Genomic DNA, 105,840 nt, shown 5'->3' with positions numbered 1-105,840 from the left:
CTATTTCCGACACGTTTGTTAAAATACAGATCAACAGGTGTGATCTGGCAAATTTCATTTTTTTAGAGGGAGACAAATTGAAAAAAAAAATTACACCTCAACCTACACCCCTTTATTTGATATTATCTTGTTTTCATCAATACCCTGTCAGCCTTGGACTACTTAATATAACGATGTCGGAATTTTGGAGCTTGGGTATTTGTTCCAAGTTCATCGTGTCACTACCGGCAACTAAATATAACCTGGTGATAGTGTCGCTACCAGGAAAGCAGTAAATGACAGGTTCGAGTCCTGCGGTTCCTTTTTCCCAACATGTTACAGATCAACATTTGTTACGTTACAGATTTCATTTGTTAGAGGGAGACAAATTAAGGGAATTCACACCTTAACCTTCACCCCTCTACTTAACATTCTATTGCTTTCAATTCTGATCTTGGCACGATAAACATATATATAACGGTGCGGACTTACCCCTAGAGCAACGCTGATGTATCCCATGAACAGTTTGAATGGTAGTTCCCTCGAAACAAGCCAGCAGCTGTTAAGACATGAAAAGTTCAGACTTTATTAGCATATCAGGGTAAGATGGAATGCAAAATGATATACAACCACTTGTTTGATATACAGACAAGAAAAAACAATGACAGGGAATTAACTATAAAAATGGACATTGTGAGTTACGGTTGCAATGCCGCATAAGATATAGGAAATATACCTTCACCCATCCCCCAAGTGCTTAGAAACAACAGTCAAACGTCTGCGATTAGCCACTCACCACCACTCCCAGATAGTTGACGAGCATAGGCAATTACAAAATTCAACGTGATATTACACGAATCATTATACATAATCATTACCATCGGTATGTGAAAAAGATTGCTCTATTATATCAATTGTGCGTTACCTTTCAGGAGTGCCGAAACCATATGGATACTCATGGTAAAGTAGTCCCACCACAGCGAGAGGGACGGCTGATGTAAAACGAGGATTGATAATGAAAATTATGATAATCTTAAGAAGGGTTTTAAGATGTGTAGAAATTTGGTTTCTGCATCTTAGAGCCATTCAAGAATAATCATAATCTTTAAAAAAATCATCATATCATTATTAGATCAAAATTGCAAAAAATGATAAACTCTTTACAAAGGAACTTCCGTACTAAAGCAACATCGGGTGTCTACAATTCGTCATTTTAATTCTATTGTATACGCACTGCAGCAAAAGACAGCTATCACTATCATAGCGAAATTGTTTAATGAAAGTAACCGAACAGCTAAATGCAACTACTAGACTTATCATCATTTCACTGCTACTACAGAGGAAATTCGATTAAAATCAGTGTACACAACCTCATCATGGGTGATTTTGATAAGAAAAAGTAGTTTAAGTTTCTTTTATATCATTTCCTACTCGCAATGACAACTGAACTACAGCAGGAACACATGAAAGTTAATTTGAGTTCCATTCTTTACTGATGAATATACATTTTCAAACCATTAGTTCTTCCACTTTTTGCCGTCAAACATAGTGTAAAACATACTACCTGAGTCTAAAACGGCCTACTTGGCATCTCCCTGGACGGTTTGTTTGTTTTTTGTTTTTATCTTTTTCCCAAAAAAAAAATTAAATTCACTGAGTTATACTGTACCCCATGCACAGAAGAAAATCCTCCCTAGTTTGACAGATTCTAGAACCCCGCCTTGTGGAGGCTTTAATGTCATCAGTGGCGTATCCTGCGTTTTTCCATGGCAGTAGCATGTCTTAAGAAACATAGCCGTAAGCACATTAATCCAGAGAGCGTATACCATGAACAGATACTGCAAGGCAGCTGCAATTCCCGTGCACAGAAACTGCACAAAAAAAAGAAGAAAGAAACGAGGCAAAAGGACCACGGCAGTCAGTGAGATACCTTAAGCTTCGTCATTACCGATCACACGTAAAGACGTAAGACATGAGTACAGAATAGTTGAATAGCTATAGATATCAATACACACGCACAACAAACATTCGCATCAATATGCATGGATAATGACGTACAATTGTATTGAGAGGTTAAAGGATATCTACGTTAGATATGAAATGATTTTACACGGTACCACTAAAGTACTGAAAATCTAGCTCTTAATTTCGAAATAGAAAGCAAAGTGAGATATACCATTGCCATTATAGTGGTACTTTGGTATGAAGGTCAGGATTCGGTTACCTTTTTTTTTAAGGAGAGAATTTTGCGCTCAATTCCTGCATTGCCAATGTCCATGGACAAGGTCCTGTTTGCTAACCGTTGATCTGCACAGGTACATCCTTATCTTACGTCACGTCTGAGGACGGCCCACAACGGAATCGTGGTGGCTATATTATATTCAACGCATTACAAATTCCTTTGATTTTGATAATCCCCAAGTCGGAATTTTACTACTTTCATCTAGTTGGTACATTGAGATTCAACTTATTATGTAGGCCTGGCTAATGTATCAAAGATGGATTGCCATTATTACATTTATTTTTAGAGTTACTTCCTGCATGGAGTGGTCAGACACGGATAATATATTGTACTCTGTTTTCAGACTATGTCAGAAGCAAAAATGATTACCATATTCCCTGTCGCACGGATTCCGAAAATGAGCAGTATCTGACCAGTCCCAACTGACACGGCAACGTTCATCTGAACTTTGGGCAGCGGGGATCCGTAAATCCTTGAAATTTTTAGCATAAAAAGGGTGAAAATTTAAACTTCGAAATGAAAGTAAGATAGGAAATGAAAAAAAGAAACTCGCAAGGTTTAACGGAATATGTGGAGATATCACCAAAAAAAAAAAAAAAAAAAAAAAATCAGCACCAACCGAATAGTTAACCATCAAAATCAAAACTAAAATTGTTTCAACGAACACATACGGATTGAGGGTAGCTTGGTTTCTACTGCGAACATTGTTTGTTATTTCTAGACATACAAAGACTTGTTAGATCGTTCTTTTATATACAAAGACATTTCTAAATGGTGGAAAATGAACCTGCCAAGTACTATATCCTTCACGGATCTTGTAGTTCAGTACGTCAAACTTATATCAACCCATGTCTTTAATATATAAGCTGTCAAAATGTATACCAACCGCATGGTGAGGTAAACCAGCAGCAAGACAAGGATGCAGATGACAGAAATAGCGCCGAGAACCACTTCCAGATAGAAGATGACAAGGGCGTGGATACCCTCAATCACGTGTCCCTACAGAGGGAGTTAACAAGTGTTACGTGTAAGATATGCGGTGATATTTTGTTTAGGAAGACGTGAAGATTGCATCGCATTTTTCTTGTAACCCTTAATTATGAAGTTGGTTTTATTTTGTTCACTTATGTGTAAGACGAAGAGATCAAAAGCTGAAAATGGAATAACGCTTGTAAAGTTCTTTTGAACCACACCACCTGTTACTTACTACTATACATAATGGTAAAGACACTTGAATGATCCCCTAAAGCATTATCTCACAAGGTCGCACGTCACTTGGACAGATCGTGCTATACCTCAAATATTCTCTACGACTTTTTGGGTGTGAATATTTCTTGTACAAGCCTCTGCCCATGACACTCACCTTCTGGCCACGTTGTAGAGCAATAGCTGAAAGATGATCGCATCTGCATGTCACGTGACTATAATTGACATAGACAGCCTGGCAACCCTCAGTTGTCCACTGCAAGTTGCTGGGGGAAAAAAACCGCATACACAGTTACGTACATACTGTATACGTAAAATGAATGGCTTTTCAATCTTGATATTAGGCTATTGGAGTGATACAGTTTGCAAAACTTGGTCTTCGTCACAAAACCGGAGAGTATAATGGTGCATTTGCAAAGGAAACTGAAGAGAGATTAATGTTGTCTAAGAGGAATTATGATCGTTTATGTTGCCTATGTTACATGTCTGTACAGTACACATTAGATGCGTATGCTACCTATAAATATTCATGCGATATTGCAGTTTGGCTTGTTTCTAGGATTGGAATTCTTGCCAAACTTGCATGATGCATATAAGTGCATGTGTGAAAGGCAAAATACCAACACTTGTTATAGACCCATTTGTATCTTTATGTACATCAACATTTCATTCTCGCATAAAAGAATGTTCATGACCATAAGAATACATGCATATAACTCATTAGTTAAATGAGGAAAATTAAATTTGCGTGATACTTACGAGCCAGCACCCTTCATTGATGTACAAACTGGAACCTCGTGTTCAAAATCCTCAAAGAAATAAGATTTTGAAAAGAAGTAAGTGAAGTGGATGATAGGAGGTCATGAAGGAGATACAAGCTTCAAAAGAGATTCCAATCATGATTATATCGCCTACAAACATTATTTGAATTGTAATATGTTTTTCTTCGTCTTTCCATCTACCCTTTTCACTCTTTTAGTCTTTTGCCTTATTATTTTCTACCCATCCTTTCTTACATTAAATTAGCTTTGCTTAAAAGTTTAATCATTTCTGTCACATCAATAGCATAAAAAATTATGACAGAGTTTGGAATTTAGTTGGAGATCTCTCTACTTTCATTATGTACACTGAACGAATAAGTATGGCATACAAGGAGTAACAACACCGAGAGTGACATGCGTCCACCACATAATCTTCGACGACTTTGTACTTTATGGTTGTCTATAACCATGATGTAATTATTGCAAGGGTCACTGTGAGCAAGTAAAACAAGAATGCAATGAAGAGGTCAACGTAACCATCTTGAAAGAGACAAGTACATGAGTGTTAGATAGAAAGGATAAGAGAAACTACCTAGGCCTACTTACGATCTCGGCTGGAAAGACCACATCCACGTACTCTCCGGGTGCGAGTTGCATTGGGGCTCCATTAAAACAAAATACTGTGACGTTTACCACCGAGTTTATCGAAAGCGAGGAAGAGGACGACGACGACGAGTCCTCTTCCTGTTCCCCCAATGTCGTGTCGTTGGTAATGTCTTCAGCACCAGATGAAAGGTCAGCTCCACAGTCTTCCTTCGGTTCATCAAATGCTGCAATGGATAGCTTGACTAAAGATAGGCAAATAACATGAATATGCCCTGTCATCATAAATGTTTCATTTCATAATTCGCCAATCGATTTTTTTTTTAATTCTGGAAGTTTAGTCTTTTTTTTAAAGCTTTTGAGAAGAAATTGTAGGAAAAGCCTTCACAGTGGTAACGACTGTAGTTACAAAGCTACATTTTGAAGCATACAAAGTTTCGATCGAGTGGGGAAGTTGTTGGAAATGCAGTTGTTCTATTACAAAGCCGCAGCGACATGCTGCGGCATGGAATGCAATTACTCTGTGTAGCCAGGTTGACTATGCTCGATAAGTTTTCACTCCAATAAGCTTAGATGCCAAAGGCATTGATTAAAATTTCTTGAATTAACTTCACTCTCTCGCAGTTTTCTTTCTTTTTAATATCAGAAAATTTTCCCCAATGGAAAATTCCCATCTATTTTATTTCATATTATTCTTCTTGACATTTAAGTATTTATAGCGAGGTCATTTCAATTCATCGCCACACATTAACATTAAAGTTGTCGATGTGGTGGATCTTTAGTCACAATGTAATCTTCGACATCACAAGGAAAGATGCAACGAAAAATGTAATTGTACCTGGTATGCGTTCAAGTGAAGCCGACTTGAAATTAACAGCTAACTGTGGTTTACCAGGTTCGCTGGTTGACGTAAACGAAATAGGTCTGTATGGCTTGACGTCTGTTTCCCCTTGAGTTGCGTTACCTGATGGACAATAAAGGAAATCGAACATCGAAACACTCCTAAAAGCGCACGAATACAAAAAGTGTTTTTTTTTTAGTCATTCCCTAATCTTTGATAAGACGAGCTGCGCAATACCACACAGACCCCAGCACCGTTACGAACAAAGGAATTTGATAGTGTGTGTGTGTGTTTCCGTGTGTATGTGTACGTTTACACTTTTTTCATAGGAAAATAGATAATACCCCTGTAAGAAATTGTGGTATGTGCAATCTGAATTGCACATTGTCATATGCTCTCAAAATGATTCTCCCGATTACACTCCATCCTTAAAGTGAATTTATTCTGGTTTAGATAATTGAAAATGGTAAAACTGATTATTATTGATTTGTTTCCAATTTCTGCACGACAAAGGTTTTATAAAGGTACACATTTTTTGTATATGATTTTATCGATTATTGAGATTAATTATGAAACATGTTACTCAAAATTAAAACCAAGGAAGTGATCACGTGGCTAAAAAGTCATTTTAGCAAATGTTTTCTTCTCTGTAAAAGTGAAGATAAAATGCCTTAATACTCTTACAAATTTTTTTTTTTGGTAATTTTTATCACAGGGGTCACATAAAATACCGCACCAATTTCATCATACAATCTCAATTTGTGTTCCGCTCGTGCTCTTCCATTTTCCTTTCCCAATTTAACTCCAATGATGATTGAAAAGAGGTTGACATATTTTCTAATTTTCCTCTTCCAATAAGAGCAAATACAACCACCAGGCACATACATGTAACCGTCAACCCACAAATAATCAGTGATAGTAAAAACAAAGCTGATATTGAAGGAAATAGCCTCACCAAAGCATGCCAAGAGTAGCTCTTCGGCGGACAACGGTTCGCTTGTGGTTGTCATGGAGACCGTTGTAGAATTGGCTTCCACCGTCGTGTTGGCTTCCATTGTCGTGTTGGCTTCCACTGTCGTCGGAGAGGTCGTCCCAAGAGATTCGGACATTGTAGACAGTGTCGAAGAGTGTGCTAATGGTGTACTGCTTCCAGTCTCGTGTTGGGTCAAAATGGTGTTGGTAGTACCAGTGTCATCGGTAGTGATCTCCATTTCATTTGTTCCAATTCTAAGCTCACGAACTACGCCTTATAGCATGAAAATGACATGATTGTGACAACAAAAGTGTTTATTCGAGAATAAAAATGGTCTCTAAAATAAAGTTATGATGGCCCTTTACGAATATAGATTTAAATCATGTTATGATATCTACATGTACAGTATTACTGTGTTCAAATAGCTAAAGAGCGCGAACAATGACATTGATCTCTACATTGGTATGACGTAATGACTTTCTTCAAAGCTTAACAAAATTGATGTCTCTTCTAAAAAGGGGAGGCAAGAGAAAAGTCTAAAACAACATTAAAAGATGTTTAACAGATAGAAAATATCAGGAACATCGGAAGGCAAGATTCAATGTGCAATTCAATATTAAAAAACAAAAGAAATAGGGGATCTTTAACTGAATAAGAGCAGGCTAAACACCTTTAAGCATGGATGTTACAATATATAAACAGATTTTTCTATTTATTTATCTATACATTCATCCCGTTTTCTTTTTAAAGCGTAGCCCTTTCAGCTCACTCGGAACTATTCTGTCAAGGAGCCCTGCATCACATACAAAATGCAATTTGAGTATACAAATCTAAAGAGCGTACACGAAAAACGGTTGTATACAAGCCAATGAAAGAAAAAAAATCAAATCAGGGTGAGATAAAAAAAAGACACAGCGCTCGCACGCACACGCACGCACATTCACACATACCCCACATACAAACATACCCACGCTTACGAATGATATCTAAAGTAGATCAATTAAGCTAGATTAAAGCATTCTGCAAAATGAATGAGGTAATGGAGGTAGCGTTTCGAATGAAATCAGGTAAATTTTTCGAGATTTTAGATCCAAGATGACGAAAAGATTTCTTTGTGATATTCAGTTCTGATTAATATTAAGAGGACAGGTGATGGCATACCTACTGAGAAAAATGGATTTCGTTTTGTTACTAAAGGTTGTAAAAACGTTGGGATAAGGTCATGGCAACTTTGTATACAAAAACCCAATGTTGGTACTGGATTCTTTGTGTCACTGATTGCCAGTCTATAAATGTCTGTGAAGCAGTATCCTATTTGGGTTCAAAAAATCTGCATTGGATATTAATCGGGCGAATCTGCGTTGGAGCTTCTGTAACCTTGTTATGTAACAACTGGTTGCATTTTCTCATACAACATTACAGTAATGGAGATGGGGTCAAATTATACTATTGTATTAACATATTATTTCATCCGGTAAAGAGTCCTTTGTCCTTTAAGCCCCTTTTACACTTTCACGGATCGCATCACGGATGACCACGGATCGGCGATCCGGGATCATCCGTACTGTTTCCTGCATGACCGTGTTGACTCCGTGAAGTCATCCGGCATTTTATCCTTGATCATCCGTCATGTCCGCGGACAAAATATTAAGCTTGCTTAATTTTTCATCCCGGACATCACGAATAAAAATCAATAAGAATTCTTCCTTGTTGGCACCGTCTACTCCGTGTTGTCTCCGTATTCCTTCCTTGTAGGCACCGGCTACTCCGTGTTGCCTCCGTATTCATTCAGGGACAATCTGTGAAGACATCGGGACGTCCGTATTAGCATCGGCTCCATCCGGGATGAAAAATTTGTGTATTTTGCCAATACAAGCTGATAAAGTTCATGAAATTTGTTCACATCTTCCCCCATCAGTACAGCTGTCAACCCCTCATACTGTTCATTGTAATGGTCGCGTGAGAAGCTTCAGTGACCCAAACACACTTTCTCGATGTTGTTGTTGTTGTTGTTGTTGTTGTTGTTGTTGTTGTTGTGTGTGTGTGTGTCTCTGTGTGTGTGTGTGTGTCTTGATTTGTTATGCTTTGTTTATGTCATGATGTGCCCGCAAAATAAGAGTTTACAACAAGAGATTTGCCGTGATGTCGACAAGCCGAGGCGTATATATGTAGGCTACTGTAGATTTTCTGGTGTGCTTATTATTAGCTCTGGAGGCATGTTGCTCGAGAATGATAAAGTATCAAAAGCAAAAGTAAATGTCATCTCTCAACATTTTAGGGATATCCGTGTAAAGACCGCGAAGGGGCCCAGTTGCATCCGCGCTCTTCCTTGATATCGGTGTTAGCTCCGTATCGTTTCCACTGTGGTCCGCGTTCGTTCCTGGTCTGTCCGTGTAGCCTCCGTACTTGTCCGTGTAGACACCCAGTTGGGATCGTATTCACACCGGCACTGCGAGGAAAATCGATATTTTGCATGCCGGAACATCCGTGGTCATCCGTGAAGCAATCCGTGAAAGTGTAAAAGGGGCTTTAGAGGCAACAACTCGTCCTACACATTTCCTGCACGGTGTGATTAATGTCGAATTATCTCTCTTGCTTTTCTCTTTTAATTCGCACAACATGACTAGTTGATGCCGTTTGCCTATTTTTGATAGTCACCTGGGGCGAACCACTGTAGGTAGGTGTACACCACTTGACCGGGTTAGCCCCTGCTCTTAGTGATGAATTAAAAAAAAAAAAACAAAAGGAGTGGGATTTTCTACTCACGCGGGTCGTGCCTAACTCACACCGGCACATGGCAGAGGATATTCATTTAATGTTAATGAGCTGCTCCTTTATCCAAGGGACAGAGTGTGTTGGCCCTATCTAGAGGGGACATTATTCACGGGAATTGAACCCTGGTCATCTGGATTGAGACGTAGACGCGCTACCTATTGCACCAAACTACAGCCCTGCATTTGTTGCTTTAACTTACATCGGTATCTGACCTCCGTGAAACGATGACTTGCGCTGCAGTAGGCCCTCCAAGGAAAATTACATTGATAATCACAGCGGCTCGAACCGTTGCAACGTCTCTCCACATGGGTAAGTCTGTCGCCCTGGCACGTCTGTATCGTTTGATTGGTGGGTACTGTATCGCAGCCATCCTGGCGGAGGCACACTGCCCACACTACAGAAATTACGAGGCCTGACTCGCATGAGAGATGTACGGCCGGTTTGTTCCATTTACAGTCCCGTACCTTTATTATGCTTGGATCTGTTCCAGAGTGGGAGATGGAGAACTGCCACTTTTTTTCCAAACATGATTATGATTTGAACAAACATTAACACACGAGTCACGCACACACACACACGAATAAATACTGAGCGTGGAAGTTACCGTTACTATTCTGACGTGATGACAGATGCCTTCATGATATTTCATTGAAAACTTCTTGTAACATATTTGTTCTATCAAAAGTTGAAATCGTGTTGAAATCGTGGACAGTATAACTAATGGACTGTATGATTTGTGGGCTGTATAGCTTGTGGACTGTATGACTGTCAGTTTCGTGACGTGCACCTGTACGTTTTGCCTACTGAGGGAGGTGTATTTTCAAAGCATTATTCAATACCCATAACATTGTGTGCATTAATGATATATCTATTTGTATTCAATGATTTTACAGGTATGCAGGTCATATACTGTGCCTATCAAAATTACCTTCAGTTGTAAAGATGACGTCTGATGTGGAAGTAGGTTCCTAGGAGGAATTTATGCAAGTATACCATTATTATAACGTGGGTCAAAGATAAGCAAGGAAATTTTTTTTTTTTCTTTGAGGCGGCATTGCGGTTATATGATTGATCAAGAACCTTAAACAAAAAGTCATTTACACTTACTCTAAGAGAGTACTAACAAAAATAATCTGTGTGTGTTTCATTGAAATTGGTGTGTAACTGCTTTTTCTAATTTCTGAAGAGCTAAACAACTGATAACACACACATATATGTATGCAGTATAATATGTATACTTATACACACATTTTATGACATTATAATGTGTGTATAAAATGTGTGTATGTTCGTATGAGGGAAAATGCAAGGCAAACGGGGTCTTATTAGGAATGGGTATTTAGAAGAGGTGAACGAGGGCGATGAGATTCATGAACTAACAATGACTGGTGTACTAAAAATGAATCACAAGATTAAATCATGACTGACCACGCGGTGAAGTACGATAGAAGAAATCCATATCATTCACATACGTTAAAATCATTGTAATTACCCTGACCGTGCATTATGGAGAAAAATAATTCAATACATAGAAAAGCTTGAATGGACTCACCGAACTGGTTAATTCCATTCTTTCTGTGGATACAGGTACGGGAATACCTGATGCACCGCGAACAATATGGAAAATGTGAGACATTGAAAATAAAAATGATATGAGGCATTTTAGTGCTGTTATAAAGCCTTATCAATCACCAACCATGAGTACTTTCAGTATGATATGTATAATTTCAGCAGAATGATGAAAGTGGTAACAAAGATAAATTGTAATCAGTGTATAGCAGCAACACTAACCACAAAGAAATCAGGCCATAGACGGAAAAAAAAGTCTGACACTCTGACTCCTGTGAATGTTAGAAGAGATTTCATGCCAAATCTGTAGGGCTTACACGACAAGGGTGTGCAGCATCGTTAGCCGTTTCCCAAACCCGTAGAGGAACAGAATACTCTTTTTTTAATTTAATAGGCATCCTCTGCTTTATACTACTTGAACGCACCAATAGACAGACAACATGACTTTGAAGTGTCGATGATACCAGTGTTTAAATGGAGTTAAGTTTTCATGTGTCATGTGTTTAAGCAACACATTTTATTGCAATATGTTTCAAATCAAGACAATCATGGAAGAACTATTAAACAATGAGATTGAAAGCAGAATTTCCAAGAGTTGCCGACCGACGTTTTACGAATAACAAGGTCCTACTCTCATTCTTTGATTGCCAATGTCCGTACGAACACAATGGTACCTCTCGGTCTTCGTGTCTGTCTTTGCCTCTGTCTTCGTCCCTATCTCTGTTTTAGATCTCCATTTATGATAATTTGTTATACTGCAACATACTCATTATTAAGGCTCACTCGCCACAAGTGCTATATTTCTAGAGAGCATGCTAAAATTAATGGCATTGTTATTTGGACTTAATAATACAGTGTTTGTTGGAATAAATGTCGAAATCTTTGAAGGCTTCCGTGGTGGTTAAACGTTGGGTGGTGGAAGGCTTCACGGTGCACCACGTATTCCTTCCGGAGTATTTGAGTGGCCCTGAAAAGCGCCTACCCGATCCCGACGTTTCGGCAAGCATGTTCTCGCCGTTCTCAAGAGAACGGCGATAACCTGCTTGCAGAAACGTCGGGATTGGGTAGGCACTTTTCAGGGCCACTCACATACTCCAGAAGGAATAAATGTCATTGAATTGTACTGAACTGAATTGACTTTGTGCTTCTACTCGAAGAATAATCCTGAGATTATTTGACATGTTACAACATTCGATCATATATTTTTCATTGAAGGGAGAGAGAGAGAGAGAGAGAGAGAGAGGGAGAGAGACAGAAAAATGGAGAGAAGCACTATTTGAATACATGACTCTAAAAAAATGAAGATATTTGATCAAATATGTGCACCGATTTTGCCTTTGCTATTAGATTTTTTTCTTGTATTCATTAGCGTGCCTAGTGCAGATAAGAATAATTATGAACATTATAAGGCTTGAAGTAAACATAAGACGTTACATATGCCTTCTTCATTCCAACTACCGTAAAGTTCCGTGTATAAGACGCACTATTTTTTCGTCGGAAAACGTTGAAAATCGGGGGTGCGTCGTATACACGGGTACAGTCGAATCACGGAAAAAAATCCGTCATGTACACCCAATTTTATAAGGCCAACTTGGGGCCATGTATGCCCATCGACGTTTGGAAGGTAAGCAATCACTAAAACTTACGGATAAATTAGCGATCTTTCAATCTGGACACACACAAAAGCTGCAAGTACGAGATAAACTTACATCGGCCTTGTGCAGTAACGATGTATCAATCTGGCCATAGACAACAGCTGTAACAGCACTGCTGTATGCTACCGATGTCAGTCTACCAAGCTACCAACAGCCAACCTAGTAGCTGGAATACGCGATGTACAGGTATCATTACTAAATTACCGATACCGTAAAACTTATCAATGTACTAGTATCAATATGGCCATAGGATCGACACTATGTCACCGCAAATATGAACGATGTGTGAAGCATGCATGCATATCCATGTCGTTCGTTTGCTCTTCATTTCACGAGGCCAGCTAGGATAGCATAGCTACACTGTAGCTAGCTAGCAAGCCTTTGGCAAAGGCAGCAGCTGCAGAGAGGCTTTTGCAATGGACTCGCGTGCACACAGCGATCGGATCGAAGCGCGCTTGCCCGTTGCGCGCTGTGTGTGCAAGTCCATTGCTCTCTGTGTGCGTGTGCTGGAAATTATAGCGAGCTGCCTTTTGCAAAAGGCTAGCACTGTGCATACAAGCATGGTACAAGAGACACACGTTACTGTTAGTGCATGAGTGTACTACCGTACGCACCGTACGTCTTGCCGTATGATCCCTCTGCTACACTTGTTGATGTTTTTCTTATTTTCCGTAATGAACCTTCCAGTCTGACATGCGTCAATATGCGAGACCCTCTGCTATCATGACAGCAAAGATCGTACTGTACACTCATGAGTACGATATGCATGACACATGTACCACGATTGAAAGGCAAAACAATAGCAAGTGAGTACCGAGACAAGTCTCGCATTTTGCGACTTCCATATTTTGCCGATGTCCGATGAATACCGTTAAAAGAAAATATAAAAGGAAACGAAAAATAGAGCAAATACATGCTGCATTCTAGGGAAATTTTGAGCTGAAATAATATGTATGACACATGCAATATTTGCGTGGAAATTTTCGTGTTTTTTTTTTTTTTTTTTAATTTTAGGTCCGAAAGTAGGGGTGCGTCTTATACACGGGTGCGTCTTATACACGGAACTTTACGGTATGAAAGATAAAGTCATCTATACTCGTATTGCTCACAATTGTGTACTTATGATAGCTCCCCGAAAAAGTCTACTTACACTCATATATCACGCTTATAAACACTTCAGGGTCGGTGCATCCATGTTCTTTTTCCTTCACTACTTTATGGCACCGCGTCGTACACTCCCAAGCCCCATTGCAATGTCCCCAGAATCTTTCCGTCACATTGCCTTGACACATCGAAACTCGCCCATCGGTGTAGCTTGTATTGACGCCGTTACACACAGGGACGCGCACGCACAGAGCGTCGAGAACCTCAATTGTGAACCCCCTGTCACATTCAATCCTCACTTTATGATCTTCACTGCATGTGGTAGCTACATGCAGAGGGAGAGGGAGGGGAGGAAAGGAGAACATGAGGGGAAAAAATGCAAGTTGAAATTCATTTTTTCATACGTCTTTGACAAAGATCAGCAAAGCCTAGCAAAAGCTGACAGAGTTGTTTTATGGGATAGTTATCATTCTTTATTTGGACCTTTTTGTCACACGTCACACTTATTATCACTGAGTAATTGATCAGAACCGAATTATCTTTCCGCAGTTACGATTATGACAGACATATAAATGTATTGTGACAAGGATCATTACTCCCCTAGTATATAGACTAAGTATTCCCTTGTTCTGTTGACATTGATCCCCTAAGACCAATAGTATCCCTAAAGGGATCGCTGATGAACGGTTCAAATAGACAAGGTACCCCGCATTCTTATTTCCTAAATTCACAGCGTTTTAATATTTTAACAGAAAAAATCATATAAACGAATATAAAAATATGTATCTGCCCTTGTTCATAATGGCAAGATGAGTATACCAATCACAGTTTATTGTACAGTGATGTATGATTTGAGAGTTTTTTTGTTGTCATAATCAGTCCCTCAGCTTGCTACGATATGAACAATGAGTTCATTTTTCTCGCTTGCATCATGAAAACCCCGTTTTACACTTCTTTTGTTGTTAATATAAAGCTAACACACTAAATATGGTCTGCATGATCTAATATATGAATACGAGTATGTTCAATAGCGGATGATTAGGCCTACCTATGAGTGGATCAGCACCCACGAAAACAACAGGAATAACCAGGATAAAGGTCACCTGAGGGATATCAAAGAGAAGCAAGACTGTAGGGTTTTTTTTATTTTGCATACAAAGATATCGTTTAGGTATTTTTTAAATATAGTAAGTTTTTTTAAGTTTAAAGTGTTTCCAACACCTCTTTATTCAAGAGTTGCCGAATACCCTATGTGTAAGAATGAAATATGCTGGTATATCCAATAATGTTGCTTTTTATACTGTATTTCAATTGCCAAGCTTTCGACCTTTCCTGGCTTTGTTCTCGGCTGAATGTGTTTGACAAGAAGTGAAATCATTTCAAGTGTGAAAGTATCCAAAACATCATCAACTGCTAACTGTATAGTACCAACATTTCTTTTTACATTCCATTTTAACAATCCTCTTTGTTTCCCCATGTACAACTCATCCACACAATCTTTATTGTTACATAAGCTTTTTGTGAATTTCCAGTGCAATTTGCATATCAAAATAAAACCATCCATCAAATTAATTTGCTCTCACTCCATAATATCAATGTGATTGTCCGTCAATCTTCTCGACACTTTGAAGAAATTAAAGCATAATCTAATATACTCTGAGCCAATAATTTCTGTCTATAAAGTATTATTCAATTCATCTGTTCTCTTGCATCATGTAGCCTCAACAAATTCATCGAAACTCTCAATAATCTCTTCCCAAGCACCAAATAAACATTCAAAATATTCAATGCAGAAGTAAACTTCCTCGACACAACACTCAAATTATCAACTCCCATCTTCAAGCAGAGACAGCAAACCAGCAGATACACACTCATACCTTCTCCCGCCCCATACACATAATACAAACAGTATCTCATACCGTCAGGCCCTACAATTATACAAAAAATGTCTAACAAAAAAAAAGTAAAATCTTTCACTAAACAGACACTCCTACTCGACCGCTAGTACAATCCCCCTCCTCCCCCTAATAAAAAAAACACCGATAAACTCCGTATTTACAATGAAAAGGCACCCAATCATCGGATACCCTTTGTGACCACATTCTCCAATACCAAAAACAAAATAAAACAAAATAAAATGAATTCTAAGTAATGCCAACTCAAGTCTAAACTATCCAAAAGAAATGAAATCCACATTCCCAGACAGTCCCTCATTTCATTCAGACAATACTTGATGCCCCATCTTCAGGACCTAAAAGTTTACGCCCAAGACCCAATGCCGAACAAACCTCCGTCAAAATTAGGATTACACAAATAAGAATTGAAAGAATGCTTCCTCTGACCATGTACCCAATATACAAGGACATTCATCGTATCTTTAATTAATCAATGCACCTGTACATCTCAAAAGCGCCACAAAGACATTTTAGGATGCTTCACTGCTTTGATACCATCGTCGTCACCGCCAGCAAGCCGGGAGAAGAACAAGACGAAGATTCGAGAAATCTAAAACTATATGCGCAGAAGAAAATAACTCACAAAAATCAAGTAAAATGAATATGTAGTCGTGGTGTATGTTAGGTAATCATGCCTCAAACAAATTCGCTTGGGAGAAGCAGGCAGTTTTTAAAAGAAAGCTAATATTTTGGCAGAATTATTGTCATTTGTGATCTCAATATTTCACTTTTCTGCAGCTTATTCCAGAACAAAAAGGGACGGTAGCGGTGGAGAACAGGTATATCTTGCCATTAGGTAAGGTCTTATGCGTGTACGAAAAAGTGCAATCAGCAATTACCCATCTTTTGACACAAAATTTGTCATCATCTCAGGTTTTGCTGCTCCTCATCATCTGTATTCATTCAAAGACATTTCCGTCTGAAAAAGGCACATCAGCGAAACAAGACTGAAATGAGGGAAGCGATTCTTTTGTTAGTGACGATACATGATCACACAATCGTTTTTGTCCAGACACCTGAATGTACTCATTAAGATGCACATAATCATGTGTCGGTGACGATGTTTACATCAAAGAAAGACTGCCGTGAACAGTCAATGTATATTAGGTCCATGCCCTGACAACAGGAATTCCAAATTACATCCTCCCCTTGGCTGCAACACCAGATTGGGCTTTCTACTTGATAATATGTCGGTAAAACAATCAGCTATCAGGGGAAAAATACACGGAAACCAACTACAACACAGAACGAAGCAAAACACTCCCATACACAGTCCATTTCAAGTCCCGAAGCCACGCGATATAAACCAACTCACTATAACATTAATTGAAACAATAATATCCACAAAACGCTGCTCAGTCATCCTCAACAAGAGTCATTCTCGCTGCACAAACTCAAGACACTCGCCCACACGGTATTAGTGCAGAATAATAACATACAACCTATGTTGTATCTTTTTTGATCGGCAAGGAACTTCTTGAATCTAGAACTTTCAAAGAGACTTTTGGGACAGAGTCTTCGTGTAGTGCAGTTAGCCAAGTCCTGTCTCAACTCATGTCGACTATGTATGTTAACGCAAAGTATCTGCCAATAAACTAGCAGTTCGCCCGGAAATACGCTCTTCGATTTGAACTCCATGTTGTACCTCTTTCATCATAATGGTGAATTGCGTGAATGTATTTGCACCCTATAAATAATTAACTCTCTTCCTTTGCGGAAAATCTGTCTATTTGGGGCTTATAATTCCCGCTCGGTCAACATCCTGCAAAACCCCTCCGATAGATTTCAGAGCTATCATCGTTTTAGGATCATCGAAATGAAAATTACTTTTCAGATTGTCCTGCAGGATATGAGTGTATACCCATGATCAACTGAAATAATGAGGAAAAAAAAGAAAATGGAAACTGACACCATGCAAACGAAATAAAATTCTGTTAATATGGGAACTGAATGATCCTGAAACCTGAGTTAGTGCTTTCTTTTGTAAGAGTGATCAGTAATAATATGCTATCATTATAACTTTTTGAGGGTGCCCATGTAGATAATGTTGCAATGTTAGGCGTATGATGGTATCAAGTAGTTATAAAGCAGGAGTACACTAAATATACCTAGAAACATTACGGGAAATGTTATCACAGTTATGTTGCACATGAAAGTTCCATTACAAATTTTCAGCTTTACAAATCCCAAGAAATCCAGTGCTCTCTAATAATGTATCATCCACCATAATGTTGGGATATTGCCCATCTTCAATAGTATTTATAATAATTGAAAATGAATAAAACTAATCTTGTTTAAATTGACTGCTAATCTATTGCTATTAAATCATGAAGACAATTTCGGTAATTCAGTATAAAGAGTTCGTAAGAATGACTGAAATAGTTGAATTGGGAACGGGATGGATCGGTATCGTCGGCATATCGAATGTATTGTATAGTAACAAAGTTAAGTTTGCTTATCATCCATCGAACGCCAAGAATAGTAAGGAGCCCAATATAGAGCCCTGTGGGAACCCACGTAGTCATGGTAGTGTGGGTAAGATAGGTAATAATTTAGAGTTAACTGATTTATAACACAAATATTTCTTTATACTTGACAAATAATTTTTATGCGTACAATTTGCAAGTATGTAATAAAATCATACAATATTGTGTGTACACGATGTATGCGTATATGTCCCATGTGGAAGTGTATATTGTTTTGGTTCACGTGTGTATTTTTGTGTAAATACTAATGAAGACATGTATACTCATGTAATAATTTCCATATTTTTACTGTTCTTTTGTTTTTCTTATATAACAAGTCAAGCAAGTTCTTTTTGTGAAACACCTTAATTGAACTCTTTTTTTTTCAATCTTGATTTGATTGATTTGTGGTGATGACGGGTCACAAATCAGATCGGAAACTTTTTTTTTCTTTCAGCAAGGAGATTAAATTACATTTTATCAATAAAAAAAACTCTAAAAATTTACGAAGAACTATAGGTAACACATGTATCAGAATACAGTATGTAATACAATTACAGAGAGCTGTAACATAACTCATAAAATCAATGTAAAGCAAATGTAAACAAATGAAACTGATATCAAACAGTCAAAAAGTCATTGGGTATGTCGTCGAAATTTGCTCTAATCATGTTTATGCTTTCTCAAATCGGACGTTTTGAGGAACATCAGTGGACATTTTTTTTTTTCTCTAGAGCAAGTTGCTCTGATCCACACAGAACCATGCGTCCGGTAAAATCCGAACGCATGGCTCAAGCCTTGTAAAGTGTTGTATGTGTACCGGACGAATGACAGGAAACAGGTTGAATTTCATGAATTTACGCGCCGAGTCTATATTGGACGGTCTCGTTTAACTTTGGAAACATTATAACTGATTTAAACAGTTGCAAAGTTAAAGAGATGGCATAGTATTGGTGGAGATGAGGATTGGCATTTCAACGTTTTGTGAGATATCTAGAAACCACTTATGAAATATTTAGATAATACCATCTTAAGAGGAATTCTAAATTAATTAGATAAAAATCGGTTTTAGAATGGCTGAGAAATCAAAAAGAAAACAAAGTAAAACAAAGTGATCCTAATAAAAGATGGGTCCCACTTTTCATTACGATTGCCCTGTTTGGATATCTCAGCTATTTCAAACCCAATTTTCACCAATAAACTCTGAATCCCTGTTGGAATTACATGCCCTTTCATATTTCATATGATGTTTCTCATTAAGTTAGAAACCTGACATTAGGTCTCAGCCGAAACAACTTTGTCCTGTACATATAATTTTCAGCAATAAGGTATAATTGCGTAGCTCTCTAACATTATAGGTAAATTTTGAAGCCTCTGTAGTATATACGAATTACAAAAAGTCAAGGATACTACGTAGTCTCACTTTCATATGCCACCTGAACTTTCTAAAAATGTATAGTAAATTAGTCTTTTCGATATTTCTGGTGGTGATATAGTTGTGGTTCGTTTGCTTTGAATATTCAGTATTTTACCAGGAACAAGCAATCCTACAATTTAAATGGTCACTCAAAGTTATATAGACGGCATCACATTTTCAAACATTTGATTAAATATGTGAATAAGCACAATCATTTAACGCATTCGTAAATGTTCTTTGATATCTTTTTTGTCCTTATATTGGCCAAAAGCAAACATTAGCTAATTCAGGCGTCCCTACATAATCATGAGAGTTCCAAATTATTGAAATTTTGAAATTTATTCATATCCCATGTAGTGGACGTAATATACAATAAAATGATAACAAAAACATGAATTAAACAGAAGACAATCATACGAGTATGCATTTTGAAAATACTTCTTGAAAACATTGGTTAAAATACATTGATATCAAGTACCGTGAAACCAATTATTGATATTCATCAAGAAGTATATTTGGAGCTTATATCAAAAGCTTTTGAAGCTTTGAGCTTGTTTCAATGAATGATAGAAAGAAATCCAAAGCTTAGAACCGGTAAACATAAAATTCCTTTCTCCGATCAATCCCTTTGCTCTTTTCTATAACCAAAGCACTCTGTCTATATGTTTGCACTGCATTCCCCCATGCTATTACGCCATGATTGAGGTGAGGTAGAATAAGAGTTGAAATCAACAACCAAAGTACTGATTCGGGGAGAACCAGTTTGACGTGATTGATAATTCCAATATTTCTTGAAACTATCTAGTGAATGTTATCAATATAGGATTTCCAGGTGAGCTTATTGTCAATTGTAAACCTAGATATTGTGTGGTCTTGACTTCCTTAATAACAACATTGTCAAATATCATTTGGGTAGGAATGTGAGTTATCGAGTTACTAAATAACATATAATTTCTTCGGTTATTTTAAGACAATGTATTCGCTTTTATCCAATTTGACACATTTACAAGCTCTGTATAGGCCTACATTAAAAAACCTTTACGAACTTATTAGGATCAGTTGGGTATCAAATAAACTTGTAATCATAATCAAAATTAGCAAGCACGGGAATGCAGCTTACCTCTTTGATATTTCTTTCTTTCTTTTTTTGTTTCTTTCTTTCTTTTTGTGTATCTAAAAATGTGCTACATTAAATCCAGTGACAGATTGTAGGGAATCAATTTGCATATACCTCGTTTCGATTTGTGACTTATCTTTTCACTTCTCCGTCATTCTCGAGTGAACCGACAGCATAAGTGTACAGATGTGAGGGCATTTTGATTTTATTTCGCACATTTCTCAGACTGTAAACAATGATTTTATCCCATATGCTTCCGACACACAACACATATTGATTTTATTTAACTGTAAATACAACATCTCGGTGGCAAATCACTGTCATTTTCAAGTTTAAGACTTCGAGGAGACATTCCTTATACTGTATGGGGAAAACGGCAAATGACATCTTACACTTATGAAAAAAGCAACAACTATAGCTTTCTTGTTCGAAACGACTTTCCTGATTGATGGTCCTTTATGACGTACATTTTAATATATATACTTGTAATTTATATTCACTGCATGTTCGCCTTGATTTGCAAGACATAAAATTTTGCTTGCACCACACATCAACATGATGAATGATCTGTTAGTGTAAATATAAAAAAAACACTATTTTATCTTTCGCAGATTTTAATTTCACCATTTCTCCGCGTCCTATCCAAAAGCAGTGAAATAAGACCAAATATCAGGAAACTAAACATTTTCCATCCCAAATGATGAGATCCGTGAGCGAGTGAGAGGACGGCGTGTATGTCTTACCTGTGCGGTGATACTTCCCTCTTTCATTTTGTTCCTTTGTTCGTTGAATTACATTCCCTGTCGAAAGGGCGTTGACTACAAACGCTCAGATCAAAACACTCTATCCTCGAAAAGGAGACAAACTTCAACGTCAAGATTGAAAGAATACTAGTATCCTGTTGCATTGATGAACGTCTCCGACGCCTGATGTCAATGTGCGTATCTCTTCCTGGACTTTCTTTGCGTTCTACTACAAAACATTTGCATCGATAACTAGTAAATTTTTGGTAATGATCAAAGTGAAAGAGATGATAAAAAAGATGAAAAAAGATACATAGATACAAATATGATAAACATATATATGTGTATGGAATCAAACAACAGAACGAGGTAAATGACAGATGTTCAAGACCACCCTTCCTCGTTGATGTGTTGCGAGTGTTCAACAAACGCAAATTTAAAACTCGAGGAATTGCGAATGCAGCAACCGGCGGTGGTTGAATGTGACCATGACAGGTTGGCATCACATGGAATGGTGCAACTACCGTGGATATTTTGGGCCAATCAAAAGGAGAGACCGTCCTTCTCAAAACTCTTTAATATGTGATGACGAGTGCGAAGCAAGACCGTCCCTTTTTAAAGGGCAGGTTATATTGTTCGTTGAAGGGGAAATCCAGTTCAAAAATAAATTAGTCTGATAGGGAAGGAAATGATCACTTTGCCATTTGCATATTCATATTGACCGTTCAAAAACTGTTTCCTGAAAAATTCGCAAAACTTCAAAATGTAAAAACTTCCTTATTTGTCACCCGATTTCGGTTAGAATTTTACCATTGAACTCGCAATATTTTACTCTTTCTTATGAGACTAACTTATATTTGGACTGGATTTCCCCTTTAAATTTTCATATTCTGTTATAACTCCTTCTCCCTATAAACCAATTCGATTTTGGTGCTGTTTTTATGGTAATTTCTAACTGGGGGCTTCAAGTATACCGAACAAAAGATTTTTTTGCACTGACATAGCAATGCACCTGGCTCATTGCATATCCAATTGAAAATACTTATGTTGTTCTATGGAAGCCTCATTCCCTCCCACCCCCGCTACGGCCACCATATGTTACAGTGCTCTAAAGTCCGATTCATCTATGTTTAAAAAAAATGGTGACGTGTCCTCCAACAAAACCAAATAATGAAAATGATGCCAGCAGAACCTGCTGCATATGTATACACTGTCTCTGTATAACTTGTACAGAGAGAGAAAATCGGGAGGGGGGACTTAAAAAAGGAAAACCTATACTGACAACGCATATTCGAGCTTAAGTTGCTGTCAGGAAAGCAACATACATTAACTATACGTGCACCTGAGCTAGGAGACTTTGTTGAATTTGACCTTTTATCGTATTAGACAATCATCATTCCTTAATAACAAAAAAATAATAATAATCGGAATTTTAGCCTTGCTCACTTGAATAACAATAAAAAGCACACAGGCAGGGAAAGGGAAATATATAAAAAAAATATCCATAGTGTATCATGAGAACTTTTATACTTGTGTGTGTTGAGTTAGAGACTATTCAATGTGGTTATGTCTGTCTGACCAGATCTGTCAAGTGCAAGGGGTAAGGATTTATATTTACATACATAGTAAGGATTGTCAAAAATAAATGTTAATTATGGTCAAATCATAGAAATTAGAATTTAAAAAAAAAAACCATACAATTTCCTTCTTCAAGTAAACTTCGACATTCTGCAGCACACCACTCTTTGTCACCGGCAATTAATTAACCATGAGGTTCCGGAATGAAAAGAAAGAGAGAGAGAGAGGGGGGGGGGAGGGGGAGAGGAGGAGGAATGGAGGATCTTGCGAGAGAAAGAGAGAGAGAGAGAGAGAGAGAGAGAGAGAGAGAGAGAACAAGCAGCTAGATGGTTACTGTCATCAGACTCCCGTGTGACGTGTGTTACAGAAAACAACGAACAGACAAGCAGGGTGTATTGTGAATAACCTAATGCCAGATGATATGCCTGCCTGAAAAACTAATCAAATATTCATGTTATAATCCTTTTAGGTGCCTCTGCTAATGAATATTACTTCCCGGTTTTATCTTGTTTGCGACGTAGGCACATTCCCCCCCCCCCCTTTTTCTCTCTCCCTCCTTCTCCCTCTCTCCCTCGTTCTTATCTACAGTATCTATCGGTGTCGCCCGCATGTTTTATTTTCTCGCTACATTTTGACGACCATTTTAAAGGAAAAATCTGTTTTCCAAATTTTAATTTTAATGAGAGGTGAAGAATTGGTATGACGTTAATGTCCACGAAATCAATGTGTCTTCGCGATTCTCAGAATAATGATTACAAAACGGGGAGTGCATCTATGTATTCAATGGGAGGGGGATAATTGCAAAAGCATCAAGATGATAACATGAAAATATCATGTTCAGTCACCTGATATTTCTCTGTCTATCACCCTCTCTCTATTTCAATTTCTTTTTTTCGTTCACGCTTTCTCATGGGTTTCTCATTTTACTTCTATCTTTTTTCTCTTTTTGTTTTGTTTTTGTTGCGTCTGTCTCTGCCTACTTCACTTACAATCATCTTCTCCTTAATGCTCTTTCATGCGTTCCTTCTTCAATTTTTATTTGTCTTGCTCTCATTATTTTTTTCGTTCTTATGTTTTCTGTTTAACTATCTCTGTTTATCTATCTGAGAGGACAATATTTAATTTTACTTGAAGTTTGACTTCGAAGTTTGATCATTTTAGTCTTCGCACATTTTAGTCTTCGCAAGTTACAAATATTCTTGTTATTTCGCTGAGGAAGAGCTGACTGCGCAGTGAATCATTTCCCTGAACCTGTAAAGGCCCCAACTCTACTTCTGCTGGACAGGTATAACTGTTGAATATTACATAAGGTACTAGAAGGCGACACCAATCAATCATCAGAGAGAAAATAATGACATTGAAATAGAATATTTTTGACCCTGATAGCTTCCTTTTAGCATCATTTACTTGATGTAGAAATTATGTAAATCATCAAACGTTTTTAGTTGTCTTGTCTGGAGCCATGATGATAGTCTAAAGAAGGCAACAAAATGATTATACAATCTGAAAATAAAAAGAAAAAAACTTTCAGTTTTCGTTTTTGTTTTTGTTTTGTTTTTTGGTCCATGTGCAAAGTATAGCCCCCTGTCCGTTTATAGTTCAAGACTGACGTTATTCATAAAGCGGTTATATATAAAGTGTGCTGGCAACTAAACCATGTGTTTATTATTTTGTTTGCAGGAAATAAAAGATATGCAGACAATTTGTCATAAAAAAAAAACGGTTTAGCTATACTTCCATGCCAGAGGGTAGGATTATACGATTAAAAACACACTCTATAGTATATCCAGCCTTTGAAACCAGTATGAGCCAGCTATTCCTTTAAACCTCTGTGTGCCTAATTAATTACCCGTTCATAGATTTGTGAGTGAATTTTGTGCATTGATTATTGACTCAATTTCTACAATATTTGTGTATGTTTCTGTTGGAAATGAAAAAAAAATAAATGAATGAAATGAATGAATGAATGAGTAAATGAATGAATGTATGAATGAAATGAATGAATGAATGAGTAAATGAATGAATGTATGAATGAATGAATGAATGAATGAATGAATGAATGGATGAATTGAACAAAATAGGTTGAAGAAATTATAAAAACCATGTTCAGCAAGATGGTTTAATAATGAACTAAAGGAGATCAGTAGGTACGTAAATTGAGGGGTGAAGTCATACATCATTGAATGCCCATCGTCATTATAGACAAATTTCAAAATTGACGTCGACGGTAATAAAGGCAAGATGTGAGTTTACATCAATCAAGGGGATAACTGATGAAAACTCACATCAATCTTTTCCGACATAGACCTAAACACACAAATGAGTAACACAAACATAATGAAAATGGTTTCAGTATTAATTTTATAGACAGCATGTATTACTAGATGTATGTAAGTTGCATCATTGTCTAATGTTATTGTACGGTTGTTGTTTGACAGCTGAATATGATTTGCTTGCAAAAGCTGCAAGCAAAGAAAAGAGGGGCACTTTTGCTCTCTTGCTGAGATCATGAGAACGGAAAAAACATAAGGATTTGTGAAAAGATGGCAAAGAAATAATTTTGATATACCCGTCATTACTTCAATAATCATGAACTTACCAGTTACGGAACTTTCCTCTTTAAATATTTGATAGGTATCCGATGTTATAATTACACTTTGTAAGCAGTTCATAGTATACTTCATTCTATTTGAGTGTGTACTTTATTCATGATTATTATGTAGAATACAATATACATAAGGTCTTTGCCTGGGGATTTACTTTCGTTTATCTCAGCAAAAATCATTCAAATAGGAATGCAGTCGATCAAAATACATACATACAGAATATGTGAGAAAATATCGACGAATATACTGATGGATAGCCATATGAAACGCACACGAATAGTTAAATGGGAATAGTTTGTCACCTGAACCATACCAATTCATCTGTGTTCTAATACGTCTCTTTTATGTTTCAGTCATCTTCTATTCATACTTTTATTTCGGGAAGCATATTTCATAGGATGATGCATAAAATATCGTTTGTACATAACTGGTACACATCTTAGCACATTAAAGGCCTATATGTGAAGCAGGGGAGAGAAAAAAAATATTCCAAACCAATGACTTATGACTGACATCTAAAAACAGAGATCCACTTCAGGTGAAGCAAACCTCAAAAGGAGAGCTAGACAGACCTCCCTGGAGAGTAGCATGAAAATATCAAAACAGCAGCTATCCGCAAAGCATCCCCCTCCCCTTACAGATCAATGTGAATATGATTAGCGAGCCTACAACGCCATCGCCCAACAACACTCTTAACATAACCACGTCCACTCAAAGATAACAATAATCTCACACCACATAATCATGAATACCAACCACTCTCCAACCTGGTGCCAAACGAGGACACGCCTACATCTGCTCGCGCACATACATACAGAGACAAAACACGCCTCCAAATTACATGTTATTAACTATATCGCACATGTACATAGCATTTATAACCAATATCGTGATGAAATGACATCACCAACTCTCCTAATGTACAAACCGCACTGTCCCGAAATTGAGCAAAGATGGACACGTGATAAAAGGAATTTCTAATTCGGCTCTCATTGTATAAACTTCCTGTCATTCGCGAAGGCATCTCATGCTACAGTATGTCGTATGACCGTCGATAGAGTTTCTAAAGCTCCGGCAGCAGCTTCGTGAGTGGTGGAAATTTTTGGCCTTTCGAAAAATAGCCAGATGATCTTGCATCTTACATCTTCGTGTAACCTTCTAATATTGTTCGGGTGCCATCGTGTGACCTTCTTTAGGCGTCGTATTTGTTTCGGCTGTTGATCGGTGTTTAACCGAGTTTGAGGCCAACTTCATGTAAAACTGAATATTCCATATTATGTAACCGCGCACTCCAAAGCCAACAAAATGTCGCCAGACAAGGATTTTTAGGTAAGAACAGATTTGAAGGAGCAGAGTCTAAGCTTCAAAATGATGCATAACACAATTCAAATGGACTCTCCTATCAAACCTATCTAATGTTGAAAAGAAAACACCAACTGTGGAAAAACGTTTACTGAGAAATGAGGTTCTGAACTATAGGATATTTAAAGCACTCTTTACCATGCCATGCTGTGCAATGAATGAGACGAAAAAAGAACAGGATGTGAAACTCCGCAGTATAAACAATGAAGGGATTATCATAATTAGGCTGAAATTGATCACGATGTATCAACACATTTTTCTGTCAATGACTTGCACCAATTTTCAAAGCAGTGGCATCATCCTTTCAAAAGTTATTAGAGTTGAAAGAGAAGAGTGTGCAAAGGGTTTTTAAGAAATGAAAAGTGGATTCTAAGACACGCCTAATCACACTACTATAAAAAAGGTGTTCTAGAAAAACTGCTAAAATCACAATTTTCTCTTCGTTTTCTGATCTCAAACTTTACCGTGACGTAGCTGAAGTCTTGCACTTTCAGAAAACATGAAAAACTCAAAATTGAATTAGTTGACCCATGTCACCTATTTTGAGTCCTGACACAAAACCAGTGTGTGCGACTTTTTTTTTTTTTTTTTTTGGTTGTGTGATGCAAGGTCATCTTTTGTCTCTATTTTGGGACAGTGTGACGTCACCGGTCCCTCTGAACACACATTCGGACCGGCCGACAAATGCCCCTTGAAAACATAAACATATTTAACTCACCTGTTTAATGTCTCATTGCATACCGGACTCATTCCAGATGAATGGAAGAAAGCCTGGGCCGGATGCATAAATACTGGCAATAGGCTTAGAGACCAACCATTTGCTTGAAAACGTATGCATAAAACGGACCTTTTGGCTTACAGTGCTTCTTGCTAGTAATTGCTTTCGATTTTCCAAGCTCTGTTAAACGAATTTGAGCTTTTGCTTAACTGGAACCTTCGATTTTCAAGCATCATTTTCATAATAAAATTCATAAAAGATTGGCCAATGTTGTTTCATTTATCAAGTTTCCACACAAATCATACAGTGTTATGTTTACAACATCCATCCATGACAATGTAAAATAACACATAAATTATAAGTTATAAGTGCAGAATTTACAAATAGCATTTACATTGCACAAAATCAATATTGAAATCATTCTCAAGTACATTACATTCATGACGGATAAATGAAATTGTGTGTGGTGGGAACCTACATAGAAGCCGATGCTTGTGAGAGTAGGTTCGCGGAAAGAAAGTTAAAGTTTTGGGTAAAGTATGGAAATTAGAGTAAAAAAAAATACATAATTTGCTACTTTAAGTAAAATTAGACATTATGCGGGACATTCACTCATTGTCACCGGCAATTAATTATCCATGAGATTCCAGGATAAAAGCGAGAGAGGAAGGGAAAGAGGGAGGGGGGGGGTGGTAGGGGATCTTGCGAGAGAGGGAGAGGGAGAAAGAGAACTAGCAGCTAGATGGTTACTGTCAACAGACTCTCGTGTGACGTGTGTTACAGAACAGACACGCAAAGTGTATTGTGAATAACCTAATGCCTGATAATACGCCTGCCTGAAAAACTAATCAATTATTAATTGTATAATCCTTTTAGGTGCCTCTGCTAATGAATGTTGCTTCCCGGTTGTATGTTGTTTGCGACGTAGGCGCACCTCCACCCCCATCTTTCTCTCTCCCTCCCTCTCCCTCTCTCCCTCGTTCTTATCTACAGTATCTATCGGTGTCGCCCGCATGTTTTATCTCTCGCTACATTTGGACGAGCATTTTAAAGGAAATATCTGTTTTCAAAAGATTTTCAAAACCATGCATTTTTGAGAGGTGAAGAACTGGTATGACGTTAATGTCCACGAAATCAATGTGTCTTCGCGGTTCTCAGAATAATGATGTTCAGTCACGTGATATTTCTCCTCGGTTTCAGTTTCACCGTCTATATCTCTATCGTCCTCTCTCCATTTCAATTTTCTCCTTTCGTTCACGCTTTTTGTTTTGCTTTTGTTGTGTCTGCATGCCTCTGCCTTCTTCACTTACAATCATTTTCTCCTTAACGTTCTCTCATGCGTTCCTTCTTTAATGTCTATTTGTCTCACTCTCTTTATTTTTTTCTTTCTGATGTTTTCTATTTACATATCTCTGTTTTCTATCTATCTGAAAGGACAATATTTCATTTCACTTGAAGTTTGACTTATCATTTTACTCTTGGCACGCTGGTTACTATTGTCGATCATACTGGCAGGCACAACACATGGACTCGTCTGTGCCGCTTTTATCCACGGATAGCAAATTAGTTCTTTGCTATGGGAGACACCTCAATCGCTAAGTGACATCAGGGACGAAGCAATAAGATCAAACATAAAAAACGCGGTTGTTGTTACCATGACATTGAGTTTCAAGTCTGCCGGAGTAATTATCACGATCAATCGCACGAGGGAAGACCAATTTGTTAATGAAATACCATCATGAAAAAGTTACAAATAATTCTTGTTATTTCGCGTAGGATGGCTGAGCTGACTGCGCAGTGAATCATTTCCCTGAACCTGTAAAGGCCCCAACTCCTCTTCTGTTGTGCAGGTATGACTGTTGAATATTACATACTAGTAGGCTATACCAATCAATAATCATAGAGAAAATAATGACAATCTATTATTAACTTTGATAGCTTCCATCTAGCATCATCTACTTGATGTAGAAATTATGTAAATCATCAAAAGTTTTTAGTTGTTTTGTCTGGAACCATGATTATAGTCTGAAGAAGGCAACAAAATGATTATACAATCTGAAAATAAAAAGAAAAAACTTTGAGCTTTCGTTTTTTGTCCATGTGCAAAGTAGCCCCGTATCCGTTGATAGTTCAAGACTGACGTTATTCATATAAAGCGGTTATATACAAAGTGTTGCTGGCAACTAAACCATGTGTTTGTTATTTTGTTTACAAAATAAAAGATATGCAGGCAATTAATATTTGTCATCTTAAAAAAAAAAGACAGCGGTTTAGCTATACTTTCATGTCAGAGGGTATGATTATACGATTAAAACACACTCTATAGTATATCCAGCCTTTGAAACCAGTATGAGCCAGCTATTCTTTTAACCCTCTGTGTGCCACATTAATTACCTGTTCATAGATTTGTGAGTGAATTTTGTGCATATTGACTCAACTGCACAGAATGGGTTAAATAGATGTTCAGCAAGATGGTTTGATAATGAACTAATGGAGATCAGCTGGTACATAAATTGAGGGGTGAAGTCATAATCATGAAATGCCCGTCGTCATTGAATTATTAAACGATGCCCATCGTTCTATTAAATCTTTAGACATCTTTATTGATGAAAAAAATCTTGGAAACATACTCTTTTATGCTTTACAATTCCTTAATCCTACCATATATTCTGTATTGTGATTTAGTGTGGGCTACAAGTGCAAAGACATTGGAATGCACCTTCCCCTCGACTCGGCAAAACTTGCATGTTCCCTCGCCATGTCTTTTCTTAAGGGGGTATCTCACCGGGCTTGAAACTAGTTCGCGACTAGTTCGCGACTCTAGATTTTGCTAGTTGCAGAGACGTCTCCGCGACATCTCCGAGACGTCTCCTGAAAATTACAGAGTCTCCGATTAGTCACCAGTTAGTCGCAAGAAATTTCAACATGTTCGATTTTTCGCGAAGTCTCCGCGACGTCTCCGCGACGTCTCCGCGACTGATGGAGACGTCTCCGCGACGTCTCCGCGATGTCTCAGAGACGTCTCAGAGACGTCGCCGAGACCTGCTGGAGACCAGAAAAACTGGTGAGAGGTCGCGGAGACGTCTCCACGACGTCTCCGCGACTCTATTTGACGCTGTTTCACCTACTTTAAAAACCACGTGACCTATCTGCGTGCTGACATCCTGCCTAGATCAAGTCAGGTGATCCTGCAACGGCTCCCTCATATTTGAATTTTTTTAGCACCTGCCATAACTCGTCTCAGAGACGTCTCCTTGGTGAGACCGCAAGACATTTTTACGTTAGAGACGTCTCCGCGATTGCTGCGACTGATAAGTTGGAGACGTCGCAGAGACGTCTCCGTTGGTGAGATACTAGCTTAGTCACATTAATATGACAGAAACATGCAAGTTATGCTGAGTCGAGGGGAAGTTGCATTCCAATGTCTTTTGTGAAACATTTCAGTACTTTAGCAATGATTGACAGATGAGGCTATTTCAAGAATATTGATATTGATTGGTTTGGAAGGATTTTTGGTGGGCGTTCCCAAGGAATCTGAAGAAAAATAGAAGAAAAAAAAATCGTTAGAAATATACGGAATGTTTCTAGATATTCGTTTCACCGCAAAAGTGATGTTGAGGGTATCATAAATCAACACAAATCAACGTGTGTTGCGACACGGATTGTCGCCCCTACACGGATTGTCGCCTCCTGCTCGGGGCGACAATCCGTGACCGGCGCTGGCGGCACGGATTGTCGCCCCCGTCACGGATTGTCGCCTGGCGACAATCCGTGACGCTTGTGCAGTTCCCAGTTTTTGACCTCGAAGGCGACAATCCGTGTTGGCAAAAAATTTGTTGCGACACGGATTGTCGCCCCGTCACGGATTGTCGCCCCGGGCTCGGGGTGGTTCCTCCGGTGTTAAACTTTGGTGGGATGGGTATGACTGGTAAGTTATGCGTATGTGTGTGTGTGTATGTGTGTGTGTGTGTGTGTGTGTGTGTGTGTGTGTGTGTGTGTGTGTGTGTATTGTGAGCTGCATGATATGTGATGTGTATGATTTGTTGTGTGTGTGTGTGATTGTGTGTGTGTTTGGAGTATAATAATACAATAACGTAGAAATTGTGCATGTGTGGTGGTTACATAGTGGTAGTGGTTTGTTTGTCTGTGTGTATACGTGTGCATGTATGCTTACGTGTGTATGTGGAATATAGTGGCGCTACTGTGGCAATACAAACGCCTTCAGAGTGTATGAGCACGTGTTTAAAGAATTCACACCAGCGTTGATCTAAAAATAGTATGGGTGTGTCAACCAAATATCAGCGGTGAGGCGGGCTAGGCGAGAGAGAGACCGAGAGAAAATACATACGAGGGAGGTACCTTCCCCAAATGTCATTTGTCTTTGTTCATTTTTCCCTGCAGTCATTTTCTTCCATCAGTCTTATAAACTAGAACGTCCATACCACTATTCTTTGTCCCAGAATAGGTTTGGCATGCTTTATGCATGAGCGAATAATTTCCACACGCCGTAAAAAATTTGTCAATCGTTACTTGATTTTAGCACAAACGAGCTGCCATTGCACACCGCTAATACATACGTGATACAAACAAACACCAACAAACACTCAAACAAACCTCATAATGCAAACAGACCAACTCAACACTTTTTTCCTTGATATTTATTGATTTCATTCAAATCATTCATAAATCAACCCATTCTGGGTGCAACATGAACAAAAAAAGTTACAAATGGCAATTCGAAACAAAAGCAAATCCATTTGTCAATTTATACCACAAATAATCCCACTTCAACATAGATAACTCGATTATAGACCAACCCTACTAATAATTTCTTCACGAGAAAGTTTTGACATGTATAGGGCCCTACCAAACCTATATTCCTTGAATATATTGGTTTGGATCATGTAACACCTTCTTACTTACAAGGGCATATACATAAAAAAAAACACACAAATATATTACACAAATCTAGAATGAAATCAGTCATAAAAACCCCACCACCCCCTCCCCTCCCAAACCGAAACAAATCTAGGGCCTACATCTATCCTAAATATTAAATCCTACCAACATCCGTCATACCGTTTATAACTATCCTTCTTCAAATCCAATCCCCAACCCACCAACCCCTGATTAAACAAAACCTAAACCATCCCACACCCACATTCACGGACCCAAATACATACATACACACATACACACACACACACACACACACACACGAAGGTTCGTTATTCCGAAGTTTCGTTTTTTCCGAGGCTTCATTTATCCGAAACACACAATTCCCTATACCTAGTAGTTCGTTGATCCAAAAATGAAATTCGGAATAACGAACCTTCGGAATAATGACCCTTCGGACGAATGAGCCTTCGGACGAATGAGCCTTCAGAATAACAAACTCTTGCAATAACGAAATGTAACCCCCTTCCCACATACCGACGCACACCCGAACCGATACCACATCCTTCCTGATGAAACGATTTCCCAATGTTGATAAGTAAGACATAATGGACCGTATGCAGAAAAGCAGCATCCGCCCGCACGCAAGCTCCACTCCGAATTCATATACAAATCTGCCAAACAAACTCATCAAATTCAAAGCTGCTGATAAAATCAATATCAATGCTTATGCCAGCAACAGCTTACTAGGTATCCCTCCCCACGCGCAGCTAAAAACACATACGCAAAAAACTGACATAATAAACACATTCTTCCATCACACACACACACACACACACGCACAAACGGACACTAAATTATCATGTGCACGCGCACATACACACTTCCTTGAAACCTCACCATGACTTTTTACATGGCATGTTTGCATGGATGTAGCCATGTAAGTCATGTGTTAGTATTTCAATGATTATGTCCAGAACGATATTACCCAGCAAAATGTGCTTCGAGGGCGGGCGACAATCCGTGCCGCCAGCCCCCTACACGGATTGTCGCCAGGCGACAATCCGTGTAGGAGGCGACAATCCGTGCAGCCAACGCCCGTCACGGATTGTCGCCCCGAGCAGGAGGCGACAATCCGTATAGGGGCGACAATCCGTGTCGCAGCAAACGTGCATTTGAATTTCAGGGCCCCTTTAACTATATCGCACACGTACATAGCATTTATAACCAATATCGTGATGAAATGACGTCACCAACTCTCCCAATGTACAAACCACACTGTCCCGAAATAGAGCAAAGATGGACACGTGATAAAGGAAATTTCTAATTCGGCTCTCATTGCATAAACTTCCTGTCATTCGCGAAGGCATCTTATGCCACAGTATATCGTATGACCGTCGATAGAGTTTCTCAAGCTCCGGCAGCAGCTTCGTGAGTGGACGTACCACCCTGTAAAAACAAAACTAATACATAAATACATTGTGGATAGATAGATAAAGAAAATGAATAAATGAATGATTTAAACTTTTGCATGAATCTAGAACCTTTTTTTTGGGGGGGGGGGGGAGGGAGTCGGGCATATCTTGATTACTCGCTTTTATTCCTTTAAAACAGCAGAGGACAGGAATTTGACATTTTAAAAGACCCGCGACTACATTATGCTATAACATTAATTCCATTTTTTTTCTTTCCATGAAGATGAATTTAATGCATTTATGTGTGTGTGAATTTTGAATGAACATCTGATGAAAAATGTATCTCGTTCAACCGATATCCCGTTTTTGTTGTTAAGATATCTAGGTCATGTTGCCGTGGTATTCACCTGTTGGATCTGTGTTCCGGTTTATCCGAGCTCCACTTTCAATAATGGCGATTATAGATGATAATCTGTGACATTTGTGTGTGAGTGCTCGCAGATTGCCAGAGTGCCACTGATATCTGCCACCAAAAAGTAACCGGTGTACCAATAAGCGCAACTATTTACTTATCGTAATTTAATCAAAAAAAAAAAGACACGGCAAGAGATGGCGTTAGACCATTTTTCCCTGATGGGTCATTCAGGCCAGGGGCTTGACGTGATCGATATTTCTCATGCGCAGCTGATAACAAACAAGAGATGGCGCTAGCCCACTTCACTTGATGGGATACCGTCGCTCGTCAATGGCAAACTACGAAATTTGTAGAACAGCACAAGGGATAATAATATCGAGATTTCGAGTTCTATAGTACAATATCATTGCATCAATAGAACATGCACTACTCATAGAAAATTGACCCCTCGATCTTTATGCATTTTTCATAAGTCTATTGAAAATTTCTATTGATATAGCCACGCTCATAAACATTTTGTTTTTTGATTGCCGGAAGGTGTCAGTATTCTGGGAATCATTGTTTAAAGAGGAAAAAAGGAAAATTGATTCCTTGCAATTGTTTTCATGTCAAAAGGTGTTATATGGTGTTATACATCCGAGAAATGATTTTCTTTTTTCGTACAATTCCATAATATTGTTAGGTAAGCAATTTATTTTAAGTTGTAAGTATCAAAGTTCATGTCCTCAAAGGCAACATTTTGTGCAATATGTACAAAATATAGTTTGATTGAAGAAGAAATAGCTAAAAGCAAAGATAAATTTGATTTGCATGGGGCAAAATGGAGGAAAATAGAACAAATTATATCTTTATAGAAAGTCAAATGCCCTTCCCCCTTTCTTTTTCCTTTCCCTTGCTCAGATGGTCTTTTCTTCCTCACGGCAGTTTATACTCCTTTTTCCAATTCCCTCCCCCCTCCTCTCTCTCTCTCTCTCTCTCTCTCTCTCTCTCGTCATGGCGTTCACTGCAGTTTATGTTTATGAAACAATTGTTCTGTCCTGCATTATCATCCCAAAGACTGTAGCGTCGAATACCACCCCCATCCCCCCCCCCCCCCCCCCCCCCTCCCCGGGCCGGGAGGGGGGACAGGAGACTTGGTGTCTTCAGCCCAGGGCTGGGTGAATATGTTATTGTAGAGAGGAAGTTACGGAGAGTGCGTAAGTGAGCTATAGGTGAATAGTAACTTTTTTTTTCTTGTTTTTTTTTTTAAGATTGTAGTGTGTGTTCTTGCACCTTTGGTTTGTTTTGTCTTGTCTTTCGTAATATTTAGTGTTTCCATTGAAGGCTATTTTTTCTTTTCTTTTTTTTCTTTCTTTCTTTTCCCTCGTTTCTGTGAATACGATTCTAGAGTTATTGGTGTTAACGTGTGTTAGAGAGTATAGTCCAAAAAAGGATCAGACGCCAGGTAATTTTACTATCATTTAATGCTATCAAATGTTTGTTTTGTGATGTCAAAAATGTATATGTCATATGATTTATGAAAAAGCACAATGTTTTTGATCTGATCAATAAAATACAGAAATACAAAAAAAAAATGAATTACACTGCTACATTTCTTAAATATGTGAGGCTCTGATGTCATAAACACTGTCCAGTGTAATTTTTTGTTCAAGATTTCAGTTAATTGGTTTCTCTGCTCAAGGACTACAATAAATTCCACGAATCTATACATGGAGCTGCCGATGATGTGAAATTATGTAAATCGTCTGGAATGCCCCTTTTACGAATGAATCTTCTCCCATTTATTTACCACCGTGCTAAAATCAACGGTATGTGGCACGATCGAGCCCTATACCGACATTTTCACACAATCGCGCATAATCAATAACCTATTTACCACTAATGTTATCACGCTTTGATGTATAAAAATAATCATCACTACTCAGACGACACAACAGAAAGGCAAGACCAAGCAAAAGGGCGCCCTACACTTCTATTATTTTCTTGATTCATTCGATTCCTGTATCTGCACAGATAAAAGAATGGGAGAAAGGGAGAAAGGGAAGCAGATGGGCAAAGAACCAAGAGAGCAAAGGACGTTATTTTGGTATTCTTTCTTGTTCATTAAAACATCCTCCGGTGTTGCAAAAAAAAAAAAAAAGTAGGCAATACGACTTGTCTCACTCAAATGTGGTCAGGCAGATTTTATAGTTGAAACAACAGTTGCATTTACAAAAGTAACGCTTTTGAACGGGTGCATTTCTGATAATGTGATCGCATTTCTAAATCAGCAGGACGTTGTTTTAGTGTTCGTTCTTGTTTGTTAAAACGTCTAAAATAAAGAGGGTAGACAATACGTTTTGTCTCAAACAAAATGTGGTCACAAATCTCATATTGCAATGAAACAACCGTTGCATTAAAAAACAACGTTTTTGTATAATGGGTAAGTTTCTTATAATGTGATCGCATTTCAAATCAACCTAATCATCACAATAATTCACGCATTGTTATACTGTACTGGTTTGTATGTTTCATGTTGGAAAAACACAATAACGCCGAAATTAATTTGAATATACAATTTTGTTTATTCAATACTACGTCAGCATATAAATAGATATGTAACACAAAACATCGAGTAAAATACTATCAAAAATGGGATGATTTAATGTACAAGGCATATCACGCATATGCATGTTGATTTTGGCAGAAAGAACTAAGAAAAGTTATAAAAGATGGGAGATTTAAAAGGAAAACAAATCAATTCATTTCTTAAATTCCCTGACATCATAGTGTGAGCCATTATGTATACATTTGAGTTGCATAGTTGACTTGCTGAAAGCTATACGAAGAGAGTAATAACCAATGTTCTAAACCTTACAGAAGTTTTTTTATTTTTCCATCATCAATACCATTGTTCGAAATACACAGCATGTTTAAGCGACGTAATCTAGTGTTGTGAGGTCGCATAGGTAAATTGCAAGAACGTATAGTTATAAAAAAAAAAATATAGATCTTCACTACTGTTTGAACATGTAAGTAAATTGTGAACGAAATTCAAACTTGGGTAAAAGCGAAGTGAGACAACTGATCACCTATCAAAAATAAAAAAGGTGAGAAAGTGAATTTCTAGCTACATACGAGATCTTTACGCAGCAGGGATGAAAGACATATTATTATATGAAATATTTTTTACAATAATTAATTGTAGAGAGAACTTCAAGAGCCAAACTACAACGAATTTCACATTGCAATGAGGAAATTTACTGTAGTATACCGGAGGGTTTATCGTATTGGTGTTTATGAGGCAGTCACTTTGCATTTGGGTTGACAATAATGTTTTATATTTCGTATTAATTTAAAGTACAACTGTACATGTACAGGTGTATTACCACGTACCACTAACTCAACAGTCGCTTAGATTATAATACTGTACAACTAGTATATTAACAGAATATTTGCCAGGGCATTATGAATATTTAATACTAAAATGACAAATAATGCTATTCCATATTTTTTTTTTCAAAATCCTTCACTCACTCAGTCAGTACGATTTTCCCATGGTTTGATTGATGATTTCACATGCACGATCATCTTTAAAGTTGTATTGAATTTTCTATGAAAACAACAACAACCAATGTAGATGCACAATACTCATAATTACAATACGTATCAAAATAATGTTACAAACGACGCAAAGTTTCAAACAACAGAAAGTATTGTTTGTTTGCTTTTTCCTTGAAGAAGCACCGTGTTCTTTATGAGAGAATGATTATGCATACAAGTGGTAGGGTGATAGCGATAAGGGCGTTAAGTTGCCACTAAAGCCATTCGAGGAACCTTAACGCCCTTCTCTTCTCAATCGACGAAGTGTCTCTATTCTTAAAAATCTATTCTCAAAAATCTTTCGGGCCTATCTCCACTAATGTATCGGTTGAGAAGAATGTTGTTTTCACATCCTTTTACTGTTTACTACGTTCGTGTTGATAACAGTTACAAAGCATAATTCACTTATCATCAGCCTTTTACCAAATCAACACGTTGCTGATCCCGTTCAACTATACGGCTTTTAATTTAGACCTTAATACACTCACCACCCGATGCCGCCCTCGTCCTCCTTTCTCTTTTGTTTTCTTCATCTTTTCCATTTGATTACAAACACCATACGGCACAGGGACAAGTACTCAAAAAAGAAAGTGAGAATCAAGCAGGCGCGAGTGACACTTTCTCTAAGAAATAAATGAACAACGAGGAAAATTATAAACATTATGTACAATTCTTAATACGTTCTCCACCTCACTGAATCTTTGAGCTCATTGTTTCAGGCCCCATGCTGTACGGAGTTGGTTTTAAAGCCCTTGTGTTTGAAAAGAAAAAAATTTGATCTTAATTTTTCAAGGTTTTGACAGTCGTTAAAGATCTTTTAATCTTTTTTTAGCATCATCCTCTGTCTTCATTCATTAACGTTATTCCCCATCGATGTTTATGCAACGGGGTGTAAACGCCCGTTTTGAAATCCATAGCTGAACAAAAATTGCATCACTCCTGTTGTGAGCTCTCCATAGAATGATATCATTAAAGACATAATTTACCATTTGCAGATGAAACAAAAAACAACCATTAGTGCTTTAAAATAGTTCTGAAATGTGAGTTAGGGATTGAAACAACCACTGTAAAAAATAGAATCCGTATTATGGATGTTAAGTGTTGTTAAATACACAGAATATTAACGATAGCTTTAATAAAAATGTTTCCAGACTAAACCGTCTACAGTTATGGTTTAATGAGAAAAATACTGATATCTCCTTATATTCAAGGCTTTATGCAAAAACTCTATTATGGTAGGATGTTTTGTGATACAACAGGGCTACACATGTACATCAAATGTAATATTTTGAACATTTTTTTCAAAATTACTGCTCCCGGAGGTAAACTGGACCTTTAAGTGCAATTGAATTGTCGATTATAAAGGGGGAAATAATTTAGCTCAATATTTCAGATTTTCGCTTATCTGCAATCGAGGAAGGGGACATCGTTATTAATGTATTCGATGCCTTTCTATACTGAATAAATATCTGAAATTCCAGAATCAGTGTTTAAGTCAGGTGCACTACGAACATGAAACATGATTGCTTACTGCCAATGTGAGAGATCTTCTCCAAAATGGAAAAAAAAAATCCGTCATTATTCTAATATGAGAACTTCAGATTGTATTTTTCTTTATGAAACACGAGACATGGCAAAATTGATACAAGTCAAGCTGCCTTAGAATATCAAATAAAACCAAAATGGCTCAGCTAGATTTCTCAATTGTTCAAGCATCCATTACGTTTGAAAAAGAGTAGATTTTGAAGAAGAAAATATTGTGGGTTTAACGTTATTTATCAGTTCACTCGCTCAAAAGGCACAATCAGATTCACTGATAGCGATGCTCGTGCGTGTCTCGTGCATGCCTCTGTTTCCCCTCTGTGTTCGAACCCCCTGAATTCAGGTCTGTCTGTGACGTCAACGCGCTGAGCGAGCTTTGGGAACGGATCATCATGCGGAAGGACTTGAGGCAATACGTGTACTTGTGGCCCTCCCACGTGCCCCAATTCACTACGGCACCATTGAGTCCCCGGGCGTCGGCCCTTGCCAACCATCGGCCGTTCGGATTTGCTCGGTTGCACGATCGGAACCAGAATCCAGCCTGGCGTAAGTAAGCACAGTTTCCGACGCTGTTGTCATGGTCGCGGTCCTTTAACGGAACAAAAAACAGAGAAAGATTGTCGAAGGACACTGAATTGCAATGACAACAACAATCATTATTGTTAAACTTCCTTTTATTCACATGGTTTACTGCATGACCTCACTGAATTTATCATGATCAAAATTACAGACGAGTTGTTCTGTGTTTGATACAACGCCTACAATGTATGGCTTTCCCAAAGATATAGGTTTCATGACGATAGAGAAACAAAATACCCTTTTGGTAAAACTTTGTAGTAACAGAAAGTCATCTGTGGAAATATCTTCTTTATTCTCTTCCACAATTCATTTCCTAATATAAGTCATTGTCTTAACCACAGCTCTCACTGTCAATCAAAGGTATTTTTCGTAAAAATGATAATAACAACCTTAGGGAGAAAGCACCAACTAACATCGGTACGATAACGTGAAAAAAGTCGATTCCGATTCTTTGATGACAACCTAAAATGAATAAATGAATAAACGCCGTGTTAATGCTCCCTCCGAAAATAAATGAATAAAAAATAAATCGGGAGGAAAAGGAGGGGAAATGAGGAGGGGAGGAAAAGGGGTGGGATGGAGTGAGGGTGGAAGGAGGAAGATGGGGAAGAGGGACGGGAGAGGGGTAAATGGGAGGAGAGGAGGACACACCCAGTATAAAACACATAGACAAATACGAGGGCTAACAAGTGCATGCATCCACAGGAATCATTGTTTCACCGGTAAATTGTCATCTCTGCTTACCCTGGTGGAGAACTGCGAGTTGTTATGGTAAGAAAGGGCGTCCCCAGCGTTGCCTCCCGTAAACTCGCCCAAGGTCAAACGGTAGTAGTCTGTCTCATCATTGACCCGGAAGAGCGAGTATTCAGCATAACCCTTCACGTCATCCCAGTCAGTAAACTCTGAAATAAAGTAATCAAAGTAGAAAATCAACGGTTAGATTTTTTAACTTGCGGGTCTATCAATAACACTCCTCAAGGATTTCACGCGTCACAACTTCTTGTCCAATTAAACCGTGGTGATAGCGGATAGTATCGACCTGGCGATACAGTTTTTTTAAGTTGAATGACTTAAAACAAAAGTGTCTGTAACCACATACATGTACTTGTTTGACATTTGACACACAGTAGGCTTTACACCAATTGTATCTACAGCTGATGTGAGCGCTATTTTATGCACTGCATCTTCTAATATCATGATCTACCTTTTTTTAGGTATGTTTGCATATTTTTGTAGCATACTGTAGAAAAAATGCCTTCGAAACAGAATATGTTGTCTTTGTCCCCCCCCCCCCCCCCCCCCTGGATACCAGTAACCGAGCTGACAAATGATAGGGTTTAAGGTTACAATGTGGTTTCCACTGTTTTGTTTTAAAAGTTGTAACGGTTCTAGTTGCTATATGATGTATACCCCCCCCCATTGTTTAAAAGAATGCAATTCTACTTTGTTTTTAATTGAGAAGCAGAGTGAATGCAGAGAATCACGGAAAACATTGTAGCCAACGGTATGGTGAATAGGCAGCGACACCGTCTGCTGTAGAAGTTCGTTTTTGTTAACTTATCACAGTAGCAAATTTTTCTGCGTTATTGAACACTGAAACCTGAGAGATGAAGTCATATAGAGAGATAAATTTACATCTTACCGACTCTAAGAACGAAATTTGCCTGCGAAGTGATAGCGTGAAGCATAGCATTTCCAAGCCAGAAGTCGGCGTCGAGGTATCCAAAGCCTTTTGCGTAGTCGTTCCAACCACGGTAAAAGTTTGTCGTGCCATTCTGAAGGGGGAAAATAATCAAAGTTTAACTTTTAGAATGCAGTGAAGCAGAAAAGGTCTCAGGAATAAACATAGGTCAACTGCCATGAAAGCAAGGTGAAATCTATTAGAGAGGTCACTTTTACGGCTATGTTAATTTCCGTTGATGAAGCAATCGAATCAATCAATCCTATGTTTACCTATAACACCTTGTTTAAAATTGAGTAAACAACAGTTGCAGTTGCTTATAGGTCTACTTATCACACCTATTGTAAGTCATGTTCCCAGCTTTTGGAAAGCTGAGACGTTTACGGGATCATAATAGAATATTCCGCAAATATCTTACCAGTAATCTTGTTGTTGTTGTTATTGTTGTTGTTGTTGTTGTTGTTGTTGTTGTTGTTGTTGTTGGGAACAGAAGAAATTTCTTAAAAGCATAATTACCACAGGGTGTCTTCTTACTATTGGAATTAACATTCCTATTCGATTTTCGCCCTATCACTGGTTTTGTAACTAGTACTTCAAGTGGGAAACTTATTATTGCTCACTCATCCTTGGATGATTTATTTTACAACTTGACCAAAATAAAGCATAAGGATTAATTGAAGTGTTACATGTTCAAGCATCAAATTAAAGCTGTTTGTGATATTATTGTGTTTGTGTTTGTGTTTGATAAAGCGTAACCGTGTGTTTTGGGGTTTTTTTCTGAAATTTAGTGGAGTGAACAACTTCCACAGTTTTGAAGCAATTGAAATCAAATTTGGTATGCATTATGGCCTTGAGGCATAGATGTGAGGAAAAAAAAACGTTGATTAGAAGTAGAAGATCTGCTGAAAGTTGATTTTTTTTAATAATAAGTATAATGATTATAGAATTTATTTAAATTAATGAATTGGATGAGATATATGTAATATGTATTATGAATATAACGGTTATTAGTTTCATTTTTTCTGCAACAAGTATTGCAAAACGTTTATGTTTCATGTTATTCGTAATCTGTGACGTATATGTTGTTCAATGAACAATTGTTATCTGTTTGTATCTCTTGTGTGTAACGCTGGTGGAAGGCGCATTTCCACATTCGCATTGTGGACAATAAAACAATCAACTCAATTCAATTCAATTCAATATTATTTTGTCAAAGACATTGAGGTTACACATAGAATTTGATATTTGTGTGTATGTAAATTAAAAGGTGCAGTTTGTACTTTGCTTATACTTTTCGAAAATAAATGTAAAAGGATAAATGTTACCTGTAGTTTAATAGGTGTAGTTTCACAATCACGTGACTTTTTGTGTAGGACAGCCATATTCTGTCAATAAGGACCTGATAGGTGAGCTTACTGGACTCCATCCCCTTGGAAATGTAATGATGTTAAGAAAATGATAAAAAAATGGTGACTTGAATGAGAATCATGTAATACATCACACCATTCATTCATTTTGGTATTTTGTTGTCTTTTGAACATTGTCATTATGAGCTATTTGGGGAGTGTAAAACTATCATTGATATAAATAATGATATTGTTGTTTGTTGTTGCTGCTTTTTCATTAATTCATAGTAAATACGTCGTTATTTGGAATGATATACCGGGGTGGGACAGCAAAATTCACTACCAATGAAACCTACCTGTCTGCGTTGTATGACCGTCCAACCACCGCCATCAGTTGTCATATCGCAGAGGAGTCGAATCCGCTTCCCGCGCTTGCCCGAGCCCTCAGGGTTGCTCATGTAGTAGATGCCGTCCTCTGTGAATCCCTTCATTCGCAGACACTGGCAGCCATCAATAATGCAGTCGTTGTTCCTGCCACGCCCCTTAGGGCGGGGCCTTTTCTCCCCGTCGAGCATGATGTTTCCCCGAATAGTCTTCAAGTCCATGAGTTCTTTGAAAATCTGTGGATTTTGTGATAACAGTATTAAGGGTACATCATAAACTACATGGGGACTGTGACCTAATGCATCCACTCGTAAAGTAGGCTTCGTTTACAAAAGACCATCAAGCAATAATTATTCGCCATTTCAAGTATTACTAGCTGAGCAGCCAACACATTGTACCGTTTAGTCCATGAAAGAAAACAACCCAATCCCCGCCCCCTTCCTCACCTTTTAAGACTGATTCCCTCATTTGCATGTCTAAAACTTTTTCCTTTTCCATCAATTTAAAGAGGAACGGAAAGCAGCTTGCTTAAAATTTTGAGCAACTAAACATGAAGGAGATCTATTATATCCAGTATTATGAGAAGCTATTGAATATATTTCCCTTTTGGTTGCACTTTTGCATCATGTTTATTTTGGCTTCGATATATTTGGATTAAAATGTGCTTAAAATCTGCTTATCAGAGCGCCATAGGTTCCACTTAACGCGAAACTTGAAATAGAGATGTGGTACTTATAAATCTCACTTGATTTCTTTAAGTCGTAGTCAGTTGTGGTATATAGGAGGAGGATGACATTGTCATTGTCATTGACTTGTTCAGAAAATTTAACTAAAATACTCTTTTTTTTACATAAACATGAAGAAAAAAGAAAACATATTATTCATATAAAATCTTGTAACCTTTCATCAACTAAGCATCCATGGTTTCCAAGGGGAAAGTGTTGTAATTACTAATTATTGTATTATCGTGTACTCAATTCATCTCTGTATGGTCTACTCATTCGTTACCAAAAAGAAGAGTAATGTATGTTTCGTCGAAGAATACAAATTACTTTTGAATTGAATGTCTGTATTTTTTTTTTCGAGGTGACATTCGATTCCATATGCATTGGTTCATCTGTATTGAGTTATGATTTCTCTTTTTTTTCCTGTGTATTTTTTTTTATGCTTTGCTTTGCTTTTTTTAGTCTTTTCGAGAGGAGTGGGAGGAGGTATTTTGGAAAATTACCTTCCACCTGGGTTTGTTAAGCTCTCCCCGATGGCCGTCCTGACTGGTCATTACGCCCATGAATGGACGAGGTGTCGTAGTCTTTTCCAAGTCCTTCCCATCTTGATCTAAAGAATCTAAGCCCTGTTCCTCGTGGACTTCGGTTGGGTCTCCGTTGTCGTCCCCGTCCGTCGGCACGGACTCTTCCGCTTCCCCGTCGCTGGAGCTGAAGATCAGGTATGAGCCTCCCTCGATCTCGGTGTCAAGGTACCTTTCAGACGACGTGATGAGAACATCGGCTTCAGAAGGAAAGTTTGCGACACCGCCATTGCTCACGTCTTCGACGAAGCTGATGCTCTCAGTCTCGGCGTCTACGTCGATATCAGCGTCACCGCCATCGCTTCCTATCAGCCCCTCATGTCCACTGCTTGTCCTGGTGCTCGTGATCGTTGAGGGTTTTTTAAGGGGCTTTTCCACCTTATCGTCAAGAGCGAGAACCGTTCGGTTTGGCGAGATCATATCTTCCTGGTGGGGTTTCGGTCTTGCCTGAGGGACTTGAAAGAAGGGCTTGAAGGGTTCGTCAGGCATAACCTCGCGTAGCGGAGGAACAGGCTGATGAGGTACGAGCACCTCCTGTAGGGTTGGCTTTGATTCCACAGAGGGGGCGCTGTTCACATCCACGCCCGGGGCGTCTGTGTTTTCTTTCATCGAAGACGAATAGGCTTCCGTAATTGAGTAGTCAGTATCATCGCAATTTGTGCACGGAACATTGGGACTGGTATTTCTGGCATCTAACAGAGTGGATAAACCAGATGGAAAGTGGAAAATCATCAGCTAAGATCGGTAAACAGCCCTGTATTTAAAGGGATGATCCCCGAGGTGCATGTAGCTCTTAATAAAGGCGTCATGTTGACCAATATGATCTGAGAAATCTGTAAAAATATTTCATATCAACAATTTGTAAACGTTTGACTATTGAATGCAAGTACAAGACCAAATATTGCATCACAAACTGCATATTTGTTATAATATCATTTGTTCATAATATATACTTTTATATTGTGTTCGATGAACTGTCCTTATCAGATAAATGAAAGTCAAATTGACAACTTGTACCGCTTTGAATAATTTTTTTTTCTTTGATGGAAATAAACCATTGAATTGAATTGAATGGAATGGAATTGAATTGAATTGAACTGAATTAAACTGAATTGAATTGAATTGAACTGAATAGAATTGATTTGAATTTGTCTAAATACTGTGTGGTAATATCAGTTGGAACGGAGCTAAGTGATTACTTTGTGATTACACTGAGATAATCATCTGTGATGCAAAGATTCATGACGTAATCTTTATGATGTTTGCCAGCACATCCAACTGACAGCTGCATTCACGTGTTCATAAAAGTATTTGACAATATCATATTTGTATATACATAATACTTAAGTTTGTTCATGCAATCAATGCAAAACAATGAAATGGATGCTTCCCTAAATGTGAATTAATGGACCTTTCTAGGCACCTGGTGTACGAAGATTCACCCTTTGTTATTTCTTTCACGTAATGATTTTTATTGATTACCAAAATTCGCAGTCTGTGTCTGATTAACAATAATAAAAGTATTTAAAAAACGATAAAATATACTGCATGTAGGCCTACACTAATCATGCTATAAGAAAACACATTAGATAATAAATTTAGAAAAAATAGCATCAGTACACCAATACATGCATTCCATAATAGTTTAGGTTGAGCAAGATTTGCATTATGTCGCTCTGACATAGAATTAAGTGCAAACCTAAAAAAACTGAGGAAAAAAATGCCGACGCAGTCAAAACGCAGTCAAAAAAGGTCGACGCAGTCAAATGTGCACACTAATTACGATTTGGCTTTACCTGGAGAAATGGTTACATTAAAGTATAGAACTGTATTCTCATACACTTATGTAAAATCACACTCACAGTGAGGATAGAACAAGGATACGAGAAATCTTCCCTGACTCAACAGAAAACAAACGATTGAGACAACGCAGGAATGTGAAATACCTCGAGACTCTTGTATTAGAATCTACACTCACACGAACATCAGTTCAAGAGGTTGCTGCCCTCACCATGGCAAATTAAACCCTAGCTAAAGAGGGCGCTCTATCTTGATTTATTGTACGTGCTTCATTTCAATAAAAACTTGTCGACGAGCTTACACACGGAGAGTTAAGTATTTTGAAATATGTTGAAGTACTAGCAAGTGTTATTCCTTATTGTTAGTTTCGTTCATTAACTACAATACCATTAAACGCAAGATACACTAATGTGGGTTTGTTTGTTTTTTGTTTTTGTTTTTTGTTTTTTGTTTTTTGGAGATTTACCTAGAATGTAATTCGACGTATTTGGGTTGCATTGCAGATGGCGTGAATTCATTTCCCACACTAATTCAATGGTATGAAAAATTAGGTACAAGTGTCTACATCTGTAAGATGTGCACAAGTTGATGTGTCATGTATGACGTGACAGATATCACGCATCTCTATTGAATAATATATATTATATATATATATATATATATATATATATATATATATATATATATATATATATATATATATATATAGCCAGCCAGCTTTAGGAGCTAGTCCGCCTGAAGATCGTCCAGCGGAAGGCCGTGAAACCGTCGGTAGCGCTCTCCGTGCGCCCAAGGTGAATGACTATATTATACATACATACGCAATACATATCATATATATATGTATTATATATATATATATATATATATATATATATACATACATATATAACATTGCTCATTTGAGAAGCAAATAAGACGTAAGAAAAGTAACATTCAAAATAAATTCAGCTTTTCCCAATCCAAACAAAGTCTGGACTAGAGATCTTGATTAACTGAATTCCATTCATGTATAACAAATTGAATGAGTCCTAACTGTTAAACTGTTTTTCACTGCGACAAAAAAAAAAGAGAAAAGAAAAAGAAAAAGGTGGGTAAGAGAGAGAAAGATCAAAGAGTCCTTGCTCTCTCAGCCTACGTGATATTGTGTGTTATTGCGCGTTTTTGTGTTTACACCCAAACAAGCCAAGTTTTCAATTTCCCCCTGTTTGTGTCTTAACGGTTGACCTCGCATTCCGTACAACGAACTTAATTATCTACTCGCGTCGTAACGATCTTACTGATTGCAAAGTACTGACCTGGAAAGGCAATAGAATCTGCATGGGATTTTTGATATTACAACATTATTATTGTAGATAAGACTCGGGACTATAATTGCCTTGTCGGCAGAATATCTATCAGTTGAACTAGTAAAACTGCCGAAAGAGTAATCTGAACGTTCAAGTTCGTTTAACTGGTGTTTCTGACAATAAAAGGAGAAATTTAACAAAAAAAACTGACATGCAATTTCTCATCAGCTCTGCAGCACCTTACACGAGACACACGACAAGCAATATAGTAATAGGATAGCATGGGTATTTTTTAACACAAAGACGAACAAAATAGATTATTGCATCTGGTCCACAGGGGTCTTGTGGAGACAGTGGAGTTACCATAAATAATTTTAGAGATAAAATAGAGAAGTACAGCAAACTAGAATTCGGGATTTATCTCAGTTTTTAAAGCACTGTAAGTTGTAATGATTGGCGGTAATACTCGATACTGCAAGCACTATAAGATTGAGTTATGAGTTTTTCATCATTTATATCGTTCTCCTCGACAATGCCAAGAAACTTGTAAATCCTAAAAAAAGTGAACTATTTCGTCCTAGTAGTGGCACCGATTCATCTATGAATATGTGTAGGTAGGTAGGTTTATTTGGATATGTAAAAGTTACATTGTACTTAATCTGTTTATATGCAATTGTCATATTATATGCTTTGGCCGGAAATGAAATGAAAATGAATGAATGAATGAATTTGTGTTTATGTTTGTGCGTTTTTATGCATGTATTTATGTCTGGGTTTTTTTCTTTGTGGGTGTGTATGCATTTATGTTTTTATGCATGTAAGCTCTTTATCTTTTTGTTTGTTTATTTCTTCGTGTTATGACTTGTCGCAGCTAGTCGTTCGACGGGGTTCTTTTATTCAGAGTGCCCAGTTTTGGATAGTCGTCCGACTATCAGCGTACGATCGTCCTCACAATATCAGCGATTCACGTAGATCTGGCAAGTCCCAAAGGAGCTATAGTTAAAGTGATCGCAAGGAATTGCAAGACCTCGCATGTGAAGTTTCTTCAGACACTTGTCTCTCATCGATAAGACAACTGACTGCGCATTCGTTGAACCTGTTGCTTTTTCCTTGCCAACCATCTCTGTGTCAGGGAAGATGTCTCGAGCACACATTAAAGTTTTAGGTCAGCCAAGAAGATTCATTCTGCATGGCCATTTAAAATCAGTTTTCTTTATCACTCAAGAGCTTTGTATACAGAGGTAGTAATTAAGCTTGGCGTGGAATATGACAGAATTTGGCAAAACAAACCATCTTGATTTTGTCGCGTCTGACTGATTTAGTCGTAAATCTATATCTCAGCACAGTATGCATTTTTTTGAGTCATCCCTAAATGAATACAGCAATTACAACTGGCTAAGCACAGTGCATACTATGAAGTGAAACGACAATGGAAATTTTATTAGTATCATTATGAAGCATCTTGTGCAGTTTTCTGTATAATTTTGCATGTAGACAACTCATTTGGTTACAATCACCAGTGATCACGTACGCCTTGACGTCTTTGCAAGGTAACTTTTCTCTATGATGAAGGAGTTCTAAAGAAGAAATCCACTCCAGAATGTTATCGATTCCATAAGGAAGTGAACAAAATCTTCGCAGAACAGTGCAAAAAATGATCAAAATGGAATAAGAAAAAAGGAAGTTATGACATTTCGAAATTAATTTCAAAATTCTTCGGAAAACACTTCTTGACCAGTCGGTACGAATATTTAAAGCAGCAAGTTGAAGCTTTCATGCTCTCACATTTTCTTACTTATTTCATGCAGAAATTACAAAAATCTCGTATTTCAGCTGTATAAATATAAAACTTATATATATACAATGTATATCTATATAAAAACTTCCTTATTACCACCTAAAATAAAATGGAGCAAATGTTAACTCTGATATATTTTAGTATGGGAATATGTTTTTGTTTTTATAAGCAAAAAATAACAGTTTTTCCGGATTTCGTATATAGCATAAATGAAAAAATTGTGAGGGCATGATGTCGTCAACACGCTCATTTGAATATTCATAAGGAGTGATCAAGAAATGTTTTCCGGAAAAAAAAAATGTGAAGTTTTAAAATGCAATATCTTTCTTATTTCTTATGCGATTTTGGTCATTTTTTGGGACGTTCTGTATGGATTCTTTGGGGGGGGGGGTTCTCTGGAGTTTATTCATTTTTGGGGTGGATTTCCTCTTTAATATCTCTCGCTTTTATCCCGCTTTTTATCTCTCGCATGCTCTCTATAGTTTGGTGATCTTACTATTTCTACTCTGTAAATTTCAAATGATTCATGATATCATGACTCTTTTCAGACAAAGAGATTTAAGACACTAAAGTTACTCTTTCTCATGTCATGTAGTGATATCTGATGTTTGTCTTTTTCTTTTCGACATCCACAGTACAAAGCTTACACGAGTTTGACATGTCCCGTTTTAATTACAGGGTATGACGTGACACAGGTGCAAACCATATGCCAACGTTCGGAACCATTCCACTCTTAATCTGAACGAACAGAAATAAGAAATTTTCGTGTTCAATTACCCTGGCGGAAACAAAGTTTTTCAAATGGGCGAAATATCAGTCCGCATGACGAACCCCGCTCGGGTCTCTTAGCAACATTGCGAAAATAACGTTTCTGCAGAATATGACACATCCTTTTCTGGCATAGAGACGGTCGCAGCAATATTTCGTCACAGTGAGACATTTTGAAGTGCATGTGAAGCAAGGACAAGTAAACATAAATGCTGATGTCTCGGGCAGATAAGAAAAAAAGTCATTGGTGGAAATGTACAGTAGTAATGTTTTAATTCCACTGTGACTATCAACCGCACATTAGCGTGATTGCACAACTGCTCCCCACCATAATTCGATCTTAAACTGACGTGATCCCGCCCCTTGTCCCTCTTTTTTTTTTTTTTTGCTTTTTTGCTATCATTTCAGTTCATCAGTCTTTCTGTCTGATTGACACTACCTTCCATTGATACTCTTATAATCATTTTGCTATCTGTTTATCAATTGACATATCTATTACCTATTTATTTAATTTCCTAAACATGAATTCATAAATGATTTTATATGTCTGTTAATCTATCAGTTTCTCGCTGATCCGTCTTTCCCTGTCCCTCGATCCATTTATTGCTTTGTTCGTGCATTTCTTTCTTCAAGAATATTTGATATGACATGCATGAACTTTATATGTTTACTGTATACTTTGTATTATGTTTTACTTTTTGTTTTGTTTCATGGAAATAAAGTATAAATGAATTGAATTAAATCAAATAAACTCACCAAACCATTACTAAGACAGCATTACTTTCTTCTACCATGGTCAGAAAAAAACAAACAAAACACGTTTCCGGAAATATCTGCCACCCAATAGCAATTCGCTGAGACAATAGATCCGAAACTAATTGCTGTTAAAAAAAACAACTTAAAAAAACCCGAAACAGAAATCGTTTAATACAGAAGAAGCATGCACCGTGCATCTCATTCATGCAATAAATCAATGGGAGTATGTCTGTTTCTTAGAAGGAATAACGTAGCGAAAAGTGTTATTGATAAATTGTAAATGTAAATCCTTACCCAGCAGCTCTTCCACCAAGGCCTCCAAAACACTGACTCGCTCCTTCAGTGTGTCAATCTCACCCGTGTAATCGACGTGCTGGAACGAATCAAACAGGAGGAAGTTAATTCAGCAATGATCTATAGGGGAACAAATGAGTTTTAGCAGTATCATTGTTATATCAATAGCAGAATAGGCATGCTGGATTTACAACTGGGTTGCATACCATATTATTTGTACATGTACAGGACTAAAAATGCTAGACCACCTAGATTGTGGATAGGGTCATACCAATATGAATACCACAGCATTGTCGTGCATCCAATCGTACACTCCTGTTCAGAGATTAACGCAATCGAGTCCAAGATTTCTTTTCAATAATTTCATGCTCGAATCAAAATCTTAAGATCTCATTTCAATTTCTTACAATGAGAAATATTCGAATGCTTACAAAACGAATGTGAGAGAATGTGAAGACAACCCGAGGAATAAGGAGCTGCATTTGGCCAGGGTTTTGTTTTGTTTTGTTTTTTCTTCTTTGTTTTTGCATATAGCTACCACTATAGAGGCAATCCAAGGAGGTCATTATCAAACTGAGAGCAGTTCGTGGGCAGTTCTCCGGTTTGTTTTGTACATGAAATAGCGTGTTCTACAGCCCCCTCCCCTTTTCTCTGTCTATCTGCCTGTCTGTCTAAGTCTGTCTGACTCTCTCTCTCTCTCTCTCTCTCTCTCTCTCTCTCTCTCTCTCATATCAAGATGTTCCTATTACGCTACCTTATGAAACTGGACGCATTCACTGCAACGCCAATGAAAGTTTACAAACAAACACTTGTTTCCGCTTGAGCGTCGCGCTCTTGTTATGATCCTTTAAACATTCTTTAACCACTGTAATCTAATTCATTTGAACACTGCACAATTTGTACTTTTACTAAACGCTTATCGGATTTTATTTTCCTGATCGATTTAGCTGTATCATTTTCACCACTCTTCTTTTTGATTCTTCATCATGACCGCTTGGAGACTTACGTGCTATTTGCCCTTGACAAAAGGACAACTATTGTGATGGTACAACGTAGTTTGGTTACAGTTCGCTATTTCGAAGGTTCGTTTATCAGAAAATGAAAGAAGGTCGTTATTCCGAAGGTTCGTAATTCCGTAGGTTCGTAATTCCGAAGGTTCGTTAATCCGAAAATGAAAGGAAGGTTCGTTATTCCGAAAATGAAATAAACTATATTTAGTGACAACATACGGTGTTGTAGTTTAAAAAACTAACAACAACCAGAATATGATTTTTAAATGAAATATGACAGCACGTACACAATCACACACTAACACACTAAAACACACAAACACTCAAGCACATACGATAAACACTTGATGAATCGGAATACAAACGTAATTTGTAAGTTTAATGCGTTTTTGATGAAAAAAAAAGCACTTTCTCCTCCTCCGTATTGTACCCTTTCCCCTATCTGCATCATCATCAGGATGAGCCATTCTTTGCCAAGGATTATTCAATTTTCGGATTAACAAACATCATTTCATTTTCGGACCTTACGGACCTTACTTCATTTTCGGATTAACGAACCTTCGGAATAACAAACCTTATATCATTTTTGGATTATCGAACCTTCTGAATAACGAACTCTACTTCACTTTTGGATTAACGAGCCTTCGGAATAGCAAACCTTATTTCATTTTCGGACAAACGAACCTTCGGAATAACGAATCTTCGAACTAACACTACAAGTGTTCGTTTATTCATTCATTTATTTTTTTATTACGAACCTGCAGGTATAGGAAATTAATGTGTTTCTGACTTACGAATCTTCGGAATAAATAAAATTTGTTTTTTTCCATTTTCGAATTAAGGAAACTTCGGAATAACATGCATCACCCACTGTTTTAGTCGTCACCATCATCATCATTGTTGCAAAATCATCAATATGTTCTAAATGTTTTAGAACTTCTAACAACACGAACAAACTGACACGACAAACCGAGCTTAAAAATCAAGTAACCCCATGAAGTCAAAATGTAACCCTATCAATAAAGGTACGCGTAGTTCGCAACAATATGGCTTTAAATTTCCAAAATTATCAAAAGATAATGTCATGGGCAAGTTGTCAAGAACCATTCTTTATGTGTACTGACCAGTTTACGTTGATAACTGTCTAATTGCGTAGATTACGGTCTTATTATTCCATTGTTGCGAGATGAGCTCCTTAGGTAATTGTCAGAAATGTGGTTGCACAATGTTAATTCCCTATTCTTGGGCTCTTAACCGTGAATATGGATCCATTCGATATGAGAAAATGTCTAGCACTAAAGTGTTGGGGGGGGGGGGGGGGTAAGTTCGGCTCGGCCTTGACCAGACAATTGGCAAGTAGAATTTGCGAGCGCGGTAACATGACGACCGAATGAACGCCAACGAAACGTGAAATGGGCTGGCAGCGCTTCAACATGATGCTTGTCATCGACTCGACCAAAACCTTGGCGGAGATTATCAACTTCTTTATGTTGACATGAAAAAAAAACGGCGATCAGCCCCAACCATGTTCGATCGGCGACCTAAAAAAAAAGAGAAAAAATAAACATCTATCGTTCTCAGATGGTGTTCATTACGAGCGCGTCATTTCAAGCCGCTGGGCTGCTCACGTAACAAAGTAGGAATTAGTGAATGCAGAGAGTAGTACCTCCCGGATCTCGCCAACTGTTGATTATAAACTGGACTGATCTTAGAGGTGGATACATGCAGGCGACACGGTACCGGCTCGTCCGTCCGCAGCGAGGACTCGGGTGGAAATTAACCGTGGCATAGCATCGATGGCAGGCGTGATTCCAACCATCAATGAAGACACAAAGCTGATGGGAACGGACCAGCGAGAAAGCATTAGCGCCCTCAACCCCTCCACTGACGACCAGTCATGCGTGTGAGAGATCGGATACTGCTTCAAGAACATCACCGTGGAGGCTATTATGGATATCTACAGGGGAGGAGGTATTCCGCCTCTCTTGGGATGGTCTCAAGAGCTCATTCCAGAAGCATCTTTTCTGATATAGAAGATGATGTGATGATGATAGCCTCTCCAAGAGACGAAGACCATCATCACAGAGATATTATTTCTGAATTAATGTGAACCGCTTTAAGGTGTATTTGACGCGACGCTGATGTACACAATTGTACACGTCACCCTCCAAACAAGAAAGAGAGGGAGAGAGGCAGGGGAGGAGAGAGGGTGAGAAAGAGAGGGAAAAGAGAGCGAGAGAGAGAGAGAAAAAAAAACAAAAGGAGACACAGGAATACACTGCCATCAATCCAAAACCTGACACCACGTAGAAGACGAGTAGAGGGATGATTGCAGTATTGTGTTAAGCATCTGCTGCTCACTTTACTACTGCTTCTACTGCGTTGAAATATTACCATCATTGTATTACTAGTACTGGACTGTATTGTATTCACTATTATTATTGTTATTACTAGTGCTAGAACACAATATGTGTTGATAATAAGATTATCACTATCAGCACTGTTACTATTAACTTCAATGTATTATTGTTATTGTCATTTCAATTTCTACTACGACATTATATCATAACTACATACTGCTAGCACAAGTTGCAACAGAAGTTCAACTTCTATTTCTTCTTTTGCAACTATCCTATAATTGTTGCCGTTACTACTACTGGTGCTAGAGCTATAGCATCAAGCATCATTGCTGTATAAGCAAGTCACGGCATATCTGGATTTTATGTGATTTTGCGCAAGATAATCCGTGCAATCGGTTGTACTCGGCTCTTCCTGTGTAACGGGGATAAATGTGTACAGGACTCGGAATCCGTTACGGGCTCCCTGATGAGAGCATGGCTGGAATGCTTCCCAGAGAGGAATAATAGTATATAATAGTAATAATGATAATAATGATAATAATAATAATAATAATAATAATAATAATAATAATAATAATAATAATAAAAATAATAATGATAATAATAATGATAATAACAACAATAATGATGATAATAATAATAATAATAATGATAATAGTAATAATAATAATAATAATAATAATAATAATAATAATAATAATAATAATTTACACTTTTATCGCGCTTTATACCGAGTTTCTAAGCGTCTATACCAAACAAACATAATCTTACATTATTAAACATAATACTATCCACAAACTGTACAATTAAAGACCGAGTGTCTTTGATTATGCTGGTATCTCCTTGGTGTGTTCTATGCACCAATACCCGGTGAGCACAAAAGGTAAGGAATAAAGGCATGTAAGTCATACTCAATACACAAATCTATCACCATTACCTCTATTATTATTTTGTTTCGTAAAAAATTATCATTATACCTGCTACTAATTATCTATACTGCTATTATCACTATCGGTATTATTTCCATTGATATTAGTGGAAGCAGTAGCGTGGTGGTAGTGTGTAGCAGCAGCAGAAGCAACAGTGGTAGCAGTAGTAATAGTAGTAGCAATAATAGTAGTAGTAGCAGTTGTTGTAGTACATGTAGTAGTAGTAGTAGTAGTAGTAGTAGTAGTAGTAGTAGTAGTAGTAGTAGTAGTAGTAGTTGTTGTTGTTGTTGTTGCTGTTGTTGTTGTTGTTGTTGTTGATGTTGTTGTTGTTGTTGTTGTTGTTGTTTAGTAGAGGAATAGTAGTTGAGGAAGACGCTACCTTTGCAAAAGATCATAAAAAGCTGGGATTGTGTGCACAACTATAATTATATGCTGGAAAGCAATTAGCTCCGCTTTGCAAAATTTTGCTCGACAAGTAAGCAAACATAACGATGCAACAACAAGGAAAAATAATGAGTACTGGTGTAATTCAGGAGTTCAATGTCAGCGAATGCAGACATGCTAGAAACCGAGAACGTTGGCAAATAGATTTAACGAGTCTTGCGGGAAAATGCCTGCAGACTTTGAGGAGACCAGAGATACCTCATTTGATGTAACTCCTGTGTGGAAAGTTGACATCGGGGGGAGCAGACGCAACGAGGGACCTTTTATTTGGCCACCCCTATGATGAGTACACTATAACCTTTCCCTAGAATTCTGTAGTTGATGCAAACGTTTTTTCATAGCGTGTCTTCCTGATATCCACTAGGATAAAACAATGACACTAGGCATCCCTGGTGCAAAATGTAAGCAGGGAATTTCAGAAAGCATCAAGAGTTTCGCAACTTTTTTATTATACTCAAGAAGCGAAACAGAAATCAAGTAGTTATTCCTTAATAATCAGAGAACAGGCAGAATAAAGAGAAAAGGAAGAGGGAAGAAATGTATAGCAAAACTAGGAAAGAAATCAAATTAATTCTTTAGGGAATATGGGGAAGAAGAACAAGAACAAATCTAGCAGCAGAAAATGCAGAAGACGTACAAGAAGAACGCGAGCAGGAGCAGGCATTAGCTGTTATATGCACGGTGGTACTTTTCTTTTCCATCAGACAAGGTTCACTGTGGTGGTGGTGGTGTTGTTGTTGTTGTTGTTGTTGTTGTTGTTGTTGTTGTTGTTGTTGTTGTTGTGGTTGTGGTTGTTGTTTCTGTTCTATACTAGTAAACTGACACTTTGGTCTGCGTCTCAGACAATAAGCAGCTCACGATGTCTCTTTATGCATCTCCTCCTGGTTGAGGCAGATTTCTTCCGTCTGTGATAGAGTTCTATTAAGTGTGATGAGTGTATATGGGCGAGAATCCTGCGTAGTAGTAGACTTGAGCAGGAACGCTTCTTGTGAACGTTTCAACCGTTAACGTATGGCGACAGCGAACGGAATACCCAAGTTTGGACGTTAATTGCTGAACGTTTCATGTTCACGGTCGCGCCGCCGCCGCAAACTTTACTTGGCGGCTAAGTTCAGGCACTTATTAGTCACCGAAAGACCCTGATTCAACATTCAAGAAATGTGTGCTTTGAGATGCGTGGGAAAACCGCCTCAAGTTAGCTCTAAATTAGATGGCAACCTTGCTGTAGGGTGACGTTAAACTTTAACACTTCTATGTTCGCATCACAAGACTGCAAGATGGTTATTGGGCCGGGATCAGATAAGCTCAACTCGTTATGAACGCTGCTGCGGGTGCAGCACAACTCACGTCACATCCCTCTTGTTGTTATTTCTATCACAGTATCATAGGCTCGTCAGTTGCTCCTCAGCTTTCAAACCCAAACCTTGGAATTTCCAAGGGTCTTTGAAATTCTGATTCCCTTCCTTTTAAAAAAGCACATGTCGGAGAAGCCGATAAAATAGATAACAGGAGTGAAACATTATTCTTTGATATTGACTGTAAACTTATATGAAATGCGCTAAACTTCTACGTCTAAATTCCAATCGTCAAGCATCATCTCAGCACCCATGCGGAGATGTATGGGCGGGACTAGGGTGGACAAATGGAAAAGGGAAATTCAACGTCATGGAAACTCTGTCGATATCTAAGTAGTTTAACGCAGAAATATACCAACGGAAACTAATAACTATCCATATAAATAGGCTTTATACATCTGCAGTATTTCGAGTACGATCTGTCTTAAAGCAAGGATAGCCATCGTGCAGTGAGTATAAAAAGGATAATAGCTTGAAATGACATTCTGGATTGAATTGCATAAAACCGTATGACAGTCATCATGGCAGACGTTCAAGGTGGTCGAGAAAAGCAGACGAAAATCACCGACATGCTTCCCCTCACTTCACCTTGTCAATCTCCAGAGTGAATTGAATGGAAATTTGAAGCGTGCCTTTCATATTCCAGCTGGCAATTTAAGACGACATTTGGCGAATTTTCGGCGGGTTTTATGAGAACGAGGATAACTCCCCATGGCGCTGATAACGTCGACGAATCTTTAATTGCAGCTCGTCATTTCGACGACAAAGTCAAGCCGATGTCTCTCCACACGCTCGAGAAGCTCAGTGGGTCTCGAGCTTCACCGACGTACTATCGAACAGTTATAGCTAGCCTCATCTTTCTAACACCCATCCCCATCTCTAATAGCAATATAGCTCCTTGTCCAGCTGCGTTTATCGAAATAAGTGTGTCGAAAAGTTTCCGAAAGAGACGTTGGTATGAGAAGACGAAACGGATAGATCTACTACGTCATTTCCTGTCTTCAGTCCACACCCCTGAGCATCATCGAGATATTGAGTCAAAGGACAGCGAAAGGTCACATAAATACAAAGTTTCCGACACTGTGGAGTTTGATAAAGTCTTCAAGAAGATGAAAAAACCCGTGAGCATCAAGAGGTCAAGGGGAATTTGAAATCATTTCTACGGTAACGATATCAAGAGATTCATTGTGTTAACGAGCGCATCCAGGTTGACAGGATGACGAAAAATCCATTACGCCATCAACTGTCTCGATAGAATGTAGTGGATGGCGGTGAAAACACTCAAACAATAACTATAAATCTCTTAATGTTAATCGTTAAAGTCGACAGAAATCACTAATTCATATATATCAGAAACTGACAAAACAATCGCCATTATGGTTGTTTTGTTATATTTAACATTACCACCACCACAAATGATAACAACAACAGCAAATATTGTAGTAGAGAATATTGCTGGATTCACTTCATGACACGAATACAGGGATTGATAACCCATAGCCATCTATACACAGACTTTGGACAACTCAGTCTCAGCTTGTGACAACATGGAGGACATTTCTTTGTTACATGTTTGCATAAGAAAGAATCATGCCGCCATCGTGCTATCTACAGGAGTAGAGTTGGGCAGAATCACTGGGCAGGTACTGGGATATTAGGTGGGAGGTGTTCATGCGTAGACCATCCTCTACGGATTTTTTTTTTCTTGGAATTTCGGAGGTTAAATATCAATAAATCAGTAAGGTCTTAAGGGAGGCCAGATGATCAGAAGAGACTTAACACTTATGGGATAGTTTTGATGTATATTTGTATTATTTCATCATCTTTTAACGAGGAATATTGTATTAATATCATGGAAGATAATTACACTATTGTTGATATTGTAGCGCAGAAATAGTATATGTATTGATATTTGATTGATTGATTAATATTTGACAGTTTATGTGTGATGTAATATGCATACTTTGTGTTGCACTAATGTAAACTCCAATGTTGTTTTTTTGTACCCCATGTACATGTCTTAACCTGCCGTTCGTTTTGAATGAAACGATGGACCTGGTCCTTTTGTATACATGTCATTCTAACAATTCCTTGAACTTGAATAGAGTCATGATTAAACAACATGGTCACGAATTGGCGGAAAGTTAACAAAAAGAAGTAGACAAAAATGAACAAATATAAAAAGGGAAACCTGGGCTTTTGAGTTTCGCAAAGTTTTGCAGCTCACATGGTCCTTCCAAAGTCAAAGCTTTAGTCGGCTTACTCAGTATCTGGGAAACGGTAGAAATGACAATATTCCTTATGTTTATACCCCTGCGTTGCTCTGGAACGACCTCAAATTTGTTCATTCTGTCTAAGCATGACCACCGAAATCCTCCAATGGCTCCGGGGTATGTAAGTCATTTCATGTCAATTTTCAAACGAAAATAAGTCTGCTCGTGAATCGAAGAAGAAGGGAGGGATAAAGTTCGAGAGTTACATTGATCCCCGCAAAGCAACTGCTAATGACAGACCGTTTGGTCCCTCTGCAAAACAGGTGCTCCCCGGAGATTCCGAGATGCCGGACAGAGTGAGGGAGAGAGACGGTTACTGACAAATTTGATTTGCCACAATTCACGCCTCTGTGCGTTTCACAAGATGTTCTGTTTCCGCCCTTTTGCCCTCCCTGTGTTCGAGGAGTTTTCCTCGCCTCGTGTTCTTCAAAGGATGATAATCGAATATAGCCATTGAATGATAGTATTGTATATGACCTTTTTGTAGATATTTTCATGACTATTATGCTTGTACATTTAGAAAAAACCGGGTATATAAATCCTCTATTTTTAGTTTCATTCTTGATGTTCATTGTCAAAGTCGTTTACCAACTACTACTCCTCCTCTTTCTTTCTTCCTCCTCCTCCTCTTCCTCCTCCTCCTCCTTCTCCTCCTCCTCCTTCTCCTCCTCCTCCTTCTTCTTCTTCTTATTCTAATCCCCATTCGCTTTGTTTCTGCTACTTCTGATTCATCTACAAACAAACAAAGACCAGATAGTGGTGTAAAGTCTCTCCATTAAAAAAAGAAAAAAACAAGAACATTCACTTATCATGTTAATCTTCATTTCAATAGTAACCCGATGCCCTCATTCTAATAAAGCGAGTATTTGAATATAAGATTAAGTTGAGAGTACATCTTCTCATTACGCGTAAATCCATAGGAATTAATCATTAAAGGAACACTCACAAAGATGTTACCTCGAGCTCATTATCAGGAGGTGACTGAACATTTCACACACAACTGACAAACTAATGGGTCTTTCAATAACAAGAACACTGTAGTCTGATCTGACCGCCAAGTTTCTTTATGATGAACTAGATCTGGCCACTCTCTCGAGCGAGCTATTTTCGTCGGTTTAGATTTTGATAGATTTATGATTAAATTGGGCAAACACTTTTTTTTTTCAGAGTTCAACCGGGTTTTATACCATTGGTATAACCCTTCATCTTTTGAGATAAAGGAAACCCCAAGAATGGTGATAAATTGAGCAAAGAATAGCCTCACTAAGCCAATGAATGACTCTCTGCATTACAAATGTTTGTTCCTTTCATAGCCGTTCATGCTTATCATTCTTCCACTTTATCTTTTTTTTAATCTTCCTGTCTTTCGTGATGAACAGTATGCTATAGGTCTAATCAGATTCTCCATGTGTGTTTTGTTGCAGTGATCCAGGACAAAAAGAAATGTTTTGTTTACTTTAATTGTATTTTTCTTCTCCGTTATCATGGTTATAAAAGTTGAACATCATATTTCCTATAACAAGAATAGCTGCACCTTAATGCAGATTCCAAAGTTTCTCTAATTGCTCAAATCACAATTTCGATGTCACGGTACCTTATCTTGTAAATGTTAAAGTTCAATTCCAATGTGCTTCTTCAATTTTTTTCCCCCAAGAATACAATGTACGAACGAAAATACAACAATAATTTAGGTTTTCGTAGGAGAATCAAATTTACGAACAAATTCCACAAATCATTTGATATAAAATAAAGTAAATTGTTGCATTTTCTCTTCCATGGCATGTTGCACGTTACAGGGGCCGTCACAACAAACATATGTAATGATGAGAGAACATAATATATAATATAAGTGTATGATTAATAAAATCTTTACGGAGCTGAGATAGTCGTTCATATTTTATGACCAATATCTGACGAAGTGCACGTTTCAGGAATAAGGGAGGCAAGCCCCAAAATGGGTGGTTTGGGACCCACCCCCTGGGTACTTCGAAGAGCCACGATTTCGATCATTGATACTACTGTAATTTCTGACAAGGCCTTCCGATAAGGAGCTCCATTATTTGATCGGAAAACACCGCGATATGGATCTTGAAACTGAAGACGAAATATTTGACCTCCTGTGACCTCACAATATTTAATCGTTGACAGTCGGTGTCGACTGGTAAGTTACCCACAGACTACAAAGGCATGGTCCGCTATAGGAGAAGGTAACCTTCGCAGTTGCCCAGATGTAATCCCCGTTTATGGACAGTTTATCTTCTGCGCTACTTTAAGGAGAAATAAAAGCAGAAAAGAGAGAGGAGGAAGGATCTATCCTGTGCAATAATTAGTAGGTAAAATTGTTCATGATATGATAAATCCATCAGAAAGTGTGTGAACAAACCAAGGAAACTGCCATATCAATAGCATCATAGCAAACAACGCCCCGGTATATATCGCGCGCAATGTTGTGTATCTAAATGACACACACAAAAGTTAGCTTCCCACTGTTGGAGTACCGTAAAATTTGTATCAAAGCCCATTTTGGCAATCATAAAAGAAAGAAAGAATGAAATTAGATAGTGAGAGACCCACGTTAATTTTCATCCTGTTTACTTACAAAAGAATTTTGACTGTAAAATTTTTCGCGTACAAAGTGAAACAAGAGAAATTCATATCATTGGCTATCAAACAAAATCCGATCTACGAGTACAAATTTTAAAAAGAAATAATTGTTGATCTCAACAGTTTTAGCTTATACTACTAAGCTGATTGAATGCATGTCTTTAGGGTCTAGGGCAATTACCCCCTGGGCAATTACCCCGGACCCTTCCTCTGGACATGATCCTGATCCTAATCCTAATCCTGAACCTTATCGTATCCCTATTAAACCCAAACCTAACCCTAAACCCAAACCTAACCCTAATCTTTACTCTAACCTTACCACTATTGAACCAGTATTTAGCCGGGGGGGGGGGGGGGGGGGGGTAATTGCCCTCTGGGGGTTATTGCCCGGATACGGTTTCTTTTTTCTCCCGTAGATTTCATGACTCGTAATATTTGCTTATAAGGTCTTTATGCTGAAGCAAAAGCTGATTGGCTGAAAGTGAGTTATGTTTGCTTTTGAATGATTACGCAACAGTGCCCAGTGTATACACATAGGTACCCATTATTCTATGGAGCTACAATCCTGTAGCTCCATCGTTCGACATAATGTTCTACCGTATTTCCCACGGTAGGTGAGCACATGTGAACAGCTGTGCTGGAATTTATACCACTAAGTCTTGGTTTACAATGGCGTTCAACCTGTGCCCAATTAGTAGCAAGTGCGTGGTTTACGTTTCCATTACAGGAATAATTAGAAACACTCCCTCTGGAGTAGAAAGCACAGGTTTTATCGCATGCAACTTCCATTTTGTGTGAAAGGCTTGGTGACGCGGATCTTGTTTCTCCGTTCTTCTTGCTTACTTTGCAGCCTTCTCTATTTTCGTCTAAAAGCGTGTTTTATTCTTTCCTAAGTCATTTTTCTGTTGCTTATTATAGGTTCTAAGGTTGCTTAATAGATAGATTGATTTGTTCGATCGTTGCAGCAATACTGGGCTGTGACTCTTCTTTGGAAAAGAAAAAAAAATTGAAATTGGCCTGTACATTACCGCAGCACGCAGCGTTATTAAACAACTATGTACCTTCACACTCTGTACGCTCACTCGCAGACTCAAACACAGACACAATTATTGTGTACATGTATGCATACACGAACATACACATCAAAACGTTTAAAGTGAGGCAGTCCTCACAAATTTAAAAAAAAATGTTGTTGTTGGTACCTCCAATGAAATACTTTCACCAAAAACAAACTTTCAAATCACCAAATAAGCTCGTAAATTTAGGTTGAAAAAGTGTCAATCGGCATGGTGAATATGCTAATGAGCAAATCCTGTCGGAGAGTCAGACGTCACCGAGGCACAACTCTTCCCAGCCGTGTTCTGCTCGTTATCCGTACGATCCCTAGTTACCCGGATGCATGAAGAAGTCGGTGGCTACTAGTATTTGACATTGTTTCTACGTACTGTGTGTGTGTGTGTGTGTGTGTGTGTGTGTAAGTTGGCGGGTATTGGTTGATAAATAATATGGTTCCATTATTTATTACTGTATAATTTTGCTGTATAATTCATTTGGATGATTATTTAGATTAATGCTAGAAGAATTGAATTATCACTGTTAAATTTAAGCAATTTTTTGAGAGCATAGGGGAAGTGACTGTATGTAAATTGATAATTGTTCATGAAAATGTAATTTTTGTTATGTCATTATGTACAGCAATAGCAAATTTGCTATTATGATCACAAATGTATATTTTCGTCATTTCAGTTGTAGCAAATGAAAATTGTTATTTTTTTCTATTACTTTGAATGGAACAGAATAAACATCGTTGAAAAACAAAAAAGTGTATCGTGTATTGTATATTCGCACAGTACACGTGGGGACGGTACAACTAGATCTACGGTAGATACCCCGTACGTGGTTTGCCCTTCGCACTTTTCCAGTCTATCACAAGCGCAGCTGCAGCCCTGTCGCCGCGCATGCATGTTCTAGTGCGTACAGATTGTAGGTAGAAACGGTTCTACACAGACCTACTATTACACTAGTATAGAGGGGCGACCGCATTCAGCGTCGTCTGGTCTGGCTATCTTACATGAGTAGTTTGCTCGAATCGTGCAGAAATTTTCCCAGGAAAATAATTTTTCCGTCCCAGACCCACAAAAGTATCGTGGAAGGTGAGCTGCATGGCTGGGAAATCTCGGTACAACGAAGCCGAACATAAGAAACTTAGGGCCTACAAAATCTCGATATCGTGTTGTGACCTACCTGTGCGTGGACCATTTGAGAAGCAATGTTTTTACGTGGACCGGCAGGCTGTGGCCCTCGGTTATAAACCGAGAAAACTCCTGAAGCCAGATGTCATCCCGACCATTTGCTCGCATGAGTTATAAAACAGAAACACCTCGGGCATCGACTTCGAAGAGAACCGAGGAAAAAAATCGTAGAGAGGTAAGAAAAGTGGCTAGCTATGTTTCATTTACGGTGGGGCTGCAGCCGGGGTTGGACTGCACTACAGTGGCAGTACCACTGAGCTAGCTGGAGCGAAATCATATCCCTACGACCCCCTGTGTTTACCCTGCCCGGCAGACGTCATATTTTTTCGAGGAAAGGCGATATCTGAGTACTTACAGAAATATCGAGATACGAACAATATTTTCTTTGAAGAATTCGACTCTCTTATGCACAGGTTATCTTCGGTTTGAACGCCAAACTCAGCTAGACGGAGTACTGTGTATGCATTATATGGTAAGAATTCGCACACAAGAGTGGTTTGTACGCTAAGAAGTATGCAACACGGACGGAAGCTAGAAAAGGACCGTGCCTATTTGAAGTGAAGTTCATGGTATATTTGATTTAAAAATACATATAAATTTATGTTAACAATATCAATTTTCATGAATTATATATAACTAAGCTTTAAATATTTTGTTTGAAATAATAAAATCACATACTTTCACATTTTATGATAAAATTACAACTGATCATTTGAATACTTAAATTGGTTTTTAGAGACACGGCGTTCAACTTGGTGAGTAGGGCATGCATGACGTAGCATCTTTTTGCCGGCTCTTACACGATCGCTTGCAGGAATTATTTTTCTAAAATCGCGTACGGAGACAGTTTTTCATTTCCACGCGTATAAACTGGTGAAAGGTTATGTATTTTACTCTTCTATACAGTGAAAATCTCAGGACTGCCTCCCTTTAAAGGAAGAATATGATGCATTTTTACAACAAACAGTCATACTACTTTACCTTTAAAAAAATCACCCTTCTTTCATCATTTCTAAAATGCGTCATTTCAGTCTTTTCCCAAACATGAGGTGTGTTGAATCAAGGACTCCTGGGCTGAATGGTAGCCATATTTGCACCATATCCTGTAGTCGTTTGCCGAGAAGCAAGTTCGATCGCTTTATCGCGCGCTGCATGAATGAAGCGGGAAATACTAAACGGACAATCCGTTTCGTCGCCTACTAGCTAGATGCGTCAAAATTTTGCTCGAATGCCGTCCAGCGTTAGATCACTTTGACTCTTGACGTAAGCAGATGACGCGAAGTGAATCCAAGCAATTACAACCCGAGGAGAGCCATGCCGCGTTCATACCAAACGAAACAAGTACACGATTTAATCACATGCTTCCGAAGAGCGACTGATTCGATACCAGTGTGGTAACAACTTGCGCAATGAACATGCGGTGCAAATTAATTAGAGAATCAATTGATATAATTAGGCAAGAGAAACGCTTTACTTAATTAGGTGTTATGGCACTTTATAACGGAGTGACGTAACTAATGGGAGCGCTGAATTCCCGTCCCCCTATTTATCTATCCATCTCTACCTCTCTCCATCTCTCTCTCTCTCTCTCTCTCTCTCTCTCTCTCTCTCTCTTGATCGGGATGTTGATGCTGGTTCACTTACACGGTACAACTAATGTAATCTTTGATGACAACTAAACTATGTGCTCTGAGCTCGATAGGGAGCAACACTTGAAAAAAGCAACGTGTGTCGCTACTTGCAGCAAACAAAATAAATATCAGCGAAAATTGGAAGGGCAATGCCCACTGGAACGTGAAGTGCATTCAGTCTTTCAAGAGGTCTGTCTCAGAGAAAGTAGATTTGAAAAGTTATTTGCTTCCTTATCAAGTTCGTGTAATGTCATCTGATAAGAGCATCACTTTAGGCGACTCAGGAGTATTACCACTGACTTTTTTCGTACATGCAATTTGCGCATGAAAAGAAGTCTTGGGCAAATGTATCAATGCAGAGTGATTTGCACTTGAGGGACAGAGTGTTTCAGTACGTTATGCCAAAGGTTCGTTATTTCTGAGGATCGTAATACTACAAAAGAAATAAGGTTTCTTTTTCCAAAGGTTCGTTAATCCAAGAATGGGGGGAAAACATCTCGAAAGTCCAAAAAAGAAATACGGCTTATTATCCGAAAACGAAATGAGGTTCGTAGGCCTAATTCGGAGGATTCGTTAGTATATCCCCCTATCATAGAAAAACTTTTTTTATTTTCGGATGGAAGAACCTTGTGCTCTCAAGCATTCGCGTTCACAAAAACATTGACAACGAAAATACAAATAGATAGGATGACAGCGACGATAAAGCAGAAGAAGAGTGAAAGGTGGAATGTATACATGAAGAAGGAAAGAACGAAGGATCTGACCCACATATGCCGATATTTCTCTTTATTTTCTGATTCCTGCATCGACATGTTTCCGATTTAGTGATTCCCGCGCCGTGAAATTCGATTTGAACCCAGCAAACTCCCGACGGATATCGTAGAAGAAAAACTTCCTATCAGAAGAGTGCCACAAGGGGTGACGAGAGAGCCTGAGCTTCAATACCAGAAAAAAAAAAATTCAATAACGGGAAAAGCACGAAGTAAACACTTGCATTGGATTTCTCACTTCCGACAAAAATACAAAAGGTGATATAGTGAGATCAATCGACTGTGCTCAGTGCATTCCATTTTATTCTACAGCATTGTTCGCATTTACGTGGCAAACAAGATTTCGCATTTCACACAACAACAAACATTCGTAGAGGTATTTCTCTCCCTCCCTCTTCTCTTCTCTTTCTTTCTTTCTTTCTTTCTTTCTTTCTTTTTCCCTCTCTCCCTCTCTCTCTCTCTCTCTCATTCTGTCACGCTATCAACTCTCAACGTGCTGAAGGGGCAGAATACTGTACGGTATTACTCTACATTTGAACCGACAGAGACAGAAAACTATGACAATTTAGAATATCGCAGTGTGTTGTAACCCCTAACTCTACAAACATGTTTAGAGTACCAAAATTCATAGGAGCTGTCGAAGAAGAACCCCACTCTATGAGTAACTAGTTCATACCGAGCAATCCCATTTTTGCGGATTTGTGGAGTATCTTTTCTTCTTTTCTTTTTTTGTTTGGATAACTTTCTACTGTTAATTCATTTTTATTGTTTATAATGTATAGAAAACAATAATGTGCTTCATTTCTGAGCTCTTTGATAGTCATATCATAATCAATTATTGGAAGACTTTTTCCGATGAAGAATATTCAGAGCCTCTCGATGCTTTTAGTAATTTTCTGTGTGATTTTGTGCAAAATTTAATGAATTTAACCTGTTCCCGCTGATCTGTCCTTCCCCCTGCGTATCAAAAATCAGAGTTTTGGGTGTTTTTTTTTTTTTTGTAATCTAACGAGGAAAAGATAAGAATTTCTGCAGCACAATACATGTAGAGGACCTGTTGGGTTGGATGTCAATGATTAATAGAAAACAACATGAATTTTTAAAAAAATCGAGCCATTAACAGAAAAGTGAAAGTTTTGTGAAACTTATCTCTGACGTGAAATCTGAAACTTATAGGAATTTGAAGTAAACGTGTTTGGCGCGTTTAAAAAAAACCAAAAAACGTTAATGACATTGTGGTGGATTATTGTACACTTTTTTTCTTTTTCTTTGATAGGTCAACAGAAATCTGTCATAGACATGCAAACCTTGATAATGATTCGTTATAATCCTTTTCAGAGACATTGTTGGAATGCGTAATGTTTGATGTTGGTGTAGGTGTGGGAACGTTATTTACTTCCATGCTCATATTTACAATCTAGCAATTCTTTTTTAACTACTCGTCGACATGACGAGATCGTATTCAGAGATAGTACACGTGATTTATGTGTATTTTCTCTGCCGTTTAATTTAACATTTACTTCAACATTTCACACATAACATTTCACAACCCAAACACATGCAGGTTCAGAGCTTAATAGGTGATGAATGATGGAATACAGTTGCAAACAACAGGAACGTGGAAAAAGCCATTCAAGTAGCACGCGTTGTACAAAGTACGGATATAGTTTCGAAAATAAACTGCGTAGAAGTACAATCTGTATATAGCATAAGCTGGAGCGGGAAAAAATGACAAAAATATGTAGTTTAATAGTACTACATATTTTCGTCATTCGTTAAGGATCCTTCTATACAGCTGATAGCTTTGATCGTGTAGGTCCCTCAGGAAAGGAGGAACTAGGAAGTACACTTCGACTGTTCAGTTGAGTTTATTAACCTTTTAGCCAGTACATGGCAATACTTGAATGTTTCATGTATCCTTTATCAACATTACTTGGTTATTCGAAATGAGTAGAGAAGGAAAAGAAATACTATCCTAAGAATGGCATCACTCCCTTAAAGGTCCAGTTTACCTTTGGGAGCAGTGATTTTAAAGATGTTCAAGATATCACATTTGATGCATATGTGTATATAGGTCTGTTGTATCACAAAGCATCCTACCATATAAAAATTTCGTAATAAAGTCTAAAATATAAGGAGATATCAGTATTTTTCTCAATAAACCGTAACTGTAGACGGTTTAATCTGGAAGCATTCTTATTATAACTATTGTTCACATTTTGTGTATTTGATAATACTTAACATTAATTATATGGATTCAGTTTTTTACAGTGGTTGTTTCTATCCCTAACTCACATTTTAGAACTATTTTAAAGCACCAATGCTGGGTTTAAAGTGTTTCATCTCCAAATGGTCAGTTATGCCTTTATACTTCCGAGCAAACATTTTACAACTGTATGAAACAGACCGCAGAAGCACGCCACGCACGATAACATGAAGCAACATACGCTGCTTGAGTGTTTGATTTATAGGTTAATCTGCCTGGTGACAGCGCTCGGAAATAGTTTTGGAATTGGCTCAGCACCCAAACATTCATTTCCTTTTTCCTTCCAGTTGCTCTGTTCCACTTTTGAGCCATGTGCAAAGAGTCTGTCCAATCTGACCCCTTCCTAACATGATTTTTGAATTTCCTGTATTTATAAACAAACACGTCGTTTGAATCCTGTTCACTCACACATACACAAACATCACACACACACACACACACACACACACATTCTCTCTGCGCCACTCTCTCAAAATAGATAAAAATAAACTAGTTTAGTTGTCGTTACCTATATGTGAAACGCCACAAGTACTTTCAAATGTTTTGAGTTACAACCTGCATATAACCCACCTGTGGGAAGAACCACTAGCCGTGCGAATCTTTTTCCACACGATCTAAATCTGTCGGCCGAGAGTGGGAAACACATTTCTCCAAATTGAAAAATCTGTTTCTTGTCAGCTGCTTGTCCTGTCGGGGTGTTATATTTACACTATGCCTTTCGTCCGCCAACATAATCAAATCTCGGTAGAAATGGAGACGCAGTGTTAATAGATGTCGTGGGGGTTTATGCACACTGAATGAACAACGGAACGACAGTGCTGTTATCTGCTTGATTTTTGTCCAGCGACCCTCAAACAACACTCTGTTACTGCTAAGATTCGTTATTCCGAAGGTCTGTTAGTCTAAAGGTTCGTTATTCCAGAGGTTCGGTAGTCCGAAAATTGAATAGGGCTCATTAATCCAAACTTGAAAAACGGTTCCTTATTCCGAAGGTTCATTATCCGAAAACGAAATAAGGTTTGTTATTCCAAAGATTCTGTAGTAGTTCTGTAGAACTTTTTTCCCCCTTTTCATATTATCAAATGTCATTTCAAAAGCTTGTAAGTTTTAAGGGGTAATAACCACGAGTAAACCGACAGCACTCGCTTACAAGTACTAACATACAGACAAAGATTCTTACGTGCACATTATTAAACCATGCTTACGTAAAAACAAGCAATCATCAATATACTCATAATCATTATAAACATACAAAAATACATATACACATACATACATTACATGTAGGCATACATGCAGCACATTGAAACACGCATAGGCTTACATGCAATGATGAACACTAAGCAACAACAAAAAACAGAAGAAAGTGAACACCTTCTTCAGTTCATATTTTTTCATTGAAGATTATGATAAAAAAAAATCAATGTATTGTAGATCATATGAAAGGTAATTTAGTTGGATGTAAACGTGGTAGGTCAAAACAAAGGAATTTTTTACCAATGGGCGAACTCATTCGTTTTTGTCCTCCAAGGCACAAAAGTAAAAAATGCAAAAATTAACATGCTTTCATTCATTTGTAAATGCCCTGCAAGATAATGATTACACAGGCCCAATTTAACACAACGACAGACATGATTGAAATAGCAACAATAAGCTTTTGTTGTATTTAATCTCTTTATAGCCTCAAACAAAAAACAAAGTGGGAAACTAAAGTGGAAAAAAAAATTTCTGTCAACTTCTATTTCTAATGACATAGGCAATAAAGCCACAAAGGTGATGGAATGGACAGAATGTCATTACATGTACGTTACTCCTCTAATTTAGGAATTTACGAATTCATGAGCAAATTCAAGAATCAAATATTGTTTCCATTTTTCCTAATTTAAACATTAATTCAAATTTTTACCATTTTAATTGATAGAATGTATTGTCTATTCTCTAAAGTAATTTTAATATGGATTTGACAGAAGATTCTTTATTTTCCTCCATTATCTCTAGCCTTTCTTTTTATTTGGGGTCTACAAAGACATTATAAAGATTTATTTTTGCAAATTAATGTTTCTTGTTGTGTTTAATTTGTCTTTTGTTCTTATTGTTACATGGAAGAGCATTTGCGCGTGAATGACAACTTTATGATATATTTTGTGCCTTGAAAGTGAAAATCAATGTGATCACTCATGCATCAAATTTTCTTGTCGTTATTGACCTAGTAATTTGATAGGCAAGTAAATTATCTATAATATGGTATGCAATACGTTAATTTTTAATCAAATATTCTATGAGAAATATAAACTAGAAATTATGTTTACTTTTGTTTTGTTTTGTTTTGTTCCGTTTTTTGCTGAGTGTATAATACTGCTGTGTCGAGGAGGAGCGCACGATAAAATTTCTTGAGCTCCCAAGGCAGAGAAATATCACCAGCCACAATGGCGCGGATGTGATCGTAAAAATTGAGTACAATCGAAACTAGATGTAATTCTTCATGAATCGTCGCCAACACTTGTGGTTAAAGGTTGGCGAAAGGGCTTTTTACACTTGTAAATTTTTGCTTAGCCCCGGACCAACGGTGGGGCTAAGGGGGGGGGGGGGGGGGGGCCTTAGCCCCACCGTTTGTACGGGACTATCCTTCGCCCACTTTCTGTTTACACTCGTTTTTGCCAAAGTGGGCTAGCCCCACCGATAGTACGGTACTATCTGGCCCTGCAAAATAGCAGGGGTTAGCACCGCAATTGCGGTGCTAGCACCACAATTGCGGTGCCAAGCAAGTGAGTGTAAACAGAACGAAAAAATAATCCTGGGCTAACCGACGGAGACGAAGTCCGACCCTCACTGACCAATCAGAAACGAGGTAATCAAGTGCTGCCGGTGCGTGCGTGTACGTGTACAGTACACAGCGTAATTATGAATATTCATGTGGTTTGGAAAGCCCGGGGCTAAGAAATACGAGTGTAAAAAGGTCAGTTTTCTCCTTAGCCCCGGACAAGAGATAGTACGGGACTAATTTGCGAGTGTAAAAAGCTGAAAAAATTGGTACGGAACTAACGATAGTCCTGGGTCAGAGAAAGTCCGGGGTTAAGAAACACAAGTGTAAAAAGCCCTTAAGAAAAGTTAGTTGAGCAGCATTTTTTGCTCCCTCTTCTCTTTCATGTTCACAATCATCGCATTCTTCTTCTCCTCCTCCACCTCCTACTCCTACTCTTTATCTTGTACCCGCTTGTAGTTTAGTTTCATTTGTCAGCAAATGTGTGGATTGCGAAAAACTGATTTAAAGAATATATATGTTACATTATCAAGATATTTCCATTATAATGGCGATAGTTAGGTTTGGTTAGTCATGGACACATGTGATGTAAATAACACAATACTTCACATTTACAGATATGAACGATAACGAATCATATAAATTCTTTCGTATAATGTGTCTGACAGGCTTATATACATTAAAAAAAAAACATTTAAACTTGTACATACAAGGTTAGTGAGGATTTCTATCTTTGGAAATTAAACAGCAAGCATCAATAGTGCATTAATTTTTCCTCCCGTTCAGGCTTTGAATATGTGAGTTCTTGTACATTTCGGTACATACAAAGTAAATGTATGAGAATAAATGACTGCCTACGAGTTGAGTTTAGTAGAGTTTGAGTTTTCATACTCGATACTTTTGAAGTCGTACACAATATCAAGACAAACAAACAATATGCAAACTCTTTAAATTACTATTTTGGTATTCTGCGGCAATCCACTCTATTGGATGTATAGTAACATTATCATGATACTGAATGACTTGGACTTGCATGACTTGGACACCGAAAATAAACTGTCGCAATGACTAGAATCTTGTAACTGGAAATTCAAGGGATATACTCTGAGACTGAACTGTGGGAGCTACATGATTCAAAACCCTAATAATAGCATCTTCAGATCAAAGGATTATAGGCAGAAAACCTGGCAAAGAAGACTATAGTTCTTTCAGAGGAGATAAGCATTATTGAGGTCGTCGAGCTAGCCCATGACTTGTTGTCTGTAATTCGATTTTTGTCATTATGGCAGTACTCAAGAACGGTCTCTGTTTATCAATTGCAAACATGTCAGTCAAACATTATCGGGCACACAAACGCAGATGTCCAATGCTAATGGTTGGGGTTCGACCGATCGGTTGCAATTACCGAAGTTATCCATGCGTCATCCCAATACATGAGACAATAATTAGATGTTGACCCGGGGTTCAACACCATGGGTGATGAATGATCTATTTCATCTGAATCCGGGCTTCTCCAAGTTGAGCGTAGATTTAATTTTAGATTTTGCAAGTTGCGGTGAAGCAGGTTAACTACCTTTCGACCTAGAGATCACTGAAATCAAATGTAGACCCATATTTGCTATAGTATCGTGCGATTTTAATAACAGATGAAAAAAATGACTCCTCAGTTATTAAAGGTTTGATTGAGACCTTGGCTTTTTGAAAAATCACGTATTAAGAGGGCAAATATTTCATGCACATGCATAATATATATGTTTATAATACTATATAAATACATATATTCATATGCACAATTATCACTAACAAAACAAAATCATTTGTTTCTGATCAGTTTTCCCTTTGTTTGCTTTTATTTCATATGCATATATTATATTTAACAATATTTATTTATTTATTTATTTATTTATTTATGTACTTATCTATTTAATCATTCTTTTATTTATGAATTTATAAATTTATTTATTCATTTATATAAGCTGTTACATATACTATCATGAGGCATCTAAATTAAAGCAGAACAAAACGGGAAACACTCCCACTATACAGACCATCTTTAAAGTACCATACAAACCTGTAGACCTTTTGATGACACTTGTAATGGAATTCGAGAGTGAAAAAATGGTGATGTGAGCTCCAGGCAAGAGGGGGGGAGGGCAGTCAGAAAATGAGACAGAAAGATAGATAGATGGACAGACAGACAGACAGACAGACAGGGAGGGAGGGAGGGTAGGCGAGAAGACTCGCCCTGTTCCTTTCTTATTATAGCTAACCTTATGCACTTGGTAATAGGAACGGTTGGATTGGCAGCACAGGTGCGAGGTGCGAAAACACTTAGCGCCCTCATTGCTGCAATTCGATCACCTCCCGTGCATCTATCGTTCATTTTTTATCTTCGGTGGAAAAAAATTCTACGTTTTATCAAGGAATGTACAGACAAGAAAGGAAAGAAAACTAATGCAAAGACGAGACGATAGGATGAAGAAAATGGAAGAAGAGACAGAAAGCACACAGTGGAGAAATAATGCTAAAAAATTTAAAAACTTGAAGAAGCAAGAGTAAATATGATTCATCTCGAAGGTAGCAAGAACTAGGGAATACAGAAGAAAAGGAGCCCATTAGTTGCAGAATGAAATGAAAAGGAGTTGGAGGTAGAAAATTAAGGAAGCTAAAAAACATAGGATGCATAAAGGGGAAATGGTTGTTGTGAGTGACCAAAATTACCATACTCATTTTTTCCTCATCAATGGTCGTCAAGGAAAATAGACAATCGGATACGGTTTATTATCAGGGTGACATTTTGTTACAACTATCTTCATATTAACAAACATTGGTTTGATAAAAGATTGCATAATGCTTTTTTCATTCAATCTGAGCATTATTGTACAGGTCGAATTGCGGCAATCTTTAAAATTGAAACGCCACAATGAAACGCAGCATCTTTAAACGCGAAACGTGACTACAGGTAATTTCACGACTGCGGTGATCATATTTGCCTAAACCTGGATTTGCAATTTTTGGCCACACAATACATGACCTTGCTACACATAGAGTTGAAGCACATGCCTCATTTTCACCTACTTCCTCATTTCCATATATTTCTGGAAAAACTTAAACCATGCTCCAAATCTCACTCAAGAATAAAGATATATTCAAAGAAATCATTTTTTTTCCAACTCTTGCTTACTTTTTAGATTAGGTTGATGCTACAAGAAAGGCAAATATGAGTTGTTGTTATTTTAGTGTACCACTTGAGTTGGCATATTCAACACAACTGTTTCCCCAGTTTCATTAGCAGACCTTGTCAGTCGTATGTTTGTTTCTTTGTTTGGTGTTGTTTGTTTCAATTAACCCGACTTAAATTAAAGTCATAATAAAAATGGATAATATTCATTTCTTTTCACCGAGCATTGATAAGTCTTCTTTTAACATGCCGTCATTAATAGAAGACTGATTATAGCTTTACAAGGGGAAAAAGAAATCTGCATCTGAAGAAGATCGTTTAGAGGGGTGGAACTGAATAAATTAAATGAATGAAAGATAAATGGAAATGACAAATAATGTAAAAGAGATAGAATTGTCTTGAACATTGCGTTTATACAAAAAAGGAGCAAAAGGGGACTCCCGTTCATGTTGTATGAATTTTGATAAAAAGAGTGAAATAAAACAAAAAAAAATATAAAGAAACTTTCATCACACTTGAACTGAATTAGGAATATGAGGGAAGCTCATATTTTCAGCAATTTTTCTCGAAACGGTGCTGACATCGGTCACTGTTAAACTATAGACGAGATAATAATACCACCGTCTCACAGGTCTCCCTTCGACTACACACCCCTGATGGAAAGACCACAGTGTCCCACAGTGTAAACACAATGTGAAACACACACAGTGTAAACACAATGTGAACACAGTGTGAAATCTCTTCACACCGTTATATTTCAGTGTTTTAACACTGTGACCACATTGTGAATCATCAATATTCAAAGTGTATAATCATAAAGCAGAGTATTTTCATGTGGACTCTCTGTGAAAAACCACACCAAGTGTGAAATCATCTTCACACTATTTCATTCGAGCGTTTTCACATGGTATAGATTATGTGAACACTTTGTGAACATACTGTGACACACTATGTTCTTTCCAGGAGGGAAAATCATTACTATATTTGTTTTTAGTCAAATACTAACAAAACAAATCGAATAACTTACGGCTTACAACAACTTCGAAGTGACTTTTTTTTTCTTTTTTATTTAAAACAGCGGGTTCGGAAAACAGGGCTGATTTCCTATATTACTAATTAAGTCAATGGCAGTGTTGTGAGGCAATGACTGAATCTCGGCTTCACAGTGGTGATGTGACTTTGTTTCAACCATATGATTATATGCACTGTTTCTCCAAATTTCGTATTCTATGGGGGTTGCAAGTGACTTGTATTTAACTATTCTGATTTATATAGTAGATTTTACTTTTATTTTGCACAGTCAACCTGCACATAACGTGGAGCTTTCATCTAACTGTCTAACGTAGTCAAACATAATTGTTATAGGATACTTACAGTTCACAAACCACGGCTTGGCATAATAATGCACTTGACTCGCTAATTTACAGTTGATAACAGATGGGTTAAGGAACAGAAACACAAAGGTCATCGCAATGCGGTCAGCAAAAGTTCAAGTGACTCTTCGTATCGGCTAACCGATCAGGATAATTCAGGACATGAAGGTCATAAGATGAGAGCCACTAGGGTGGTCATGGGATATGAGCCATGACAAGAAGTCAGAGTTCAAGTATCTTATTACCTCCAGAACGCCTTACCTGCATGCATGGTAGAGTTGCGTCAGGGCAAAATTTAGGGAAATTTGAATAGATTGTAAAATATTAAAGACAAATAGATAGATAGATAGATAGATAGATAGATAGATAGATAGACAGACAAATAGATAGATAGATAGATAGATAGATAGGGAAATTTGAATAAAGGCAGATAAATAGATAGAATGCATAAATGTACATATGCGTAGCCTACATAGAACATACCCAGAAAAAAAGACCACTACCAACAACAACAACTACAACAAACAAACATGGGTTGAGACACACAATGGGTAGGGAGAACATAATGATGATTGTAACCAAGCCATCGGATACTGTGAGCATGTCCTTATTGTGAGTATATCTATGACATATCCCTTTGAACACCTGATTGCGCAAACACTTTACTGCGCTTTACGAAATTGCCACTATCCCAAAAAGGTGGCGGACCACATTTTACAAAACATGAAAAACATTGTATCATATATATTTTGTTTAATTTATGATATCAGTATATGGATGCACTCTGTGCTCTGGCTGTTGTTGGATTTTTAGATTTCTTTTTTCATTTATTGGTACTTCAACGTGACACCTTAAACCTCATTCAAAGAGGGAGGTTTCAAACTCATTTTGACACAATGGATCTTGGCATGTCTCCATATCAAGTAATGGCAGTCTGCAGTCATTCAATCGCTTACGAATTGCTCTATGATTTTTGCTCTAAATTGGTGAATATGCGATTGCAAAGATTTGTGATTGTATCATTCCTAACCTTGTACCTTAAAAGCCAAAGGTTATCAAACTCTTGTGTTTTGATAAGGAATTTACTGGGCAGAAAAACAAAATTGCCCTGAAAAAAAGTTAGTGGAGATTTGTCAGAATATCACCAAATCATATTTAGCGTGCTTTGTGTTCAAATCGGATTCAGTGTAATTCCTTTCAGTAAAGCGGTCAAGGCTGTCTCGAACAATCAGCCCGTTTTGGGTCTGAGTTTTGGGATTAGCCTAAATCGAGGGGCTTGTTTTGATTAAAAGTGAGATAACGAGTCTAAAAGTCGGTGGCATTCCTTTGATGTCTATTTCCAGGAGCAAAAACCATTTATGAAGAACGTGCCTATTTATTTCTTATATACATGATTAAGTGGCGTGACATTTTCTGTTATAGAAATTTTGGGCGTTTCAAAACATTGTGTGTGTGTCGTGATGTAATCAGGAAATCTTGATCAACCACTACGTGCAGTGATGTGGCGTTATCTACAAAGCGGAGTGGATATTGATGAGGAGGTCTTCTCTTAGCATGTAACTTTTTGATTTAAAGTAATCACACTTAAAGACTAATAATACGAATGGAAGGGATTCTGCACGTAACTTTGAATGACCTGGGGACCTCTGCATGATAACCGACCATCAGGTCCCTTTTCTGATGTTCTATAGAGCTCATTAAAATCTACATCGTAATGATCTAGGAGACACATTCTATTTTATGCATAGGCTTACCTCCTTGGAAATCTGAAGATATTATTTCCCATATCACTGTATTGCCATCTTTGCCATCTGATCACTCCGCCATTCTTTCCGCCATTAATCTTAAAAGCCCACCAAACCCTAGAAGGAAAGTTAGCTTTAGGAAGCTTCGCAATATTGACACCAACTCTTTCCGCCATGCAGGCTTTGTTGACTTCCCAGTGTACATCTTGTCCTACAGAAGCAATTTCAATGTATAATGACATGCTGAGTAATCTGTTGGACAAGCATGCCCCTGTTAAAACCGTGACTGTGACAATTAGACCCAATGCCCCTTGGTTCTCTGATGAGATTAGGGAGGCCAGGAGGCGTCGGCGTCGTGCTGAACGTCGCATGTTGAAGTCCGGCACGCAGTCTGACATGGACCTGTATCGTCAAGAATGTGAGCTGTACTACAGTCTGATTACCGATGCAAAGTCCCAGTACCTGAGAAAAGAGATCGCGAATGCTGACTCTAAACGACTATTCAACTTCGTGAAGAAACTGTCCACCCCTTCTGACTCTTCTATTTATCCTGAACACTCATCTGATTAAGAACTGGCGCACAGGTTCAGTATGTTCTTCATGAAGAAAATCGATGATATTGTGTCTTCCTTTGTATCTGACGTGAACCATTTGGAGTTATCCGTCCAGGCTCCTGACAACTCTTTGAACTGCAACCTGAGCGAGTTTAATCCGGTCACTGATGAACAGCTTCGACGTCTCATCATGCTATCTCCACCAAAATCTTGCACTCTGGACCCTCTTCCAACTTGGCTGCTCAAAGAGTGCCTTGATGAGCTGCTTCCGGTTCTTAAAAACATCATTAACACATCATTGTCATCGGGTATAGTTCCAATACCTTTCAAGACATCTCTTGTTTCCCCTCTGTTGAAGAAAACGAACCTAGATCCCGATGTCCTGAGCAATTACCGACCAATTGCCAATCTGCCATTTGTGAGTAAGCTTCTTGAAAGGATTGTGTCTACACAGTTAATGTCTTATGTTGACAGTAATCATCTGCTTCCTACAAACCAGTCAGCATACCGCAACCTCCACTCAACAGAAACTGCCTTGTTGAAAGTGCTCAACGATCTCCTTCTTGCTGTCGACAAGGGCAATGAGGCTGCTCTTCTTCTTCTTGACTATTCGGCTGCGTTTGACACGCTCGACCACACGTTGCTACTACAACGACTTAGTAATGACTACTCCATCACAGGCACTGCCATCCAATGGATCAAGTCATATCTTCAAGATCGCACACAGAGGGTGATAATCAATGGGACCTGTTCACGTCCTAGTCCTATCAGCTGCGGAGTTCCGCAAGGATCCGTTGCCGGCACCTTCTTTTTCTCCTCTATACAGGTCCACTCACCAGAATCATCAATTGTCATCATGGAGTCAACTACGCTATGTATGCTGACGACACTCAAATTTACATAACTATGTCACCTGGCGATAGGATTGCTGCTGTTAATTCACTGAGAGAATGTCTCAACGACATCAAAGCCTGGTCCACTGCCAACAGACTCCGTCTGAACGAAGACAAGTCTGAACTCATCCATTTCTCATCACAGTTTAGGAGCACAGTTCCTCTACCAGATCTAACTACTCGGGATGGGATTATTAAGGTCTCTGACTGTGTTAGAGACCTTGGCTTTACTTTAGACAAACACTTAACTCTTAAACACCATATCACAAACATTTGTAAGTCTGCATCATGGGGTATTTTCAAAATAGGGAAGATCAGGCGTCTGCTTGATCAATCATCAGCTGAGCGGCTCGTCCATGCCTTCGTCTCCTCCTATCTGGACTACTGCAACTCCCTCCTTGCCGGCCTCCCTCTTTCTCACATATCCCCTCTCCAACGTATCCAAAATTCAGCCGCTAGATTAGTCTCCCTTAGTAGGAGACATGACCATATATCTCCTGTTCTCCGCTCACTACATTGGCTTCCAGTCCATTCCCGTATTACTTTCAAAATCCTACTTCTGACGTACAAAATCACACGTAATCTTGCACCCATATATCTTCAAAACCTAGTCTCTCTCCGCTCCTCCTCTTCTGCCAGACCCCTCCGTTCATCTTCCTCTCTCCAATTACTTCATGGCCCACGTACAAAAACCCGTTATGGTGACCGAGCCTTCTCTTCCATTGCTCCCACTCTTTGGAATAAACTCCCTCTGTATATTCAGAATGCCTCATCTGTCGGATCATTTAAAATTCTTCTTAAAACTCACCTGTTTAATCAGTTGTATTTTTTTTTTTCTCCTGGAGGCGCACACAGTTATCAATTATTGTACCATTGTATCACATGTATTTTTCTTTTCTTTTATTTTCTTTCTTCTTCTTTTGTTACTGTTAATGCTGATTTTGTTAATGTTATTGTGTTTTCTAATCTATTTGTATGAGTAGCAAAGTGCGCTTAGAAACGTCAGTATGAAGCGCCATATAAATGCAATTATTATTATTATTATTGGATGGATGGATCTCCGGTTTAAAACCATAAATGCCCTCACCTCCTAACTTTATGTTGTAATCCGGTGAAGATCATTGGCACATGCTCACAAAATGGCAAATGGATGACTAGACATTATTGTATGGATTTTTTTCAGCAATACTTACGAGCGTTTCTTCCCCTATCCCTCCCCACCCCCCCCCCCCCCAAAAAAAAGAAATCATCATAAACCTTTAAATGAAATTAACCCCCTACGGGGAGGATTGCTCTATTTGTGCTCCGAAGTCGATGACATTCGTGTATCCGGTTCGAGAAACAAGACCAAAATACAAACGAATACAATAAAAAAAAATGAAAATAAAATACACGAAGAATAAAAAACCTGGCCATGTCACGTGAATACATCATTCACCTGTTATTCATGCTTAATTAATAGCTGCATCTTAGTGCGGGGAAACGAACGCTCATTCCTCGAAGAAAAGAGTTATGTGGTCATGTGCGTCAATCATTCTAACTCAAAGTGAAACAGTTTATCAATTAACTACTTCCAGCTACTTCACCGCTTTGTAACTCAATTGATTATACGATTCATCCTGCTACTGCTGATATATTCAACAAGCGTGCTTCTTGCACAAACCATTTGCAAGAATGGAGCAAAGATAAAAACCAACCCGACAACAACAACAAACAACCTGCATAAAGGTCCCAAAATTTTACTTATTGCGAAAATTAATTTTCATAGGTGTCAATTACATCTTCCCATTCTTTGTCTTTCTTTGTGAAGTCACCGCCTCTAACCTTTTTTCCTCGATTTTCTTATTTTCCCTGGTCCTCAGCTTCTCGGCAATTTTATCCTTCATCAGACAATTAGGTGATGGACATGGAATGTACTCTCATGTTAGCTAGTAGTCTGTCAATCTGCTATTAAATGGTTGCGGGACGCGAAAAGAAAACAAAAAGAAAGATAAAAACACTGAATTTAAAGTGAAGAGAGAAAAAAACCCTGTCACAGCAAACTTGACGTGATTATATCAAAATGAAATTGTTTACATGAAGTGGCAGTTTATATCTTTCGAGAACATAACCCAAATCTGTGTTATCAGGTCTGATTTTTTTTTTTCGCTATAGAAGGTTGGTCATGTTGTAGGGTGCTTTTGTTTTGCCTACATAACCAAACCCCATTGTGCGTAGATTAATACAGTGTCTATTTCTATAATTTGTAAGCACACTAAGCCTTATAGGAAGAGTGCACTGAAAACATCAATCGAATTGTATGGCATCATCTTTCTTATCCCTCCTAAAGAAAGTGTCAGTAACCTAACGAATATGCTTGCTTTGTTCAAACATTTCGTTATCATTGCGTATAGTAGAGGGGGGCTAGCTCGCATGGTTCTAAGTGGCTATGCTGCTGGCATTTTAACAGTTTAACGAAACACAAAACAAAAAGACATCGAGTTTGATTGATTCCATAGTTTAATTTGATGTTGGTAATGATTATTGTTATGATTGTAAAAATGATATTTTTCCTCACCAGTATTATTATCATTATCATTATCATCACCATTGTTATTAAATTGTCTTGATTGTGTCGTCGTGTGTAACCCTCCCTGATATTATAATCATTGTTATTGGCATCACCATCAATGTTACGTTGTTATTATTAAATAATTGACAGAAAGTCTCGTCATGTGTAACCCTCTGCTCACTGTTAAGATTACAAGCACAGAATATCGGCTCCAGAGGAAGAGAACGAAGCGTCTCTCATCACTGAAACAGTCATGACACTATGTGACTTCATCGGATTTCCTCCTCTCTGATCTGATTTCAATCTGCCCTTGAGTAAATAGTCCTGAATGACGTCATTTCTAAATGGAGGCACCGGGGTAAAGGGGAGATGGTTGTGGAGTCTTGAAGTAGAAGGTCGTAGGTTCTATCCTGCCAGGAGCACTCTGCCTACGGACAAGATGTTCTATCCACCATGTCTTACCATGTCTCAGGTGTATCGAATGTTTGCCAACGTAGCGAATTGATATCTTTATTTTTCGTCTTTGCAAATCAATTGCAATGAATTCCGCAAACAGTTTTTACTGTCGCAAACAGGTTTTCTTATCGCAAAGAAACTGTACGTGTTCTAAATTTCCATCCTCATCATCATTCCATTCGTCCTTAAAAATGTGTTTTCTACTTCGTCCTGGACACTCTAGAATGTGAGAAGGAATTTTTTTTCTTACGTCGTATTTTGTCCGTCAAATAGTTTGAAAAGCTGTCCTCCAGTTTCATGCTTTGTCAACCGTTTTCGTCGATTGTAATTCAAATTTGTCACAGAAGCTGAACACAAAACTGCAAAATCAATAATATTTCGTTTTTTGGAATGTATTTTCATCAAAGTTTTACGAAAAATAGTTTCCTATTTTATTATATAATGTGATTTTGTAAAATTGTCCTTGTCGAATTGTTTGCTCATCAAAATTGTGTCGCTTTATAAATAATCATACATGAAAATATATTTTCTTTTCACATCACTAACTTACTTTCTCATGCCTATCCACTAGACGGACACACAAGAATATTATGCTCAAACAAACACGTACAGTGCCACAATATTGTATGATGAAAATGACAAGAGAAAATGATTAAAGAGCTGGTGTACCCTTCATTATAAAGGCTCATGTAACACTTGACGACTTTCAATGATGACTTTCAATGACGAAAACAAAAATGAATTTGTTTGAAACAATGTAACACTTGACGGCTTTCAATGATGAAATAATGAATTTGTTGGAATTAATGTAGAATTTGCGATCCAGGCATTCTTAACTCGTCACTGAGTGGCAGAGACGAATGTCTTTAACGATTGACGAATCTGAATGCCTGGTTTTCGATGTCGTTGAACCTGTCAATAAAATACCTCCTGCCCCGGAAGGTCGCGCGTTCAGTCTTTCGTGGGTGGTCAGCATAAAGAGGTATCACTGCATATTAAAATGATCTAGCAAAGATAATCATCGCTTGCGCTCACAAGTGCAGTATAAAAAAATAATAATAATGATGAAATGGTCCAATAAACCTAGATTTGAAGGAAAGGAACAAGGATTACACATGCGGGGCTACACTGACTGCCCCCACCCCCCTACTCTCTCAGAGCCAATGCTAGCCGTCTAATCCGATCCGTCGTGCTGTTATATGACAATCATCATATGCCTACAGTGCTATAGTGACCAAGATTGGCATACGTAGAAAAGATAAATGTACAGTATATAACTTTTATATCGGTGTGTAACTCCAGTCCTTTTCTAATCAAGTGCTTTTCAAACTCAGTGGAACCATCTGTAGCTCCGTGGTGGAACAATGATGAAATATATGACGTTTTATGTCGTCATAACCATAGCATTGACACCATTTCGTTTGTTTTCTCAGCTCATTTACGATACGTGACCCAGTCTGCCAATTCTGACATCTCGTGCGCTCCGAATCTAGCGATGAAATTCCCCACGTGGGCCTCCACTATTTCTAATTGACAAGGAACACGTGAAGTACCATGCCTACGTGTTCAGTATGATCCCCGACAAATTTTGCATGTCGATAGACTTCTTTGTGGCTCCTTGGAAGTTATATCGTTCACTTTCTTCAGCTTATTAGACCCAATAAGATAACACATTTCTCTCCGCTTAACTTTGTCCTCCAACTACAACAAAACAGCAAGGAATATGAAGGAAAATGAAATGGTTATTAAATTTTTGAGGTCTGAAATTAGCCGCAAAGACATAAGGATAAAGCTGTAATAGGCATATAAATCATGATGTACGGTAATAAAGGTATCGTCTCAATGAAATATCTATTACCAGATGTAGTAGATAATGATAAAAAATACAATCAGAACGATGTGCAATTTTCATATAATAGTAAACATCTATAAGGACAGGACTTTACTGTCATATTCTTTCCTTTTTTATTGAATCGGAATAAGCCAGACATGCGGCGAGTTTGTTTACTGAAATACAATCGCGATACGGGCACGACAAGGGGAAATATTCAAAATTTGTGGAATATTCAGCCCAGTTTCTCTCGTATTTCAGCCGTATCTTCCCACCGTTAACACACAATACAGTAGCCGCCCACTGTTAGGCCGAGTGATAACATCGCTCCCATCTCACGGTAAGGTTTCCCCCGATGACGAAAGACGATACGGGCTTCTCAGGTGAGCAACGATCGTGAGTGCATGAAAGCCGTGCGGTTTGAATGTCTCTCGATGTCAGGAAACAGAATTGGGATCTATAACGCGTCTAAATACTCAAAGCCTGACTCGGAAATACGTGATTGATTAGCATCCGATGAGCTGTCGCTATACCGCCTTGGGTAATTGGAATCTGATAGAAGACGAGTCGAGTGCATTCCACTATGTTCCATGGTTCAACCGAAGAAGTATGATGAAATCAGATAGAGTTTCATGTTCATCATCGCCATGACGTAGACCACATAGCCTACTTCTCCATAATAATCCGATGATACAGCATCGCAACCTAATGTCCTTTCAAACTGTTTTTCTTTTCTGTCACCTACTCTTTCCCTTTCCTTACATAATCACGCACACAATCAACACTTAAACTTTTTAATTCTTCCTTCCTTTCTTCCTTTTTTTTCGTCGTGTCGTCGTTTTTCCTTCGTCAGTTTTTTTTTTTCCGCGCTTTCCTTCCAAAGTATATCGCACACCCATCGTGATACTTGTGCTGCTTTGCCAACCTCAGTTCCTCCAGTTCCTCTCTCCTTCTTCTCCCTAATGGAATCGTCCTTTTCAACTTTCACTCTTCCATCTCTCCCTCACTATTCTTCCTTATTTTATTTTGTATGTTTATACTGCTATCACCACAAACATAATAAGTGCAACAAAAAGAACGTAAATTATATATTATACACAATATATAGTTATATATGTATATTCATATTCATATTCATATTCATATATACACCATGCTTCATGGGGCCCATGAAAATTCAAACTTGCATTAAATCATATGTCCTGCGGACAACAACAACAACAAAAAAATGCTTCTTCACGCAAGATTTGCCGGGAAGACAGTTTTAAAGATTCGTTATAATGCACTGGTTTTTTTTTTTTTTAAGTTTTAGTTTTTCGAGAGCTTTTTCTCGCGAGTGGTAATATAAACATTTCCGCATTGAGGCTATCTACGTCACAATTATGTTATTGCAATGTACAGTACTTTATTTCAACGTTGACTCTGTAGGATGCATCATATTTAATTGCAAAATCCTTTAGTATTACAGCATTAGTTCATTCTCTTTCTTTCTTTCTTTTTTGTGTTCTTTCTTTCTTTCTTCATTATTTTGTACATGCATCGTGTTACATCTAAGTTCGGTTTTCTTTTTCTTCTCCCTCCAAAGATTTTGGGTTTCCCCCGGCCGGTAATCCGTGCGCATGCTCTTTAACGCGGATTCCATTTGGCATCGTGTTTGCGAGCAACACTTGTGTTTCGTGGGACGCGAGCGATGTATACATCAATCAATAAGAACAATAGAGGGCGGCAAGTTTCAGATGCAGTGCTTTTGCCGTATCTTCATATAAAGAATTTGGTAAAACATATGAGGCGAACCTGAGATGCTTGTCAAACTCCTAAGCATCTTCTGAATTGTATCACCCATTCATTATTATCACATTAACGTCACACAAAGTGGTTTTTCTTTTAATACGTTGTACCACGAGAGCGCACAATCAGCTGGGCCTACTTCATGTAGGTCTGGGTGTTAGCAGGGAGGTGAGAGGCACTCCCTGGTGTTAGTGACTCGACTGAGGCTGCGCTGATGACGAGCGAGATGCATTGCATAGAGATAATCAGATCACGCCAACAATCATGACAGTCTACATCTGGAAGAAGCATAAACCTAGATATTTCTACTCCACGAGCCAAAAAGCTTTCTTTAAAACTGCCTGACAACTTCATAGCTTGTTGGTTTCTACGAAGAGTGACCGTCCGTCCACGCTGATTTCACATCACAGAAATTGAGATGGCTGGACCACATTTTTTGAGGGGCATGACGTTATTTTCGTGTAGTGGTACCGCATGTGTGGGAGAGTGCGTAATGTCTGAGGGCGTGCTTCAGAAAAAAAAAAACGCTTTTGTTGCCCACATTCGCATTATTGTAAATCTTCCCTCCCCCTCCCCTTTCCTAACTCATACGCGCGCACCCTCACCCACACCTGCCCCTCCCACACACACACACACACGCGCGCACACACACACATGCACACACACACACACACACACACACACACACACACCTTTTTTTTATGATGTTCTTTATTTGAATTTCATTCGATATCACTTATCAGCATCATTACATTCACAATGAAACGAATATAAACAAAACTACGCAGCTATAAATTTGTGCTGCTTAATAGTTCCATACTAGAAGGCCTACTCATCGAAATTTCAATTTACTGAAGTATATTGATATAATCAGGAAATAGGTAGAAAATTGTATATGTAAACAGAGCGGAAGTCGGCAAGCGTGTCATCTAAAATGTAAGGTGACTGCACTTTGAAGCCTCAACTTGCAGAGACATTCAAAGTACTGACCACTCAAGGTTTTGGCAGTAAGACTAATGACATGTAGTATGCCGTATGACGTTTGTAGGTTCCAGGTTGACTTCTGCTGGACTGATGGTTAACCAAAGAATAACGAAAATCGAATCCCAGTAAAATGTTGCAAATTCTTAATCATAATAGTCGTTACCATAGCAAGTGTCTCTGCAAAAAAGAAAACACCAACCAAACAAATAAACAAACAAACAACAGCAACTCTCAGGGAAATACAGAAAAAAAGTGGTTCTATATATCTTCACTTTTTTGTCTTACTCCCTCCCTCTATCTGTCTGTCTGTCCGTCCTTCTGTCCATATCTCTCACTCTCTTTCCTTTCCCTTCTCATCCTATTTATATTTCTCGAAGCTTTCTCTCTGTCATTCTTCAGGATATAAAGGACCTGACTGCTCTCGGACACGGCAGATTAAATCCGACACTTTCCATCGCAAAAGTACTCAAAAAGAAAGAATAGATGTTCTTTGTCTTGATGATAGCTGTGCTTTAAATTGTCGCTATACTCCGTACGAATCTGATTTGTCTTGTTCTCGTCAATTCAAGGACAAACAACCTTTGGATATATTTGGATTTGTGATCTGTCTGAAGCAGAAGTAAAGCTCCATGGAATTCTCACACATCATAGTTCTAACGTTGTCCGTTGAACTTGTCGCCAAGTGCAGCTCTGTTCGCGTCAATGACCATTTGAATTCTACCCTCTTTCCGTCATCACCGAAAACGAACATAAAGTTCAACGGACGACTTTTATATGTCGTTCGTTTGATTATTATATAGGGTCAAGGAAACATCTCTAACATTGTCGAGCAATGTCTACCACTCAAAAATATTGTATGGTCATCTTCAAGTGTCAAGATTCACACCCAGTACAGAAGTAAGGTGGTCTGTGAAGCTGTCTCCTGCGTTTTCTCTTCTGTCACATTCTTTCTCAGAGCTTACCGTCTTCTTCGTCTTCCTTCTTCTTTTTCGTCTTTGTTCCTTTTCCTCCTCCTCTCCCATTTTAATCTTTATCCCCATATTTCTAGACGCAAAGCTGATTGTAGACACTCCTTGCACACTATACCACAATGTCGAAGACAGTCACTATAATACGTATAGATAGTAAAATAAAAAGGAAAAAATATATATCATTGTACTCAAATCGCTGTTGATATACGTGGCAACGGCCCATTTTCCCTTAACCTTCTCTTCCCTTGTAAATTCCTAAAATTTAAAGGGATAATACAGTTTTGGTTAAGATGGTGCTTCAGGTTTTCAACATTTTGTGAGCTACTGAGAAACCTTATATGACATATGAAAGAATATACAATTCTAAGAGGAATTCATAGTTTATTTGATGACTGTCGGTTTTGAATAGGACCAATTTGCTTTACTTTGTTTTTTGGTATCTCAGCCATTGCAAAACCGATTTTCATCAAATAAACTTTGAATTCCTCTTAAAATAGTATATGCTCTTTAATATTTCATAAGTGGTTTCTATTCATCTCGCAAAAAGTTAAAATCTGAATCACCCATCTCAACCAAAACAATATCATCCCTTTAAAACTAGTCTCTGATTAAGAGTTGGTTGAGGATTATGCCTTGGAGACCATGGCGTACATGGTGTATAGTGCGGTCGTTGCGAAAAGAAAGAGCCTAAACGAACAATTTTTCTTTTTACACTCATGCACACAATCAACAAATGACACACGAATGAAACGCCCCTCATTATGTTAATCACTAATACTAACAGTTTTATCTCGACATCCTCTCCCTGTAATGTACGACAGGCAAATGTCTTTCTTAACAGTGTCAGGCTTGGAATGTTATGTTCGTTTTAACAATGTCACGGCATTGTATCATCTACCATCGATTGAACGGCCGACCTGTTGAAAAAATTGTTTTGATTCAGATATCAGTTCATGGCTTCTCTAACAATTGAATGTTGAATTCCTTGGATATAGGCCTATTCACATGGCTTCTCTAACAATTGAATGTTGAATTCCTTGGATATAGGCCTATTCACGTTTTTCTTTTTATGCTGTGGTAGTGATATTGAACGAGGAAACTATGGTTCATTATCTTCTTTTTTTGCCACATAACTGATAGTTTCAATAAGAAGAATATATAAGGGATAGATTGTAATATACATCTAAAAAGGGGGAATTCCTTCGTCCGAACGAAAATCCAGTCTGTTCTTTTCTTCAATTTAGTGTTATCATTTGATCTGGTCTGATTTTTTTTTCAAATCTGCTCTCCATGTTTATTTACAGCCCACTCTTCATTCCGGCTTACAGCTAAACAAGCTTGCTGTTATGTATAGGTCCCGTCATACTTCTCTAATATTTGTACAACTCGAATCGTAAATTTCGATATGGCCCGGTTATCATCAAAATTATAGTGTATAATATGTGTATTCTTTTGTAAAGCACAATGACTTGGGCTCATATTATTTTCAGTGTGACCTGATATGAGAAGTATGAGATAGAAATGAATTGAATTGAATTGAATAAAGGATCAATGTTTTTATTACACGTAACAGAGACCATGAGGGCACTATGTTTCACTCGCGCCGTTTACCCCTCAAGGTGACGGATACAAGAAGATGATTGATAAAGTTCAAGAGCAGACCTCCAGATGACCTACTAAAGTGTGTTTTTATTTTATGAAAAAAAAAAGAAACAGAATGACTTTTTGAGATGCCTCTTTTGCAATCTTGTCTCCATGCCAACAGACATGAGTTTAGAGCAGTGGGATAACATGGCTAATTGCATTAAAAGCATGTGCAGTACCCAGACATCTGATAAGAATGATAACATCTTCCGTGGAACATTAAAACCGCTTCGCTATTACATCGCACTGCAGTTAACAGCTCATCTCCATTTCTGAAAGCAGGGAAATGGCAACACAACCAATTGGCTCTTACCAGGTAGAAAATTGGTCTTCCCGTTAAGCCCTTACGTTTTGATATACGTTTTCCCTCCCACTTTCGTCAGCTATCATTCAGTTTCAAAATGTGTTTTCAATTTCGTCCCGGACACTCTGGAATGTGCGAATGCCCGTTTAAAGTTCGTCTTTCGTCAATCAATCTTGAAACATGATTGTCATAAAATTTGTGCTTTTTCACCCGATTTCGTCAATCGCAATTCAAAAATCGTCTTCCAGATATACGGTTTAAACGCTTGTAATTCATGCCTTGATTGAATCTGTGGCTCATAAAATTTTAATCATAATTCAACGCTTTAATCATGTTTTATACATAAAACACTTTTTTTTTCTTTCACAACGCTCCCGCACTTACTCATAACTATCCACCCGACCGACACACATGAACAGTGAAAGATCTGTTTCATCCTCCACAGAAGGCCCATATGATATTTGGCAAATTTGAATAATAAAACAAAAAGTTAATGTTTGAAAAAAAAGACGAAGTTGATTCGAGCAATCTCATCTCGCCTAGCAGCAGAGACACACAGAAGACAGTTGAGGTATTGGAATGATTGATTTTTAATCTAATTGACCAAAAACGAATGAATGAAGAACAATTTGACCAATAGCAGTAAGCTTCTCCGGACAACGCTAAATTGAGAAATGATGGTATTGAATGAAGACGTGACGAAAATGGGCCTGGAGACCGTCAGTTCTTTGTTTTTTTCTGGTTTGTTGGATTTTGTGAGTTCTCTGTATCTGTATAAAGCTGTTAGGTTGTCGAGTTATAGCCAACATCAATAGAAGACCTATTCACTTTACCAGAAACTCTTCTGATTTTCATTTCCCTTCTATTCTTATTGAAATGTCTTGATATGGCATGAAATACCACACAAGATAAAAAAAAGTATCGTTTGATATAACATTCAATGGAAATACATTAGATCTGCACAAAATCAGAAAGATACAAATATTGCCTATTTCGAGACAAACATTGACATGAATGCTCTAAAATATCTTGTCAATATTTCAAGTGTCTGCTATAAATTGAGATTTAGAGGATTTTGATAATCTAACAACATTGGGTTGTATGGTATACAACGAATCATTGCTCGATGGAAAGAAAAGTGCTTATTCTACCTTAAAACAATGAGCAAACCGTAATCAAAGGATACAGAATGAAACCTGTCCACAGAAATGTCTTTCTTCTTACTCAAGGCAGGGTTTAACAAGGTAACAAAAAAGGTATTGGTTGTTTCCAAAACGCACGAGGATATTCGACATTCATTACATCAGTCATGAGGGTTGCCATGCGGGCGCTCTATACAGAGTTCAGTGTCCCCCTCCTCCGCGAAGTACTTGATTGGGTCGTCAAGGTGATGCCACGCTGGCTAGAGTTCCTGCTGCCTGGTGTCCTAATTGATGCTAACTAGGAGAACTCTTATGGTCACGGTCACTCTAAAGGAGAGTACTTAGACAAAACTGATGAGACATGATGACCTGTTTCTTTTCAAATCTATATCGCGGCAGCTAAGCGGGCGTTCTAAGCCTCTTTGAGTATGCTACGACCATTAACGTAATGAAACTAGGCGTAACTCGACTACTACCAGTGGGATGCCAAAGTAAAGGGGAAAAAATTCATTCAAGTACAGTTGATGTCCACTTTTACATACATGTAGATAAGATAATATCTTCTGAGTCTGGATATCCTTCATTTCACGTCAAAATTATATTTTGCCCTCTCTTTCCTTAGGCATAAAAGTTTACATGGATATGAAGATCTGTTGGTGAATTTGTTTTGGTGTGCAAATAATTCAAGCAACAAAAAAAAATGCATTTTTATCACATAATGGGGAAACGAGTCATGCTTGTGAGAGCGAAGCCTTAATTGTTACGAGATGTTTTTGGCCTCAGCATTTATCAAAACATCCGTATTTATAGTGACGAATCGAACGAAAAAGAACTGCTTCCTAAATTACATTTTGTAAGGCACGAGTCATTACATTATACAAAGACACAGCGGGAACAAACAGGACATGTGTGTCCATCATCTCTGACGAATTTGCTAGAAAATAATTGCTTCAGAAACAAAGTAAAATTTGTCATCTAATTCTGACGCCTTAAGGGAGCTGAACATTATGGCAAGGGTGTTCATTCGGTCACTTTAATCATTCCACCCCATTCTTCGTTTTTCTCTTCCATGATATAGGCCTAAATCCTCATTGAGTATCGTTGCTCTTTTGTTGTTGTTTTTGTTGAATAAACTTTTAGCTCCAAAATGATGATGAAATTATCAAAAGATAAAGTTTTTCTTGACCTTTAATTGAACTTTTCATCTCATTTCCTAGCATGTGTTTTTCTCGTAATATAGTTTCCTGATAAACAATAAGATAACTGCCACCCTCCCACAAGTAATAATAATAATCATAATAATGATAGTAATGATAATGATAATAATAATAATAATGATAATAATAATAATAATAATAATAATAACAATAATAATAAAGGTAATGATAACAATCAAATATACATATATATATAATCGCCAAATTTGAGAAGTCTGGACTCCTGATACACTTTCAGAGGAAGGCGAAATCGTTCGCAATTGTTGGGGAAATAAAAGACTCGCAGCATCCGCGAAAGCAGTATAATGAACGGAACTTGAAAATTATGTCTGCCATGCATGGGTCATTGCACTATTATCGTGATGGGGAAAAAAAGGCTGGGTAACGTACATTTCTGATGGTAATACATCACTCCATTTCAATGATGAAAATGGAGGCTGAACAAACGGCAGACACGTCAGCGGTGAGAGCACAGATCTTTACTCGAAAATCCAGTCCTCGCAGAGAGTTGTATAATAGCCTCCATCCTTTAGTAAAGATCCGGGAAGGAGCATACACATCGTCCTATCCTTAACCACCCCTTCCCATTCACTATCCCTTCCCCCTTTACCACCATTTTCCCGTAACCACCACCTCACCTTCCCCCCCCCCTCCCAAAAATAGTAAATAGATAAGTGAAAAAAACCACTGGGATATTTATACTGCAGATATAAATAAGTAGACGGAGTGTCAAAAGCTACATGCCCCAGCCTCCTTCACTACCCCACAAGATCTCCATTTCCTTTCCCCATCCCCACCCCCACCCCCGGGAGAGGGGAAAGAAACTGGAGTTCCCACATCTGGCTTTCTTTAGTAGCAGCCGTACATGACTTTAAAAAATAAAATGATGTTCAATCAATTTCTCTGCGTTCTTCGAGAACAAAGTAAGGGCACAGGGTTTTGAGTATTGCCTTCACCCTTTTTTTTTTTTTTTTTTTTTTTGCTAGATCATTAGAAACCACTTATGAAATATTATAGGACATGCGATTTTAAGAGGTATTCAAAGTTTATTTGGTCAAAATCAAATTGAAATAGTTGAGATATTAGAAAACCGTAAAGTAAAACAAAGTGGTCCAAATAAGATATGGGTCCCATGCATTTTTTATTAGGAACTCTTTTGTTTTGGATATCTCAGCCATTTCAAAACCAGTGAATTTTCATGAAATAAACTTTGAATTCCTTTAGATTTTCATATTATTTCATGAGCGGTTTCTAATTATCTTGCAAAAAAGAATAGTTGGAAACCTGAAGCCCCATCTCAAAGACATTGCGATATCTGCCGCTGCCGGTACGCTTTAGAACGATGTAGCTACGCTGTTAGTGCGATGTTGCCGATGTTATCCGATCAATGCACGCTGTATCTACGCTCTGAACGATCTATACGATCTTATCAAGCTGTTACCCCGTTCAGAGAGCTGAAAAGTGCCCGATGTGCCCCGATGTACCCCGATTCAACTGTGGGTCAGCAGTCAGTCAACTTATTAGCATGCAGAACCGAAGAAATATACTGTGGACCTCGAAGATTCATTCTTCTTTTTTTACTTTTGATTTTCAAAGTTGTTGTTGCTTCGTTATTCTCACTACTCTTTCTTCATCAGCGAGCCCGTGCTTCTGTGCCTCCAGTGCCCTGGTTATGACCCACCATTTTCCTCTTATCTCCCCTCTCCCCCCCCCCCCCCCCCCCCCCCCCCTTGTCCACCTCGGACTTACTACCTTCTTCACTACTATATCTTTCTATCCTCTCATCATTTTTTTTCTTACAAGAGAGCCGCCATGTGTTTGTTAATGTGCGTCCGTGATATGTGTGCATGTATGTGTGTATTACTCTGTCTGTCTTTTTTTTTTGCTACCGCTTAGGGAAATTTGTCGTTGTTGTTTTTTGCAATTATATATTTTTCTCTATGAGGGGACTGCATTCTAATACTACAAGCTCTGCTTTTTAGCAGTCCCCTCCATTTCCAGCAATATTTTGTATGCATTTACCACAGTGACGTAACTGTCATTTGTATCTCTGTTGATAATTTGCCTGCATCTCTTTTACAATGATTGTGGTACTGATTTCATGACGTCTGTGTATATGAGCGTTTCTTTGTATTTTTTATTATTTGTTTGTTGGAAGTGAAATAAATCAACTTGAACTTGAACTTGAAGAGCCTCCTCAACTCACGGTTCTTTTGCAGCAATGCATTGTATAAACAAAGACGTGCTGATTTTTCAAAGGATTTTTCTTGATGTCCTTGCTTTTATAGTCCGTCTTCCTCCCGTTGTAGATGATTTCATATTCTTCAAAATTCTGCTATGTCCTCTTCCTCCTCTTTCAGCATCACGTGCAGTCTCTCTTTCTTCGCCTTTTGGGTAGCTGCTTCGCTGCTTTCTTCTCTTCTTTTTCTTCATCTCTTCTTCTTCTTCGAAAATTACAGCTAAAATTACTTCCCGTTCTTGTGCCGATATTACTACGCTCAGAAAGACCTTGTTACGCTCATCCCGCTGCGTTTACGCCGTCATTACGCTCTCCCCGCTGCGTTTACGCTGTCACTACGCTCTCCCCGCTTGCCGTACGATTGAAAATATGTCAATTTTGATCGGGGAGATCGGGAAGAAATTTTGAACCGGTTCAAAATTTCTTCCCGATCTGAAAAACTGCCCGCTCCAACCCCGACCTCCACACGCTGCTGCTACGATGCTTCCGATCCCCGTACGCTTTTGCCGCTCTCTCCCGATCTGCTAGATCGGGACAGATCGGGGTCCAAATCGTGATAGTGGAACGGCTAAAACTATACCACCCCTTTGAATAGTCGGGTGAAGTTAGCCGTAAAGCTTTTTGTTATTGTATGTCGGGAATGTAAAATTAGGACAGCTGAGATTACTTCATCTCCTCGAATACGATTTTTTTTACAAAGTCATTGGCTACTCCTTCACTCTAAATTCTCGACGCAACAGTAGTTCAATCACAGAAAAGAACAATCATTATGTAAATCATACACGGCATCGAAAAATGATGATTCAGTTCCTTGAAAGAAAAAAAAAAAACAGATGCAAGAAAATCAGGGATTTCCAGGCAGTGGTAAATTTGCTGTTCATAAAGGAAGTGTTCTCACACTATTAGTGATTACGTTATTTTCGTCTCGCACGACAACGTTGAGACTGAGCCGTACATGCCGTAGAGGGCTCATTATAACAGCGAAATGAAAAGGATAATCACTTTTCTTCTTCGAACGATAGAAACACTGTAATAGGTGCAGTTCGTAGGCCTCAGGAATCAGGATCATACCAGATTTCGCTGTCTCTAACGCTCAAAAGTCACTCGAGGAAAAGATATTTAATATATTACCCACAATGAATTTAGACTTACGCCATTTGGTGATATGATGTGAGTTTAATTGGATTTTGTGATTTATCAAGATTTCACATGATGGCACTAGAGAGACAGACACATCACAATACTTTGAAATGGCGCCATACCGATTATCTCAATTCTATAACTTTGACAAGTTTGTTAGAAAAAGCTTGCTCGAAAACAGAATTTCTCGCCTATTCTGGCACGTATCTGGTAAGCACGTCTCGAATCGGAAAATGGGTGGAAGATAGAATATTGAATGTGAAAGCTTCGCACAATCTGAATGTGCAGTCAACAATATCAGCTATACCACAGTCAATGAGATCAAAGGATACCGACTACAGTCATTATAAATGACTGCCGATCATTGAACGAGTTGGTCTATAAAATCTGCGATCGGTTGGAGTTAGTTGCTGTTGCTGCTGCTGCTTTGCACAAGGGAAAGAAAAAAAAACACACTAACACGTATTCAGGGTGTTTTTATGTGAAGTATCTACTTGGAAATGATATATATACTATGGATTTGTTTGTTCTTTTACTGACCCATCATTTAAAATATGAGACTCACTGTTGGGTTTTTCCTCGGAAGAATGAGGTATTTATCCTTACGGTATGACAGCATTATTTCCAATAATTCATCATGATTTTTGTTAGTTGATCTCTTTTTTAAACATGTATTCTAAACATTATTTCTCATACATTCAACATCGCTTGTCTATTTTTTCTCTCTTCTTTTTTTTTTGTCTGAATGTGGGAACTTCACCTACCCTCGTTTCTCCTTCTCTCTTGCCTTCTCCCACCCCCCCCCCCCCTTCTCTCTCTTTTCTCTCTCTTTCCCTGTGTATGTATGCAGGTGGAGGCGATGTGGACAGGTCAGTCTGTTTATGCAGCACACACAAAGTACACAGAATGAACTTACTGCATATTTTGATCACACAAACTAACTAAATCTTGACAAAATGGGTACGAGTATGCCAAAAAAAAGGGTTCTCCTTGATCAAATGACTCAACAGTAAATGTTATATACACGAAGGCTGTGAAATATGTCTTCATGCAATACTTTTTGTGCGCGCACGAAGGCATTATGTGATCATGCAGCTAACTAGTTACCTCCTCGATGCAACTTAAATCATTAATGAATATACCTATAAGTTGATCGATATGAATCAAGAAGTATTTATATTATATTGTTGCGTGAATCTATACCTTTTTCTTGCATTATTGTATGCTTTCGTTGTACATGATATGACAATAAGATCAATGGGTGGAAAGAACGTACCAGGTTTTTTTTTTTTTTTTTTTTTTTTTTTTTTTTTTTTTTTTTTTTTTTTTTTTTTTTTTTTTTACTTTTCATTTTGGTGTAAATATGTCACTGCGTGAATATGATTTTTAAATCATTGATCAAAATTTGAACGAGGAATTACGGGAAGATAAAATCATGTGTGTGTGTTCGAATAAATTCAATCTGTGCATGGCGCGCGTTTACTTTCTGCGTCATCTGTAATGGCGTCACACCTTCCCACAATCCCCTGATTACCCGATCTTCCTCACATTGATTGGTGGTGCGTAGAGATATGGAATTTTTAGTATGCTGTGCCCGTCAGTCTCGGGCGGGAGCCAAAGTTACGGTAAGTGACTTAACACTCCACTTGAATTACCGGCGACTTTGCCATCCGCCCAGGCACGAAATTGTTAAAATTGTGCTCGAAGCTCATCTATAACATTATTCTCTTTCTGGTAGAGCGATAACCCCGCACTGCTTTGAGTTGGTTAGTGCCGACGAACCAACCAATCATGCTGAGATTTCAATGCGTGGTACAAATCGCCAACATCATCGTCATACACACACAAATGCATGTATTATCATACATAACTATTCAGTTTCAGTTCAGTTTGAAACTGAACTATTACCTTATCTGTATTCAGACGTTTATACACATTAATCTAACTATCTACATTTCCTGTTTACTTTTTGCTAAGATCAGAGCTTCTTCTGAATGTCGAGTCTCCTTTTTTTTTCATCAACTATTCAGATTCAATGAGGGATGACGTTGTCATAAAACCACAGACATAACCCAGCGGGGAAAAAAAGAAATACATGACACCATGGAATTTCGGATTTTGGACATTATGGATTAAAATCACCCTGATGATATAAAAACGCGTTCCAGGCATATCGTTTACGCTATAGCTTTTTTATCTATCACATAGACCCCCTATGTTTTTAATACCATCTTCGCCCCTCGCGAAACTCATCCAGTCACGTATTAGTAAACTTCTATATCCAAGTCATATCCCTGACAGAAGCTAGCATACATGAGATACCAATCGGTGTCGTCAGAAACCTCTAACACAGCGCATCGTCCGATATGCTTCGTCTACATGAGATTATGTTGTAGATGTTTTATACAATGTAGTTTCATCCAGGTGGTGTAGAGCCTTACTAAGATCTGCCAGATCTCAGCTCATTTGTTTGTTTCTTGTAACCCTCGAACTCTCATCCAATGTTGTAGATGTATCATATGTTGCAGATGTATTACAGTTTCATCCAGGTGGTGTAAAACCTTGGATAAGATCGGCCAGATCTCAGCTCATTTGTTTGTTTTTTGTAACCCTCGAACTTTTATCTGAAGTTCTTGCGAATATGACACAACCATGTATGAACGACTGTGACACTTGATTAGCAGAGGCAATCAAGCAGTGTGGGCATGATTAGATCGATATAAACTGCACGAGGCGTTCTTAATAGGCTGATCTCTGGTTCTATTCCTTAATTCTCTGTGCTGACATTTTTGGAAAATGTCAGTACAGAGAATTATTTCCATATTTTGATGTAGATATAGAATGGAATACTTCACAATGCCGGAATAACTGACATTGATAGTGCCTTCTGAAAGAGAAGCGCTCATATCACTATTAGCCTGCCCTGCGTATTATAAGGCAACACAATTATTCTATCTCTTGAACACAATACATTGCTTAGTTTCCGTTTACTTATTCAATTTTGATTTCATAACGTTGAAAAATATCAGGTATTTCCAATTCTATATGCATGGTCCAATCAAACTTACTTTCAGTCTGAAAAAAAAATCATCTGGAGATTTTGTATTAATGATGATGTGTACAGGTTTATTTATGATGACGTGATAATCATGGATAACATAAAGTGATATAAATATTGTCACAATACATGTTCAGACACCGAGAAACAAGTCCTTAAAGGGCCCACTCACTCAACGGGCACAATGAGGGTATGTATAATATCACTGGGCAGTCTTGGGGTTAATACAAAAACTCCAGATGATTTTCAGACTTTTGCATTTAAACACATATAAATTTGTTATACTGGGTACAGAGTTACAGAATTTATAGTGATGGGGTAAGTATAAGATTATTTCAAAATTCATAACAGAGAGTGAACAAGGATGATGACATAGCAGCTTCACCATAAGGAATGCAGAATTGGGTGCTCGTGGATCCAGAACAAAAGTAGAATGCAAGCATGAATTCTATCATTGTCTATACAGGTGAAGTTGTTGCGCAAGTGGTATTGTAATGGAATTACATATTGATTACCGGAATATTTGAGTTTCCTATGTCATCATCCTTCTTCAGTGTAATATGTTTTGGGGTTTTTTCGGAGTATTTGTCTATCTACTCATGGGCCACAATAAATTCCACAAATCTATACCTGGCACTATCGACATTCCTGCACTACATGATGTGAAATTATGAAAATCGTTTGGAATCTCCCTTTAAGCAATGCCGTTTTGCTAGACTGCCATGAATACGTGTTCTCATGTGTATACGAATATCCACTTTAACTTTGTAGACGGATTATCTATGTGTATAGCCCATAAGGAGATCTTTCTCTGCAACGTTTTCTTTGATTAATTACACTGTCAACTCAAATTAGATAAAGTGACACAAAAGAGATACTACTGAACTTGAAGACGAGATAATGATACACTAAAGCCCGCAGGCCAGAAACAGACTTATATTACAAATTGTGACATTAGGTAACCCCGCGAAAGTGTGGACGTGTTTCCCGCCATAAAAGAAAGCATAGAAAAGAGACAGACAAAGGAGAGAGAGAGAGAGAGAGATGAATAGATAGACGGACTGACGACAGGCAGACAGACAGACAGACAGACAGACAGACAAACAGACAAACAGACGACCAAGCAGACTGACAAACAGAAGGACTGACAGAAAAGGAGAGAGGGGGAGGGGGAGAGAAGGAGAGAAACATCGGTGACTGTTTGTGAGAGTAATTCTGCTTACAAACCGTAGGCGCGCGTGACAAGTAATCATAATTTTGTTTACGTTTGCGTGGTTACCATAGTAAACGACAATAGCTTCCGGAATTACAAAATAATAACAATTTACACTCACTTCTCTGGCAAGCGCGAAATGGAAGGGTCCCTTAGTTTTCCGTCCAATTTTTGATAAATTTAATTTCGCGTCTGTTTTAAGCCTATTACCACAAAGCTCGACGGGTCTATTGCATCTCCATATCGACCAACCAAAGTAACACGGAAGATTGCGACTGGGCTATGTTAGTCCTTAAATGTCACGATTACAAAATTACAGATTGCTGAAGTGATTGAGGTGCCCTGAAATGCAATTATTCGTTCTTCTAAAAGGCAAATTACGTTGGCCCACTAAATTCAAGGCAAAAATTGTGCTTTACTGCGTTGCTTCACGCCGATAACCTATTTTTGGTATATTAACCCCTGTATTCGACTTCAAATACCCTGTCTGGTGTAGTTATTGTAATGTTGTTGGAAGCAATTTTGTACTATTTTAATTTTGTAGGTCCTATTTGTTTGCGGGACTGCCTTGATTTACTGAATGAACTATTGGTTTTTTTTTTAAGTAATGACACTAAAATGATATTATTTTATGCGTATCACATGAATCACCTGTTCACCTGCTCGACAGTTCTCTCGCAGAGCTCGAGTTTTCATTGAACCACACTCGCCCCTTCAACGACAAAGGAGTGAAATACAGCTGCAAGCAACTGCGACCTATTTCATCTTTGTAATCATGGGGGAGGGGTGACATCCATGTAATGCTCCATAGAGACACCAAGGTATGTCGGTGCTGGGGATGCAGGGCCTACATTTCGGATTTTTTTTTTTCAAATGCAATTAATTGCACATGAGAATTGACTAATATTCTTGACAGCTGATCCTTCACTGGAAGCTTCTGCACAGAAAAAAACAAACGGGTAAGGTTTAAACGATGCATGTCATGGCAAATGTCTCATGTTGAGGCCATGACATGGAAAACGGATCGGTTTACATCCCACTGTTCAGACGGCATTGGGATTGGGTGTAAATCAAGCTTCAAGACCCGCCTTACAGCTTCGAACATGTTGAACGTGATGGTTCTTTCGTCCTGGAAGTACGCGGCGACCCTCCCTTCACAGACGATGGCAGCACAAGCCAAAAATATGATTAAATCGTCAACGAGAGGCACTCTAATCTCTACCATCCAAACCGCAATTCCAGTGCCAGGATTGTCAGCGCCACTTCCCCTTGCTCCCATTTGCTCCCATTCTCACTCCCCCAGCTAATCTCCTCACACCTTTGGCTTCTTTCTCACTCATGTACTCGGCAACTTTTTCCCCGCGATCAAGTGCAAGCACCAGTTATCCACCCTTCTGGGGTGGTGGCGGGCTCGCTGTTCAAGGCAATTTTCTCTTCAGCGCTTATTACACACAACTGAACTTTTATTTTTAACATGCCACCCGTTGTTTCTTTGCCATCTTGTTTAAGTCGGATGCAGAATGTGGAACTTGTGGGCGAAAAGTCGAACACGGTTTGACGATCACGCAATGAGGACCATGTACTTGGATGCTCACGGTTTGATCTTTATCTTTTAAAGATGTAACTGCTCGTGCTACATGTATTAGATCCTGATGAATAAGACACAGACAGCGTTATCATCTAAAATGCGTTTTATACAAGCGCGTGGCTTTGATTACACCCACCAGGGTGGTGCACCTCCATGCACCCACTTGAACGAGATCATTGAGGAAAAACAACATTATTTGACACAGAAATGGACAACAAAATTAATACGACTAAAATTGAACCAATATTAATGGTTGGTTTTTTTTACGTTTACATGTACGGCGCACATCTTCACATAAAAGTGTATTATTTTTTGTCATATTTAATGTAAACTTGGTTTTCTATTTTCTCGTCATCATCTTTTCGCAGCTAATCGTATAAAACGAGCACGAGAGCGAAGATAACAATATGAGGTACTTACATGCAGTGGATAACGACTTTGACATACAATTATCGCTAAATATCGGAAACTCCAAGAACACTGTATGGCAGACGGTCTTTTTTTTTTTTGTGCGTTGTGCCGAATCATGACGCGTATCGGTCTTTAGCATTTTTTTTTCTCCGATGCGCATAATATGTAAAACCATATTCGTGTATAACATGCACCTAACAATGCAAAAATATGTAATAATGTGTGTGTTTGCATGTGTCATTTGGCTGAACGATTTCTTGAAATGCGCAACATGACGCGTATCGGTCTTTAGTATTTTTTTTTTCTGCGATGCGTATAATATGTAAAACCATATTCGTGTATAACATGCACCTAACAATGCAAAAATATGTAATAATGTGTGTGTTTGCATGTGTCATTTGGCTTAACGATTTCTTGAAATGCGCAAGTTCGAACGCCAGGCATTCGCTCATCACTAACACCAAGGTCACACCCCTCTTCACACCAACTCACCTCACATGACTGCTCCGGAGATGGTATTTTGATTACGTAAGAGCAGGAGTCTGTGTCGTGGGTAACGCTAGGCTGCTGTGAGTGTGACGGTCGACGTCTCCGGGAGCCTTCTCCCGCTCCTCCGGAACACGTCGAGATGAAGAGGAGATGGAGGAGGAGCACGGCTTTGACTCTCGATGTCTGCTTCATTGTGACTTCCTGGACACCACGGGAAGAGAGAAGGGGATTGAGCCGCTGACGAAGAAAAGCCAAAGACTTTGAGGGCAGAACGGAAAACACTGCAGGCCCTGAACGAGATCGACTTCAAATGAGCAGCTAAGTCCAGAATAAGTGGCCAGATAAGAAAAAAAAAAACTTGGGGTGTGGTAGTAACAATGAGGTCCCGCTCTCTCTTCAGAATGATTTTGCTGAGTTCTTTAGGTCCAGATTCAAAAATCACACGTTCGAAGAGCTGCAGATCCCTGTTTGATATGAATGAAAACATCAAACACTCATCGGTGGGTATCCGGGTCTTATCGTTTCTGTCAGGAGCACCGCAGCCTCCCTGGAAATATCGTCTCTCTGGCCCTCTTTCTTGACTCCTGGCAGTGATTTCGCTCAACGGAGCAACAGACCAGAGACCAGTCTCGGGAGAAGAGGCTTTGCCAAGTGAAATGTTGACTGCTCCTTACAAGCACGCAAACGCACCCGAATACTGCCTCGGGTCTGTTGGTTTTGACAACAGAATAGAGCAAGTGTGGTTATATGTTCTCAACTTTGCTCACACCAAACATGCCGAGCTCTCGATGGTCGACTCCGACTTTTGCAGCTCTGTGAGTTTGGCAGATTTTGACAAGTGAGGGCGCAATAATTTTTAATGTTTTTTTTTTTCCCCAACTCTGAAACCGCGGTTACTGACTCCGCGTGTTGTGTCCCTGTGGGAGGTACACATCGGTGGAGTAAGCGACCGAGAATTCCATGCTAGTGAAGGCGGTGCAAAGTCTTGGACATGCTTTTGCCATTGCGTCATAACATCATCGGGGATATGGTACGCACTTGTCATTTTTATTTCATTTCTCGGCCTAAAGGGTGGGTTGAAATCGTTTGCCTTTGCGGTTTGGGGTTCGTCGTATGTCATGTGCGGATTCTATTTTTTCGTCTCAAGTCTTCTCTCTCTAGCTCCGTTTCTCTTAGCTTGCAAACATATTTCTGTAATAACATGGTTAAACATTATCAAATTAGTCATCGTCTGGCACTTAAACTGGTGATGTCTCTATCGGGAAAGTTTCTCCACAGTAATCCTCCCCTTCCCTCTTCTCACAAGCCCCGACCCGGTTTCACAATACATTATCATGATGCAGGATGAGACACATGCAAGCCACGGAAACAATCGACATTTATGAATATGTAATAGCACAGCTCCCTCAATGGACCAATGACGCATTGCGTCACAACAGGGGGGGGGGGGGTCTCTATAAACATCCAGCCAATCAACGACCTTTCTTTTTTTTATGAAGCAACACAACACGAAACTGGAGTTATTTGGACATATGATATTGGGACAGTGTATCGTGGTGACAGGTTAGGCCTATAAATTGACAAAACAAGTCCGCATGTCTCCTGGTATCCGCCAGCATTGCAGGGCCATGAGTGTCATATGAATTTTATCGATATACTTTTTTTGGCGACTGTGCCTTACTCTGACTAGCGCAGTGTGACTAATTGGGTGTGTAACGCGTACACACCTACCTGTGATACAAAATATACCAAAAGTATGCCGAGATTATCGTAGTCAACAGAATATTTTTATTATTATTTCACGTATGATTATATTCCCCTGAATTATGAGGTAATTATTCTGGATACGAATTCCCTGCAATCAGGAGCTTTGATATTACTTTGTATCAAACCAATTAATATCTGAAAGAAAGAAAGATGTTATTCAGAGGGGTGAAGGTTCAGGTGCAAATTTCTTCACTTTGTCTCCCTCTACAAATTAAATTTATTAAGATCGCAACTGCTGATTTCTAAATTAACAAACATGTCGGAAAAAAGGAGCCAGTGGGACTCGAACCTGTCATCTACTGCTTTCCGGGAAGTAGTGAAGAAATTTGCACCTGAAAATTAATATCTAGAATACACATTAACTCCGGAAAACAACAACAACAACAAAATAGCAGATAGATTTTTTTTTCAATACTCCGCCTGCATTTCCTTCCTTTTTTGTTTCTTCCTTTTTTATGCCTGTTGTGATAAATGCAATGGTATTGTCTCAGTTTCAATTTCAGTTCAGTTTATCTTATTTTAGCAAAGGAACCTGCTTCAGCCACTGGCTGTTCTTCAGCTGGTCCGTGCGCGATAGAATCACATATACATCATCATACGTTATGCAATAACAAACATATCAAACATATCAAACAAGCAAAACAAAAATACAATACATTGATTAAAATAACAAAAGAAATACACGCAAAAAAAGAAAGTACCAAAAAAAAAAACGCTTAACGTTTACTCTCTCCCTCCCCCCACGTCCACTCATAACATAATACTAAATATCATCATTATATCTATATCTTTATCCATTAAATATGTTTCATATATCAACGCCATTTCTGTCTTATACGTAAACACTTATCTTACATCCAGCAAATGACTTATTTTTTCATATGTACAGGAAGGTGATTTCCATCGTGTAATTCCCCTATTTGATAAACTCAGTTTCTTAAAATTTGTACGTGATCTTGGTAATTCTAAATTTTTACATATATTTCTCAAGTTATAATAAAATTCTTTAAATACGATATATTTCATAAACTCACCGGGCGTCATTTCGTGGATAATCTTATACGCAATATAAAACACATGTTTATCTCTCCGTACTGAAATATTATATATATCTCGACTAGAAAAT

General features: G+C 38.2%; 1 protein-coding gene across 1 annotated transcript; it reads right to left on the bottom strand.

The window, feature by feature from the left end:
- Positions 1–39,517: 39,517 nt before the first annotated feature.
- Positions 39,518–103,424, bottom strand: LOC139742699 (uncharacterized). The gene is made up of 7 exons (XM_071653228.1): positions 102,951–103,424; positions 51,521–51,599; positions 44,738–45,507; positions 43,482–43,745; positions 41,741–41,873; positions 40,843–41,000; positions 39,518–40,108 (listed from the first exon to the last, which is right to left on the bottom strand). Exons 1-7 carry the CDS (start codon positions 103,137–103,139, stop codon positions 39,788–39,790), a joined length of 1,914 nt encoding a protein of 637 aa, XP_071509329.1. The 5' UTR covers positions 103,140–103,424; the 3' UTR covers positions 39,518–39,787.
- Between the last annotated feature and the right edge of the window lie 2,416 nt (positions 103,425–105,840).

The sequence above is a fragment of the Diadema antillarum genome, unplaced genomic scaffold (genome assembly GCF_040938485.1).
Source record: "Diadema antillarum isolate AM-2024a unplaced genomic scaffold, OU_Dant_1.0 seq00001014_RagTag, whole genome shotgun sequence".
Taxonomy (NCBI): domain Eukaryota; kingdom Metazoa; phylum Echinodermata; class Echinoidea; order Diadematoida; family Diadematidae; genus Diadema; species Diadema antillarum.
This window is presented reverse-complemented; position numbering and strand designations above follow the sequence as displayed.

Bases quoted from the DNA above. Each gene is read 5' to 3' on its own strand.
- LOC139742699 (XM_071653228.1), bottom strand. From the start codon at position 103,139: ATGAAGCAGACATCGAGAGTCAAAGCCGTGCTCCTCCTCCATCTCCTC. The intron at 51,600-102,950 runs GTGAGTTGGTGT...GATTCGTTCCAG, and splicing joins CTCCGGAGCAGTCATGTGAG to CACGTCGATTACACGGGTGA. The intron at 43,746-44,737 runs GTAATTTTCCAA...CAAAATCCACAG, and splicing joins TTAACAAACCCAGGTGGAAG to ATTTTCAAAGAACTCATGGA.